Below are 144,179 nucleotides of genomic sequence, written 5' to 3'. Positions count from 1 at the left end.
TACATAAAAATGTTGGGATTGTGTTTTATTTTAAGCCTCTTACACTGATCATTTTATTTGCAGTGTAAGTATGTCCTACATTAGCTTCTGGATTTGGGTATTAGTGCAGTAAATGGGATCGGTTAAATAGCTAGCAGTGTATCCCTCCTGATTAATGTTATACCTCATATCTTTGGGTAATTGGTGATATATTCGGATATAATCAGGATGAAGTGTTACACTTTATATATGGCTTTGGATAAGTCATTTAAAATTGTTTAGATCCTTGTGTGTGTGTTTGTTTGTTTGTTTGTTTTTTTTCAACATGACAGTGACAGTACCAGGTACTGACTTGTCATTTAGAGTTGGAGATCATCATAATGTTTGGTACTAGGGGATTGATAAGCATCAACTATTAAAAAGTAGGCAGTGGAAAAATACTGGCTTTGGAATCTATCTGACCTGGATTCAAGTCTTGGCTTTTCCAGTTGCCATATGATATTGGAACACTGTCTCATACTCTAGATTGCTTAACTATAAAATAGCATAAAAACTTCACATCAAATTGCATAATGGATTAGAGATAATAAGAGCTATTATTACTTCCCTATCCTGTTTATTCAAGACACTATCTCCTTTATTACTGTTAATATATTTCTTGTTGTTAATATAAGTGAAAATACTGGTTTAGATAGTGGTTCTCAACCATGGGGGGATTTTTTTTTTTTCCTACACCATCCCCCCTTCAGAGACATTTGTCAGTATGTGGAGATGTTTTTCGTTGTGACAAGTTGGGTGAAGGTGCTATTGGAATTTACTATGTAGAGTCCAGAGATGCTGCTAATATCCTGCAATACACAGGACAGTCCCCCACAGCAAAGAAGTATTTGGCCCAAATTTTCAATAATGCTTAGGTTGAGAAACCCTGACTTAGATTATTATTTTCAAACGACTCTCTTGAAAAAATAAAAGTTGTCATTTAACTGCTTCATATTCCAAGAATTTAAGCTACAACGTATCTCTACCAAATGGCCTCAATAGCCTTTCCATTATATTTACCTTGGTCTTAGGCTAAAAGAAATGCCCTCCACCCTTAATATAACATAGTGGAAATATCTCAAAATTTCCAGTTTTTAAGGCATATAGTGTCTGGATGATAATTGCCTCCTGATCAAATCGGCCAAGTAGTTAAGAATTGAAGCTCCTATTGACCTGAATTAGTTATTCTGTGGTCTGTGTGTCACACCACCTTTTGACTTAGCTATTTTCAGGAAATGAGAGGGATTATGGAGAATCAATGCTGCAGTGGATGACTAAAAGCATAATTACTTTAGCTTAGCACAACTTTCTTTGCTAGCATTAGTTTTGAGTTTATTTTATTTTTTATGTAATCTCATATATTTTAGTCATATCAATTCAATTTGGAATGTAGTCAAGGGCATTATAAATGATTGATTTAGGTTGGGACACAGATGAGACAAGGACCTGATGCCATCTTAATTGACATTAGGGCTTTTTTTTTTTTCTTTTAAGGCAGATAAAAACTGTCTTCATGTTGTCACTGAATATCCACATACTTCGGCAATGCCCCAAAGATTACAGACTTTAAATACAAGAGGACAGAGATAATAGGCATGAAAATCAAAGAAAAACAGATGATTCTGTGAAAATCATTCATTTATTTACCTTTATTCAAAATTCAACACTTCCCAAGATATTCATATATTATAGCAACGTGACTTTTTATCCTCATAAAGAAAAAAATAACAATTTGCGTTTGAAATTTGTCTGCTGTGGGTGTGGGTGGGACATGTAGCAAATAAGGAGAGAGAAGGTCCTGTTTCCCTGCGAGCTTATGCTCTTTTATTCCCTTCATCCTTAAAATGGACCCAGACAGACATTTCTTGATTTGTGTGTTTTTTATTTTTTCCTAAGTAGGCATTAGTATACTTAGAAACAAAGAGTGGCGTGGCACAAACTTCCTTCAACCAGCATTCTCCATCCCCCTGAACTCTCAGTGCCTTTACTGTGTACAATCTCCCTTCTCTCACAATCTCATTTCATTATCTTTTGGATCCTTGAATGCTGTGGGTGGAGTAGAGATAATAAGCCCCAACAAAAGACACAGTAGTTGCATCAAATGGGTAAACTCTGAAGGAGGCATGAGGGATAAGCAATGTTATATTGACAAGCTGCACTAGAGGGCAAGAGAGAGAAGAATTCTAGCTTCAGCTACAGTTCTATAGCAAATACAGAAGGTAAGCTTGTACAATCCATTCACCCTTGGGAGGTTCATAAATGAAATTTGTTAAAAGTGTCTTTCACATATACAGCACTTACTTGGGAATAAAAATGACTCTGCAAAGTAGGTTAAAAAAATCTTTTCATATCTATCCCAGAAGAGAATTTATTGGTTTGTATGAAGAAAGCTTTAATCACACACACATACACAAATACACGCACACACGCACACAGGAGCACACAAAGACACACAGACACACACAAACTGGAAAATTAAAAAAAAAAAATCCTCTTTTTTGGAACACATGCACAAGGAAAATATTATAAAGCTTTAATAAGGAAAGGAATCTTGCAAAAATCTATAAGCTAGAAAATTCCTTAACCTTCTTCTTTCTGCAATCTGTTAGTCAGTTGGGTGTCTCTCCCTTTTCCTGATGAGATTTTGGGTTGGGAAATCAATGTGGTGACTGTGTCTTTGAACAAAGTACTGTCATGTGCTGGTAACCATATCTTTTATTATAACAAATATGAATTCAATTGGATAGCAAGGAGACATGCCAGTGGAAATGGTAACAGTTGGTTATTTATCTGTCATCAATCCACTGAACCAGCAAGGAGCAGGAGGTGAACCGTCACCTGCTAGATCCTTAATTCATCTACTTTTTTGAAACTGCATTCCTACCCCATGTGGCTAGAAATCGACAGGAAAACCTCTTCCTTAAAATGGCATGAACTAAAAGCCAGTTCCTGCTCCTCTCTGTGTTTCTTTTTAACAAGGACTGTCTGTAAAGTAGTCTTGTTTTTGTGACTGGATTTGGGAACTGAGTTTTGAACAGGCTCTAATGGGTTACCTAAATTGAAACGCATCGTAAATTCTAAAATCCAGGCATATTGGAGACCCTGAATTGACTTGTAGATGCGAAGCCTATTACAATTAAAAATGATTAATTTCAATATAAAATGTGTACAAATAAAGAATATTGAAATTTAGGAATTATTCCTTAGCAATATATATAATTACTATTCCTTAGGAATGTTCCAAAAGAAATAAACTTTTTTGGTAGCATGTAAAACCAGAAATAAATACAATAAGGGGGATTATTAAACATTTGGAAATTCTAGAATTTCCACTTCTGCAGTTGGAACTTTAGAGAAGACACATTAGCTTTCTAAAATATATTCTTAATGTTACATTTGTTTGTGGAGGAAAACTGATTTAGACAGCTATTTAATATTATTTTGATTTTCTAAGTGTTTTTTTCCTTCCACTTGGTATATATGGGTAAACTATCATCACTCCTCTTGCATAAAATAGGAAAAAAATAGCAAAAAGAATTTGAGACTTCAAATTACAGTATTTGAACCAACTGGACATGAAAAGAAGAGTGAAGCATATTGAACATTTTCCTAAACATTGCTAACCTAGGCCTGATGATTCTACAAAACAGAGCTGACTTCTTGAAATGTTGAATGAATAAAACTCCCCATAATAAGGGAGGGGATAGCAGTTGCCCAAGGAAGTGGAAAATCCAAGTTCTCTCTCTCTGTTTAAAAGGAGCCCCCTTTCTCTTCTGTAAATGTCACCCTGTAGTAATGAAAACTTGAGAAAATCCTGAGGGGGACCTGATGCTTTTAGTAAATGATGCAAGCCCCACTGACTTACAAAGAAAATTAGTTTGTGGGTCTATGTACTGCTCCCTTTGGCAGCTGAACTCCCTCTGTTCTTCAGAAGCAGCAAGAGAAAGGCTGAGAACACACAGCTTCATATGAGGGCCTTGGCAGAGGAAATGCAAAACGCTGGAATACCCAGCAGTTTTGTGCTTTCCTGAGAATGGGCTCAGCCAGTATGAGAAATGGCCCCCGATGCCTTTGAAGGCAGGGAGACAGATGATCAAACTCAATAAATATCAGATAAAATTGCTTTGGGAAGTTGGTTGGAAATATTTAGTAGACTAGGTATTTTGTATTAAATTGGGCAACTTAGCACTTTAAAATATTGTCAGTGTTGAGTGCTTCCAAACAATCAAAACTTACACATACTTTTTTTTTTTTTAACCTAAATTTTCCTTCTCGTTGTTTCAAACCAAACTCTGTTAACTCTTGATTACCTATTTCAGTCAAATATTTTCCACCTGGCGTTTGACAAAGATTAAAAACATAATTTTAAACACTTATTAATAACAGAGAATAGGAAGTTTTCAGCTGAAAAAAACACAACTGTATGTCTTAAGAGAAGTAATCGTCAACTGATCAAGGCACTGACTTTCCATAAAGAAATGTGGGAGTCATCTTCTTCTTCACCGGATGATGGGGTATTCAAATTTACTTCACTAACAGAAGATTTCTCCCAAATTCAAGTACCTAGAGCATGTAGGCACAGTTGAGTTTTCAGGAAGGAACCACTTCTGGTGTTTACAGTTCTTCAGATTTCTGAGATAAATGTTTGCCTATGTAAATTGGTTACCACCCATGCAATACAGATGCAACTTTCATACTAAAACACGTAGCATTTTTAAATGTTAAAAATTAAGGAATAAAGTTAAAAATTTTAAATTATTTATGTAAGGCAGCCACATTATTTACAATATTCAATAAACAAATATTAAAACAGAGTTAAGAGGTTGTTCCTTAACCTTGAAAGAGGAATACAGAAGAGGGAAAAGATGAAAGACAGAAAAAAAAATTTCACAAACTATATTTACAACACGAAAAGACTTTGCAGCGCTGTTGATTTAGTAGGGCCTCTGCCAGCTCTGCCTGTAGATGGCACTAACAGGTAACTGGTCTATTGGTCAGTAGGCTCACTAGGTACCCTCCTACTTTAATTCAGTCTGTAAAGTGATATAGTGCGCCTCCCTCAGGCCTGAAGACAGAGTTAGATTCCACACACACAAGGAATATCAAACCGGGAGTCAGTCGTATTTCTGGCCAAAAATGGTTAAGTACTGAACTTAACCAACTGGGTAAAAACAAACCTTTGTCAAGTCTGTCCGAGGGACAGAGGGTCAGATTCTTATTTTTGTATCTCCATGGCAGCAGTGTCTTGGATGTGGGATGCCTGCCGGAATAACAGAATTGAAATACTATAGTTCAAAACTAAGATTTTAAGTACTAAAATGGATTTGGGGAGTGTGTGAGGAATCAGTGAAGTATGAAGAGTATTATTTTCATGTTTTCCTTGAAATGTTGAGAGGTATAGTTCATATATATATATTTTTTGTATAGTAACTAGGTGACTCTCTTCTGCCAAGCATCTACCAAGCTTTCTACATCACCTCATTTAATTCTCACATACACACAAAACATGAAGTTAATTGATCATCTACAGTTTATAACTGAGAAAGCTGAAGCTCAAAAGGCTGATGAATTTGGTTCTGCTCTCATAGCTAGTATATGGTACAGTCAGAAATTAGACCAGTTCTCTCTGGAGTTAAAAAATCATGTTCTTTCCACCAAACCAATATGAACTTCATTGTTTTATGTTTTTAAAGCCAACTGTTCTCTGTTGTTTTGCCCTTAATTATTTAATACGTTTGAATGTTTGGTTTTTCACTAATGTTAATTGGTTAAATATTAATTATGTGAAACTAGACTTTTTTTTACTTTGATCAGAAAAAACAACAACAGACTTTAGTCCAATTGACACTCTGATACTGTTGGTTTTAAGAATGAAGAAAAAAATTTTTTCTCCTTTATAAAATCAGACAAATACAGTGTTTCCTTTGTAATCAACATTATGGCATAAATGTCATACTTTCAAAGATAAGTTCTTTTTCTTCAAGTTTAGACTTGTAGAATTAATGTTATACTCAAGACACAAATACGATCGCTGTCCTATAAAGAGACTAATAATTAAAGAGTGTGTTGGTTATTAGTTTCATGAAAAAATTGAGAATGGCTTTAAAAAATGTCCAGCACTAAGCAAGAGACTAACTTGATTGTGAGTGGTGTGAAATTAAGAAAGGCTTATGAGATATGTGTTGTCTGATTGTCTTATTCTATGCCCTCTGCTCTTTAATTAATTAAGCGGTCAGGTAGAAACATGAGAAGATTCAGAGAAGGAACATTTTGAGCCTCTGTTACGTGCCAGTGACTGTGCTGGGGTGTTTCTCATTCATTGCCTTGTTTAAGCTCAGGTAAAATTAGTATTACTTCTCCTTAGTACTAAGGAAAACTGAACTTAGAGGTCCACTGATTTGAGAAATGGCACAACAGGTATTTAAACCTACATCTCTGTGGCCATAGAGGCTTGGCATTTTCCCATTACTGCAGAGTCTTTGTGGAGTTGCTAATGGATCACAGACTTCATCGACTTTCCATTTTAGTGCTCACAAAATAGATGTTTCAATAACATGAGGGGGAAACTTAAGAAAAGCTGGGGAAATCTTTGTGATTTACATTTTAGACAGCCTCACTTAATACTTGAAATCAATTGCTAACATGCTATACATAGATCGCATACTTGTAAATTAAATTCTCTTTTTTACATTGACTGCCACTTTAGTATCAGTAGGGTGACATTTTTCATATTCATTTTTGTTGATCTTCAGTAGACAGTGGTTCTTAATCATTTAAGTTTTACATTTCCCATTTAGTTTTTCAAGTGAGATCTGTAAAAAAAATTTTTTTTTTCTTAAAAAATTTTTTTCCCTCATCTATTTCATTTATGCCCTCACCCTCCTCCCCTCTGACAACCACCTGCTTTTTCTCAGTATTTATGACTGTGTTTCTGTTTTATGTGTCTGGTTTATGTTTATGTGTTTTATATGTTTATATTTTTAAGTATACTTATATTTTAAGGGAATATTTCTATAAATTCTTTTTGGATACCAATATTCTTTATTTAAATCCTTCCCCCATGATTTAGGTGAGATTAAATTAAATTAAATTTTCCTTTTGCTTCTAAGGAAGGTAACTTTCTTAGAACTTCAGAAAGAGAAACCCTGTGCAAGCCTTATGAGGCTTACTCTCAGCCTAAGGATAGAAAAGCCAATTTAGGAATAACACGTTATGATGAAGAGATGAAGGCAAAAAATAAAAACTCCATGTCAGAGCCATCATGATATATAATTAGTATGGTCTAAGGCTATATTTTTCAAAAATTTCAGAAGTATGTTTCATTGAATATTAAGCTTGTGAATCTGCCATCCCCAAACTACACACACACACACACACACACACACACACACACAAAAACACACAAGCTATAGGCTTCCCTGATGGCGCAGTTGTTAAGAATCCGCCTGCCAATGGAGGGGACATGGGTTCGAGCCCTGGTCAGGAAAGATCCTATGTGCCGCGGGGCAATTAAGCCCATGTGCCACAACTACTGAGCCTGCGCTCTAGAGCTCGCAAGCCACAACTACTGAAGCCCACGTGCCCTGGAGCTTGTGCGCCGCAACTACTGAGCCCACGTGCCTAGAGCCCGTGCTCCGCAACAAGAGAAGCCACCGCAATGAGAAGCCCGCGCACCGCAACAAAGAGTAGCCCCTGCTCGCCGCAGCTAGAGGAAGCCCACGCGCAGCAATGAAGAGCCAACGCAGCCAAAAATAAATAAATCAAATAAATTAAAATAAAATAAAATAAAAATTACCTGAAAATTCACATCAGCCTGTTAAATGTCATGGCAAACCTAACAGTAGAGAAGCCCCTTTTTAAAATTTAAAAAAAAATTACTGAAGTATAGTTAATTTACAATGTTGTGTTAGCTTCAAGTGTACAGCAAAGTGATTCAGTTATATATATTTCAGATTCTTTTACATTATAGATTATTACAAGATATTGAATATAGGTCCCTGTGCTATACAGTAGGTCCTTGTTGTTTACCTGTTTTTTATATAGTAGTGTGTATATGTTAATCCCAAACTCCTAATTGATCTCCCCTCCTCGTCCTCCCATCCCCTTTGGTAACCATAAGTTTCTTTTCTACGTCTGAGCCTATTTCTGTTTTTTAAATAAGCTCATTTGTATCATTATTTTTAGATTCCATATATTAGTGATATCATATGATATTTGTCTTTCTCTGACTTCATTTAGTATGATAACCTCTGGGTCCATCCATGTTGCTGCAAATGGCATTATTTCCTTCTTTTTTTATGGCTGAGTAGCATTCCATTTTCTATATATACCACATCTTCTTTATCCATTCATCTGTCCATGGACATTTAGGTTGATTCCATGTCTTGGCTATTGTAAATAGTGCTGCTATGAACATTGGGGTGTAAGTATCTTTTCAAATTAGAGTTTTCTCCAGATATATGCCCAGGAGTGGGATTGCAGGATCATATGGTAACTCTAGTTTTTTTGAGGAACCTCCATACTGTTTTCCATAGTGGCTGCACCAATTTACATTCCCACCAACAGTGTAGGAGGGTTCCTTTTTCTCCACACCCTCTCCACCATTTTTAATTGTAGACTTTTTAATGATGGCCATTCTAACTGGTGTGAGGTGATACTTCATTGTAGATTTGAATTGCATTTCTTTAATAATTAGCAATATTGAGCATCTTTTCATGTGCTTGTTGGCTATCTTTGTGTCTTCTTTGGAGAAATGTCTATTTAGGTCTTCTGCCCATTTTTTTTATAGGATTGTTTGGTTTTTTTGATATTAAGCTGTATGAGCTATTTGTATATTTTGGAAAGGGTCTCTCTAAATTTATCTGGCCACTAAACTTGCCTTTCATGTGAGACTCATTAGTAACATCTAGAACTAGAACTCAAAATTCACATTGAGAAACACTGTTCTAAGTATGTATTCAAAGCCATAATAGAGAGATATTTACTGTACCCAATTTGAAACGATGATTGGAAGAAAGACAGATTAAATTAGAGGAACTTGAAATAATTTAGGTAAGAGATATTTAGGTCCTGCTCTAAGGCCAAAGAATGGGATAGATTCTGGGTATATTAATAGATACCCATGATAGGATATAGAAATGATATGATACAGTGACTATTAGATGAAGAGGAAAGAGTCACACATAGCAGGTCTGACTAGAGTGATTGGTTAAACAGTGGTATTATTACTTGACAAAGAAAAGTCAGAAAGAGGAATTGTTTGGGTAAATGCAAGGAGTTAACTTTTGGACATTTGGCTGGAAATACTTGGAATTCATCCTGGTTGATTTTTTCCATTGGAAGCTGGAAATAGGTTAGGAGCATACCAAAAAAAAAAAAGTCTCAGGAAAGATAAAGATGTTAGAGTCACCATGCTGTATGAAGCTTCTGGGAGATGGATGAGACTGTGAATGACTTCATCTTTAACTGGTAGGGATCCAATTACTTCATTAAATGCATTAAGTGAAGCAAGATGCTGAAAATGCAACTACATTTTGCCACCATAAATCCTGTTTTTGAAAAATATAGGAGATATAAATGAATAAAAAATAAAATTACCTACATATTAAATATTTTAGATATTACATGTGGTAAGGGATACATGATGCTGAAACTGCAGTTGTCTCACAGAGAACCAGGCAAAATGTAAGAAATTTAAGAATGTTAGTGTCTGAAGATGTTTAAACTTCTCTGTGGGCTCATGCCAACAACTACTGCATTAAACTTATAAATAAATACATTAATCAAGATAAGAGGTGTTGAATAATGATTCATCCAGAACTTAAATAATTCTGTGATCTATTTGAAGCAGACTGACATTATAGGAAATAGTAAATGTATTTCCTGTTAAGCATTGGCTTGGTTCATTTACAGTAATTCCCTGTTCCTGCTCAACTATTCACTAGTGTCTGAAACTTGTATATTTATATTCAATTCAATTATCAGTGATGCCCATGATAAATGGCATGATTGAGAAGAGTTTGGGTGCTTTCAGGTTAAGCGAACCTTGAGTTGCTATCACTTCCCGTTTCAAGAGGATAATAATAAGAGTAATGGCTATTGTATGCTAAGTGCTTACTTAGTGTTGTACTTTAGCAAGAGCTTTGCACATATTCTTCAAATCAACTTTGTAAGGTGAGTTTGATTATTGTCCTTTAAAAATCTAGAAACTGAAGCTCTAAGAGTTAATATTCAGTTACAAAATCAGTAAGAGGTAGAGCTCAATTTTGATTATTGGGTTGAATGATTCCACAATCTGTTTGCAGTCTTTCCATTGCCTGGTGCTTCCTATACATGGAAGGTTAAAAAAAAAAGAAGGGGTGGGCGGGAAGCAAAATGATCCATTTCCACATCAGTTAATTCTCTCCCTTAGAGTGACATTTATTTGCAAACCTTCATACTGTATTTCCTTAATTTTTAAATAGCAATTAAGGGAAACTAATACACAGGAGCAATGTTTTCAGTTTTTGAGCTTTGCTTTGTTCTCGAAAAACCAGTCAAGCAATGGTGAGCAATGATTTTAAATATTGTGGAAGGTAAGGAATGAATTGATTAAAAAATGTATACATGTGTAAGGAGTGCCAGATAATTGTCTCAATTTAGGAACTGATTTGATCTCTATAAAGAAACACTGGCATCGCCTTTTCCAGAAATATCCTATTAAAGCTTTTTTTTTTTTTAAAGAAGGAAAGTAGAGAATACATTTAATATTCCACAAAAACTGCTCTGCCTTGCCTTTTAGAAGTAGTCAGAGGAGGAAGATATCAGTCAGCAAACCATTTATTCAAAATCTATTAAACAAATTAACTCACCATTGATTAGTTTCTCAAATAGCGTGGTGAGTTGGTGGACTAAAGCGAGGATTCTGACGTCAGAGAAATGCAGAACTCTTCTTTGCCCAAGAAAGTTCTTGATTCTAGTTTGTTTAATTTACTGTATTCAATGAAATTCATTATGCCTTCCATATCAGTTACATATGGGATTAGATTTTTAAACTTTATATTTGAAATTATTGAATATTCTTTTAGAGCCCTAATATTAATAAAACTTTACCTCAAAATTTGCCATTGTAAATATCTTACAGCCACTAACATTGATCTCTTTTTATTCTTATACATGTTTAAAATGAATTCTCACAGATAAGTAAGGCATGTAGGTTTGAAAATAAATTTAGCCAAAAGAAAGAAGAAATGTGGAAATATTTGTATAGAATTGCCTTAACTGGTAACAACATGCATTAAGAAATGTGTTACATAAAAGCAACTTATCTCTAGGTGAAATATCTACAGACATGCTAAATGTTTTTTGAGAAGTTTTGACATTTTAAAATGAAAGCTATTTTAACAAAACCACATTCAAGAAAAATACAAACATTTTAAACGCCGCCTAATGTGGTAAATATATTTTCTGTTTCTCTTGCAGATAGGGATTTTGTCAAGTGACATTTTTGGTATATTATGAACAAATTAATACTGAGAATAATAATATGAATGAAATGTTTGCATGTTGGAAGTGGAGAAGAATGATGAAACAAATAACATGCAAATACATCCTTCGACAATATAAAACTGTCATCTATAATATATAATATTTTATCATATCAAATGTTTTTCCTTTCACTGTATTTGATCAAACCACAGAGATCACTACTTAAAATCTTTAAGGACAAATCTGAAATGCATGTATCTGTAGAGTGAATTGTTTTCAGGAATGTTCTACTGACCATGATTGCCTTTTAACTCAAAACTCATCTTAAAGGGAAATGGTAACAAAGCCTAGCACTTTTATAATGCTTTTTGCCTCTAAATAACTCACCTAATTAATTCAAATTAATCTTTAAAACACCCTTATGAGGTGGCAAATTGGCTAGAACTGTTCCCCCATACTGATATAATCATATACATGTATATTGAAAGCACAGTTGTATCTTATTTCTTAAATTTGTTTCTAGCTACCAATAATGTAAATTGCATCACATTCATTTGGTGAAAAAATGATGTTGTAAAATGAGAACAGGTTTGAAATCATATTTGTTGATACTTTAGGAGAAAATCAGACTTGGGCTTTCGTTTTCCCATTTGTGTATGGAAAATATATGAAACAGTAGAGTATGATGGGGAGCGTTCTGGCCCAGGACCTGAGGGACCCTAGATTATAGCCTTAGTTTTTTCATTAACTACTTGTCTGACCTTGAAACTTATTTTTCTCAGCTATAAGGTAGTGATAATGTTATGTGCCTGGCCTTTATCACAGGGGTGTTTGAGGGTTAAATGTGACAATATATGTGAAAATACTTTATTACTTTAAAGCATTTTTCAAATATCAATTAGATAACTTTATGAAATCAAAGATAACTAATATTATAAAAACATATTCCTACGACACAAATAGTTCAGTGGACTTGCTCTTTAATGAATTTATTTAACATTAAAAATGTATTTATTGAGTGTCTGTTACTACAGAGAGCACACATGGTTGACACATGATGAAGGACATGGAAAAAGGGGGCAGGGTACATATGGTGAATCTGCATAAGAAGTAGATATCAGTGATGAGCCCATTGGGCCTGGCGTATTCTACCATTAAATTTCTTAATTAGTACATTGACAGGAGGATGCCTGGGACTGGCAGCCCTTCTGAATGGATGATCTAATTTATGAACAGTGGAGAAATGTGTCTCATCTTCTTCCTCATGTTTAATTATAACATCTAAAAGGTTATCAAAACCAAGCATCGTGCTGACTGTAGTCATGCAGTGACCTGTGTGATAATCACTTCAGGACCTCTGTCCTCTGGCCTGAGCCTCATACCTCTTCATCTGCAATGCACAATCTGAGAAACATTGCCTTGGTCAAAAACCTTTTGTACTTTTCAGAGTGGAACAACTCCCAGTTTAGGCACTGTCATCCTCATTTATCTTTCTTGGTTTCTCCTCCTAATTTGTAGATTGCTCCTTCTGAGCCTCCTTTGCCTGGTTGCTTCGTATCTCCCAGACCTCTAAAATTGGGCCTTTTCTCTTTTCTTTTTGCATCAACTACTTAGGTCATCTCATTCATTTTCATGGCTATAATGCCATCAACTCTCAAATAAAATTGTCAGTTTCATATCTCTTGCCTACGCTTGTCCCCTGACCTCTAGAGTTGTATCTCCCATACCTACTCATCATCTCAGCTTGCATGTGACTGTATGTATCTCAAACGTAAGAAGTCCAAACCACATTCCTGACTCTCTCCTGGCTTGGATCCATTCCATCGTCATCTTTTTAGTCTGTAAGTGGCAACTCCACTCTTCCAATTATTGAAACAATAGCCTTAGAGTCACCCTTGATTTCTTTCAGTCTCTTGCACTCCACCTATCCTATTGGTTGTACCTTCAAAATATATCCACATTTCAACTTCTTCTGATTACATCCACCAGACATCCTGGCTCAGGCTATTGTCTCATCCTGTCCCAATAGTTCCTAATTGTTCTCCTTGCTTCCACCCTTGCTACCCTATAGTGTCTTCATAATCTATCATTTTTAATATATCATTGAATTGTGGCTCTCAAACTTCACTATGAATCAGAATCACCTGAAAGTCTTGTTAAACTATAGATTTAGAGACTCCACTTTTAGAGCTTGTGATTCAGTAAGTGGAGCCACAGAATCTGTACTTCTAACAAGTTCCTGGGTGATGTGTCTGCGGATGGTTTGGGGACCATCCCTTGAGAGCCTGTGATGTAGATCTTTGCTATGCAAGGTATGGTCTACTTACCAGCAATATCAATATGATTGGGGAGCCTGTCAGAAATGCAGAAGTTCAGGTTCCACTCAGACCCACTGAATCAGAATCAGAATCCTCATATTAACATGATACCAGGGTGGTTCTTCTATATATGATAGTCATAGAAACACTGATGAAGAGTATTCTTTTTACATTTCAAGTCACATATTATTCCTTTACTAAAAATGGATTTCTATCTCAATATGGATAAAACCCTACATCCTAACAAGGTTTAGAAAATTCTGCAGCATCTGACCTCCTGTTAAACCCTCTGACTCTCTCTAGTGCTGCACATCTGCTGTCATTGTTCTCCTGCTGCATTGGTCTCCTTACTCCTCCTCGAACCCCAGCTATGCTCTGACTCAGGACCTTGCCACTTGCTTTTCTCCCAGCCTGGAATGCTCTTTCCTCAGTAACCATGTGGCTTATTCCCTCACTTCCTTTGGCACCCTGCTCAAATGCCTCCGTATCAGTGAAGACCCTTTCACCAAATATCTGATAACAGTCCCCCTCCGTAACCTAACACTCCATTTACTTCTTAACCTGCTTCAGTTTTCTACATAGCACTTATCAAGATCTGATGTACTATATATTTATCTATTTACCAGTTAATTTTATTTCTAGAGCATAAGTTCTTTTGCTATAGGTATTTTGACCCTTGATCATTTTTGTATGTCCAATGCGTATAACAGTGCTAGGCACATTTTAAAAGGTGTAAAATTTGTTGAATGACTAAATAAGTTTTCAAAATCTTTTCCCAGGGCTGAATTTTGAGAGGGAAAATATGAGGGCGTGCTAGTACCAGGGTGCTGAGGAGAGAGGAAAAACAAGTAATAAAGTTTCGGTTTAAGATTTTACAAATAAGAAGAGGATGACTAGGAGAGAGACTTTTCCCCGTATTTTTTCTTAGGTTTCTATTAATGAGACGATTGATTTGTAATTTATGTATAGTTCTTAAATATAAGACGTATTTTCTCCAGTTTCATACTTCATTGTAGGATGATAGAACAAAATGATGGAAATTTACTAACACGTTCACTGTGTGCTTAAGTCAATTCACACCAGTGGGCCCAGCTGTGACTACTTTTGGCTAAAGAATTTTAAATTAATGGTGATAATGTACAGCAGTGTGTAATGTTGGGAGTAGGCCACCAGGGAGAAGATGCAGGGATAGGTGTTAGGGTTGTTTTTATTTAATGCCTTTGTTAATGATCTGGAAGGAAGAGTGAGAAGATCATTAATTAAATTCAGTGGTTTACTAAATTGGGAGGTGCCAGTGACACCAGGGAAGAGAAGAAAAAAAAATGCAGAAGGCCTTAGGGGAGTCAGACAGAATAGAGAGACATGAGTTGAGTTTCATCTGTAAGACAAGGAATTCAGATTTAAATAAGTGGGGTATATGTAAACGATTCTCTATGATGTGAATATTTCTTTGATGATGTTAGCATTGATAATGTTGTGGAGAATAATATCTTATGTCTGAATTCTGACTTCTTCATTGAGTGGCTCAACCACTGCCATGATGTGCAATAACCCATCACAGATATCCTATGTGTAGCAAAAGACAAAGCTTTTTCTTTTTTTTATTGGAGTAAAATTGCTTTACAATGTTATGTTAGTTTCTGCTGTACAGTGACGTGAATCAGCTCTATGTACACCTATATCCCCTCCCTCGTGGACCTCCCTCCCACCCCCACCCCCATCCCACCCATCTAGGTCATCACAGAGCACCGGGCTGTGCTCCCTGTGCTATACAGCAGGTTCCCACTAGCTATCTGTTTTACACATGGTAGTGTATTTATGTCAAACCTAATCTCCCAATTCATCCTACCCTCCCCTTCCCCCACTGTGTCTACTTGTCCGTTCTCTACGTCTGTGTCTCTATTCCTGCCCTACAAATAGGTTCATCTATACCATTTTTCTAGATTCCACGTATATGCGTTAGCATACGGTATTTGTTTTTCTCTTTCTGGCTTGCTTCACTCTGTATGACAGACTCTAGGTCCATCGACATCTCTACAAATGACCCAGTTTCGTTCCTGTCTTATATCTAAACTGTGATTAGATTTGTATTTAAATACGTGCAGGGATATTGCATAGGGGTGGCCCATATGAGGAAGCATGCAGTGTTCTGGGAAAAAATTCTTCCTAAGGGAAGGGACTGAGGGCAGTTTAGACAGTGGGTAAGAATTGGAGGGGGATGTGATTTCTGAGCTCAGGTCTTCATTCAGATTGTATTTTGGCCCAGTCTCCATGTACTCATTTCTGAATACCAGAGAGAAATCACAGTAAGGAGCCAGTAAAGCTATTAGGTCGAACTGTAATTGGACATAAATGGTCAGGAATTGCTAATTTCATTTATTTCAACTAATGAACTGTTTGGTATAAGAATCTTGAAGTCATAAGATACCAGCTATCCTGCTTTTTGGGGTGTGGGCACTTGTACTCACAAGAGACCCTGCTAGCTTCAGTGCAGACTGGTGTTCCTGAACACTAGTTCAGGAACCGCTGGTGGGCAGTGGATGCAACACTTACTTCTGCTGAGTGCTAGCAGTGGAAGTGGAGCTTCTAGTAAAAGTTAGCAGCTGCAGAAAGAGAGAAGGAAAATGAAGTTTAAGAAGTGCCCTGGAAGACTAATCCATAGGTGAGACTTAAGGTTTCTCTAAAATATTTGGGGGTTCCCACTTGGGGTCAGAAATACTATTTTGCAGTTCTTATTTTCATGTTTAGATTTTGCCTTAGACTGTTGTGACGCAGGGAATATAGTTATACCTGGTGCAGTAGGGACATAAGCAGGGTAAAATTAGGATCTGAAGGACTTCAGGAATTCTGTGTTTTGGTTCGAGACTGCAATTGCTCTTCTAATGGACTTACGGCAGCAGATTGTATTCTCAGACATTAAGAGCAGCCAGTTTGGAGAGTTCAGAATGAAGGTAGAACCATGGTGCCGTTGGTGTTGTTTACCATGGGTAAATGAGGGAACATTTAGGAAAACACATTGTTGGCGCTTCCTCAAACTAGAGTGCTCAGAAAACCAAGTATTCTCTCTCTGAAGAGCCAGTATAACTTTCAGACTCTAGCATTCTGCAGGCTTAGGTAGAATAAAGCAAAAGAGAAATGTATGCATACTTGCACATTAGCCTTCCATTTAGAGTGTCCTGTTTTGAACTGTTTTGATCTATGTGTGAAGGATGTTAGTCAACACACTAAATCACTCTGTTTCTTAGCTGCCTTAGGTATAAAATGACAGAATTGTACCAGATGCTCTTGAATGCTTTTTTCCTAATGTACATTGTATTACACTACTATATTGATGCTTTTAGTAGAATATTAGGTATTGTTTACATATTTTACTTCAGCAGGGAGTGATTTTGTAACTGAAATAATAAAAACATCAGCAAATACAAATTAACAATAGCAATAAGTAGCTACCATTTAATGATAATGTATGGTTATTGTGGACCAAACATTGTGCTAAGGGTTTTTCATGAATTATCTGATATAAATCTTAAATAAGGTTAAGAAGGTTCATTTAGTGCCCATAATAGAGCATACAATGACAGGGCCAGGAAGGCTAGAATTGGACACTTTTTAAGTTTTTATCATCACCACCACTACCATCGATTGCACCCAGTGGATTTTTCTGCTATAGAGAAATGTTTTCCTACCTTTATTTTTCAATTGATAAAAGATGCAATGAGTAAAATGGAAATAAAGAAGACACATATAAGTACAGTACACAAATACAGTGTGATTTTTTTTTTTTTTAGCAGAAGCATAATTTGGGCAATAAGGTAGGTGGGCTTTCTCATGCAACCAAGAAAGTACCATCACCATAATTCCTTTTAGATACAACCAAAAAAGGAATAGCGTGTAGATGAGATTTATCAAGATCCCTATTGCCACTCTGTCTAGAAACATTTCTCAAAAGGCCAGTTCCCTTGCTATCTCCCTGGCTTTGCATCATGTTTAAATTTATTGATGAACCCCTAAGAGAAGCATGCTAGATTAAAGCGTTTTTCCCAGTCTTCTAAAAAACCAAAACAGTATAGGGGCCACTGATTTTTATCCATGTGTCCTCTCTCTAGTATTTCAGAAACTTTATTCAAAGTAATTGGTAGTTCTAGGCTCCTTATTGTCACAGCTGCCAAGGTTCCCTAATCTGGAGTAGATAGTTAACCATCCTTAATAGATGATTTATAGCAGGGCAAAAAGAGCTCTTGGACACCTGCAGAGGGGCATAAATGTGCTGTATTGAGCAGCTGAGGACGTTTCTTGACAGATTTTGTTTTAGGTAAAAATGCAAGACATTTTCTTCTACAGATTTCTTAAAACATATATTGTAAGGGAAAGAAAATCCATATGGTATTGATTTATTTAAATGTTTTAAAAATTAGATATTGGAAAAGCCTCTTATATTTGTATTTTTCTTAGAGAACAATTTATTTCACCAAGAATCAAGAGAAGGGGAAAAAAAAGGCCTGAAAATTCATGTTTAGTTCCAAATTTAAAGTCAGATTTGACATGGTTTTTAAAACATGACCAAACAAAAATAAGTCTTTGGTTTCAAAGAATAAAGTAAGCTTTAGGGGGAGGCAGGCAAGCTGTTTCTCTGGAAGAGTCCTTATTCCCTTAGTCAAAACAGAGCAGCAAACAAATAAATAGAACCCTCAAGTAGTAGCACCAAATGGTAGCTTGGTACAGAATTTATAGCTTTAGCAAACAGGACTGGGTACCAATTCATGGTTTCTTTTTCTTTTATGCTACAAAACAAAAGGACTCTGTTAAAAGAGTAATGAATTGTGTGGGCTGTAATTGCTGTTCTGTCGGTAATTGTTACTGGCTTACGGTGCTTCAGAGCGAGCTGGAAGTAGGCTGTACTGTGTAGTCTGCTAATCCATACTTGTTAGTAAACATATGGGAAAAGGAGAAATCACTGTCTTCGAGAGTTGTTTTTAAACAGCACCTTTATTGCGAATACATGGACTAAAAGTTTACCTAGTTTTACCCAGTTTTAAGTAATTTTTACAATGACAGAATATACTTAAATTAAATCCCATGATGTGAGGTGAGGTATAGGGTGATGTTATGAGGAATAATACAGGGGAACTTTTTCTTCTTCTTTTTTTCCTCCCTCCCTTCCTCCATCTCCTATGTATCTCTGTATACATCTACTTAGTTAGATATGTTTTTATTTATTTTTTGTATTTATTTAGAGTTTGTTACATCCTAGTTAGATGTGGTCCTGAGAACACAGAAATGCTGATTTCTCTTCCTTGACCCTTTCCCTCAAAACTTCTTTCTACTCAAAACCTGATTGTTTTATTTCATGCTATACTATAAATACATATATATGTTTACAGATATAAAATTAGCTTGAACTAACATAGGTAAAAATATTGGTTGAGATGAATAGAATGACATCAATATAAGTCTGTTGGTAGACTAACAATAAATTATTTTTAATTAATGGTACCCACATTTATTATATGTTAAAAATAATACAGATCTTTATTAATTACTTTGAATAATTTTCTATTTTTTTCCAACTAATTGATTGAATAGAAATCACCCTCTTTTTTCATTTCCAGCATAAAATCTTTGAGAGTGGATCAGATGCCTATTATTAAAATACATACTCAAAGAGTCAAATACTGTGGAAAGAATATTAGGCATCTTTAGTATCTCAGCTAATAAATGTTGACTGATGAACAAGGCATAAAAAGAACACTCTTAGAAAGTATTTTATTTTTATAAATATTAATTTACATTCACTTCTTTTATATTTGTTTCTAAACATATGTATGTAGGTGTCAACAGTAGAGTTAAGGCAAGGAGTGAAAGTAGGGATATAATTAACATTTACTGATGAACTATGTGTGAAGGATGTCTGTGCTTTATATTCACTAATTTAATTTTCATGAAACATTAGGGATTAATATCCCCATGCTACATTTGAAGAAGACTTTTACAGATGAAGAACCTTACCCATTATTTAAAAAGGTTATTAAATTTTGAAAATGATCCTAGATCTATTTTGCTCCAAAAAGTCCTTTCCAATACTTTCTTAGCTAAAGAAGAAGAAAAAAAACAGGAAGCCAGAAAGTAGTGGATTATGTGTACACACACACACACACACACACACACACACATATATACTTTCTTTCAATGAATAACCTATACTCTTCAGGAGAAAGTATTGATATAATATAATTGCCCCTATGTGTCTGAGGACATACCCAAGTAAAATCTAGAAAAATATATATATATAACCTTATACAATGTGATCATCTTCTATCCGGTATCATGCCATGTATGTTCTTGAACAAATCCATCTATCAATTTCCTATTGAAATTTACTTATCTCTTAAAAAAATTCTTTAAGTGTTATAAAACTCTTATTTTCATATTCTAAATAACAAGCACATAAATTTTGTCTTTTAGTCTGGTGAACCCAAATATATTATGAAGAGCAAATATATGTATTCAAGTACATATACAGATATAATAAAGTGAATGGATATGTCATACAATTTTATTATTTGGCTTTAATTTTTGTCTCCCCTGGAACAGGTTTTAGAAGAGAGTGGGTATGGGCAAAAAACCAAAAAATTAATAACAGTTTGTAAAGCAAGTACAAAAAAGTAGTTTTAACTCACAAAAGTTTCAAATTCAAATTTAGCTCCAAAATTAATCTGAGATTCCTAGGCTAAAATATCAGTTCATGGCTAATTTTTAAGTTTGGATTATTTTCTTATTATTGAGTTTTGAAAAGTCTTTAGATATTCTAGATATAAGCCTTTTATTCATTTCATCAGATATATGATTTATAAATATTTTCACTCTGTGTCTTTTTATTCTTTCAGTAATGTCCTTGGAAGAGCAGAAATTACTAAATTTTCTGAGGTTTGGTATATAATTTTTTAAGGGAGCATGGTTGAGGAGTCGTGTTTAATAAATCTTTGACTAACTCAAGGTTACAAAGATTTTCTCCTATGTTTTCTTCTAGAATTTTTTAGAAATTTAGGATTCACATTTTGGACTGTGATCCACTTTGAGGTAGATTTTCTGTATTTTGTGAGTTATCTATCAAAGCAATTATTTTACAAGATAGATATCCAGTTGTTCCTGTGGCATTTGTTGGAGAAACATTTCAACCTTCGCACTTTACACTTTGGCAAAAAATCAATTGACCATTTGGATCTATTTCTAGACTCTTTTATGTTTCATTGATCTATTATTTGCCTGTCTTAATGCCAAGCACATTATTTGAACTTTGTAACTTTAAAATAAACCTTGAAATCAGTCAGTTTATGTCTTCTACCTTAGTTCTGTTTTCAAAGTTGTTTTGGCTGTTCTAGATCTTTTGCATTTCCATATAAATTTTATAATAAGCTCTCTAGTTTCTACAAAAAATCACTGGTGTTTGGTTGAGATTGTATTGAAGCTATAGATCAGTTTCAGGAGAATTGACGTCTATATACTCTAAGTCTTCCAATCTATAAATGCATGATATTACTACATTTATTTAGCTCTTTTAAAAAAATTTTCTAAGCATTATTTTGTAATTTTCAGGTCTGGCAGATTTATTCCTAAATATTTTATATTTGTATACTATTGTAAATTATATTTTAAAAAATATTAGTTTTAATTTTCATTACTAGCAACAAATATAATTGACTTTGTAACTGATTAATTCTAGTGGCTTTTTTGTAGATTCCATTGAATTTTCTGTATAGACAGTTATGCTGTCTGTGAATAAAGACAGTTTTAATTCTTCCTTTACTATTTGAATGCTTTTTATTTCTTTTTCTTGCCTTATTGTACTGACTAGGATGTTCAGTATGTTGTTGAGGGAGGGGAGAGGGACATCCTTGTTTTTGTTCCTGATCTTAAAGGGAAAGGAATTCAATTTTCTCCATTAATTACAGTGTTAGGTGTGTATTTTCATAGTGTCCTTTCTTTTCTACTCATTTCCTGATTTTTTTCGTCAGTAATGGATGTTGGATAATGTCACATTTTTTTTTCATTTATTGACACGATTATATGATTTTTCTTTTTTAGTTTGACATGATGAATTGCAACTTATGTATTGCTGGTTTCTGTTTGCTAAATTTTATTTAGAATATTTGCATCTTTGTTCATAGATATTGGTCAGTAATTTTCTTCACTGGTAATATCTTTGTTTGCTTTTGGTATCAGGGTAAGTTTTACCTCATAGAATGAGTTGGAAATTACTCCATTCTCTTCATTTTCCAGAAAGAGTTTGTATAGAATTGATGTTATTTTTTAAATGTTTGTTAAAATTTACTAGTGAAGCCACACAGACCTCAAATATTCTTTGTGAAATTTTTAAGTACAAAGTCAAAATTTTGAAATAGACTTGGGTTATTCAGTTAATCTATTTCTTCTTGAGTAAGCTTTGGTAATTTTAGTATTAAAATTTATTCGCTCATTTCATCTATGGTGTCAAAATTATTGGCATGAAGTTGTTTATAATATTCTCTTATTATCCTTTCAGTAACTATAGAATCTCCAGTGGTATCACCTCTTTCATTATAGGTGTTTGTAATTTATGTCTTTTTAATTTTCTGATCATTCTAGCTAGAGGTTTTTGATTTTTGATATGCTCACACAACTGGTTTTTGATTTAATATCTTTTCTTTGTTATTTTTCTCTTATCTATTTTATTAGTTTTGCATTCTGATCTTTATCATTTCTTTCTTATGGTTACTTTGGATTTAATTTGCTATTCTTTTTATAGTTTTTCCACATCTTCATAAACACTCATTGTTATCAACTATTACCATTTGTTATCATCTTTTTGACTATAGCAACCCTAGTGGGTGTGAAATGGTTGGTACCTCATGTGGTTTTGTTTTACATTTCAGTTATGGCAAAAGATACACTTTTATAGGGGTCTAATTCCTTCTCAGAATATCTGCAATCAGTGTGTCTATAAGCATTCAAACCCTTCAAATGGTAATAAATACATTATTCTTTCCTAACTGCCTCTGTTACTTCTAGGCATCCTAATAATAAAATTGCCATCAGTAATAGCCAGCAATTTTTAAGCACCTACTGGGGCCTAGGCTTTTTATATATCTTACTCAATTCTCACATAGTCCCATAGATGAAGGAAATTATGTTGTGAGCTTCATTCAATGCCATTTTTTTTCTAAATAATACTTGCCAATTGAAACACATGTCCTCTCCTGCTTAGAGATCAAATCTATCCCACTCCCTACTTTCATAATGACTGTGCTAAGAATATTTGTTACATTTTAAAGTATTGTTAAAGGAAACAAAGGAGAATATGAGACATAGACCTATGTGGCTGGAAAGCTTAAAATACTTAATATATGACCCTTTATGAAAAAAGTTTGCTGACCTCTGACTCATAACCAGCTGCTTTTGACCTGGTTCAAAACCAGCTTCACCTATTCTGGAATGTGGGTTTTACAACTGACAATAAAATTGTAGGCATATAAGGCCTCTGGTTTATCTGACCTAGTAAAAGAGAGCAGGGGAAACCACAGAAAACACACAAGCCTATGTTTTTTAAAAAGATAAATTGTGTTGGATATTTTGTGCTTAATATAAAACCTCTGACTTGATGTGGAAGATAGAAAGAAGGTTAGAATATGATTCCTTGAACATACATGAGGAAAGAGAAAACTAACTATAGTTGTACAAGACCTAAGTAGAATGTGTACCATAGGAAGTATTCTGGGGGTTGGTGCATTCCTTTACTCCTCCATGGTGCCTAAGGAGGCTTCATTACTGTAGATTGGATGGCACTCACCCAGAAGGATAAAGGAGAGTCACTAGATTGTACATGATATAGGAAGACAGACTGGCCTAGGGTAAGAATTTATATTAGAAAACAAAATCACCAATCTGGGAGAATGGATTATTTGAGTAGAAAATAGGAGAGTTTGATAAACTGTACAAAGGTTAACACCCGCACCAACATTGCAGACCAGGTGCCAACTCTCAATATTGACAGAGTACTTTTACATATCAAGCTACTCAATTAGCTTTTGCTTGACTCATTTTATGTGTCATCTATGCCACCCAAAGAACTGAGTTAATTATCATGGGGGTCTTGTTGTAACAGTAAACTTTCTCCTTTGTTCATCAGCATTGGACAGTGCTTTGTATTCCCCACCTTACCTACCCTTCCTGTCTGTCTCTTCTACCCTTTATTAAAGAATCAAGTAATGGTTCTACTATCAAACCCTCAATGATAAATAAGCACATAGGCTTGTACACATGGTTATCTCTTAATTTTTCTCCCCTGTTATTCAGTGCCAATTTTTTTCTACAAAATGTTTGCCAATTGGAACTGACATCAAAAAATAAAAATTCTGAATTCTCTGAGCAACATTATTTACTTTTTATTGTAAAACAGTCATTTTAAATAACTTACACACGAAACTGAAACCACCACCCATCTTTAAAGAAGGTTTTAGTTTGTTGTAAATTTGTCTGGAGGCTTGACATTTTATCGTTAGTAAATAGAATTTTTTTAATGTCTAAAAGAAATTAAATCAGTTTTTCCATCAGAATGAAATACCCCCAAATATAAAGTTAAAAAATTCAGGCTATCTTTGATCAGGTTGAAATATGAGTGCTTGCTTAAGAATCACAATCGTCTGTATTGCCTGTCATTTATGACTATGCTAACACAATTACAATATTTTATATTTCAGAATGGCAATGTAACAGGTCCCAAAGGACACATGAAATCTTTTTATCCACCTCCTTTTGTGCACTGCTTGGTCATATCAGTTCCTTTCTAGAATATCCTCTAATTTAATTTTCCTTTGAATAATTGTTTACTAGATCAAATCTTTTTTTCCCCCTAGAAATCCTTTGACCTTTACAGAGGACTGGAATTATAAATGAACATTATGCTAATGGAAATGATAAGATTTGTTCTAAGACTTTAGAAGTTTGTTTGAAGATAGTAGTGTGTTAGTAAATATTCAAAAGTTCTTTTCTTACACAGAAATATTTTTAGCCAAATGAATAATGTTCTGTAAGCATTATTTGTAAGATTTTTAAAAGTAAATTATTTTTGTAAACCCTCAATACAATTTCTTCTTTAATTTTTCTCCCTGGCTAGCAAATATATAACAACTTGTTTAATCTTTTTATTACCTTAGGCATTCACTATAATTCCTGGATTGAGATTTAGATAAAATAGTGTATAGTGAATAGTCAAACTTCTGTTATTTTTTTAAGTGAGGACAAATTGTATCAGGTATGATGAATAATTGAATCAGGAATGTTGTCACAATCATGGTTTAAATCACCCATTTCATCTTTGCATATTAAAATTATAAATACCCTTTGGTCATGTTGAAAATATAATAATACTAAAAAAAATTATGTTTGGCTATCCCATGCTTTCTCCATTCTTTGATATTCAAGGACTTTTATAATTTGTTGCTTCTTTACTTCTCCAGATTACCTTATATTTTTGCTTTATTTTATTAAAAATTTTTTTATTCCTTTATAAATGGTCTACATATCTTATCTGAAAATGCTTGCCATAATATACCACTTCCTAACTGATATTTATGAATTTATTTCTTTTATTAAAATGCCTTCCCAACTGTTCATTGATGAAAGTCTCATCATCTGCCTAAAGCTTATATTGTATGCCCTATGAAATCAACACAAATTTCCTGATGTATTTTTTTCCTAAACTATCCTGACACACATATTCTTAAAAATCATTCATGCTTTTACTATTATACACACTCTCATTGTATTGTACTTGTCTTGAGGTTCCAACTAGACTAAGAGACTTCAAGGGCAAGAAAAAGGATTTGTGTCTGTCTAAATGTCTATTACCTATCATAAAGTAGATGTGAATATATGTTACTGCCTTTTTAAATCAATCATTTACTTTTAGTTATAATTAATGTTTGTGTAAAGATTAAACCGTAGGCAGCTGAACATAGGATAAAACTGAAAACATCCCAAGAGAGAAAAGAAAGTAAACTGGTAGAAACAATGTGGGCACTAAAGTAAGATAGGTGCCTCACTTCACCTCTGCTTTGATTAAAATGATGTTTGTGCTACCCCACCTCATACAAGCACAAATGTTGTCAATAGTATCTCTTTTTATCTAGAGTGTCTACCCTTGCCCAAGTCTTGCAGCCTGTTCTCAATAAAGTAGATGAGAGTGATCTTGTCTAAAAAAAGTCAGATCATTTCACACCTGTCTTAAAAATTTCCACTAGTTTCCCATTTTACTCAGAGTGAAAGCGCAAGTCCTTAGTATGAGCTATGTATGAATCAGGATATTTTATAAGCAGTGACAGACAACTGAAAATCTTAATGATTTAAACAACCACAGTTCATTTCTGCCTTCTTCGGTGTTTTCATTGTGGAGGCGGTGAGTTCTGCCCTTCATGGGCATCCAGAGACAAACACTGATGGAGCAGGCACCTCAAGTATGCTTACCACCATGCTGAGCCAATTATATGCTCTTGTCTACAAGAATTGCACCTCACATTTTGATCACAACTCTTTGTCCAGAACTCTTTTAGTGGTTGCACTGAAACATGGAGAGCAGGAAATGGAAGTCTACCTGAAAGACTACTGGAAGGGGGGCAAAATCACAATCCATAACGCCTCATCCAGTCACCTCCCTCCCATATCCACATTACCTCTCTGATCTTATCTTCTATTACTTTCCCCCTGCTTGATTTTAATTCTGCCACAGTAGCCTCCTTGCTGCTACCCGAACACCCCAGGTACGTTCTTACTCCAACCCCATCCTAAAATGCCTTTCCCCTAGCTCTCTCCATGGTTAGCTTCCTCACCACTTTCTTCGTCTTTACTCAGATGTAATTGTCTCAGTGAGAACTACCCCTGATATCCTATGTAACATGAATGCTTCCCCAACACACCACTTGTTTTTTTTTCCTTGGTCCTTATCATTATATTACACAGTATGTTGTCAGTATCTCCCTGAAAACTAAATTTAATTAAAAATAGAGATTTTAGTTTATTTTTCTGTGTATCGGCATGCAAGACAGTGTCTAGCCATGGTAAGTGCTTAATAAGTATTTGTAGCATAAATTTTAAGTAAAAATTTATGAAAAACCTCTTATCGCAATTATGAATATAATGACATTCAGAATTACAATTTATAATCATCTATTGATAGCTACTATGTAATATCTATTTTATGCAAACAGTTTATTAGGTATTTTCTGATGTATTAACCCATTTTGTTTTGTGAAAACCTTGGAAAGTAGATTCAGTCATCCTCTTTTTACAAATGTATGAATAAGCAAGAAGAATTAGTGTGCTGAAGACCTAAATAGACATTTTTCCAAAGAAGACATACAGATTGCCAACAAACACATGAAAAGATGCTAAACATCACTAATCATTAGAGAAATGCAAATCAGAACCACAATGAGGTATCACCTCACACTGGTCAGAATGGTCATCATCAAAAAATCTGTAAACAATAAATGCTGGAGAGGGTGTGGAGAAAACTATGGAGAACAATATGGAGGTTACTTAAAAAACTAAAAACAGAACTACCATATGACCCAACAATCCCACTACTGGGCATATACCCTGAGAAAACCATAATTCAAAAAGGTACATGTACCACAATGTTCATTGGAGCACTATTTACACTAGCCAGGACATGGAAGCAACCTAAATGTCCATTGACAGATGAATGGATAAAGAAGATGTGGCACATATATACAATGGAATATTACTCAGCCATAAAAAGGAATGAAATTGAGTTATTTGTAGTAAGGTGGATGGACCTAGAGTCTGTCATACAGAGTGAAGTAAGTCAGAAAGAGAAAAACAAATATCGTATGCTAATGCACATATATGGAATCTAAAAGAACAGTACTGATGAACCTAGTGGCAGGACAGGAATAAAGACGCAGATGCAGAGAATGGACTGGAAGACACGGCGAGGGGGAAGGGTAAGCTGGGATGAAGTGAGAGAGTGGCATGGACACATATACACGACCAAATGTAAAATGGATGGCTAGTGGGAAGCAGCTGCATAGCACAGCGAGATCACCTTGATGCTTTGTGATGACCTAGAGGCGTGGGATAGGGAGGGTGGGAGGGAGGCTCAAGAGGGAGGGGATATGGAGATATATGTATACATATAACTGATTCACTTTGTTGTACAGCAGAAACTAACACAACGTTGTAAAGCAATTATACTCCAATGAAGATATTAAAAGAAAAAAAGTGTGCTTATGGTTACACAGGAATAGAAATTTGCTTTAAAATACCTAAAATTTTTGCTTGATGTTCATTTTAACTTAAGAATTCTCACTAAGTACCTATGATATAATTATAAGAAGGGCATGGTTTGTACTAGTGATAAAGTAGGGAAACTCAGTTAACATCAGTGATTTTCAAGTAATAAAAGTACTGCAAAGAAACTCACATTCACCTTGCAACATCTTTGCATAGGAGCAGTAGTCCTGAATCTTAACTGTACACTGAATCATGCAAGGACCTTTAAAACATGCTGATGGCGAGTTCCCATCCCCAGAAATTCTGATTCAAGCTCCCATAGGTGACTCTAATATGCAGCCAATGTTGAGAATCACTGAGTTAGAGGATTAACTTAATCACTGAGTTGTGGTGGTGGTGGTGAGGCAAGGATTTGTAAATAGTGTTTGTCAGAAATGAGGAGTGTTTACTGCTGGGTTCAGATTAGGTTAGATACAATTGCCCATTTGTTGCACTGACCAAAGAAGACAATGATGCTAGCAGTAACTTTATAAAAATATTGCACACACTTTCACACATACGTCTTTCTCATCAGTCTTCTTGGATGTTTATTTTCCTCCACATTTTCTGATTTTGGTAAAAATAAACTAAAAAAGTTGTTGGAGAACAGAGAAAAATTATGTCAACTGCTCTCCAATTTCCTTTTCGTGTTGTCAGATCATCATGGTTGGCAGAGCCCAAAAGTTTCAAAAAGTCATTGTTTTGTCTGGGATTTTTCACACCTCTCTTCACATATGCAGTTTTGGTCCTGTATACTAAAAAAGTCTAATTATATTCTGGGGAAATGTTCTAAACATATTTTCGTTATTGAATTGATGGAATTCTGGGTATATAGGTACAGATGTTTTTCTCCTGGTGGCGTCTCCACAAAGTTGAGTTGCTTTAACTTTATTCAGACATTAAAATACTCATGATCCTGGTGGTGAAGAATGGCCCATTTTTTCAGTCCAGCTCATGAATTAATTTGATAGCTAGGCTTAGTAACCTGGAAGGTGTTGGCTTCTATTTCAGATAAATTATTGTGAGGAAAGAATACAAAACATTTATTACAAGTCATATGAATGATACAGCACCTTTATGGCATGCAGCTTGTACAGTTAAAAAATAGCAGTTCTCTACCTCAGTTAATGCAATGTATATGCTGCTCAGTGTTTCTAAGGTGGCAAAATGCTTGCAGAACTGTCCCCAAAGAGATTTACTCTTAGGATTCAATTCTAGAATATATGGGGGGGGGGGGAGGGTAATTCTCATTTCCTATTATTTATGAACTGGCCTTGGCTTATCATTCAAGTTCTCAACTTTGCCTCAAACTCCTCACACGTTATGTCCCAAATGCACACCTCAAAACAGTATACATCACACACACCATGCTTTATCAAAACAAATCAGAACTTTTTTGAAGGGCTTGTTTTATTTGAACTCTATTATCTTTCTGGGATTACCATTTCTTTCTCCTAATGCTGTTTTAAAAACATGCAGCACAGCCTAATTTAACAGTGCCTACTATTTTGATTCCCATTGATCTGTTAATTTTGCTTTCTTTCTTTAGGCAGTGTAACTTCTTTTGAATCAAAGAGCTCTCTAAACCTTTTAAGAGATTGTACAAGAAGATAACTAGAATTCTCATTGTGTGTAGACAGAGGCCTTGTTTTCTGGTCCTGTAAATTTCTTCAATTACTTCTCATTAACACAGCAAAATGTGGATTTTAACATTCCACTGCAGCTCCTGTTATTTCTTTGTGGAAGGGCCTCATTAGATTTCTTGCTGTATTCTTTACTCTGTGCTCCAGCTTGGGCTTCACTAACGGGTCTCTTAAAAGATTGACACAGAACTCCCTGTGCATCTGTATGATTCTTCTTAGGCCCCTGAAAAAATGAGCATGACTAGTGAAGATTTATTAGAACTCCATATCTCCATTACATACTCCAGTTATACATTAACATTTTCAAGACCCAGCATGGAAGAAGAGACAGACTTACGAAGCATCTCTCTAAGCTCTTTAGATTCTCTTACATCGAGATTTCTCCAGGTACCCTGAAAAATACTGGGTATGAAATTAGAAGACAGTTTAATTACTGACTCTATTACCCATATAAATGGAGAGTGTTGAGAAACTCTGAAGATCTTCAATTTTTAAACTCTCTACTCATCTTTCAAAGTGGTTTGAGTTAAATGTGTTCGTGTGAATGGTTGTTGAAAATCTAGAAGCACTATAAATTTGTGCTGTGCATTCTGCTTTTGCCCCTCCAGATTCATAATCTGCTTTTCTCCACCCTGCTTTGTGCTTGAGGACCTGAGCCACATGCCCTGCTTCAACAACGCTCCGTCGCCCTGTGATTTCCAGCCGGCCGGTGGGAAGCACCAGTCAAAGGTAGGAGAGAGGGAGGATGGAGATGTCAGGGAGTCTTTACCCCTGGCTCCCTCTTTGCCAGTCTGCAGTTGGCCACTCACTCTGTTTTCTTCTCTTTCTCTACAAATATCTACAACTCCTTTGGATGTTCCTTTTCCTACAGACGTAGGTCCTAATGAGTCCTGGTCTCTGCTCCTCCCTGGCCCCTTCAGGCCCAGGAGTGGCGGTGGCTTCCTGCTGCTGTTAGCCCTGACAAAAAGATCTGTTTTTTTCTCCCCAGATCTTCGTAAATAGTCCCTTTAGCACATCGTCTATTTTGAGTGTGTCATATTTCTTGCTGGAACCTTAACTTAGACAAATAATTGCATTTATTATGGCTAAATTATTGAGCTACTCTATACCCCGATATAAATCCACATATAGAAATTTATATTTTCCTAAATTTTCTAAATAAATACATAGGCATGCATGCACACACTTTCCTAAGTCTATGGTTTTCCCCTTTTCCAGAGTGGATTTGAGGGCTAGATTAAGTTTCAAGGCCATTTTATGAATTTCTACTCAATTTTCCTTAAAATTGTGATCTTATTTCTGTTAGTTTTGATTTTTAAATTTTAACTACTGTTAGATTTACTTCAGTCTTATCAAATTTATACATACTTGTGTCAACAGTATTTTTGATCTACGGTTTTAATAATTAGTATATATATATTATATCATTTCAAATATAAATCACTTGTTAACCTAAAACAATGAAACAACTAGTTATTTTACCAGTAAAACAGGTGTATTTGGGGGCAGTGAAGATTTGCAATTCAGGATGTGTGACTGTGGTGAATGACATGGAAGTATGGGTAAAGCAAGGGAGAGAAAACTCTTTTATAGAGGAGGATGGGAAATTGGGAGAGGCTGTTGTGAACAAAAGGCCCATTGGAGGAAACTGGGAGTTTGAAGTATAGAGGTTTTTCATTGGCTGAGTTATGATGGTCTTTCATTGACTGAGCTGTTGCTGAGCAAGGAGAAAATCTTTCTTTCTCATGATGGTGGTAGTAACATAGTGTCACTTCCTGCCAGAGATGCCAAGTCCATCTCTTCCTCTTTGGATCTATATTGACCTCAAGTGTTATGTGCGTGAGACCTCCCCCTGCTGGCCTCCCGACTGTTTTAGTGAGGTTTTCCTTTATTAATTTTCACAAGCTAGAGCAGATATATTCATAATCCAAAAAGTTCCTTGCAGGAGAAACTTCATTGTTATGAAGAAATTCTTTTCCTACTACAATGTGAGAAACTGTGGGGTACTTTAGCTTCTGGGTTATTCTACCTAAGAAAGTATTAGCTATGAAAGTGTGAGGACATTTGTCCTTGAGGTTATGTGCATTACACTGTCTAATGGGTGCACCATGCCCATATACAACTCAGCGCACCAGTTGCAAATCTACTTTTGTCAGTCAAGAAAGATCTTTGTGGACTTGCATTATTCAAATAACTTGCGTCTAATCATTTTCTAATAATGAGATCATTTGCACACATCCTTGTTGGTAGCCATCATTGAAACAATGATGTCACCCAGCTGAATACTGCTTCTCTTAAATCTCAGCCCGTGGTCATTCAGGCATAGTGCAAGTGGGAGTCACTGTTTTACAGAAATTTGTCCGAGCATCAGAGCTATCCTGAGTTCCATTAGTAAGTTAATTCTTCACTTCATCAATCTCACGTCTATCTCCTTAGCTCCATTCTGAGGTGGGATAAAGACTGACTTCTCCATTGCAGTTTTACATTGATCCAAAGTTGTCCTGTTGTTCATTGTTCTCCCCTTGGTAAACATTAAAAAACAGCAGTCACTCCGGTCATTCTTCTCCCTGGCCAGTCTTTGACTCAGCTACACTGGGAACATGGTAATAAGATATGTATGTCTATATCCCTCTCTGATATTTTCTCCCCATTTTATTTCATTGCAAATGTTATCACAGTTGTCTCTGTCTTTCTTATCCATAATGTTACATGTACTTATCTTGAGATGAAACCAGTCTTCTCTGAGAAGACTCTTTACTTTTAAACCTATCATCTCAGGTATTGTCAGATACTAAAGTGAAGGTTTGAATCCGTGATGATCTATTTCCCGCTCTTGGTGTGGGATTGTATTTTTATTAGGATGAACTGAATTAAATTGCTAACCTGGAAAATAAAGGGAGGCTGCTTATATGTCTAAGCTCTTGATAGATTTTACCTTTATGATATTTATAATTAGTGTCAGTAAAATCAGTGCTATTTGATGTTCATTGAATTTTCAACTAGGTATTATGCATTATTTTCTTTTTGGGCACGCACTCAGTATAAGCCTTTGTTGGCCTGATAGAATTGCATTCGGTGTGATATTTCGAAAAGTAGTCTAGCATAAGAAAGAACGCGCTCCTCCCAGAACTGTGTTTATATATCAGTTCTAACACTTACTAGTTACATAGATTGGACAAGTGTTATTAACTTTAAATTTATATCTAAAAATGAGAGGCTAATAGTACTTACCATATTGAGTTGTGAATAGTCAACAAATGTTGATTTAATTTTCCATCTTCTATTCTCCTGTTTCACTTTGCCTTATTTGTTACTCTTCTTTTTTCTTTTTAAGGAAATCTTATTGGCAGGGCATTATTTTATTTTATTGTTTTACTTTTGGCTGTGTTGGGTCTTCGTTGCTGCACGCGGGCTTTCTCTAGTTGCGGTGAGCAGGGACTACTCTTCGTTGCAATGCGCGGGCTTCTCTCATTGCGGAGGCTTCTCTTGTTGCGAAGCATGGGCTCTAGGCGCGCAGGCTTCAGTAGTTGCGGCGCGCAGTCTTCAGTATTTGCAGCACGCAGGCTCAGTAGTTGCAGTGCACAGGCTCCAGGGCACGTGGGCTTCAGTAGTTGTGGCTCGCGAGCTCTAGAGCGCAGGCTCAGTAGTTGTGGCTCACGGGCTTAGTTGCTCCGTGGCATGTGGGATCTTCCTGGACTAGGGATCGAACCTGTGTTCCCTGCATTGGCAGGCGGCTTCTTAACCGCTGCGCCATCGGGGAAGTCCCTTATTTATTACTCTTGAAAGTTAGGAGAAGGTAGGTAAAAGGCAACTTTTTTCTTTCATATTTTTTTTTTAATTGTGGTAAAACACACATATAAAATTTACCATCTTAATTAATCTTAAGTGCACAGTTCAGTAGTGTTAAGTGATTCACACTGTTGTGCCACCAATGTCCAGAGCTCTTTTCATCTTGCAAAACTGAAATTCTGTACTCATTAAACAGCACCCACTCCACCCTCTCCCTCCAGATTTCCTTTTATGGTGTTACTTTTAATGATCACAGCAAATTTAGTAAGAACTGAAGGTTTATTCCAAATTATTGTTTCATTAACATGATTTATAATCACATTGACTATACAATCTGCTTTTTCTGAACTTTTTTGTTTTTACGAGGTTTTATTCTTTTAAGTACAGTTGATTCCTTAAGTGAATAATTTGATGATATTTACTATTATTCGTTAAATATAGAGAAGCTAACAAATCAGAAAAGGAAATTATTTGTCCTACCAGTTTCCTCAACCTTTGGTTTTAGAAAATGGGGTGAATATGTCTGTAAGTTGTAGTCACTAAGTAGGATCAGTGGGTTAGGGTCTTCGCTTCCAGATAAGGTCATATTTGATAACTGGTGACTAGGGGAGCACTGGATCTTTCACTTTTTACCAGCCAGCTCTGTCCTGACTCTAGTCTTAGATAAAAGCAATTTTACTTACATTTTAAGCTATATAAAAGTAGTTTAATATTAATTTCTAAAGTTTTAAATGTATACTAAGTTTATTTTCATATCTACTTTGAATTCCTAATTACTTTCTAGCTTTCAATATATATATGGGCTTTGGGCTGAGAAAGTAAGTAGATAATTTGACTCAGGAGTGTGGAAACAATTATTCTTAAATATTATTTATGTGCATTTTTAAACTCCTCAGAAATATTTCTAGATTATTTCGATAAGAAAGAATATGCTTTGCTATCGAATGGTCTGTAATTTAAAGTATTTTAAGCATGCTAATAAATGTAAAACACTTAAAACAGTGCTTGACACATAGAAAGTGGTCAAATTTTAGCCATTATTATTATTGCTGTTTTTATTATTATTGTTATTATTTGGGGAATTAAGCTGAATGGACAACAAATATATTAACCAAATTTATAGTATTGAGCTACTATAAATCTCAGAGGTACCCTTCACCCAGGGTACCTACTCTGTAAAATATTTGCCCCAACCCTATCTTACAGAGAGTAATTCTATGGATAATCTAGGTTCTTTAATTCTGTACATGCAAGGTACTTTCACATCTAAAACATTTTCTGTACCTAGTCCTGGATTTCTGGGACTTCTTTCAAAAAACAGCAACCAATCTGTAAGTTTTTCAGATTTGAAAGATCTTTTTTACTTTGTTATGCTTCCTAAAATAAATTATTATATATGCAGCTAAAAGAGTAAACCTCCACTTTGCTTTCTGGAGACTTATTGTCTATATTCATTACTCAAGTAGAAGTACTAGCTAATTTTTTTTTTTTTAGTAAAGAAAAGAAATGTTGTGTTCCTTATTACTGTAAAAGTGCATTTGAGTGTAAGAGGAAAGATGCAGAGTATATTTTAAAATTCTCCTACTCTGTTTGGTTTGCTATATCATAGACTGGGTGTCTTAAACAACACACATTTATTTGTCAAAGTTTTCTTGGCTGGGAATTTCAAGATCAACACTCTGGCAGATCCAGTGTCTGCTGGGGTCACCCTTACTGGTTTGCAGATGGCTTAAAAAAATTTAATGTAACAGGAAAGAAACTAAAATTTTAGAAGCTAATATTGGAGATTTATTCTTTTTATCTGATGGTATAAGTGCTTTTTAAAATTTTCTTTTAAAGCAAGAACACCAAATACAAACCATACAGGAAATATTTGATAAGTTTGATGACCTTAAAATTAAGGATGTCTCTGCATACAGGAAAATCAGAAAGAAAGAATAAAAAAGTAAGTTAGAATCTAAAAAAAGTATAGCAACTTATAGTTTTAGTATCCAGAATATATGAAGGACTTGTTCAAAACTGTAAGCAAAAGGGAAACTTCATACCAAAATAGCGGCAAAAGTCGGGAGAAGGAAGTTCAAAAAAGAGAGAATATAGATATTGTATAACCTTATGAGGAAGTGTCTAACCTTATTAATAATCAGGTAAATAGAAATAAAAACTGTATTGGAGAATACTTAATTGACAAAAATTAGAAGATAGAATGACACCAAGTTTGCCAAGGATGGAGAACGAAGGGAACTCTCATACAGTGCTAGGGCAGTGGGGTTCAAATGTGATAAAAATCTCTATTAAAAAACTTTTTTATGTCATGCATTTGAACATGTACATACTCTAGATCCCTGCATTAGAAGGCGTCCTTGTATGTAATAACAACATTGCAAACAACCCAATCACCTTTCAACAATCAGTTGAATAGATAAATTGTGGTATGTCATACAGTAGACTGTATACAATAAACATAAGTAGATCTCAAAACCATAAAGTTGACTGAAAATAGCAGGTTATGTATATATGTATATGGTTTGACTTCATTGAATAATATGTTGGTTATGTGTGTATTTACAGTTGATAGAAAGAAAATCAGGTACATGATTAAATCAGAAATGAGGAGAGTGGTTATTTTCTCTTGGTGGCATAAAGGAGAAACATTACCAGGAAGGGAAATCCAGGCAGCTTCTAAGACACAGATAAAGTTCTTTTAAGTTGTTTGGTAGGTATATACATGGTTTGTTTTTTTATTATTCCTTAAACTTCTGATAAACATTATTGTGTCTTTAATACTTTTGGAACATTTTATTTAAAGAGTATAAAAGAAAAACATAGAAAAGTTTTCAAAAATATATATGTGCCAATGAGCTTTACTGAACTAAAGAAATTAATTTTAAATTGAGTTTCCAACATCTAACTAATACTCTTTTGGGGGGCAACTGTAATAAGATAGTTAGACGATTACATCTAGGCTTTCTCCCTCACCTTCCAATATCCTGCTCATCCTGATGGATTGCCTGCTGCACCTCCCTTCTTGTGGAAACTGGAATAATCAGTTAATCTCCTTTGAATAGCAGTTCATCATTTTCATTGATTTTCTTTCTGCGGGTGAAATATTCTTTGATTTCTTATGTCACTTCACTTTTCTCTTCAAGCTATCCATTTCTTTTCAGGCCTTATAACCGCTGGGGGCTCACATTCTCCCTCTGCTTGTCTGACTAAGGGTAGATTTCCTTCTAAAACTTCTGAGGCTTTTTTTTTTTTTTATCACCCCAACTATATGTGTGTATTCTACACTGTCAGTATCTGCCATAATCTGATGTAGTTGAAACTCCCTTTCTTTCTTGTTCCCATCTGTCATAGCAAGCAACATATACAGAGGATATATGCAATAAGCAATTTTCTTGCTGGACTGCTGTGGGCAGCGACTAGGACTTTTATAGCATGCACTTACGCTGTTAGTGCCAGGAAGATTTAGGAGAGCATTATTCTGAGAACACCAAGCCCTGTATTGCACTTCTATTTCTGAGGGAATAATTGGACAGTAACATGGAAATGTTACTGGTGAAAAGACTACCCTATTTCCCACCAACCAGTTTAAACAATGCTAATGATGCTTATAATTAGTATGTATGACAACTTTCCTGTGTGCCAGTTACTGTGCTGTGCTAATTATCTCAGTTTATCAATGTAGAAGCTTTTATCTGATAATGATCGACAAAAGTCCAAATTCAAGTTGAAGAAAAAAAAAAAGATTAAAGGGAGAAAAAAGATGAGAACAAGAGAAAGATTATGAAAAGAGAGAAATGTACCCCTTTTGGTATTTATTGTGTTACCTGTGACTTATACAACTCAATTTGGAAATAAAATTAGGGATGAAGACAGTAGAAACAACATTTTAATTTGTTGTTCTCTCTAAGGATAATGCATTTATACATGCTTTGATTTTTTTCTTCTACTCCATCAAGGCTAGGAAATTATCTCACATAAAAAAATGTAGGGATAAACTTACAAATCGATCACTTAGATCAAGAGGTCTAGAACCAAATACTGACCCAAAATTTGTTATCATTTTTTTAAATAAAGTAACTTTATTCCTAATTTTCATTTAAAAAGTCAGGAAATGTATAAAATGTAAAGAAGAACACATAAACCTGAAATCATACTATAAATGATATTATAATATGTATAAAATATAATTGTTTTCTGTGTTACATTTGGGTTCATAATATAGCTGAATGTGTATCGCCAGTTACTTAAGATATTTATGATATTTAAATTAACATTTAACATTTAAATACACATACATCATATAACTGTGTAATTCTTGCTACATAATATAAACATATGGATATAACAAAACTTTAATTTTTTTCTATAGAATTCTAATCTATTGTTATTATGAACAATGCTGAGATGAAAAATTGCATATATAATATCTGTACCCTTACTCATAATTTTCTGTACATATTCCTAAAAGAAGAATTGCTAGGATCAATGTGTATATACTTGAAATGTATTTTTCTAAATGACCCCCTAGAAATTTAGTATCAATTTAAACTCTCCTTGGCAGTTTCTGAATGGCTGTTTTCACATCCTTTACAATACTAATTCATATTAATCTTTTAACCTTGCTAGTCTGATAAATACAAACAATAGTGCTTTTGTATTTTAGTGAATTCATTCAAATAATATCCAAGTTTAACATCTGTCTTAAGTGGGGTTCTTTGGGAAACAGACTCTGAGATGTAGACTTGCGCGTAGGAAGTTTATTGGGGAGTGCCTACAGAAGCAACTGTAAGACGGTGGGTAGATCTGGACAAAGGGAGTTGAATTTGAAGCAGTTGAAAGATGAGGTTATGAGATGATTCCCCAGGATTAGGAACTGGGATGGCCTTTCTGAGTTTTCTTGAATGAAAGTATGCACTCAGTCACTCCAAGCATCTGTGTATTCCCTTTTTGCCATAAAATGTAACTTGTATATTTAACCAAGTAAATGGTCTTAGGTCCTTTGGGAAAGAAATGGGGGAGTCCCTATCATGTACATCTGCTGAGGTTTTGCAGGGTTGTTCCTTCTGTGGACTGTCTTCTTCAGTCAGTAGTTTCTAGCTTAGGTCTAGAAACTGGTCAAGGACTGTGTTTGTATTGGGATTGCTACCTTACTTTCTTGACTGTCCTTGATTTCTTTTGATTTTGTAGAATGAGCAGTACCCTGTTGGCTGTCCATCTCTCTTGCCCTTAAGGATACTGAGTTCTTTTAATTATTTCCATAGGTAGGTCAGGATCCCATGGATATCATTCAAAACTTGCTGCTCCTTTATAATATCTGAGCCCACCTTGTTCTAAGAGCTCAGCAACACTGCCTGACCTATATTTTCTGGATTCTACCATCCCCATCTGTCAGTGAGCCAAAATTTCTACATTCAAGTTTATTTTACTCATTTAGGAATTTTGCTCAACCAAGTCCTTTAACCTCCCTTAAATGACAGATTTCTACTCGGTAAAATACAAATAAAATGAATTGCTCTCTTCCAACCTCATACTCTTGTTTCCAGGGTAAAATGAAAAAATTAAAATGTGTGAATATATTTTATAAAACTGTAGTTCTAAATAAATGTAATGTAGTGTTTTTATTTTCTCATTACAAAATCATGCAACCTTTATGTCATAGTGGTAGTATCTCAAAATATCCTGTCTTAATATGTTGGAAAATCATTACATCTTCTACCATAACTGAATTTTTACAAGAGTTAACTGTTATAATCTTACATCCATAAAAAACAAGATTTTCCTTTTAGCCACAGATAAAGAATATAATCCTAAAGACACTGTGGGTCAGGATACCTAACATGTGAGAAGGAATCAAGGAAAAAGATAGGACCCAAAATTTTGGATGGAAAAGACAGTTTGAAAGAGCATTTCTGGGACTTTAGGGATGGCTACTTTACTTACAGGACCATGTTGAGAGATGACCATACTCCATGTCTATGTCTAGGGTGGAGTGTACTTCTGTATTTTGTGACTCAGAGGTCTAATGGAAAAAACACTCCTCTCTTCCTTTGCCACAACTATTGCAGACCTTCTCCTGTAGAGTAGAACCTAATCTGGCAATTATGTTGCTGCTCTTGAACTTTTGATTATTTTTAATTGGTAGTTTAATTATCATAAGACCAGATGATTAATATTCCACATACCATAATATAAGAAGAGTTTTATTGAAGCAAAGTTAAATTTTCAAAAGCAACACCTTCAGTCTCATCATGATAAATCTTTAAAAAGGCAGAGAGCTTTATAATGAGAATACTTTTTTAGATTCCTGTTAATAATTTTCCTTTTCACAAAACAAGGTATTTCTGTTTTTATATTTTATATTATTAAATATTTCAAACTTTAAGCAAAATTTCAGAGAACTATATAATGGATATATAAATATACAAATATATACACATATCACTGAGATTTAATAGATGTAAAATTTTTGCCACACTTTCTGTAGTATTTTATTTGGGGTCTTGCTGTTATGTCTTTTTCTTTAATAAGTGTTATGTTAATTGATAATATGCAATTTATGTAGTTCAAAGTTTTAACACTTTCGAATAGAGGCTTGGCTTCTAACTATAGAGAATATTTTGACCATCTTAATTTATTGATATTTATGAATAAACCTTTATAGGAGGTTATAAACATTGTCTAGGAGGTATTTTCTTATGAAATCTGAAGCTTTTTTGATATCCTCAAAGCTACAACTGTAGCTTGAATTGAGATTTCACTTCTCTGGAGTTAAAATTCGTATTATATCGTAGCCTTTTAAGAAATGAAATGTATATCTGGAAAGCTGACAACAAATCTTCGTCACAGTTTTTTGAAAATAAGTGGTTTATCCCATATTATGTTCTTGATCCAGACGTGCTAATGATTTATTTCAGAGTTATTGAGAATCTGGCAGGAGACATCAAAATAAATGAATGGAAAAGCTGTATTAACCAACCCATTAAGACAATTAAAATGAGAGCATATGGATGAATTTTTCTCTTTTCAGTTTGCATACATATCAACTTTAGAAAAACTATGGATAAAATTGAATATTAAATCTGGAGATGTGAACCATCTGGCAATTTGAAAATAACAGCATAAAATTTGGGGTCAAGCTATTGAAACTTGGAAACAAATGGAAATATGAATTTTTATTAAAATAATAATATGCAAGAAATTATGATTTCAGGAAGCAAAAAATGAAGAGCTATATTTTAATAATTAGAAGTTATCTGAGTTTCTTTAATGTGTTTACTGCATGGTCAGTCAAACCTGCCATACCTATAGGTAGCTAGGTCTACTTTTCCCCCTGTTGTTTTATATTGAAAAGCCACAATAAAGCCAACTTTTTCCTATTTAAATGTCTTTTAAGAATAACTATTTAAACATAAAATAACAACAACATATTGTGGATTTATTATATGTACATGTTATGTAATGAATGACAATTAGAGCATAAAGGTTGGGGGAGGATCGAAGTATACTATTGTAAGTTCCACATACTATATGTGAAGTGGTATAATATTGCTTAAAGATAGTAATAAGTAAAAAATGTACCCCAACAACAACTAAAAACAAAACAAATAGAGCAAGCAGTAAAAAGCAAAGAGTTATAGCTAATTAGCTAACAAAGATAATACGGTAGAATCATAAAAATAATCAGAAAGAAGACAGAGGGAAAAGGGAACAAAAAGGGGACAAATATAAAACATGTAAGTAAGATAATAGAAATAAACCAAAATAGATCAATAGTCACACTAAATGTAAAAGCAAATTAAAGTGAAAGTCAGATTTTGTGAGAGTGGATAAAAAGTGAGACAACTATATGGTGCCTATAAGAAATACTCTTTAAATAAAGACTCAAATGGATTAAAAGTAAAGTGATGGAAAAGGATACACAAGACTAACAGCCATTTTTTGAAAAATGGAGCATGATACAAAGTACAGTTTGGAACAAAGAATATTACCAAGGATAAAGAAGGCTATTAAATAGTGATGACAAAGTTATTTCATCAGTTGGACATAATCATAAACATTTATGAACTAAATAACAGGGCTTCAAGCACATGAGTCAAAAACATAAAATTTCAAGGAGAAGTAGACAAATTCAGAATTTCAGTTGAAAATCTTAATGCTCTGTTCTCAGTATTTGAGAAAACAAATAGGAAGAAAATCAGTAATCATACAGAATATTTGAGGAACACTAGCAACTAACTTGACCTAATTTGACATCTATGGAACACTTCAGCCAAATACGACAGAATACACAGTCTTTTCAAGAGTACATGGAACATTTGCCAAGGCAGAATACATTCTGGGCTATAAAACAAGAATCACGGATTTCAAAAGGATTCAACTCATATGAAGTATGATCTTTGACCACAGTGGAATTAAAATAGAAGTCAGTAAGAGAAAGAACACAGGAAAATCTTCCAAATATTTGGGAACAGAATTCTAAATAATATATGGGTCAATGAAGGAAACACTAGGATGCCTTAGGTACTAGAAATAAAAAACAAATTTATTTAAGAACAACTGGGCACCTCCGTCACTGAAGATCCTGCACTTAGGATAACAAAACTCCACCCATAATCCTACATTTTCTACTATTGCAGGTAGCAGTATTCAGGTACCGATAGAAGGCTGCTCCACCTCATTTGTTCCATGACCTCAAAACAAAAGACAACTGAACTAGAATACCACATTAGGTTTGTAGTTTGCTATAGTTTATGTTGGAGAAGAATACTTCAAAGTGCACCTTCCTTAAGACTGCATTATGAAGTACCATTTTCTGGTATTGCTGTGTGTACATTTTCCTGCTTTCTGTATTTCGATTCATGGTTCTGGAGCTACATATGAATTAACACAATATTTGCAGTAGTTTATCTTGAGGGCTAAAGAACATTTTGCAATATTAAAAAGTCCATATTATTAAGTTGTATATTTTTAGGGATAGAGGTAATGTATAAAGTATAATACTAATTCTTTACTTGCACAGAAAAAAGGACTCATGCAATTAATTATAGGATCTGAAGAAAGACTGAATAAATATAAAAAAATAAACAATAAAATAAAGGCAAGTAAATAATGATAGAGGACTTTGGCATGACTTTCTTAAAGGAACAATATTGTCTGCTCAATATTTCACCAAACGTGTTTTTATATACATGGTATTAACAGCAAGGTGTTTCAAATTTAAAGATAAAGTAGACATCATTGAGTAATTTGACTTGTAAAGTAAATAGAAATAAGAAAATAATCACTATCAAAGGGGACAAATTCCAAATAAACATTAATTTGCTAGGTAATAAGGTGCGAAAAGAAATTATACATAAAATAAAAAGTAAGTAATTCTTGTTCAACTAGATTATATCAAAGATTCTTTTAACTATGGTGTGCTGGGGATAAAAATCATGTTGAAAAAAAATGTATTACCCTATACTTGAATAAACAGGAAACAAGGACATCAAAATTAACAAATATTTCATTGGTTTTGCACTTGTTTTTTAAAGTATAGGTTTAGACTAATGTGAACAGTGAAAATATTTTTCAGTTTTAAGCATTGATTTTAAACCATTATCAAGGACAAGTCTGTGAAAATGGAGGTAACAAGGCTGGTGAAGAAAAAATTGTATAAGACAGAATTTTGCCCAAAAGGTCATGAGTTTTATGTCTCATATGGAGCATTAATCGACTTTTTACTAAGAGACGTGATGGTTTCAATTATGGCTGTAGCAATTACATCCTTTGGACAAGTGAAAGATAATATTCAGTAATTCCTAGATCTTCCTGAAGATGAAATTTCTTGATGAAACTTATATCGAATTTGACCTTACAGCTACTCTTGGGTACTCTACAGGAATTCTAAATGAATACTGGCAAAGCAATTAGATTTATATTGGACTTTATGAAATAAAATAGAAGAATCGAGGAAAACAACAGCAAATTCTCAGAAAAAGAAGCAAATCATGTTCTTTGACAGAAAATCAAAATTTTTAAGTTGCACTATCCTACTTCTTTGGTATGAATTGTTACTTATAATTGATGCTGTTAGTAAAACCTTATAACAGTAAAAAATTGTTTTATTTTACTTTTTACAGGATTAAATGATTACACACATAAAAATTTTCAGATTTTGTTAAACCTAAACAAATTTTATATGAAATATAAAATGTGACATTTAATTTATATAAGAAAACCATAACAAGGAAACAAAACTGTATAATTAAGAAGGAGAACATTGAAGTAAAAATACTAAAATAATTCTATAATATAGTTCTGTTTTTGTTCATTATAGATTGCAGATATAGTTTAAATCGAAAGGACTTTTTAAATTGAGCAATATACTGCTATTTTTTAGTTTTCTTTTTTAAAAATAAATTTATTTATTTATTTTTGGCTGTGTTGGGTCTCCGTTGCTGCACGCGGGCTTTCTCTAGTTGCGGCGAGCAGGGGCTACTCTTCGTTGTGGTGCGCGGGCTTCTCATTGTGGTGGCTTCTCTTGTGGCAGAGCACAGGCTCTAGGCGTGTGGGTTTCAGTAGTTGTGGCATGTGGGCTCGGTAGTTGTGGCACGTGGGCTCAGTGGTTGTGGTGCATGGGCTTAGTCGCTCCATGGCATGTGGGACCTTCCCGGACCAGGGCTCGAACCCGTGTCCCCTAGATTGGCAGGCGGATTCTTAACCACTGAGCCACCAGGGAAATACCTAGTTTTCTTTATAATATTTCAGCATTGAAAAATGGGAGAGAAAATTAAAACTAAGAAATACTGTTTGCACATGGCAGAACTTTCTTCAAGGGTCAGTAAGCCATAATATAATAATTGATAGTGATTTTGTACTGATAACATTAACATATTTTATGGAAATGATAATTTATCATATGTGATTCTTCTATAATGCTTGAACATTATGTATAAAATTCTTGATTTATTCTGAAATTGCTTTATATCTTTTAATGTTTCAAGTTGCTTCTGACTCCACTGGGTAAATTTTCTTTAAACTGAAATTAAATAAGAAATAAATTAATACTGACAATTACTCATTTTATTTAATTAGGTAAAAATGTGTCAAATTATATGAAAAGCCTGATTATAATATCAGTATTAGTCATTTTGCTAAAATGTAAGCATTTTTAAGTAGTACATGTATGACTTTATTATATTTATATTTTATTGTATTATACAAACATCACAGGCCCATCAGCACGTCCCCCAGGGAAGCTTGATGGTAAATTTATTCTTAGGAATTTAGCCCAGCTTCATCAAAAAAACAAAAAACAAAAAATCCATACATTTACCCATACTTCTCAGTTTTCTTGTTATGAAGTTAACTTGTCAAAATAGGAGGAAAGCATAGTCAACTGTTTATTATCTTGATTTATGTAGTTGAATATTCACATATAACATATATGAGCCTTCATTTATACTCTTGCCCTGGGTTCTGCAAATGATAGGAACCGGCTGCTCTAGTGATGCATGTTGGACTTGCTCCATGCAGGAGAAAACAGTAACACAAGAAACTCAGCCTCTGAGATTTGGAGGCTGATTTTACTGTCCATTCTTATTAGAACAGGAACCAATAGTTAGCTGTTCTTTATTTTAATTAATTTCATGAATATCTTTACAAGGTGAGCATGACTGTGCCTACCAGGCACATAATGTCTACCTTCAGCACTTCCTGGAAGGGACTGATTCAAATTTAGGATTTTGGGACACCTTTAAATTCCAACTAGTACTGGGTAGCAACTACCCCTGGTCTGCAGCCCACCTTGCTTTTTTTTTTTTTTTTTGCTATGCCCTGGTTCTCTCACACGTCTAGGGGCACCTTGGACACCACTGGGACCTAGGATTGCCCACACCAACTGTGCAGTTCTCTCTAGAGAGAAGGACCAAGAGATGGGCTCACTTAGCCCTTGGACAGGGTTTCTGTGCCATTTTTGCATGGAATGTGGGGTTCAGGAAACCCTCAGCTACAGCTGGAAGATGTGGGCTCCTAGTCAGTAAGTGCTGTTGATCCTTCTTCCCATGGAGAAAAGGAAGTGCAGCTGGGGAGGTGAGGAAGATCAGAGTCAGTTCCTCTAAGCTGTAGGCTCAGGGTCAGGTCTCCCCTTGCCTGGATCCCAGGGTGGCTCCGGTGCCAGGCACTGTGTTGGAAAAGAGATGCAGAGCTAAAATACACATTTCCGGGTGTCAAGGGAACTGACATTTTAGTATGGTTACTATTTGGAATGTTCACATGATCCTTATGTAATCGTTTATGAACTAATAAATAACCATTAGAAATGAAATCATCAAAATGAAAACATTTTAGTAAAAAAGATGGTCATTATATAAGTGCAAATAATTCCTTTTTTGCTGTTCTTAGGCAATTGATTTGTGTCATTAACTTTTATCTCTGAAATTATTCCCTGAATGAAAATTTCAGAAAAAATGTGCTTAAAAGAATACCAGATATGGTATGCTTTAAGCTGCTTGATGGAACTTAGCGCGTAGAATTTCTTAGATCAAAGCAGATCTTAAATGAAGGTAGGTTTTGGAGTAGATAGAAGTTAGAAATTATCTATTCTTCCATTTAAAATATAAATTTAAGTGGAAAGAATCTGTTCCCTGTAGAACGAAAGACCTCAGCATTTTCCAGATAAACCCTGTACACAAGGAACACTGTCCTTTTCTGCTTTGTTAGTTATCTCTTCTCCATTCTTTTATACTTATCTTTCTACCACCTTGCACTCATCTCAGTTTGTTTTTCCATATCCAGCTAATTACTTAGTTTCATAATTCTGCTTATTTACATTAATATGTTCCTTTAGAGTTGTACATTTGCTTGAATATACATTTACTCTTGTATTTAAGACTTTGAGATAACAAGTTTTAGGGAAGCCCAACTGAGATATACAGCCCACTCTGTGTGGTATTTGCATTTTATTTTAGGCATATCTATAATAATCCCTTCAGAAAGTAGAATCTGTTCTCCCACATGAGCAGAGAGTACTCAATTTTTAATGACTTCCTTAGGGTTTTGCTTTTTACTGTGATGCTTTCAAAGATTACAGTATAATTTAGGAATGAGAAAATATTAGTGTTTTCACCAATAACTGTTAAACTATCATTACATTCCTTTGTCAGTCTTCCATATTTTGATATCCATATTTAAACACAGGTAAGCTTCTAAAACTACATGAAAGGCAAGATATCGAAACCTTGGTTTCCTCATTTCCATAATAAAGGGTAATGATAGTACTTACATTGCAGTTTTATGGTGAGGATTAAATGGAATTACAACTCTGGTCATGTAGTAGAGTTCCTGGCTCAGAGCAAATATTCAAAAGAATTCAATACATTTTAGTTATGATTATTAGACAGTGACTCTAAGCAGAGACAGTGATCTATATTGTCTGTTAGATTGACTATTTGGAGGTTGATCACCAATTAGTATGTCAGATCTGCTTCCAAATAAATAGGTCATTACAGCGAAGTATGCCACAAAAGCAGTTGGTTGAGACTGAAATTTAACAAATAGTACCATTGATAAATTGTTCAGAATTGGCTCTTCTTATGAATCAAAAATAGACTCTAGCCATTTTATTTTAGTTAATTTAGTCCCTACTACCCATGTGCAAAGCAATTTTTTAAAGTGAATAACATAGAAAAACAAAACATCTGACCTTAAAATATTACAACTCAAATATTGCTCATTGTTTACCAATTTTTTTGACTTACCATTTTAATACTTTTAAAAATTTTATACCAATCTTATTTTTACTTATTTTTCTGGTGGATGATTTTCTGTTTGTCTCATTCCTGAGCCAAATCTTTCAAGGCTGCATGTGTTTCAATCTTGGTTTCTATAAAGTCTTAATTATTTCTTGGGTAACATTTTATTATTTCACTTACACAAGCATATTAGAATTTCAAAAAAATCTACTTATATGGTACGTATGGAAAGGTTTTATGGGGATCTTGGGATTTCATGAAAATTATTTTTTATTTATTTCGAAAATTAACAAACATACACAAAAGTAAAGGGAATAAAATAATCAACTTTACCCAACACACAGCTATAACAATCAATTGCCATTTTGTTGTTTTTTTCAAGAAATACATTTTAAAAATTGTATATGTCATATAAATATAAATAAATATAAGTATGGCTCAGGAGAGATACTAAAAAAATTTCTCATTAATGTGTCATTCTCATTTCTGTTAAGAGTTCTGTAAAAATTAACTAGTGATGAGCTGACCATTGAAGGAAAATAACACAAACTAATAATTGTCCTATGAGTTTGTCCAGCTATGAATTATATAGTGATCTTCTTAAACTGTTGAGCATGTGGTTTGTAGGAGTCTTGAGTTAGAGTCTAATTTTCAGCCCACTTCCTTCCTTGAGCTTGTAAAGAAAAAAAAAAAAGTTTGTGTGCAATCAAATGAAAAGGAAAAATAAATTTCCCCATCTCTTTATTGAAGTTATACTTTTTTTCCCTTCTGAATATAAAGAGTCTTCAATGGGAAAAATACAATTTACTTCCACTAGATCATTAATGGTGTATACCCAATCTAAATACTCATACAAAATAACATAGTTCTCACTCTCTTTCAATTTCCATATCTGATCAGATATCAAAAGAAGTATCTCTCAGATGTGGCTATTCATATCCATTCCAGTGTGTAGTCTTATATCAATAGGTATGGGTCAACTTTGGCATAATTCTTCCTGGTGTCTTTCAATGGCTGTTTTGTTTCAATTACTGGAATCAAACAGTTAATGTTCATGTATGTTAATCAACTTAGAAAACTGACTCTGACCCTTGCTAATTTTGGCCTGCCATAGCAGTAAACAGCAGTACAATTTCCACAAGATACCATGTCTTTTCCCGTCTAGCATTTGCCAGGGACCAGAAGTTTTTAACTTGGGTCCAATCTCTGGGAGTAATCTTGCTGTCTAATGATAACAGACAGATAAATTCATTCAATTTTCTAAAGAAAGGGGATTCATGTGAAAAGTCAGAGCAATTATCACCCCATAAACAACTTCAAGGTAAATGGAACTACAGAAAACTGGGGGAAGTGAAACGGCTTAAAAGCATATATATGTGAAGTTTTCCCCATAAGATTGGAAATAAGGCAAGAATATCCATTCTCACCACTCCTTTACTGGACGCTTTAGCCAGTGCAATGAGGGAAGAAAAAATATATATATATTTTTGAAGGCATACATATTGCCTGTTCTCAGGTAACAAAATGTCTGTAGAAAATCCCAAGGAATCTAAAGGCAAAAACCCAAAACCCCCAAAACTCTAAGAACTAATAAAAATGAGTTTAGCAAAGTTATAGGATACAGGTCAGTATACAATCATATTTCTATAGTAGCAGTGAATAACTGAAAAATCAATTAAAAATACAATACCATTTCAATAACACCAACAAAAAAGAAATACTTAAATATAAAATTAATGAAATTTCAGAAAATCATTGCTGAAAACTACAGAATGCTGATAAAAGATATAAAAGAAGACCTCAAGAAATGGAAAGACATATTTTCCCAGATTGGAAGACTCAACATAAAAAAGACATTAATTCTCCCCCGATTGATCTATAGATTTAGTGCAATATCAATAAAAAACCCAACAGGTGTTTTTCAGATGTAGACAAACTGATTCTAAAAAGTATATCGAAGGGCAAAGGAATAAGTAAACCAATTTAAGAAAATAATAAAGTTGGGAGAATCACAGTACTCAATTTTAAGAATTACCATAAAGTGGTAATAATTAAGAGTGTGGTTTTGATAAAAGAATAGACACATATCAGAACCAAATAGAGAGTCTAGACATATACTCTCACATATATGGCCATTTGATCTTTGACAAAGTTGCATAAGCAATCCAGTGGAAGAAGGAGAGATGGTGTTGAAACAATTGGTCATCCATATGTAAAATAAAAATGAAAGGAAAAGGAAAAAGAACCGGAACCTAAACATCTCACCTTATATATAAACTTACTCAAAATGGATTACAGATATAAATGTAAAACATAAATCTATAAAAGATTTAGAAGGAAATATAGGGGGAAATCTGGTATTTTGCAGAACTTTTAGGCCTGACATCAAAAGCATAATCATAAAAGAAAAAATGATAATTATATATCATCAAAATTAAAAGCTTTTACTCTGTGAAAGACACTATTAAGAGAATGAAAAGACAAGCTACAGACTTGGAGGACATATTTACAGATCAAAAATTCAGCAAAGGACTAGAATTTCAGAATGTATAAACAACTCTCAAATCTGAACAATAAGAAAACACATAATTAAAAGTCTCCCAGACTTCAGACAATACTACAAAGCTATGGTAATTAAAACAGCATGGTATTGGCACAATCACAGACATATGGATCAATGGAACAGAATAGAGTACCCAGAAATAAACCCACACACCTATAGTCAGTCTTCGACAAAGGAGGCAAGCATAGACAGTGGAAAAAAGACAGTCTTTTCATCAAGTGGTGCTGGGAAAGCTAGACAGCCACATGTAAATCAATGAAGTTAGAACATTCCCTTACACCATACACAAAAATAAACCCAAAGTGGCTTAAAGACTTAAATATAAGACAGGCAACCATAAAACTCCTAGAGGAGAACATAGGCAAAACATTCTCTGACGTAAATAGTACCAGTGTTTTCTTAGTCTTGCAAGACAATAGAAATAAAAGCAAAAAATAAACAAATGGAACCTAATCAAGCTTATAAGCTTTTGCATAGTAAAGGAAACCATAAACAAAATGAAAAGACAACCTATGGACTGGGAGAAGATATTTGCAAGCAATGCGACTGATAAGGGCTTGATTTCCAAAATATACAAACAGCTCATATAACTCAATAACAAAAAAACAAACCCAGTCAAAAAATGAGCAGAAGACCTCAATAGACATTTCTCCAAAGAAGACATACAGATGGCCAATTAGCACGTGAAAAGATGCTCAACATCGCTAATTATCAGAGAAATGCAAATCAAAACTATTCAATATAATAAGGTACCACCTCAAACCAGTCAGAATGGCCATCATGAAAAGGTCTACAAATAACTAATGCTGGAGAGGGTGTGGAGAAAAGGGAACCCTCCTACACTGTTGGTGTGAATGTAAGTTGGTGCAGCCACTATGGAAAACAGTATGGAGGCTCCTTAATGAACTAAAAGTAGAGTTACTTTATGACCCAGCAATCCCACTTCTGGGCATATATCCAGAGAAAATTCTAATTTGAAAAGATACATGCACCCTAGTGTTCATAGCAGCACTATTTACAATAGCCAAGACATGGAAGCAACCTAAATGTCCATCAACAGATGAATGGATAAAGAAGATGTGTGTGTGTGTGTGTATATATATATGTGTGTGTGTATATATATCTGTGTATACATGCACAATGGAATACTACTCAGCCATAAAAAAGAGTTAAATAGTGCCACTTATAGCAACCTGGGTGGACCTGAATATTATCATACCAAGTCAGACAGAGAAAGACAAATATCATATGATACCACTTATATGTGGAATCTAAAAGATGATAGAAATGAACTTATTTATGAAACAAAAAGAGACTCACAGACATAGAAAACAAACTTATGGTTACCAAAGGGGAAAGTGGCAGGGGGGGAGGGATAAATTAGGAGTTTGGGGTTAGCAGATATAAACAACTATATATAAAATAGATAACAAGGTCCTACTGTGTAGCACAGGGAACTATATTCAATATCTTGTAATAACTTATAATGGAAAAGAATATGAAAAAGTATATATATACATATATATATATAACCAAATCACTTTGCTGTACACCAGAAACTAACACAACATTGTAAATCAACTATACTTAGATAAAAAAAATTTTTAAATGAATAAAACTTAAATATATACTTCACAAAAGAATATAAAAGGATGACAGATTCACACAAGACAAAGTATAACATCATTAGCCATCAGAAAATGAAAATTAAAACCACAGTGAGATACTACTACACACCTTATAGAATGGATAAAATAAAAATAGTGACAATACTAAGGGTTGATTAGAGTATGGAGTACATGTAACTCTTCGTGAGAAAGCAATATGCTTCAGCTACACAGTAGTTTCTCACAAATACCAAATGATCCAATAATCCTACTCCTGTGTGTTTATCCAAGAGAAATGAAAACTGATCACACTAAAACTTATACGTGGATGTTGGTAGCAGAATTGGCCAATAGGAACTTACTTCACCTTCAACAGGTGAATGGGTAAACTGTGGTACATCCATACAGTAAAAAGGAACAAACTATTGATAGACACATGACAATTTAGGTGGATCTCAAGATCTTTCTCCAGAGTGATAAATGCCAATCTCAAAAGTTTATGGACTTCATGGTTCCATTCTAGAAAATACAAAATTATAGCCAGGGAGAACAGATGAGCAGTGCCGGGAGTAGAGACTGGGGGAGGATGCGAGCATAAAAGAATAGCAGGAGGAAGTTTATTTTGGGTGATTGAACACTTTTGGATCTTGACTTCACTGGTAGCACCATGAATATCTCCATGTATTAGAATTAATGTAACTGTACAACAAAAAGAAAGGAGTCAATTTCATTGCATGATAATTTTAGAAAAATCACACAGACACGTACTCTGGCACACACACATAATTATTTTATGGTTTGCCTAAGATTTAAAAAGATGCTGAATCCAAATAAAGGAGACATAATGATCCCTGTAAAGTTTGCTTTCAGTTATAACACAGGATTGTTAAGTTTTTAAAAAGAAGTTGTTATGGTACCACAGAATACCAAATAATTGATGGAAAAGAAAAAAAATTGCTCTAGAAATTCTCTCAGAACTCAAAAGAGTTGATAAAGAGATGAGTGCAGTAAATAAAAAGATAAAAAGATGAAGATAGCTGTATGTAAACTGACAACAGAGCAGATGGAGGTGGTATAATAAATGAAAAATAAACTACAATTTCCTAAACTGAGAAAGACTTGTCAGATCAAAATGACAATAAAAAAATGATGAAAAGAGATGCATATCTAAACTTATACCTGTGACACTTTTGAATTTCAAGAATAATGAACAAATCTTACAGTTATTCAGTGTTAGAGGAGTGGGTCGCCAACCTATAAGAAAAAAATAAATCCATGTTATTATCATTTACTTGTGGTTTTATTATGTGGCAGTAAAATGTATCCCATTTTTTTGGCTGGTCCCAATGTCTAACTGTATTGTGTAGAAGCATAGCCCATCTTTTGTGTCCCTGTGATTTGTTCTGGAAGGAGGACCTAATGTAGCCCAAAGTCATTCAGAGAACAGTCCCTAGGAGCAGTGATAGATTCAGGCACGTTAGAATACTCAAAACAATATGAACTTGGGACTTCTGCTTTGAATGTGCTGAGTGCTGTGATGATATGAACCTCAAAATTTCTACTGCCATCTTGCCATCGTGGAGTTAATCAGCTGAGGCTGAAGGAGACACAGATTAAACAAAGTCATGAAATGGATACTACTGACAATATTAAACACAGAATTAAAGCACCTCTGAAGCAAGGCTGCTCTTTGACTCTTTGGTTCCATAAGCAAATAAATTTCTTCTTGTATTTAAGACAGTCCAGGCAAAATTTCCTCTTATGTGGAATAAAATGCATCTTGAAGGATAAAACATTTTAATTTTCATATTTTATTTGTATTTTCTTTATTCCTTACAATTAAAAAGAATCAATAACAAAGTAATTTTTACATTTTTTTCTTTAATCATTTTCAGTGCCCATGACTAGGATCATATTTGTTCACATAAACATGATTCTCTATACTGTAACTAAAATTCATATTATTTCTTTATCATCAGTATTAACATATCATAATCATTTCTACTTTTTTACTCTATGTAGCAAACATGCTCTAAACATTCATCAGACCATTTTTTATTCCTTTATGATATTTTGAAAATGAATTGAGGAACCTTTGCTGAGAATGTTTATGCAAATGTTGGTCTTACATATACATGGATTCAGTTTCCATATGATTTACTGACCATGTATGTATGTCATAAGAAAATGAACCACTAAATCTTTTGATATTCTTCCACCATACGGGAGGTCTAATGTGAATCCTTTAAAAGATTTATGTAATGTCTAAAAGTTTTCCTCATTTTAACTTTTTCCTTACTTTATGATCCCATAGATAAGAATCTATATGCATCTTATGAGAATGTGCAATAAACCATTCAGTAATTTAAAAATTATATATGAGAAGACAGTCTTGTATTACTTATAACCAAATAATTGCTTAAGATAAGTTCATTAATCTATTGCAAGTTAGATCACTATATTCATTAGTGAGCAGATTAAAAATATCAGTACTTTTAAAACATCAGTAGTAACTTTAGTTATATTTGTGTTTACAATAAATTAGGAGTAATACAATACAGAACAGACAGAAAATAGAAAACAAATGTAAATTATTAGATTGAATATCTTTACTTACTAAAGCATTCTGATCAGTGGTATAATCACCAACAAGGAGTCACTGTTCAGAAAAGTATCAGGATGCTAAAATCAAGATGAGGGACTTAAGTGTCTAGATTAAACTACATGATCTGATTATCTTGATATGTCTGAGATTGAATTCATGTATATAAACTTCTCCCAGTAGCTAAGTTTTAACAAGCCATCTGGGTCTGTTACTCAGTATCGTAAAATACATATCTACTTCAGTGTCTTCACTCAATAGACATGATCACTCAAAACTCAAATACCATGCAGTAAAAAAATAGTGGAGTCACCATAAATGAGTGATTGGTGTAATATTGCAAAAATCTTGATTGCTTGTAGGCAAATGATAAAATCATATATTCTAAAGTTAGAAAAAATATTTTAGTGTATATTTGGTTTGGTTTGATCCAGATGCCTCTTTTGGTTAAATAAAGATTTTCTCTCTCATCTGTAAATAAGTTACAAAATGAAATTTTAGGGTAAAAAATTTCATACTTGTAAAAATGACTAGAAGTGACTTCATTAATCTATTTAAAAAAAATTTTTTTAACATCTTTATTGGAGTATAATTGCTTTACAATGGTGTGTTAGCTTCTGCTTTATGACAAAGTGAAACAGTTATACATATGTCCCCATATCTCTTCCCTCTTGCATCTCCCTCCCTCCCACCCTCCCTATCCCACCCCTCTAGGTGGTCACAAAGCACTGACCTGATCTCCCTGTGCTATGCGGCTGCTTCCCACTAGCTATCTATTTTACATTTGGTAGTGTATATTTGTCCATGCCACTCTCTCACTTTGTCCCAGCTTACCCTTCCCCCTCCCCGTATCCTCAGGTCCATTCTCTAGTAGGTCTGCGTCTTTATTCCCGTCTTGCCCTTAGGTTCTTCATGACCAATTTTTTTTTTTTTTTTTTTAGATTCCATATATATGCTTTACCATATGGTATTTGTTTTTCTCTTTCTGACTTACTTCACTCTGTATGACAGACTCTAGGTCCATCCACCTCACTACAAATAACTCAATTTCGTTTCTTTCTATGGCTGAGTAATATTCCATTGTATATATGTGCCAAATATTCTTTATCCATTCATTTGTTGATGGACACTTAGGTTGCTTCCATGTCCTGGCTATTATAAATAGTGCTCCAGTGAACATTTTGGTACATGACTCTTTTTGAATTATGGTTTTCTCAGGGTATATGCCCAGTAGTGGGATTGCTGGGTCTTATGGTAGTTCTATTTTTAGTTTTTTAAGGAACCTCCATACTGTTCTCCATAGTGGCTGTATCAATTTACATTCCCACCAACAGTGCAAGAGGGTTCCCTTTTCTCCACACCCTCTCCAGCATTTATTGTTTGTAGATTTTTTGATCATGGCCATTCTGACCGGTGTGAGATGGTATCTCATTATAGTTTTGATTTGCATTTCTCTAATGATTAATGATGTTGAGCATTCTTTAATGTGTTTGTTGGCAATCTGTATATCTTCTTTGGAGAAATGTCTATTTAGGCCTTCTGCCCATTTTTGGATTGGGTTGTTTGTTTTCTTGATATTGAGCTGCATGAGCTGCTTGTAAATTTTGGAGATTAATCCTTTGTTAGTTGCTTCATTTGCAATTATTTTCTCCCATTCTGAGGGTTGTATTTTCATCTTGTTTATGGTTTCCTTTGCTGTGCAAAAGCTTTTAAGTTTCACTAGGTCCCATTTGTTTATTTTTGTTTTTATCTCCATTTCTCTAGGAGGTGTGTTGAAAAGGATCTTGCTGTGATTTATGTCATAGAGTGTTCTGCCTATGTTTTCCTCTAAGAGTTTGATAGTGTCTGGCCTTACAATTCGGTCTTTAATCCATTTTGAGTTTATTTTTGTGTATGGTGTTAAGGAGTGTTCTAATTTCATTCTTTTACATATAGCTGTCCAGTTTTCCCAGCACCACTTATTGAAGAAGCTGTCTTTTCTCCATTGTATATTCTTGCCTCGTTTACCAAAGTTAAGTTGACCATATGTGCATGGGTTTATCTCTGGGCTTTCTATCCTGTTCTATTGATCTATATTTCTGTTTTTGTGCCAGTACTATACTGTCTTGATTACTGTAGCTCTGTAGTATAGTCTGAAGTCCGGGAGCATGATTCCTCCAGCTCCATTTTTCTTTCTCAAGATTGCTTTGGCTATTCAGGGTCTTTTGTGTTTCCATACAAATAGTGAAATTTTTTGTTCTAGTTCTGTGAAAAATGCCAGTGGAGGTTTGATAGGGATTGCAATGAATCTGTAGATTGCTTTGGGTAGTAGAGTCATTTTCACAATGTTGATTCTTCCAGTCAAAGAACATGGTATATCTCTCCATCTATTTGTATCATCTTTAATTTCTTTCATCAGTGTCTTATAATTTTCTGCATACAAGTCTTTTGTCTCCTTAGGTAGGTTTATTCCTAAATATTTTATTCTTTTTGTTGCAATGGTAAACGGGAGTGTTTTCTTAATTTCACTTTCAGATTTTTCATCATTAGTGTTTAGGAATGCAAGAGATTTCTGTGCATTAATTTTGTATCCTGCTACTTTACCAAAATCATTGATTAGCTCTAGTAGTTTTCTGGGAGCATCTTTAGGATTCTCTATGTATAGTATCCTGTCATCTGCAAACAGTGACAGCTTTACTTCTTCTTTTCCGATTTGGATTCCTTTTATTTCTTTTTCTTCTCTGATTGCTGTGGCTAAAACTTCCCAAACTATGTTGAATAATAGTGGTGAGAGTGGGCAACCTTGTCTTGTTCCTGATCTTAGTGGAAATGGTTTCAGTTTTTCACCATTGAGGATGATGTTGGCTGTGGGTTTGTCATATACGGCCTTTATTATGTTGAGGAAAGTTCCCTCTATGCCTACTTTCTAGAGGGTTTTTATTATAAATGGGTGTTGAATTTTTTTGAAAGCTTTCTTTGCATCTATTGAGATGATCATATGGTTTTTCTCCTTCAATTTATTAATATGGTGTATCACATTGATTGATTTGCATATATTGAAGAACCCTTGCATTCCTGAGATAAACCGCACTTGATCATGGTGTATGATCCTTTTAATGTGCTGTTGGATTCTGTTTGCTAGTATTTTGTTGAGGATTTTTGCATCTATGTTCATCAGTGATATTGGCCTGTAGTTTTCTTTCTTTGTGATATCTTTGTCTGATTTTGGTATCAGGGTGATGGTGGCCTCATAGAATGAGTTTGGGAGTATTCCTCCCTCGGCTATATTTTGGAAGAGTTTGAGAAGGATAGGTGTTAGCTCTTCTCTAAATGTTTGATAGAATTTGCCTGTGAAGCCATCTGGTCCTGGGCATTTGTTTGTTGGAAGATTTTAAATCACAGTTTCAATTTCAGTGCTTGTGATTGGTCTGTTCATATTTTCTGTTTCTTCCTGGTTCAGTCTCTGAAGGTTGTGCATTTCTAAGAATTTGTCCATTTCTTCCAGGTTGTCCATTTTATTGGCATATAGTTGCTTGTAGTAATCTCTCATGATCCTTTGTATTTCTGCAGTGTCAGTTGTTACTTTTCCTTTTTCAGTTTTAGTTCTATCGATTTGAGTCTTCTCCCTTTTTTTCTTGATGAGTCTGGCTAATGGTTTATCAATTTTGTTTATCTTCTCAAAGAATCAGCTTTTAGTTTTATTGATCTTTGCTATCATTTCCTTCATTTCTTTTCCATTTATTTCTGCTCTGATCTTTATGATTTCTTTCCTTCTTCTAACTTTGGGGTTTTTTTGTTCTACTTTCTCTAATTGCTTTAGATGTAAGGTTAGGTTGTTTATTTGAGATGTTTCTTGTTTCTTAAGGTAGGATTGTATTGCTATAAACTTCCCTCTTACAACTGCTTTTGCTGCATCACATACGTTTTGGGTCGTCATGTTTTCATTGTCATTTGCTTCTAGGTATTTTTTGATTTCCTCTTTGATTTCTTCAGTGATCTCTTGGTTATTAGGTAGTGTATTGTTTAGCCTCCACGTGTTTGTATTTTTTACAGATTTTTTCCTGTAATTCATATCTAGTCTCATAGTGTTGTGGTCGGAGAAGATACTTGATACGATTTCAATTTTCTTAAAATTACCGAGGCTTGATTTGTGACCCAAGATACGATCTATCCTGGAGAATGTTCCATGGGCACTTGAGAAGAATGTGGATTCTGTCGTTTTTGGATGGAATGTCCTATAAATATCAGTTAAGTCCACCTTGTTTAATGTATCATTTAAAGCTTGTGTTTCCTTATTTATTTTCATTTTGGATGATCTGTCCATTGGTGAACGTGGGGTGTCATATTCCCCTATTATGATTGTGTTACTGTCGATTTCCCCTTTTATGAATGTTAGTATTTGCCTTATGTATTGAGGTGCTCCTATGTTGGGTGCATAAATACTTATAATTGTTATATCTTCTTCTTGGATTGATCCCTTGATCATTATGTAGTGTCTTTTGTCTCTTGTAATAGTCTTTATTTTAAAGTCTATTTTGACTGATAGGAGAATTGCTACTCCATCTTTCTTTTGATTTCCATTTGCATGGAATATCTTTTTCCATCCCCTCACTTTCAGTCTGTATGTGTCCCTAGGTCTGAAGTGGGTCTCTTGTAGACAGCATATATATGGGTCTTGTTTTTGTATCCATTCAGCCAGTCTGTGTCTTTTGGTGTGAGCATTTAATCCATTTACATTTAAGGTAATTATCGATATGTATGTTCCTATTACCATTTTCTTAATCGGTTTTGGTTTGTTATTTTAGGTCTTTTCCTTCTCTTGTGTTTCCTGCCTAGAGAAGTTCCTTTAGCATTTGTTGTAAAGCTGGTTTGGTGATACTGAATTCTCTTAGCTTTTGCTTGTCTGTCAAGGTTTTAATTTCTCCATCAAATCTGAATGAGATCCTTGCTGGGTAGAGTAATCTTGGTTGTAGGTTTTTGTCCTTCATCATTTCATATATGTCCTGCCACTCCCTTCTGGCTTGCAGAGTTTCTGCTGAAAGATCAGCTCTTAACCTTATGGGGATTCCCTTGTATGTTATTTGTTGTTTTCCCTTGCTGCTTTTAATATTTTTTCTTTATATTTAATTTTTGATACTCTGATTAATATGTGTCTTGGTGTGTTTCTCCTTGGATTTTTCCTGTATGGGACTCTCTGTGCTTCCTGGACTTGATTAACTATTTCTTTTCCCATGTTAGGGAAGTTTTCAACTATACTCTCTTCAAATATTTTCTCAGTTCCCTTTCTTTTTCTCTTCTTCTTCTGGGACCCCTATAATTCGAATGTTGGTGCGTTTAATGTTGTCCTAGAGGTCTCTGAGACTGTCCTCAATTCTTTTCATTCTTTTTTTCTTTATTCTGCTCTTCAGCAGTTATTTTCACTATTTTATCTTCCAGGTTCACTTATCCATTCTTCTGCCTCAGTTATTCTGCTATTGATCCCTTCTAGAGAATTTTTAATTTCATTTATTGTGTTGTTCATCACTGTTTGCTCTTTAGTTCTTCTAGGTCCTTGTTAAATGTTTGTTGTATTTTCTCCATTCTGTTTCCAAGATTTTGGATCATCTTTACTATCATTATTCTGAATTCTTTTTCAGGTAGACTGCCTATTTCCTCTTCATTTCTTAGATCTGGTGGGGTTTTGCCTTGCTCCTTCATCTGCTGTGTGTTTCTCTGTCTTCTCATTTTGCTTAACTTACTGTGTTTGGGGTCCCCGTTTTGCAGGCTGCAGGTTCATAGTTCCTGTTGTTTTTGGTGTCTGCCCCCAGTGGCTAAGGTTGTTTCAGTGTGGTGTGTAGGCTTCCTGGTGGAGGGGACTACTGCCTGTGTTCTGGTGGATGAGGCTGCATCTTGTCTTTCTGGTGGGCAGTTCCACGTCTGGTGGTGTGTTTTGGGTTGTCCGTGGCCTTATTATGATTTTAGGCAGCCTCTCTGCTAATGGATGGGGTTGTGTTCCTGTCTTGCTAGTTGTTTGGCATAGGGTGTACTGCACTGTAGCTTGCTGGTCGTTGAGTGGAGCTGGGTCTTGGCATTGAGACGGAGATCTCTGGGAGATTTTCGCCATTTGATATTACGTGGAGATGGGAGGTCTCTTGTGGACCAGTGTCCTGAACTTGGCTCTCCCACCTCAGAGGCACAGCCCTGACGCCTGGTTGGAGCACCAAGAGCCAGTATCCACACGGCTCAGAATAAAAAGGAGAAAAGAAAGAAAAAAAGAAAGAAGAAAATAAAATAAAATAAAGTAAAATAAAATAAAGTTATTAAAATAAAATATAATTATTAAAAAAATTTTTTTAAAGTAATAAAAGAAAATAAGAAGAGAGCAACCAAACCAAATAACAAATCCACCAATGATAACAAGTGCTAAAAACTATACTAAAACAAACAAACAAACCAAAAAATGGACAGAGAGAACCCTAGGACAAATGGTTAATGCAAAGCTCTACAGACAAAATCACACACAGAAGCATACACATACACACTCACAAAAAGAGAAAAAGGGAAAAATATATATATACCGTTGCTCCCAAATTCCACCTCTTCAATTTGGGATGATTCATTGTCTATTCAGGTATTCCACAGATGCAGGTACATCAACTTGACTGTGGGGATTTAATCCGCTGCTCCTGAGGCTGCTGGGAGAAATTTCCCTTTCTCTTCTTTGTTTGCACAGCTCCTGGGGTTCAGCTTTGGGTTTGGACCAGCCTCTGCGTGTAGGTCGCCTGAGGGCATCTGTTCTTCGCTCAGACAGGACGGCGTTAAAGGAGCAACTGATTCGGGGGCTCTGGTTCACTCAGGCAGGGGGGAGGGAGGGGTACGGATGCGGGATGAGCATGCGGCAGCAGAGGCCAGCATGACTTTGCACCAGCTTGAGGCATGCCGTGTGTTCTCCCGGGGAAGTTGTCCCTGGATCACGGAATTCTGGCAGTGGCGGGCTGCACAGGCTCCCAGGAGGGGAGGTGTGGAGAGTGACCTGTGCTTGCACACAGGGTTCTTGGTGGCGGCAGCAGCAGCCTTAGCGTCTCATGCCCGTCTCTGGGGTCCGCGCTGACAGCCGCCGCTCGCACCCATCTCTGGAGCTCCTTTAAGCGGCGCTGTTAATCCCCTCCTCACGCACCAGGAAACAAAAACGCAAGAAAAAGTCTCTTGTCTCTTCGGCAGCTCCAGACTTTTTCCCAGACTCCCTCCCGGCTAGCTGTGGTGCGCTAACCCCCTTCAGGCTGTGTTCACGCGGCCAACCCCAGTCCTCTCCCTGCGATCTGCCTGAAGCCCGAGCCTCAGCTCCCAGCCCCGCCCGTCCCGGCGGGTGAGCAGACAAGCCTCTCGGGCTGGTGAGTGCTGGTCGGCACTGATCCTCCATGTGGGAATCTCTCCGCTTTGCCCTCTGCACCCCTGTGGCTGTGCTCTCCTCCGTGGCTCCGAAGCTTCCCCCCTCCGCCACCCGCAGTCTCCACCCGCAAAGGGGCTTCCTAGTGTGTGGAAACCTTTCCTCCTTCACAGCTCCCTCCCACTGGTGCAGGTCCCATCCCTATTCTTTTGTCTCTGTTTTTTCTTTTTTCTTTTGCCCTACCCAGGTATGTGGGGAGTTCCTTGCCTTTTGGGAGGTCTGAGGTCTTCTGCCAGCGTTCAGTAGGTGTTCTTTAGGAGCTGTTCCACATGTAGATGTATTTCTGATGTATTTGTGGGGAGGAAGGTGATCTCCACGTCTTACTCTTCCGCCATCTTGAAGCTCCTCCGCTGATGTTTTTTCTAATCTATTCTTTGGATTCATCTTCATACCTTATTCTCATTATTTATTGTTGATTAAAATTGATATTTGAAATAAGTGAGAAGACTATGTAGCTATTAGTAAAATTTTACTTAGAATTAATTTAAATACATTATTTTTATAAATGTTCAGAACCTTAAATAAAAGGGCATGTTTATATTCCTAGAAAGATAATTCAAAAAATGAATTCCAAATGAAAATTTTATATAGGTAAAATATAAAGAAGATACTTTATTTGTGATAAGGTGTAAGATTTTTTTTTATTGCCAGTATTCCTACCAATTTAATTTATATTTTAGAGAGTAAAATTACCTTTTTTTTTTTTTTAAAGAATAACATTTATATTTTCCTGTTGAAAAGTAACACATAGTATTGTGGACAATTGGTGAAACAAAAAAAGCCATATTAAAGAAAAAAATTAAAAATTGTTCATTCAATTACAGAAAACATCAGTTCAAATTTTAGCTGATATTCTTATTAGAATTTTTTAGAAGCAAATTAATTTCTTAATTGGCAATATGCCTGCATGCACAAAAAACAATCACTAGCCAAAAGAATGGGTTCATCATTTATTTAGAAGCTCAATTCAAAACTATTTGATTTGGTTTAGTCAGAATGGTTGAAATGACATTAATGAAAGCTTAGAGAAAGCAGGAGCCATGTCTTTTAAAACTTGTTCATTAGTAGAATGATCATTCCTTTTAGGAGTACGTATTTTTTATGTCATGTGTGTTCGTATATGTATGCATAATTTACTTAGGGGATATGAGTTTCTATTAATTAATTGTTCAATGGTAATAATGACTAGATTCCATGAAAATGCACATGGCTGGACTGTTTCCTTTGTGATAGAACCTAAATGCTTTGTATCTTATTAGCTAGTTAGCTTTTGTGATTTGCCAGCAATCTTGGAAGTTAACAAGGTGGATCCAGAACAAACCATTTGGTTGACTAGTTATATTAATGAGAGAATGATAGCTCATTTTATGTAATTGTGTATATTTGCGAATGTAGAACTGTTAACTTCAAAGGGAGCTCAATTTGCTGGAAGGAAAGCTTTTGGAATAATGCAATTTGTTGTTGACTTTGTGCATGGTTGGGTATTCTTATTACAGTAGCTATTTTTCATATTGGCTTTACAAATCTATTCTCTTAGGAATTTCATTGGACTATTTGGAGTGAGAAATGAGGGTTATAACTTCTGAAGAGAAAGTGTATTTTGGAAAGTTATTTTTATTTTGTTTCATTTTCTTAAAGAGTATATAACCTAAAAAAATTTAGTTTACCACTTCCACCACAATAGGTTGTAAAAACTATACGAATAGGAAGATTTGCACAATGGAGGAAGTTCAGTGGAGTCTTTTGGAATTAAGCTTAATGAATATTAATGCCAAATAATGCATGTGGGACAGTAAGGGAAGCGATGGATACAACATTAGTCTATAGAAAATGAATAGTAGAGAGAAAATAGTAAATTGCAACATAAGAGACATGATTACAGGAAGGAAAGAAAATCAGATAACACTATTCAAAGCTGCTTTCCTTGGCAAGTTTCTTATTTAAAGGGTGAGAATTAGTTCTATTTTCCACAGTCCGTATCATAGTAAAAACGTGAGGACTGTTTAATTCTAGGTTCTACATACTGTTAAGTATTATTGAAAATCTGTTATATTAAGTTTTGAAGAAAAAATTAACAGACTCCAGGAACATCTTCTAAAAATCAGTGCGTCTCTACTTTACTTGCCCATTAGAATCACCTGGGGAAATTTTGAAACTCTAATGCCCAAGCCACACTCCAATCTTTTAAAATAAGAACCCCACATTTGGAGCCAGGCTTCACAAACAGCAAATTAGGGCACTAAAGCAGTATATATATACTTAGGCAAAGAAAATGATGATAAAGCGAACTGGATAAATTCAGTAAATTGAATCTTCTTCTTAAATAAGTTGACTTTTTTTTCCGGAAGAAAATATTACAAACTTTTCTTAGTACAATAAGAAATGTTCTGTTTAACTAGAACCATCTCTCCAAAATGTAACTAACATGTATTTACATTATTTTATTTTCACAAAACTTCTGTAAGATAGGCCCAAGCACCAATTAAGTTCAGAGAAATAACTATCATGTACAAAACTGCAGAGCTAGATTGTAGTAGTGGGACCAAGACCTGAATTTGTGTCTTTAAATCTGAATCCTGTGATTTATTCCATCAGGTGATTCTCCCAAGCTTCCCTTTCTGGTCACCATATCTTAGCATCTTCTCTTTTTCATCCCTACAATCTACTTTTACTGTTCTTAGTGCAAATCATTTGCCTTGTCAGCATCCCAGTGCCTTCCTTTCAGTCTTATAACTTACTATCTGTAATAATATTGTCATCCATTTTGTTATCTCTGGTAACCACCTGAATTCAGAGTAGGGGTTAAAGAGAAACAGAACTATGAAAGATCTCAAATATCCTGTTTTCCCAGCCACTGAATTTACAGAAATTTAATTTCAATGACTTTAATCATCATTTAACTTACAATCATGGTTAAAAGTTAGGCTTTATCATTATTGAAAATTCAGTGTTCATTGTCTTTCCCATCCTCACAGCACACAGTCTTTGAATGAAAAATGATAGTCAGTCTTTTATATTATTGTTTTATAATAGCTAGAATAATGCCTGTTTTGTAGGACATGAAAATAGCTATTGGGCGATGCCCAGATCTGTTTTTTGGGTTTTTTTTTTAACTTCCATCCCTAAAAGATTTCTTATTCCATTCCTTCTGATTTTAAGTAATTTTCTGTTGTGGTTTCTTGTTACTCTACAATCACATCCCATTCTCTTAGTTCATGATTCTGGTTCTGGCTTCAGTTGATTCCCTAATCTGCCTAGACTTCCTGGTTTCTTTATTCAACATTTTTCACCAGCACTACTTTATTTACTCCTTGATTTGCCATCATTCTTTCAGTAACAACTACTAGCATATGTAAACTCAACTGCCACATTTCCTCAGTTCTGGTCTAAAGCTCTCAGATATGGTCGGAGTCAGATAGCTTGACAAAATTTTTTCTCAGCTGGGATGCTCAAAAGCCTTTATTTTTTATTGACAATATAAAATTATTCTCCTTTGAAATCAGCCTTACTTTTTAATTACCATAGTATTTCAGTATCTTTTCAAATCCCCTCAATTCTTCCACGTTCTATGACGTTTTCTATAATGATTCCAACTAATCTTAAACTCTCCTTCTCCTTGTACACTTACTTTTTTGTTTATCTGGAGACACTTCCTCTTTTGTTTTCTTACCTCTTGTATTTGTGTAAGTTCTTGTGTAAGTTCTCCCAAAGTAATGATCATTTCTATTCCTCCTTAGTACTTCTAGCATGCAAATCCCATTGCTTTTTTCCACAGATGATAATTCAAAACAAATTGTTGAATGAATGGGTTAAAGCCAGAAGTTGAAAAGCTGAGAACTCTAAGTCTTTCACATGGACTCTGATTTCCCATATTCTTCCTTAATTGATCAATATTCAACTTGTTACAAGCCAATTAGGTCAAAACATTTGTATAGACACAAATTCTTGAATGCCAGCCTGAGGAGCTTTATGGACCCTCTCCCCAAAACAACCATACTAGTGAAAATTATTAAAACAACAACAATGTAAAGTCTCTAGAAATTGTCTGAAGCTCATACAGTAAATAAGAAACATTCATTTAAGAAAAAATTAATAAATATTGATAAGAATGCTCAGAAGTGCTTTTGAGCCAAGACCCACTCCCCTAGTCACCCCTGATTTCTCTCCTGCCCAACTCAGCATGAAAGTAGCTCATCCTGGGTGGATGCAGCCAAGAAAACAGTGCTCCCTCTCTTCCCAATTCCAAGTTGAGGGCTATGGTATCTCTCCATGAAAGGTAGATTTCTTATTTCTCCCAGTTCCATGTTGCAGAGGCTCTATTCCAGAGAGAAACTGGTGAGAAATCTGGGGCTCTCTTCCTTCACTCAGCTTCTGCCTGTGGGGTGAAAGTTCTACCTCAGGGGCCACGTTCCCAAAACACTAGAGCCCCAGTTATCCACTCCCAGGCTCATTTGTAGGGAGTAAGTTCCATGACTGGAGAGTCAAGCTGAGAGGACAAAGGCTACTGCTCCCATTCAGTGCCATGCTCATAAAACAGAGGTGTTGCTCCAAGAGAAGTGGACCGCTCTTCCTGCCCCTAGATCAGAAACAGTGGCAGAGCTTTTGCCAGAGGGGGAGAGACAGCCTTAAGAACAGAGATCTTTGAAGCTTTTCCTATTGGAGCTAAATTTATTTGGAACAGAGAGTGAGGAAATTCAAGTTTAAGAGTTTTCACGAAAAAAAATGGAGATTTTGGTGTTAAGCAAGGAAGCGGAAAGTGGTAAGCAATTAAGAGGAGAGTTTTTCCATGAGAGCAAAAAGTTAGTCATTAGTTGAGCTAGAAGTTTACCTGCGGGAGCCAGAGAGAGAAGAGTCCTCCTGGCATGAGTACAAACCTCTAAGACTGGTCTCAAACAAATTTAATAGGGATACAAATTTAATAGGATCAGATTGTAGAACAATTTGTGCCCCCCAAAATAGAGGGATCAGCCTGCACTTAGTGGAGGCTAAGAGCTCCCCGTGATAACAACAGAGGCAGATAGCTTAACAAAGAAATCAGGGAGAGAGGTAGTAAAAGAGACACTTACTAAAACCACTGTTATCAAGGTATTGGACATAATTCTAGAGTTCAAAAAAAATTGATTTTTATAATTTTTGCACTGCTTTTTTAGAAGGATAGAGTTTTGGAGCTTTCCACTCCACCATTTTTTTTTCTGTCAGAGCCTTTCAGTCAATTGATTTTTGACAAGGATATCAAAACATTTCAATGGAGCAAACAATAGTCTTTTCAAGAAATGATACTGAGACAACTGAATATCTACATGCCAAACAATGAAGTTGGATTCCTTCCTCACACCATACGAAAAGTAAATAAAAATGGGCCATAAACCTTAATGTAAACTATAAAATCATATAAAACTATATAAACTAAAGGTATAAAACTCTCAGAGGAAAATATAAAGTAAATTCTAGTGACCTTGGATTAGGCAAAGCCTTCTTAGGCTTAGAAAAAGATCAATAAATAGAATGTCATCAAATTTAAAACATTTATGCATCATAGTATACCATAAAGAAAGTGAAAAGACAACCCACAGAATAGGAGAAAATATTTGCAAGTCATATATCTGATAAAGGACCTGTATCCAGAATATATCAAGAACACTTCCAGTTCAATAACAAAAAGACAACTCGCCTATGTAATAGACAAATGTTCTGAATAGACTTTTCATATCTATAGAAGATATACAAATGTCCAATAAGCTCATGAAAAGAGGCTCAATGTCATTAACTATCAGGGAAATGCAAATCAAAACCACAGTGAGATATAACTTCACATGTTAAAGTAGCTATAATTGAAAAGATAAATAGTAACAAGTGTTGGCAAGAGTGTGATAATGTTGGAAGCCTCATACATTTCTGATTTCTGATGGGCATGCAAAATGATTCAGCCACTGGAAAAACAGTCCAGCTGTTCCTCAAAGAGTTAAACACTGAATTACTGTTAGACACAGAAATTCCATTCCTAGGTATATGCCCAGAAGAAATGAAACATGTATCCACACAAAAACTTGTACATGAATGTTCATTGCAGCATTACTGATGGTAGCCAAAACTTGCCTTCTCAGTGACTCTGTGCTATATTTTGGAGTTTGGAAAAAATATTAACACTGGTGCCTTGGCTCTTATAGGTGTAAAAAGAGCAAATGAGTTTTTGTTTTTTAATATCTTCTTTTCCTTTTCTCCTTCTCTTGCTCCCTCTTTTTCTCAGAATTCATTAAGAACGCCAAATATGTAGTTAATGAAGAATTATTGTAAATATTATTAAAGTGAAATGACTTAGGGATCAATTACAAGGCAACCTATAGACAAAGGCATGGTAGTAAATTCTTTTCCTTTACAGAGCAGTGCTGAGAAAGCAAAGTAGATCAGAGTGAGATGCAATTGGTCATTGCATGCTTCCTCTAAGATATATTAATCCATCTTTTTAAAAGCATAAAAGAAGTAATATAGGTTAATAGTGAGAGAATATAATAGTGTATAGGGTTAGAAACATGGGGCAAGTCATGATATGTAGAATTTTGCCAAGAATATTCTGGGGGAATCATAAAGAGAGTAGCATGATTAGAACTGAATTGCTGAATTGGGGATTACCTAATGACAAATTGGGAAGATTTTAAAAGACCATTTGAAGAGATTCTTTGAACATCTGATTTAAAAATATAAGGATTGATTTGATAGGCTTTGTACATGTATGTTTGGGAAATTGTTGCATATTCCTAGTAAAAGATAACATTGTGATTTTCACTTTATTGGGAATTTGTGAAAATCCTATCATGTTAAGAAGTCTGTATTTAGCAGCAATTTTACTCTGTGGGCAAACAGCCTATGTATGCTGGAGGGAGAATAAAGCAAGTGTCATACTAGCAAGTGTTTTAGCCAATATTAGTCTGCCTCAACATCTGGTGGATAATAAAAATGATCCTGGTTTACAGTTCTTTCCTATATTATGTTTTTCGAATTTAAGATGAGAGATTGATGTAGGGAGAGTGTATAATGCATATCCACTGGAAATTCAAATTATCTCTGTGAAAATAAAAGGATACAGGGAACATGAGTTGGCATTTAAAGCACTCAACAATCAACACATGCAGTTTTTCATGCACTATCAACATGATTAGACTTTGATTAGCAGTTTATCAGGTTTCCAGTTTCTGATTTCCTTCCACTACTACTTAGGAGGCTTAGTGATGCTGGGGTCTTGGCTAGTTTTAGATTCGGCAGTAACAACCACAAGCACTAATGGCCCTCAGGCAACAGCCTATGCAGCATTTACGGCCCAGCCTCACTGGCTTGCTCTGCACTTTTGTTCTCTCACTATAAATCCTCAGGCCCAGTCATTTCAACTGTATAGGCCAGAGAGAGCTTCTGAGAAGATGCATACAGCTCTTACATCCCTAGACACTACCAAACATTGGGAAAAATCAAAATTTGGCCCTAATCATAGAGACACTTGACTATGATCCATACCATTAAAAAAAATATTGGATTAGCCACTTCCTTGTGGGCCAGCATCTTCCATTTGTCCAGTTTTATACTCACATTTCTATTTAGAATGTTTGGAGGGAGAAAGATAACCACTTTTCTCTGGTTTCTGGGTATCAAAAGTGCTGGTTTTGCTGTTACTGTCTCTCATTCCTGGTACACTAATGTTACACATATTACTACTAACGTTATGCTAATGCTACCTGTTTGATGTAATAGTAATGAACCCTGTTTCGTTCCGCAGTGGTCACAAGATCACTAACTGTGCACCACCTCCTCCACAGGGGGCCACGGTTCTCTCTGCTCCCAAAGAAAAGGAAACTATTTCCTCCAGCGCTTTCTGCCATTCTAGACAATCTTACCTCTGATGACACACTTTTAATCCACTTTCTCATAAGCTTCCCAAATTATATTCTTTTCAGTGGTTTCTTTTTTGAGAAAATTGCTTCTGATTTTTCACAGCCTGAGATGTGGGGGAATTTGGTGGAAACTTGTCCTGTAACAGGGCTTATTCTTTGATAACCATCCCAGTCTCAATGTAAGATTACCCTGCTTTGGTTCTTCTTTACCTCAGAGGAGGTTTTCTGTTTTCTTGGTGGCACGTTTCCCTACAATTGACTAATCTTTTTGGAATAGTATTGTACTCACCAATTTAGATTAAGAGCATTATTCCCAGTTTGCAGGAAATGTAATACCTCTGCACTTCATTTCCTAAGGGCTCAAGGTGTCCAAATACAAAGAGGATTTCTTAGACTTTGTCCATTTGGCCTGCACTGTACTCCAACCACTGTCACTGTAGCAGTCACGTGGCATCAAAAAACAAAGCAGGCACACTCAAAACCACCATCTGTGCTTTTATTGTAGATCCTTATAGAAGATTTTTCCATATTTCTCAGGCAGTTATTTAAATCATGCCCTATTACTCTTTTAATTACAGAGAAAAAGGGAACAAAGTTGGAGACAGTAACCTAGAGACACATGCTGGTAACAAATAGGTGTATGATCTATGGAAGATAAAGCTCAAATACTTCTGAGTGAGAGAGAAATTTTGGTTCTGGTATAAAGTACAGTTTTTCTTATCTGAAAAATTTTAATGTTTCACTTAAATTCATGAGAAATAATACTTGAGGCTCTCAGGATAAATTGTGGAGGACTTGGAAACGGGCAAAGGAGACAACAGGACATTCTGATTCTTTGAATGACTTTCTATTGTCCAGTTCATTTTAAGCTATTTAGGAGTAGAGGGTAAGTTGTGGAAAACTGAAGGCAATGCAAATGATTCCTGACCATAGCAAGGAAAATGAATTTTGTCCAGTACAGAATATTAATCCCTGCAAGCCAAATTCTCATTTGAACCAGTGTTAATAGCCTGTTAGTTCTCTTATTAATTAATTCATTGAAGAAAATCTTTGACATGGTTCATTTTATATTTGTATGAGAGTCATGATTTTACTTTTTCAGAATCATAGATTGCTAGATCTATACATGAAGGTTGATTCTTATATGTTTTGGCCCTTTAGTCTGCTTTGAAACCACTGTACTTCATAAAAAAAGACTATGAATACTCACAGTGATGAACAACCATATGAAAACTAAAGAAAAAATCAATCACTGGAAAAATTAATTTAAAAGTGCAGATAGTTTGTTCTTGAAGCATTAAATGTTAACTCTTTATAAAACTTATAGACAGCACAGGTAGATGAGATGCACCTAAGGCTAAGGAGATTTTAAGTAGGTCTCCAAAACTGTCTACATTTTTCAAACCATTTTGCTAGTTATGGCACTCACAGTCTGCATAATTGATCACTTTTCAAAAAGGCCTTTGGAAACTTTAATAGATATTTGATTTAATGACATGTGATCAGTAAAGTGTTGTACACTCTAATCAACTCACATGATGTTTATTTTTGATATGTTTTTTTGATTACAAAGAAGCATATTTTCATTATGACATACAACATACTAAAATCTTTAAAGAAGAGAATAAAAGTTTCTCAACCAGATATAAACAAAGTAACTATTTTAGACATAGTGGTTTCCATACTGCTCCCATAAGATACATATATGTTTGTATCTGACTTTTTCATTTAAAATTTTAGTGTATATATTTCTTTATATGCAATTAAAACTTTGAAAACAATTTTTTTAAATAAACTTATTTATTTTATTTATTTATTTTTGGCTGCATTGGGTCTTCGTTGCTGCGCCCGAGCTTTCTCTAGTTGCAGCAAGTGGGGGACACTCTCTGTTGCGGTGCGCGGGCTTCTCATTGCGGTGGCTTCTCTTGTTGCGGACCACCAGCTCTAGGTGCACAGGCTTCAGTAGTTGTGGCTCGTGGGCTCTAGAGTGTAGGCTCAGTAGTTGTGGCGCACGGGCTTAGTTGCTCCGCAGCATGTGGGATCTACCCCGACCAGGGCTCGAACCCGTGTCCCCTGAATTGGCAGGTGGATTCTTAACCACTGCGCCACCAGGGAAGCCTGCAAATATAATTTTTAATGATAACATGATACTCTATTCTATGAACGTATCAAAATTTAATCATTCCTCCTTTGTTAAATATTTTGAATATTTCCATTATTATTCTAATTATAAATTAGTCTGTGATGAACATCTTACTCTAAAGATCGTTGAAGATTTTTTCAGGATATTTTCTTGGGTTTGGAGAATTGCCATTTCAAAGAATGTTTGCATCTTTAAGGCTCTTCATATGTACTTTCAAATTATTTTGAGAAAGAGTGTACCAATTTACAATCCTAGCAGAGACTGTCTGTCTCATAAGCATAAACCAGATTTTTAAGGATAATTAGTGTTTTCTGTATACACAGAAACCCACATGCATGCATACACATTAACAGTTACCTTGGTGATCAGGTTACTATTTGGAATAAAATTCTAATAAATATTCTTATATTGTGTTGATTTATGTGTGTTCCCTGACATTGTACTGTTTTTAAAAACCTTTAAGCACGGAAGAAATTGGCAAAGCTAGGCTAGTATAAAACAAAATTTGCAAAATGCACATAACTGACACTAACTTTAAATAATTCTTAGTTATTATCTTCTTAACTCATCTTAAGTAAACATTTCTAAGTTCTGGGTAAAGCCTTGTCTTTCCCGTAAATGTCACTTAATACATAAAAGGTTTTTGGTCTTGGCCAGATTTAAGGTGAAATATGCTACATATAATTCTTAAAGTGCTGGCTGTTTCATATCTACATGCCTAAATCATTTTATTATCCGCTTAATAGCAGAACAAATTAGTCATCCTCTCTGATCCTGGTGCACATTATGCCGAGACATGCCCACCCTAATATGCTTTCTGATAAAGTAAATGCTCACTCTGTCAGAGCACAAATCTTATTTGGGCACCAGCAAAGTCAAGGGAGAGAGAGCTGAGTCTGCAGTAGGATTGCTTATTCGAGGAGAACTGAGATTTATTAGCCGACTTCATTAAATATATGGAAGACCCCAGCACTCAAGGTTAGGAAATTAGAATGCAAACATGAAACCTCTGTGTGAAATGAAACAGGTAGCAAAAACAAGAAAGATAGATCTTTGCACTTTGCAAAGTGAGGGAGGTAGGCTTAAAGTAAACGTCTAGCTAGCTAAATGAAAAGGTATGCTTTTCAGTTACTTGCTTGGTTCAGTAATCTGTGACTATAAGATAAATAACACTAATTAAATATCAGAGAGATAAATGATTGATGATAAACATAAATGAAGTCTCAGCCCAAGTTGCATATTGCTTTATTTATAAATAAATGTAATTATTTAGAGGTTGTATTTTAAAGTAAAATTTAACATCCCTGATTTTTCTATGTAAAGCATTTATCTACCAATGCTAAATAAGTTTCAATTTGGAATAAAGTTACGCATGCTACATTTCAGTGTAATGTTAATGAAACAGACACTTACAGAAATTATGTTTTGATATTTTGGAAAGAGAGTTTCAGTCAAGAATTTAAATAGTAATGATGTAAGTAGGTAGCTAAAATGGTCTGTTTTATGTTTTGTTCTGTTTTTTGCTTGTTTCCCAAGTCTACTATCTTATAGCGTTTATAACCGTGAGTTAATTTTTCATAGTTTTGGAGAAAACAGACTGTATTCTGTCCTCTAAAAACATTACGATTTTCTGCCCCCTTCTCCATCTTTTAATACTGTAATTTGGGTATATAAGAATAATTGTGTTGGTAGCCTGTAGTATTCATTTGCTTTTGACTTGAAAAAATGACTGAAATGGAGTTAGTGAACAGGACAACTGGAATCAATAGAGAGAATATCAGCATTGTAGGTTTTAATAGATGGGGTTCCTGAAACTAAGGGAAGTAACGTGATGTTTCCAAAGGAAGTATGATATCACCAAATCCTTGAATTCTGAATCTATTTTCTTTCCATTATTGTTTGTTCCAAATCAAGAAAGCAGGTGGGGAAACAGGATTCATGTTAATGAAAATTTAGCAGAGATTAGAAGAGGTCAAAAACATGGGTCAAGTGATAAAGTCTGAAAATAAAAAAAAAAGTCCATTAGGAGTAAGCATTAAGATAAGCGTTTATAGACAGAGCTAAATCCATGAAATATAGCTAGTGATCATGATTGCACTCTTTACATCTTCCTTATTTATAGTTTGCTTCTTCTAAACCTCGTCCATGATGTACAAAATACACAGTCTCTGCCCTGTGGCAACCTAGCATTCATCTATTACACATAGGGATAACTGAAGGCCATATAAGAAGGAGGCTGAAGAAGCTAGTTGAGAAGAGTCTTCAGTCTTTTGTGCTATGTTTATTTTGTGTTCTTACAATGATTTGGGTAGAAGAGGTTGCTTCCACCTCCCTATTCTAATTACATTACTTTTTATGAAGCAGTAATGTGCATAACATATCTTTTGTCCATCCATAGCCATCTCATCTAACCCTTAGCTCAACTTTTATTCAATTATTAACTTTCTAGCATCCCTTAACATCCCAAATTCCTAATGTGTACACCGTCCCTCATCTCTTATCTATTTTGAACATTAGTAGGTAAGAAAACAAGTTGAAAGTTCAGTTTTTTTGACATATTAGCATATATGTGGTAACAAAATGGCTGAGCCAAAATGTTGGTCTTAAAATGTGGCATAAAGGCAGCCATGCCAAAATGCAACGTTCATCTTAACTACTTTGCGGTACCTGACTTTCCCTGATTGTTCTAGCCAGATGGCCTTAGTCAATTGCTTTGTGGACTGAGCCACCAAAATTTCCCTATTAAGGGAAATTTTTTTTACCAGTTTTTCTTACCACAGAGACTCAGTCTGTGGTCAAATGATTTGTTTGACTTTTGACTCCCTGCTCTAAGCTGTGTTTGTTCAGTCAAAAGTATCACAGAAGCTATCACAAACTTTATTCAGAATTTGTCTTCAAACCAGAGGAAAAAAAAAAATAGTAAATCTTGAGAAATATGTCAAGGGAAAAGAGTACTTCAAAGAAAAGTAATCCCTGATTAAGGAATCTGGCAAAAATAAAGGATATTCCTCAAACTCTCTGTAATGTGTGACATATCTTTTTCAGTTTTTTCTACTCAAGTAGAGGGCTACCAGTATACCAGCTTATGTGATCTTGATCACAATAGAGTGATCTTATAAAAACAGTTTTGTTTCCATCACATAAATATGTTTTACCTTCTTTTCAGAAAATCTGACAAATATTGTTCTAGTTAAAAAAAAAAAAAAAAAAGTTCCTTGAGCTTAAGCTTAGTTGAGGACTGGCTTAGTGTTCTCTTATCATTTGTTTTAGTGATAGTCTGAGCACCTGCACTAAACTAGCACCAGTGCATTCCTGTTCCCTCCTCTTTGAGATTCCCATCAGTTGCAGACTCCCACACATTCCTTTACTATAAATGGGCTTCATTCTAAAATAAAACTGCCCTTAGGAAGTACAAAGGATGGTACACTTTTGGATATATCAAAACATTTTGCTTTAGAAAACTAAAATACTTTCTTAAAATGATTGCTAGCTATTCAAGGTGAAATCTTATGGCTACTGTATTGATAGTAATGTTGAAACTCCCAAATTCCCTGATTCTACTCCCCTTCTTCTTCTTGCTGTTCCAACTGGGAAAAAAACATAGCATCATAAATACTAGATGCAGGGTCAATAACACAAAGGCAGAGCTCTAGTGGAAGATATGCAGACAGTAGCAGAGAAGCGGTTTGCTCACTGGAGGATTTTGTCTCTTGCTGGATTCTACTCTTCTGACTTCAGCTGGAGCCAAGTTAAGTTGAAGGAAATTCACACAGAAAAGACCTGGTTCATTAACCCTAGGTTCTGTGCTTTCTTTAGAAACTGTATTGTAGAGACACTAAAAGTCTCCAAATAGTTTCTAATACTGACCCTGTTACTTAGCAGTATTTATAAGTCCCTCTGGGACTTAGATTGTTCATCAGTAAAAATGGAGGTAGTAGTTCATGTTTCATAGGGTTGTTATATTACAAAGTGTCTGACACATAATCTTTGCTTCATAAATGCTAGCAATTATTATTGCCTTATTCTTGTTACCAACATGATAGCTCAAATATGTGTCCTTGAGTGACTACATGCTTGCTTACCAGTCATACTTAGAAAATGATGTAGGCTGGGTAAATAAATGAACTATAAATGGGCTTCATTCTAAAATAAACAAGTAAAGTATGTGAATAGTCAATACCCTCTTTACCTTTAACTTCATCAAATTTAAGGCATTCCTGAAGATGAGAGGCAAAGTCTGGGTGCACTAGAACAGGTTATGTTGTGTTACAGAGGCCTCTCCTTTCACCTGTGGGAGGATCAGAATCTACGGCACAAGCCAACGTTTTGCTCAGTTAAGAATGTCACAGTATCAGTTTTTAGGTGGGATTTAAAATTATAATGTCATGGAGTATTAGAACTGAAAAGGGCCTTGGTGATCACCTCACCAATGTCTGAATTTTATAGATGAAAGAACTGAGACCAGGGTCATAGTATGATTTGTTCAGGGTCAATCAACTGGTCAGTGGCAGAGATAAAAAAGAATTCTGGTAGTCTCATTGCCAGTGTAGATATGAAAGTTTTATATCTGCAGACCTTACAAACAGAGTTTCAATAAGCAGCTGGAGGCACGAGTGCATTTTATTATATTCTGAAAGAGAAGTAAATCCACAGATAGTTTTATTCCAAGAGAACAATATTCCACCCAAATTAGGTTCAAAAGCTGTCAACAATAAAATAATTCTATCAGCTATTTAAAGTACAATCATTACTGTGAAGTACTTGGTAGTCTAAGGATTTTTATATATCACACCAAAACATCTGGACACTTCAATCAACCGGACGTATTTACATTTTATAGACAAGAGCCCAAGTGATATAGCAAATATAGAAATTTTGTTTTTTTAACCACAAGATTAAGTGCCATAAATGTCTGAAAGCAGCCTAGTTTTAACATAGAGAGTACTCAGTTAATAATGGATTTGCTTATCACTATTCTGGTCTATTATATATTTGTTTTAAGTTTTAATTCCTAGAAGCCAAGCTTATTTCCCTCATCTGGAAGTTCTATACTGGGAGGGATAAGGAAGAATGGAATATATAGATGTAATCTTTATATTTTGTCAGTAAAAATAACTTACTTAAATTTGCCAGAGAAGCATAACTTGTTATTGTTCTACTAATATTGTGCTTGGTTTTAGGATGTATTTCTAGAGAAATAGCCCTCTTCTAAAGAAACAGTCATCTTGCAAGAAATGAAGCCAGAAATTCCTTCCTTTGTTTTCTCTTCCAGTTCAATTCTCACACATTCTTTAGCAGATAAAGGTGACCTCCTCTAATAGGCAACTTTTCTTAATTTCACCATTCAGTAACTTTAATTTATTCAGTAAATATTTATTATGCTTGAACTGTTTACCGGGCAGCGTGCTAGTTGTTGGGTATATAACAGTGCACAAGTTAGATGGTCCTTAGCTTCAGAGATCTTGGCAATTGACATGGGATACAGAGAGGTAATTACACCATATGTGATAAGTACCATGACAGAAGAGCATACAGGATGCTGAGGGACAAGAGAAGAGGCATCTCACACAGCTTTGGGTGTCTTGGATAAAGTCATGTCAAAAGAGAAGGAGGGGAAAGAAGAGAAGAAGGAAAGGAAGAGAGAGAGAGAGAGGGAAGGAGGAAAGATGGAAGCTGAAAAATCATTTTTGAAAGCCCAAAGGCAATGTTGAGGTGCCAAATGGAGTTGATAATATTAGGATTAAAATAGTAAGGCAATATACTGCAGAAATAAAAGTTGAAAAGTTAAGTATAGTAGGTGTGGCTGAAAAGTTGCACCTTTTTCCTAATGACACTGGAAAGGGGCTGCAAGGTTTTAGGCAGCAGAATGGCCATCTCATTTCACAATAGACTAGATATTCACACTAACTCACTTCCTCAGTGTCATATTCTTCCTTTCATTATTAATTGTTTTTTCAAATATATATCTCACTTACCCAAGAATAATTCAGGATACCATAGGCCAAGAACTATGCCTTATATTTCTTATTATTTAGATGTGGTATATAATACCTTTAAAATCATGATGGAATGTATTTTTATAATTTTCAGTATTTAAAATTCACCACACATTATATTCTTTACACATATTAAATAGATGATAAAGTTATAAAAATCACCTTTAAAATGTGTAAGGGGCCCATGGTTATTTGGAAAATTCTTTTATCATTTACCCAAGCAAAATGTTCAAAGACCACTATTTTGCCTGACGTTTGGTTTAGTTTTACTGGATATGTGAGAATCCAATTGTAATGCTGAAATAAGTAGAAAGATAAAAAGAAGTTCAAATAGAAACAGAAACTCAAGGAGGGATAAACAATGGGCAGAATGAGAGAGCTAAGTAAAAATTATTTTCAGAGCAGTGGGCATTGAGAGAGAGGCAAGATATGAATGGCTGGGAAGTTGGCAAGCTCTCATATGCAGATAATTCTAGACTGCATGGTCTCAGAATATAAAAATACCCCTTTGCTACTTAGAGTGTACACCGTGCTACAGCGTCCATGTATCCCTTTGAGGGTGGAGACATTCATTCCTTCACCTGGAGTTGTCCTGCTTGAAGTCATACCCTCCCTCTTCCCTGAGTTGACCTGCACCTGAGGACTGATGGATGCAATGATACAAATCATGGACTCCCCTTTTCTTAATTTAACCATGTCCAGGGGGGTCTTCCCAGCTTCAGAACTCCCACTGGGATCAGTTGAGGCCTCTGTTGCATCTACATGGCAAATTCTCTCTTTGCCCAATCCTGCTTGTTTAACTCTTTCACAGATGTTCTAATTAAGGGCCCTCCCTGATAAAATCTGTGCGTGCATATCTCAATTTCAGAGTCTGTTTCCTGGGAAACCCAGCCTAACATTTTGTTGGAAATTTGGTCACAGAGGCAACTACATCTAATTCTCATGATCCTAAATTAGTATTAAATACTAATTGATAAATAAGAATTTAAAATAAAATCCTGCATTTAAGCATGCTAATTGTGATTTCATTTTGACAGATAACATTACCATCTTCATGGGAACCGTTTGTCCAGTAAGTGTTACACTATGGAAAAAATTGATAAAAATAAAATTACTGCTAGCCTTAAAATGCTGGGACAATTTCAAATGTTTATTGGTAGTGTGACTTTGAAGACATTTTTTTATCTTAAAAAAAGGGATGCTTGTTGGAATGGGATATTCAAAACAAAAGTTTTCTCAAGAACCCCTTCTTCCTTGATATTCCTTAGAAAATTCCAGTCTACATGAATTTGCTTAGTATTTTACTGGAGACTAGAGACTTAAAAATTGGCATCAAGTACTTTAAAAATGCAATAGAAAAAGTAGAGTAAAATCAATAATAGTGTGAGGAATGACTTGAACAGCTTGTATTTTCTCAGTGGTCATCAAAAAGTAATTTTATATCCAATAATTTGTATTGATTGTTTGTGAAACTGTAATGCATTATGCCATAAGCCTGCTTGTGCAGTTATAAATATATGTATCATTTTGTTGGTCTTGGTTTTCTTTTTTTTTTTTTTTTTATTGAGTTTCATTTTCTCTAAAAAGTATCATATTTTGTAGTATTTATACGTGGAGGCAAGATTCAGCACCGTGACTGTTAATGCAAAATAGCTTCAGCCACACAATGGGCATTCTCCTCTTTGGGTAGTGAAAAACAAGGGCAAAATATGTGTAATATTATATTATTCAAGAGAAAGTACTTTTAAAATCGTCTACAGTGTAATCATCAGTTACTGTGACTTTTCCAGGGGCCCATGCGGAAAGATTTCATTAAAAGTCTGATTGTGCCATTTAAGCCAAAGAGATGCATACCCTAGGGCATATTCAATATAAAATCCCACAGTGTATCTAGAGTTTTTATCCTGGATAGAGAAGATATTACCTCACCAAACTTTGTATTGCCCTTGGCTTCTATATTATGGGCCACGGACTTGACCTGGGAGAAGTCCTAATTCTATGAGGGCTCTTTCCTGATTGCTACAGTGGATATTTGTGTTAATTTGGAGGGAGAAGTTGAAAAGGCCGGAATTACTGTGAAGAAGAAAAGAAGGAGAATAAGGGAGAGGGGAGGGCTGAGAGAAGAAGGAGTAGGGGAGGAGGGGGGAGAGGAGAGGGTAGAGAGAGGGAGGAGGAAAAAAGAAGGGGCAGAAGAGGAAGAAGGAGAAATTGCATCAAATGAAGAAGGGAGACAGTAGTCTATGATGATTTTCTTTTTATTGGAGTATAATTGCTTCACAGTGTTGGGTTAGTTTCTGCTGGACAACGAAGTGAATCAGCTTATATGGATACATATATCCCCTCCCTCTTGGACCTCCCTCCCACCCCACCCCCATCCCACTCTTTTAATTAGCTTGCTACAGGATGAGTGAGAGAAAGTCTCTCCTCTATTTATCCTTCAATTGAGTACATTCCTCAGTACTGATAAGAGACGAAAATAGATTCTTTCTGGAGAACAAGAAAAGAAGCTGAGTTCTGATTTACAGAAGGAGGGACAATTTTGAAATCATAGAAGTTAAGTCTACAACCTCTAGAGTTTAATCGGATGTGGCTTTTAATTACAGCTCTAGCATTTTCTGTTTATGGGGCCTTGAGCAACTTACTTAACATCTTTGAACCTAATTTTCCTCATCTAAAAATAAAGAATATTAATACCTGTTTGAAGGTTGTTGTTAGGATTTAATAAAAACGCTTATTCATTTATTCAACAAATATGTGTTAGGAATTGTCCTATGTCCCAGTTACATAGCAATGCACAAAACAGAAGTTCTCTGACCTTAAGAAGAAAGTTAATCAATAGGTCAACAAATACATAAATAAGATAATTACAGAATGAAATGATGAAGATATGATGAGTGATAGACCAAAGGTGATATGATAATTTTTCGTTGCTTTAGAGAATTGCTTGAGAAGATGGGTTCATCCTCAAATGAGCCTTTTCTGAGGAGATGACATTTCAGTTGAAAAGTGACTAGTGGGAACCAGCCACTGAACAGCCTGGAGAAAAGCATCTGAGGCAGAATGAATAGCAAATGCAAAGGCCCTAGAATGCAAATAAGCTGGATGAAGAGGAATAAAATGGCTAGAGCGTATTGAGAGAGGCCAAAAGTGGTCTGAGATGAAGCTTTTAGTCAGCACACGGTAACAGTAACTACTGAAATGTTGTACTACTCATTGAAGTTCTTAAGCTGTTTCTATTACAACTGTACTGGAGAATTGAACTAATGTTGGCAGGATATTATTGTATCTAGTAGTGCGTGGTTTAATGAATAAATTGCTAAACTAGCAGACAGTATATCCAGTTTTAAGTCACAGAATTACTACTGGCTTGGGCAACACAACCAATTTGTTGGGTGAACATTATTGATAAATTTAACTTCAGTCTCTTGGTCAAATAAGTACGTTGAGAGAGGACAGTAATTAAGAAATGGATCTTCTGACTAACAGGAGTTTACAACTTTGAAGATGGAGCCCTGGCATATATATATATATATATATATATATATATATATATATTCTATTAGATAAAGTTATTACTGATCAGTTTCAAGGATTTCAAGGAGTCAGTTGAAATTCATAAGACTTCTTTCCTTGTCCCGCCCCTCCAAGCATAGTTTTCCCAGAAATAGATTAAATATATTGATTCACTCCTTCTCCTGAGCATGTTCTATACTTATTTTATACACAAGGACTTTTTAAAATCAAATAATACACCTTCCCTTATATTTAATTTTGAAATGCTTCTGATCAAAAGTCAAATCTATTATATAAAATGATTTTTAAAAATCCTAAATAAATGGCAAAAGGCTTTAATATCACACTTTCTAGAGTTCTAAGATACTTCACCCTTAAATGCATTGTTACTCTGAGTCTCCCAGTGAGCTTTATCGTTGTGGTAATTCTGAGATCCTGCTTTCAGGAAAGGTCTGGGCCATAGTTTTAACTTTGGAAATAACATTTGTTCCCTTCAGAAGTCTGCAGCAGATTTGTGCTGTCTCACTGAAGAAGCATGGTAATCTCAGGACCATTCATGTCAACATTAAATAGGAGACAGAACTGGGCTATATCATTCAATATCCTCACACCACTATAAGGTTTATTTAAGCAACAAATCTATTAACAATCAAACTTCACATTTAAGTGTAAAGTACAAAATATTCCAGCAAGAACAGAGAAGAAAAGCCCCTTCTAAGTACGTTTTGGCACCTTGCTTCTAACTTAACTTTTATTTGTACTTAAAATCTCTCTCTTTTTTCCCCCTTACTTCCCCTTAGATTTAGCCACAAATCACTTTCAGCTCTCATGAAATTCATTATTTAGGCTAAGATAAAAATTTAACTTATGCTGTTATTGTCCACTAATTCTTTGACTGTTCTTAGTCTATCAGTGTAAAACATTTCTAAGTATCGTGAGGCCTCAGACTTCCCTGGGATTCTATTATTTTCTCTGAGAAAGATCTTAGGTATTATTTATTAAGCTCTTTTTAATACTACTTGTGCCTATTTCAATTAATCAGTCTAGTAATCAAATATTATCTTAAAACAGTGAGTATCATCTGAACAGGTTAAATATCAAACAGATAAAGGGCAACTTTAACCAAAGAGAAAAACTTCCTTTAGAGTCATTAATACTCTACAACTTCAGAAAGAACAGGTATTAAGGAAATCATCCTTAGTAATTAACATAACATGACAGTTATATTTAGAGCCAGCTACATGGCTGTGCAAGCTGTGTAATCACACAATGTCCTGCACTTAGAGGGGTCCCGTGGTTGGTTTAATATTTGGCTGTTGCCGTCTTGAAATTTGTAATTTTTGAATAGGAGGCTTCATGTTTTAATTTTGTACTGGACCTTTCAAATTATGCAGGCAGCCCTGGTTATATTTTATGATGTATTTATGATTTTGTTTTCATTTTAATTTGTCTTTCAAGTAGCTAGCATGTCCCAGATTACACAACTACAGGTGCAGGCATGTGAAGTTTTTTTGGTTTTGTTTTTTGTTTTTTTTAGTGTAGATGATAAGGGTATTCTTTCATATTCTCCATGTTTATATTCAAATATCTAGAGTGGGAACTGAATCGTTATTTGGATTAAAGGTCACAAATGAATTTTTTAAATTAATCATGGAAAAAATTATAAAATTCTGAACTGGATTGTTAAGATGTGTACAGCACCATTGTAAAGCAATTATACTCCAATAAAGATGTTAAAAAAAAAAAAGATGTGTACAGCAAAGATAGGATTTGTGTAATTCTTCTTATAAATAAGAATTGCAACATATAATAGAGAAAAAGCTAAGTAAAATGAATGTATATCCTAAAATGCCTAAAATGCATTGTCACAGTTTGATACAAACTCACATAAATCAGAAAAATCAATTAAAAGTAAATATCCAGGAAATGCAGATAAAGACTAGACAGGGAAATGACCTTAAAATGCCATATGAGATTTTGATTAGGCATGCAGCTGATGTCCGTACACTGATGGTATTTGAAAGAGGATATTGTATTTATTTCTCTTGTGCTCTCGCTCTCGCTCTGTTTTTTAAATGTGGAAACTAGAATACTCTTGTAGACAGTGGCTTTCCTAGTAGGCCTGCAGCACGCTGCTCTTCCCAAGGTGAAGGGTGGTTGCTGAACTGCCAAGCTCCTATCACAACATTTCACGTTTCTTTATACTGTCTGTACATCTCTAAATCAGCTCAACCCGTCGCTTTAGCATTCTGCCACACTCAGCATCCCCCAAAAAATCAAACTGAAAGGAACTAAAGTAAAGAGTTAGAGATGCTTGAAGTTTAACATCTACTGCTTAATTGTCATTAGTCCTGTCCTGAATTTATTAAGGCATCAGCACATGGGCCAGTACTTGTTTATGTAACGGTTAAGATATTCTCCTATTTGAAAATTCAAGAATAGATCAAGAAGAGCCCCCAAGGCTCCTTCGAGGCCTACTGTAGTATTTGCTATTGAATTCCTAAAACGGTCCCCTTCAAGGTAAAAATCACCTCCTAGCAGAGAGAGAAGACGAAACATTTTTTTAAGATGTGTAAGATGGCACAGTGTCAGGTAGCAGCATACATTAAAATATGTGGAATTTTTAGATGTGTCAGAAGGATACTCCCCTCTTCTTTAAGGGTAATAGTAGATTATAGGAAAGAAGATTGCAAAGATAAGAAAACTTTCAGACATTTAGGACTTTAATGAATAAAAATCTTCTTTTGCATTGGATAAAAATTAGACAGTATTAAAAGTATTTTTACCACTAGCTTGTATGCACACTTTAAGGCAGAATGTTGCTTACACGTCATTTTATTATCAACAATATAGACATTTGGGAGGTATGTTACTTGGAGCACTCCTTAAAAGTGAAGTCCTTTTGAATAATTGAGGGTATTATGCACATAGTGTTTACGACAAGAATTAATAAATCCTTTCATAGTAAAATCTTAAATTCTTAAATCACAAACTTGTATCAATGCATAGGACAATGTGCACAGAATCTTTGCCACTAGCCATTTGTATAAACTTTCTAGGCCTCAGTTTCCCAACATGCAAAATTATAGGTTGGCCAAGAGGTATCACTTTCACGTGAGCTGTTACGTTAATCTATCTCTATAAGATCTGTAGAAAGACTTAATTGTTCATTATCCATCTTTGAGGTTCACAGTTTCATTGCTTTACTTATTCATTCATTTGTTCATTTATCCAGCAAATTTTGCCTGACTGCTGTTAAGCACTGTCCTTATTTCTGGAGACTCAGTGACAAGGGAGGGTGAGGTAGGAGGAGGTGAGGGAGGTGTTTTCTGACTCTCATTCACCTCACTGTCTAGTGAGTGAGGCAAACAATAAAAAAAGAATGACAGAAGTAAACTTCACTTTGGAACTGTGGTGAATATCATCATGAAGGATTACGTGGATCTAGGAGTTGCATGCTATTTAGTCAAGAAGAGCAAGGGAAGCTCCACTGGAGCTTCTCAAGATTAGAGTTGAGATCTGAGATAAGAGACAGAGTTAATGACGTGAGGAGGTTAGAGTCAGGCCTGGAATAGGGAAGAGCAAAATCTTGAATTATAATAATATGACTTAATAAAAGGCAAAACTAGCTAATGTATTCTTTGAACAATGGAATTCTTGTCATCTTACTGGCTCAAACATAATTTATGGAATATTTCAATGTGCCTGTAAGTTAAAAAGTAGTTCTCACATTTGTTTCCTTTCATCTAATTATTATTTTTTAGCATTTTGAAGGGTTGATACTCACTGAAACACCACTTATTTTAGCACTAGACAAGGATGAACTAATGCTACTCTTTTAAATTGATGATCATGCCATAAATCATATAACATGTTTCACGGTGCTTGTGTTTCATGCAAAGGAAAAAGAAAAGAAGCTGATCCACTGATCTCCCTGTTTGTAGACATACTGACAGAACAGGCTTATACCTGATATGGTAGTCAATACTATGAATACGTAGTTGGAGGTACATTAATTGGAACTCTTCTTAAAGAATGAAATTTCTAAGTGATTGAAGGTATATGTGTATGTAGTGTTTATCATATGAATCAATGAATGCTTTCATAGTAAATGCTCACTTTCTAATAGCATCACAGAGAGAGAGAGCTTGTTATGAATTTGCCTATCCCATTTTCATTTGGAGACTGACCTAATGATTTAGAGTCACAGCTCTGTCCTTATAAAAGTTAACAGATTTTACATTGTATTCTTAAATAAGTTTTAGCAACAGCAGATTTCCAGTTTCAATATTTAAATTCAGAGTTGAATGGTAATCATAGTACTTAATAACTTCAGTGAAAAATAAATACCCAGGGAACTTTTCTTTATGAAAATTAAGACCACATATCAAGCTTTATGTATTTAAAAAAAAAAACACTTATAAAACAAACTCTGGGAGATTCTGATTGTGTGGGGAGATAATGACGGTGCAATAATGCATTTCCCAGAATGACAGCTAGTGATATCTGTAAATGGCCTTCGGTAGAAGAAAGAAAACACACGGCTCCAATCAATACACAGATAGTCTGTAATGTAAAGATTAGGATCAGAATATTTAAAAATTTAATACTTTGCCACTCCGTATACCACTTTGGAAGTCAATATCTTTGGAAACCTGGTCCATTTCCCTTCTTTGAAAGCATTATATATTTAACGTTTTTAAATTATTTATCTAGTCCATGTGATTAAAAATGAAAAAAGTTAGTCCATCCATTATCTTCTGCAGCTGCTGTCTGGATATTAATCCCCCCACCTCCTTTAAATCCTTGATTTTTTTTCCTCCTACCTTGTAAAGAAAACTCAGTAGATAGATTAAGAGAGCAAAATAAAACCTCAACCACTCACTAACATCAGAGCATGTTGCCGCTTGAACAGTGTGCAAAGGTGCCTGTGTATGAACAATATACTCAAATATTTTTACTGAGATGTATTACTTTCAGATGTGATAGTCAAAAATATGGTGAGTTAAATGGCAAGAAAGCATATTGTGTCTTCTGACCAATTATAGTTGGGGGCTTTATTTAAAAAAAATATTCTCAAAGTTACTTCCAAGTTTACTTTTGAGAATGAGAACATTTTAACTTAAATTATTTTAGTCTTTCCAAGAATTGCTGTCATAAAAGGGAAGGCTCATATTTAAATAAAGTGGGGAATTGTTTTAAAAATAGTCATCAAATTTAATGTAATTTCTTAACAGCTTAATTTTATGGTTATCAATTTTCTTTTGAAGGTTTTTATTTTCTTATGTATTTTCTTTAGATTTTACTGATACCAGAATTGTTGGTTTTCCAAATGTGCTATTTATTTTGGATTACAAAATAGATAACTTTTATTATTTCCTTTGACAGTTTCTACTACTAAGAGTGAAATAAGTGTTTTACTATTTTACCACATCTGTTTTTTCACTGTACCTCAATAAGGTGAAACTTATTTGGAATTAATTCTTTTTATTCCCATTTTAACATAGAAATATTTAAAACATCTGGGAAGAGAATACTGTAAAATATGATGTGTTTAAAATATCAGGGAAACCAAGCAATATTCAAAGATGAGAAAGAGAAAGGGGAACACTATGTATTTCTCTATTTAATACTAAAAGACTTCAGAAAGAAATACCTTAGATCATTCATAGAAATTCTTTCATTCTATGGAGATCCCATTATGCCACTTGTCTTTCAGGAACATTGATTATTATATATGCAATGCATTGGCCACAATGCATAGCTGTACTTCTTTCTTTAAGGCCCAAATGACATCAACATTAACATGTTTTGTTCTACTTTAGCTGAAGCAAAATAAGCAAGAGATTGGAAAGAGGATTCAAGCTAAGATTCTTGGTGTTTCCGTTGGTTATGAACACAGTATTGAAGAGTGACAGTGAGTTATGTTTTTTACTTCTTTGGATCATTGTGCTCAAATATGTATATTTTGTGGAGCTAAATTTTTGGCACAATGTAATGACAAAATCCTAATGATGTCAGTCCAATAGGAAGAATTTTCAGAAAATTTTACTATTTTATCCTAAATTTCATTGAGTTAGAAGTGAACAGTTGATCTCCTTCTGTTGTTCCTAAGATCAGATTTTGGCGAGATTAGAGGGATAAACAGGTGCTTCCAACATTGCTATTTTATGATTTATAAAAAGATGGAATATACGGTGAGAACAGAAATTTATATTCTGCAGTATTTACTACTTCTCACACCTTTCTGTAATGGGTTCTTTTCACTAGTCTGTCTACTGTGATAGCTGGTTATGTTCAGAGTGGTATTTTTTGAATATCAAGAATTAGAAATAAATGACTGAACTTATAGTGGCATGATAGGATGAAATATATTCTCTCTATATGGTGAACATAAGCACAGTTGTAGGCTAAAATTTTAAAATAATAATTAGAAGGATTTAGATATAGGCTTATAATTTATTAGGGGTAGAATAAATATCCTTAGTCAACCTGAATGCTTCACTTCTGGCCTTGTTCAGTTTTACTTCTTTTTTGCTTGGCTAGATTTTTCTCGATCTGTTCTAACATGTCCCATCCTATTCTTGTCTAATCTGGATTGCATTATAGTATTGCAATCTTGTATCTGGATCATAATTACTCTTTGCTACTTTGCCTCTTACTCAGGGCAGACTTAGCACCCAGCGTCTGTATCTGTCTTAGCTTCAGTGCAACCTAGTTATCCCCAGAATTCACCAGCCTCTGCAGACAATAAGATCACAATATTAATATTCTAAGTCTGATGGCTTCTTGTCTTCAGTGCACTGCAGATTCTGTATCACCTTTAAAAATCTTCCCAAGTCATTAAAAGTAATAAGGGCTAGCATTTATCAAGTTACTTTAGTATGTGTGTGACACTGTGCTAAGTGCTTTATGTACATTTTCAAATTTAATATTCATCTCAGGTAGTGTCATTATTCTCTGTTTGGAAATAAGAACGCACAGGCACAGAGCATTTAAGTAACTAGCCTAAATTTTGTTAAAAAAATCTGGTAAATGAGACAATAGGATTTGAACCCAATTCTCTATAATCTGGGAGCCTGTGCTCTTAAATTCTTAATATGCTATTTTCTGGAAAGGTTTCACATTTACTTACAAATAGTCCTTTCATGTTACTCTTCTGTGCTCTTTTTTATGTCTTTTTTTGAAGCATCACTTGAAGGTAGATAGTAAGCCACCTTGCTGCTGTTTATCAATGTCCTCCATGAGAAGCTTGCCTTGCTCACCTCTTTGGTGCCGTGGAATTCTGACTCTTGTATTGCCCTAAGACGCTGGATTTCCTTATTTCCTCTTTGTTTAATTCTGTAGCTTTTTTACTTGCTGTCTAATCTGAGTATTTTCTATTTGCCTGCCAGCTTATTCTGTGTTTCTGTGATCAGCCTTTTATTCCTACTGTCATCACTGGAGGGCTATTTTATTAGTTGAAGACTTTTGTTAGAGTGCTAAAGTATAATTTTCAGGAAGTTAAAAATATGACTCTCATAACAATATAAGATGAACATGTCAAAGTTTTTATTAACTCTAATGAAAGAACCAGTAAGATATTAAACCTGGTTGGAAGAATATGAGGAAGTGGGATTTTTCTAGTTTGTCAGTTAAAAAATGCAGAAATAAATTTGCTAACGGATACATGACTGGTTAACGGTTAATGCCTGCTAAACAAGGAAGTCATTTTTGGGTTACTTTTTTTCCTGACCAGAAATCATTTGAATTGCTGTTGTTGAAGAATCATTTGCAGCACTCTTAGACGAGGATTATTTGCAATGCTTTTAGACAAGAATTGTATGCATGGCTATCAGTTTTCTAAAAATTAATCTCTAATATTACAGAATTGTAAAATATCCCAATAAATAATACATTTGCCATCAAACCATGGTACACACTCTAGAAAACCAGATAATCCTCAAGAAGGATGGGCTACTCCCAACACTATATTGAAAATATCCTCAATAGTCTCTTTGCCTGTTTGCCAAAAAATGTTTTGGAGAAATTTTCATGGCAAATTTAATTGGCAGAGTGAAATGTGGCTGAAAATGGATCCTTTATTGTGTAGAAACACGGATGTCATATCAAATCCTTTGTAAATTTAAATCTAGTAAGTATTCTCCTGTCTAACACAGGTCAGGCTTTGTTTGTTTGTTTGTTTTGCCATTTCATGCTCACTGGTCTATAGTCTACAGTGGTGCTCTTGTATAAAATGTAAACAAAGTGTTAACTAAGATAAGAACATTTTTCCACCATTTGGGGTGGCAGGGGACCTTCCTTTGACCAAACTTCATAAGCAAATGACTAAGAGGGATAACACCTGGATTGAATTCTGAGTCCTTTATTTAAGAATTTTTTCTTTACATAAGCTCTCCAGAACTAAAAGGAGTCAACTTTGGGGAAAAATGAAGTCCAAATGACCCTCAACATCAAATCAATTGAAAAAATACATTCAGAATAAAGGATAACAAACTGAGATTCTTAAATTAAATGAACAAAGCTTTTGATTATAATGTATGTTGAACCAAAGAAGAGGTCATATTTTATTGAATGCCAATTTTCTAGCCAAGAATTACTCGCACATTTTCCTAAGTAGAAATATTTGACTAATTTTAATGCTAGTAAATGCCAAAAACTTATTAGGAGATACCATTCTTTATTTTCAATCAAAACTGTCTCAACTATATTTTTTTTTACAGAAGTTATATTTAAATGTTATGTCAAATGATTGTCTAGTATTATATTTGCTTTTGCTGTTTTTTCCCCTTCTTCCATTGAATGCTACCATATTGGAATATAATACCCTTAAGATCCTATTGAATTTGACCAAAAGTTCTGAGCTACAAGATAGGCAAATTTAACACTGAGAAAAGCAAAAAACAGTTAAATATTATGGACTTGATTAATAGATATTTATGTAGCCAAAGTATTTATCACATATAAGTTGTAAAAAATTAAAAGTTTTCCAACTTCTTTATTGGTGTGTGCTATCCAATACCAATGTTGGAAATAATAATCAAGATTTCTATCTTCATTGCTGTTAACAAATTTCTTCCAGGTACCACCTGGAGAAAATTCGCATATTTTGTTTTCTTCTACACATATAAACTATCATGGATTTTATTTGAGATGCCTATTTAGATGTTTTTTTCCTTCAGATCATCTTCTGGGGTGTGGAGGAAGAAACTGGAAAACTTGGACATTATCAACTTTAAGTGAGCCACATAATTTATTTTCTCTCTAGTGGCGTGCACACTATGGGGTCATTCTACTTGGCCAATGACACATACATTTTTTTTTCTCTCAAACCTCTTGAGGGACCCTGTTATCCTAACAGGGTCTGATGAATACTTTCATCAAAAAAGAAAAGGTGTGTATGACAGGATTTTAGTATTTTCAGCTGGCTGAGGAAAATAAGTAAGAAAGGAAAAGCTTTCCTTTTCCAATCAGTGGTTGAGAGGGTAACAGAAAGTGGCATGTGGAGAAATGTTGAAGAAATCAAAATGTAACCCAGCTCTAGACTAGAACTTGGGGGAACCAGCAAGATGGCAGAGTATGGGGAGGTGAGTTTTGCTATCAGATATTCTAATGTAAGTAATAAGCCCTAAATTTCTGTAAAACTACTGAGATTCCAAAGGAGGAATAGTCCCCATGATGAGAAGTGATATATTTGAGAGATATTCTATTTTTCCGTAATTTCTCATATTTCCTCATTTTTTACATGTGGAACACTGTGGTTTCTGTGGCTTGCATTCTAAGGTTAGTCAAATAGAGGGAACAGTGAAGAATTGAAAACAAATGTTTTAAATATTTTGATATCTTGAATATGGCTGTGATAGAAGTTTCTGAATAGAAGATATGATTTTCTCACAAATACACACACCTGGTGTCCCCCCCTTCCCTCTGCACATTTGGCATCTTCCTGATGACTTGACGATAGAAGCATTTTATGAAATATTTGATGTGAAAGATTTATTGTAAACTTTGGTAAATGACTATGAACAGAAATATGTATTAATAGTTAAAACTAATAAGGCAATATTAAGCTGAAAGTTTGACACACACCCAGTAGTTTCTCCTCCTACAGTTCAAATGTGAAGAGTAGAGCACACTGGAGGCAACTGCATTTTCAGAATGAAAGGAATTATAATTCTTGATCCTTGGGCTCGTTCACGTTAAGTCTTGCTCAATGCAAAATGTAACCAGAGATTTAATAAGTTAGTGTTACCCTGAGAGGATGCTTTAGGGATGAATTTAGATTAAAAAATATATATTCACATCCTCTGCATAACTGGCAGATTTCTCTTTCTGTCTCAGGAGAGGACTGACAACTTACTCACCTTTCTGTACTCCATGGGCACTTGCACATTTGCATCTTAGAACTTTCAGTCATGATCTAAAATAGCTCTTCTCCAGACCACCTTTTTTTTTTTACGAGCTATTACTGAGTTATCTTGGTGTCAGGGATTTGATAAATGCATGTGTAGAAAACTCAGAAATGGGTGTACAAGACACGGAGGACTCAGAATCTGATTTCAGAGGAGGGAAATTAAAAGTGATATTTAATTTGAAAATATATGGATGTTCCCAAAGTTAAGTACGAAGAGATGAGACAAAAGATATGTTTTGAATTTAGTGTGAACTTTATGAAGGCACTGTTTATCAATATATCAGTAAAATTATATAAATAGTATTTAATTTAGTTCTGATCCCCAAGTCATCACCATCGTCTTTTTCTTCTCCTCCTTCTCCTCTTCCTCCTCCTTCTTCTTGTTCTTTTTTTTTGTATAGATTAAATTTAACTCCTTTCCAGGCTTGGAAATGAGCTGAACCCACTCAGTGCAAGCAACCTGAAATCCTCCCTTCCCATCATACTCCTGAGAGACTGGTGACATGTTTTTGCCTAATGAACGTGAATCCATAGTTTAGCATTGGTACTACTACTTCTTCTCTGCCACTTTGTTCTTATACTGTAATTTGCTTTAAAACTCTTTTTCATTATTAGATATTATTTGCAATTATAAATGCAAAAAGAAACATTTCAAGTATTACCAATGAGACTAAATAGTTGATAACATTTTGCCATATTTGTTTTCAGATCTCTTTTTTGTTGCAGATGTAAAATATTACAGATTGACCTCTTTGAAATTACCACATCTTCTTCCTCAAAATTCTTTGGGATCCACAGCAACATTTCATATTGTTTCTACCCCATCCTGGTTGGCTGTTCCTTTTCAGTCTCACTTATGAAGTCCTCTGGCTCTGCTTCTGCTTTACTCATTTTAAAAATAAATATTTGTTTTTGGAATAGATAATATTTCCATATACTATAAAAAAAAAGGATCAAAAGAATAAATGGGTGAAATAAATCTCCATCCTTTGCCACTAGTAATCTAACTTTTTTTGCAATTCATTATAGAGAGCCTCTTTACATTGGAAAGAATTTGAATATCATTTTTTTCTACTAATAGCATATTCTATATATTATTCTGCTCCTTGATTTTTTTTATTTAAAATATATATTTTGGATATTATTGCCTACCAGTTCCATTAGAACTATCTCATCCTTTGTAGTGACTTCACAGCATACTTTATTTAATATATGTTCTATGGATTCATATTTAGTCTGTTTCCATTTTCTACAAAGTGCTGCATTAAATATCTTTCTGCAAACTTCATTATGTACTTGTGTAATTATGTTCACAGAATAAATTCTTAGAAGTAGAACTTCTGACCCAAAGAATATATACATTTTTAATTTCAATAGATAAAAACATTTCCAAATTGCCTCCCCAGAGGCTATAGTAACAGCAACTTCCACCAACAATAAATGAGTTTGCTGTATTAATCTATAGTTTTTGATAATATTGATTAACTTTTTCTATATCTACAACTTTCTCCTTCCCGTCACTTACTTCTACCACCATATTATATTTTATTATCTTTTCTACAGTCACATCTATATCTTCCAATATACTTATACTTCTATTACTCGATTAACTTTAAATTTTGTCTATCCCTTGTACTGAAAATACAGATAAATGTACACAAATAAACTATCTCTTCTCTTCTCCTTCTGACTTTGTTTATTCTATTATTGCCAGAATTCAAAATATTCACTTTCTGTTCAGTAGCCTAAACCTTAGCCAAGTTTTTGCTTATATCAGTTTCAATTAAACAACAAAAAAGAATTTATTGGCTAGTTGTAGCTTCAAGTCCAGGTGCTTCTAGATGCAGGCATTACTAGCAGGCACCAGCTTTCTCCTTCTATGGGCTTAACGTTCCTTTGTAGTGGCTTCATTTTCCGATTGCTTCTCTGCTTGTAGTGGCAGAATTTCCAGGCTTATGTTGTAGGAGTTTAGCGGTTCTATGGATTCATATTTGAATCTTGTGGGATCCATTGGATTAGGTCCCTATCCCTGAACCGAATATTGTATTGTGGGGAATGGAATGCCCTCGTTTGTCATGGCTGCGTCACATGTATTACCTTATGTGAGGGGAGAGAATCAGCCACACCAAAACCACGTGGACTAAGAGTAGGGGAGGAATGGTATTTTTAAAGCAAAATTAGAATTACTACCTGATAAAGGAGAGGATGGTTGGTACATACTCAGCAAATGTCTAGAACACTGCTTTTCTCAGACTTAAATTTTTTCTTTAGCTCCCTGTTGTCTGTTCATTTTGCTTCAAATCTGTATCCTGATACCTAAGTTCCTTTACTTGTTGACCATAATCAAGTCTAATCATGCATCTTCTCCTGATTCTCTTCTCTCTCTTTACACAGAACACTTGTGTTCCTGGCATACTAACTGTATAGTGTTTCCCAAACACATTGTTTCTTGCATTCATCTGTGTCTTATTTTTAATATAAAACACAATATTTTGAAACATTGAAAATATATAAAAAAAGACATAATACACACCTATATACCCACCAATGAGACTAAATAGTTGATAACATTTTGCCATATTTGTTTTCAGATCTTTTTTGTTGCAGATGTAAAATATTACAGATTGAGCTGAATGTTGTATATATCAATTCCATTCATGTGTCTTGGACTCTGTTTACATATTTAAATATTTGTGAACAATGCTATCTGTACTTTATGGAGAAGCCCAAATACCAATGTATATTTTAAGGGGGCTTCTCAGTTTTCCCAAAAAGGAATTGTGGTGGCTGCCAGAATTTACCACTCATATCTCCTGCCACAGAGAACATAATTGACTGATGGCCACAGCTGCTTCCCTCTGGATCCACCTCTGAGTTGAGGCCATTCTTTCCAAGACCGCCCCGGCCAGTAACTGACCACTGCAGTCCTCATTCATGTACTAATACAGCTGTTTCATGTACAATCTGGAATGTCTTTAATGGACCACTTTGGTTCAAGGACTCCCCACTGGCCTGGGCAAAACTTTCTTAGAACTACAGTGCGGTCTGAGACTTTTCCTCACCAATCCTGCTTTCCCCTTCTCCTTCATCTACATGCGGGCTGAAGGCTCCCCTGCTTACTCCTCCTTTCTCCCCTCTAGTCCGTATCATGCTTTCCCCGTTAAATCACCTGCACATCTAATCCTGTCTTGACCTTTACTTCTCTGAGGACCTGAACACAGCAATATTCCAATTACCCACCTGGATAGCATGAACCTGACAGCCTTACTCTAGGAAAGGTGCTGGCAGTTTCGTAGACGTTCATTTTATCCCCCTTCTCGTTTCTTCTCACATCTACCCTTACCATCACTCTCAGTACTGCCTTGTGTCTGTAAAGGTGGACTTCTTTGGTTCTACTGTTCAGAGAATAAAACCTCCAGTTTTCCACGGGAGTGGGGGAAGGACAGTGGCTTCCCTGTGTAAGTCAAGGAGGGGACCAGGAGCCTACGAGTGTCTAATTCGGAGATTCTACTGATTTCTCTACCCCACATACTGGCTTATGTATTGAGATTCAGCTTGGTTCTTATTACTCATCTCCATCCCCATTCTACCACATGTCCTTAACTCATAAACATACACGAACACTTATATGTATGTGTGCGTGCACCCCCCCCACACACACACATATTTACAGGGTCAGTTAGGTTTTAGCATGTTCATTCTACTAAATCTATTGCCACCAATCCACTCAGTCTCTCTATGAAAATTTTATTTATTTCATTTTCCTTTTAGTAATCTATACAATTTTCTATCCAACAAACATTTCCTGATCATCCACTGTGAACTAAGATTTGAGCTTAGTGCTGAGGATACATAAGCAAAGACAAAACCAATCTGTCTTCCCTGTGGAGTTTATAATCTAAATGGATAGACAGATGGTTATTGAGTAAATGTAAAATCACAATGGCTTATGTGTTTTACAAGTTGTGGATGCAGAGATCAATGGTGTTTTGAGACTATATAACATGAAATTTGACCTAGGAGGTCAGGCAAACAGTGAATGCTTTGTTATTTGAAGGAAGACTAGGAATTAAGAGTGTATTCCAATAGGAAAAGGTAGGTGCCAAAGTCCTTTAGCAGTGATCTGCTGATTGCGGCTCCAGGGAGGAGGTGAGAAGTAAGGAGGAGATGAGACGTGAGGAGGAGGGACAGGGTTGAACATGGGACACCTACCATAATATCAGAAAAGATGAAGCATTTACGTGATGACTGGTGTTGAAGGTATCCAGACCATCCTCATAGCCTTCTGTGTGGAAGGGTTTCAAAGGAAAGATTATTGGCACTTACAAGTGTCCCTTTCATTTCAGTGCTGTATGTCCTTAAACCATATCTGGAATTCCAGCTAATTTTGAATATGGACACTTTTTTGTAAAGTCAACTGAGTATGTTCTATCCGAAGTGTTTTGGAGTCGTTTAGCATTTATATGTAGGATGTTCGGTATAATAAAAGTTTTGGGACTTAAAGAAATGCTTGCCATTTTTAAATAATTGAAAGATTATATGTAGAGTAGTCTGTTGGCTACAAGGCTCAGAAGCAGAGTTTACTGAGTAGAAGCTTCATGGAGTATGGTTTAGTCATAATTAAAAACAACAACAACAATAGCAAAACAAATAAACAAAAACACCTTGCCATTAACTTTAAGACTCTTAAAATGGAATTGACTGACTCAGGATAAAGTTCCCATCAATGGAGGGAAATACCAGGGTAGACAGTCATTTCCTGGGATACATTTTATGTGTTTTTGTATGTGGTCATGAAGGGGGAAATATTCATACAACAGATGAAAGTTGAACCAGATAAACTTGAAGGATACCTGCTTTTTTGATTCTGTGAATCTAACTTCTTGTGCTGCCCTAGTACAGCTCTTGACCACTTAAACATCACCACTTTTCTTTGCTGGAAGCCTAGGCAATTCTTTTGCCTGAGGCTTGAGATCTGAATGAACTGGATGTTGTTCTTTTGCTTTTTTTTTTAATGTAAAATATGTTTTTGGTTTGTAAATGCACTCAGAGGCACAGCAATGGGCACTGAAATTATTATTTTTTAAGTGAAATAAAAATAGAGATGACAGCTAAAGAACTTTCACAGCAGTTATTATTATGTGTTATTATTAGCAGCAGCATGTGGTGACATTTTAAGCTCTAAATCCACAGAAATATATCCTAGATCATGGATATTCCAGATGCTAAGGGGAAGAAAACAGAAATGCTGCTGTCTGGCTTCACATGAGAGTATTTAAAAACAAAATGAAATAAGAAGTCTGATAATTTTGTACTAGATAGTAGAGACTGATTTATCTCTATCTCTAGGGATTGAAGGGTTAGTCCTGGGACTTTTCTATAGATGTAGATATCTGCCACCAAAAATACTGCTCAGAATATGCTGAGGAATATATTTAGCTCTTTAAGCTGTGTGAAATCTGTCATATTATTAGTGACTTAACAGCAGACTATGTCATATTTTATGGATTTAGTCAGCATGGGCTCTCTAAAACACAGCTGAGTAGAGTGAAAAATCTAATGTGACGTGGCCTCATCTCCAACCAGAAAAGGCTTCTATGCCTATAAACTTCTAGACTTTCTTGAAGAGGGTTTCTGCTTTTAGTACTCAAATTTCTCATAGCAGAAATTGGACATTGACATTCTGTATGTGGAATCAAGACAGCATAGTGTAGTCATCAGAAGTATGGATTTGGAATCAAACTGAGCTGCATAGGTGGCTCTGCTCCTCACTAGGTGTGTGCTCCTAGGAAGTTGATGCATCTCTTTAAGCCTTGATTTCCTCATAGCTAATATGTAATAATAGTAGTCCCTGCCTCTTGGGAATGTTGTAAGGATTTGATTATGTAATGTCAAATCAAGCCCTTCGATCTATGTCTGGCAATGTCACACAGCTGGCAAATCATGAAACCAAAACTCATACTATACTGGACCCTAAATCACGGGGAAGAGCTCATAGTCTTGGTCTGATGGTATACCTCCTGAATTTGAACTCTGGCTCCATCAGTAGCTAATTTTGTTCCTTAAGCATGTTCTTATTCTTAGTATAGTAGTTGACCCAGAACGCTTCACCATGTTGTTTATTTTTATTTTGGAAATGTTAATCTAGCAGTGCTATTCAGGATGGATTACGAAACCCTTTAAAGAAACTGAATAGAAGGAAATTAGTTCTATCAGATGGGAATTTTGTTTGGCTCTTACAGAAATTCTTCCAAACAGTGACTTAAACAATTGGGATCTTTACTTTTTGTCACAAAATGAAGATTTGAATATAGGGGGTTGAGGGGTAATGCAGTGGCTTCATGATGTAATTAGGAGCTTAAGATTTTTCTATCATGTCTGTTCAACCTGTAGTTGTGCCCTCTTGTGGTGACAAGTTGGCTGCTTCACCTTCCTTTAGGTACCAGGCAAGATGTGGAAAGGCAAAGGAAAAAAAGGCACATGCTGTTTCTGACATCCATTTAAATCCTGCAAAACAACTTGCTTTTACCTCTCATTCGTCAAAACAGTATCGATTATCCCCTATTTATCAGGAGTCTGGGAAACAGAGTTTTAGTGAATACGGTGTCACCACTATCAAATCAGATTTTTGTTGTTGATATGGGTAATATAGAAGAGACAAATGGACATTGGAAAGGTAACTAGTAATCTCAGACAAGGAACAGAAGAGTGGATTTGATGCTAAACTGCCTACTTGCACACACATTGTCATGTTTAATTCTTAAAACAAAACAACCCTTTAGTAGCCGTAAATAATAGCCCTGTTTTCAGATGTGGCCATGAAGTTTAGTATGTCCCAGGGCTGGGAATAGATAGAGTCTTTATTTGTCTGGCTCCGAGATTTATGATCTTTGCACTATACCACATTGTTTTCCTTGCAGTGCTATCTCTGATTTGGTAGCAGATCATTATATTACTGGGCTTAATCCTCATTGTTTTCTGTCTTAGAAATGGTAGATAAATGGTTAAATGTGGTTCTGCTGCTGAACTTAAATATAAGTACGTGTACATCATAAAAGTTGGTTATGTCATGGGGCAGGGTTATCCAGTGAACAGAGCAATTAACTCAGATGTAGGAAAGCTAGGGTCTTATACTTTGTTCCATCTCTGCCGACAATGCTAGTTAACTTTTCTGGTCCTGAACTATCCTCATTTGTGAAACGAAAAAGGTGATCTGACCCTCATATCTGACCCTGTTCTTATAAAGATAAAATTAGACAACAGATGGGAAAGGACTTTGTGGAAGTGGAAGTGCTTGCTACACAAATACAAGGAATTATTATTATCGATCCAGTAGCCCAAAGTGGCAATCTACTTGATACTCTCTCAGAGACTTAACTGAGCAGTTTCAGTGCAACCCTATAAGCTGACAACAGCTGAAGACTGATTCTCCTCTTTGACAAAGCCCAGCATCTAGACAGACGCATTCTCTCCTCTCTGGTGCATGCCTCTGAGGGTGGGTTTTCAGCATTCTCTAGAAAATAAATGTAAAAATCAGTCTTAAAAAGGAAATGAGATGTTAACTCTTCACAGACCTTACTCATTGAAGATTACTTGTGTGAAGAGTGTTTGGGGCATATTTCACCTAAATAAAATAAAGCATCATTTAATTTATTGTATCAACAACTATTTATTAAGTGGTTACTACATCTCAGACATTGTACTTGTGTCTGGGGACACAGCAGGAAACAAGAAAAATATGGTTCCTACAGTCATGGATTTTCTAATCTATCGTGGAAGAATAATATTAAACAGTTAATTAAACATGTCATATTTCATTAGGTAACTCAGTTTGTCACAAATCAGTGCAAAATGATGTAAGGAGGTAGAATAAAGAAACACAGAGGAAACTTTCTTTGTGGAATGAATACTTACAAACACATATGCACACATGACTTTTCACAATTGGAGGAATGTGCCCTAAGAATTCTTAAATTTATAAATCTATAAATTCAATTTTAACACATGTAATTTTACCCCAAATTCAGAAAAGTATGCATGAAAAATTTAACCGACCAATTCAGAACCTTACTGATTTTAGAAAAACAGTACTAAAAAAATTCATAAAACTGTTACAGTACAGTAAAATAACCTCTGTTATGTTCTATCATTATATTTTTACTTATTACCATTAATCAAACCTTCATGATATCTGAAGATCTAAAGGTATTACCCAAGTATGATACATGCTTAAGTATGTAGGCATGTATCACACTTAGGTAATATATGGAGAAAGGGAATGTAAAGTTAGCTCATCAGAGAGAAACAGGAACCTTCTGGCCTTCTTCTTGAGGTTGGCTCCCTTTGACTTGAACACTTACTTTGACTGGTTACTCTTTGCATCTACAGAATATTTCAGCTCTAAGGCGAAGCTTCTGAGCCAGTATCATCAAATGAAGCTGCCTCTCTTATTTGACAAAAATAATCACTAAAATTCTCAAATTAATATTTTAATACAGTTAATATTATTTTAGTAGCCATACATGATGTGTCTTGTAAAGATCAATCCATATATGTATTATGCATCTCTTTCTTTCTTAGCACAGACCTAATATAATCATGATACTTATTATTCTACTTTGATATTTTAAAATACAGAAGTTTTATTTCAAGATATCATACTATAGTATGTAAGAAAACATGGCTGTACTAATATAGAGAAGGCCTTATAATGATTCCCAGACTGCCCTCAGATATACTGAGGGTCGCTTATGTCCACTGACCCCATCCATGCCAAGAGTGTGGGTTTCTGACTTGTTTGAGGACTAATTCTACAAATGGCATTGAGGACTTCATGCTGACCCCTCATATTGGTCATGTTTATACGATTTTATGAATGAAACTCGTATGTGATTTATGTATGTGATGTTCTGGGTGAAAGCTTATATAATGTTCTGGATGAAAACTCTATTGTATGAAATAATTTTTGCTTGATTGTTTATCAAGCTGAACATTTCATGAAATGATATGAGAAAAGGTTCATAAAACTATATCCCATAGGCCAAATCTGGCTCATTGCTTATTTTTGTAAATAAAGTTTTATGGGAACACAGCCATGTTCATTTGTTTATGGCTGCTTTCATGCTGTAACAGCAGTTTTAATAGTTGTGACAGAGACCATCTGTACCACAAAGCTGAAGATATTTACCCTACATCCCTTTACAGAGAAGAGTTTGTTTACTCACAATGTAAGGCATATACCTTGGGCCCAGTAAAACAGGTGAGTTGCATTGTTGTCTTTGATCTCTAGTAGATATAGCATGGGACCTTGGAGTCATACAGTTCCATGTTTGGATTCAGGCCGTGCTGTTTACAATTTGTAGGATATTTATTAAGTTATTTAACATCTCTGAGCTTTTATTTCCTCCTGTGGTAAGTGAGCTAATGATACCTATCTCACAGGGATGTTGTGAGGATTATATAAAACCATGTCAGCACAGAGCTTGGCATACGCAAGAACATAATTTTTCACATTATTTTGCAGTGTAAAGGGAACAAATATCATCAGGGTATTGAGAACATGAGTATGAAAACAGAGCTTAAAACTGAGGTCAGAATTAGGTGAGTGTTTAGGTGGGTCACCAGAATTTAGGATGGGTGGAGAGAAAACAAAGCTGCTGGGCCACTGACATCATGGTTTAGTCTCACCATCTCTGAGAATGGCTCACCTTGCTTCAGATGAGAACTAGAGAAATTTATAATTAATAAATTTCTTGATAAAATAGAGGAATATGTATTCTTCTCTTTGAAAGACTGAATGATAAATGCTGTGTCCAGAGTAGTGGGGATATGAGGAGTCTTCCCTCTCTTGTTAGGGTGCATAATCCATCGGATTATGTTTGCTCTATTAACAACAAGTATAGAAACATTCAAAACTGATTAGGCTGTGGTCTCAGTATTGATTTAAAAACATGGATATAAGAGCAATAAAGCCCAGTTTACTGATACATAGATACTGCTTCTATCAGCTCTCCCATTTATATGTCCATATTCCATGGTGGATTTTGGTCACTTCTATATACAACAATTCCTGTTTTTCTCAAATAAAAGAAAACTTCAGGTTTCCCTGAAATCTTCCTTCATTTAAATAATCTTGGAGAAATTTCTTGATGATGTATCAGATCTTCTAGAATAAGCAATAATGGTACCAATTCTTTCTTCCTTTGCCAGTTATAGTATATGGAATTTATATCTACAGTCCTACCGTCTGAATCTAATGCCATGAAATGTGTTTCGATAATGATGAATTCCATGGCTTGCTCTTTAGACATCACTGTTTGACCTTGCAGTCAGTAACATAGCAATCCTTCTGAATCGTGTCAAGGTTTTGTTGGCTGATCCTATAAACAGGGGAACATTTGTTTCATAATAATATTGCCGAAATATGTTAACAGTCATCTGTTACCTCATGGTAAATGAATTAATTTATATCACCTCTGATAAATACGTATGAAAGGAGATTAAGATGAATACGGACGCTGGTATTAACATTCACTGAATTTTTTTGTTCACAAGGCATTTTATGTCTGTTTTCACCATCTCCTATTTTTCTAGACTCAAGGACACCTAGAACATTCTCATAACCTGACAATGATCCTTTGTAGCAGATGCCTAGTGCTAATAAACACGATCACTGTTGCCTTTGCCATTTATAAATGGGGAAGATGATGAATATGCAGGGCCATTTGCACTGAGCTTTGGATCTGCTTCAGTCTATCCATGATGCAAAGAAGCATCTGCTTCCCTTAGTCACCCAGATAAATTCCAAAAATGAAAGGTGAAAAATCCAAAAGCTGTTGGATTTTACTTTTCTAAAATTTTCTAGTGTCGCATGTCAAGGAGATTTAACAGCAATTGCTTGTGAGGGAAATGATAGAAGAAAACTGAAAACAATGGCCAAAAATTACTTACGTAGAGATCTGCTTATCTGAAAATAACTTGTTTTTCCTCTTCTTAAGAGAGGCAAACAATTTCTTGTACCTGGTTTCTGTGTAGCTATTTATTTAACTAATTTCTCAAGGAAAATTTCTGAATCCTTAATTTTATAGGCCATAATGTTTGTTAATTGTGGTGATTAAAACAAATAATACCCCAGACTGTTTTCTTCACACATAGGTATTTTAACCCTCTCATTCAAAAGGTATCTAACTCTCTTGTTTCAGCCCCCGCTGCCCTCACCTCTCCTCCTTCTTCTTTTTCCAGAGCAACTAGATTTTTTTATATGCAATATGAAGACACATATTTGAAAGAGTGAAAGCGATGGTGTTTTGGAAACCTCAGTATGTGTGTGTGTGTATGTATGTATACTGAATGAATGGACTATCATAAGAAGAATGAAACTTGGGCAATACAGCCTTTAATGAATAGAACTAATTTAAAGCCTTTAATGAATAGAACTAATTTAAAACTATTGTGAGAGAAATGTTGACTTGATATATAATTGATATTTCTATTTCAGAAATATCTAATATTGGAATGAATTGTCATAGTGAGGTATTGAACTTCCAGTGATTAGAGATACGAAAGCATAAATGCACAACCACTTAGAAGGCATCTTTTTGAGACTTAAGAATAAATCTGAGTGTCTTTTGAGATCCCTTTCAGCTTTGAAATTCTATGATATCTATAATATATATTCACAGCACACATGCACTTGTAAAGGGAGTGTACCTGTGCAGTAGGTGACTGTGGTTACTCATGATTTACCCAATTGTGTGAAATGTTCTAATGTTGTACTGTTTAGTGATTACCTTGTTAAAACCAAATGATAAGGCTTACTTAGCAGTAGTCTCCACTGAAAGAAATGATCATTACTGTTCTGAATTGTCTTGGAAAGAAGTTAATTCCAGGCAGGAAGAAACAGGGAGAAGTGACTATAAAAACAAATATCTCCATCCTTCTAATAAAGAAGGAGAATTGAGCCTACAATCTGAAGCATGAATAAACCTTGATTGGTTCTGGGTTTAGGGTTGAGCTGCCCCTGGAAGACTTATATAGAAATATAGTCTACTATAAATATATATAAAAGGGATATCTATATGAAGATGGAAAGATGGGTCAAAAAATCTTCCCAGAGGAAATGATATCTAAACTGGTATATAACTGTTTTAAAGCTGGTGTGTGTAAAGGAAATTCCAGGAAGAAGGATAATCATGCATAAGTGGAGAATAAAATATAGTCTTTTTTTTTTCCATGGAAAACAATGAGATATAAGACTAGAAAGATATACTGGAGTCAGATAGTAAGTGGTTAGAATATGTAAGTCATGTTAAAGAGTTTGGAGTTTATCTAAGAGAAATAGGAAGTCTTTTTAGGATTTCAGGCAGGGCAGTGAAATAATCACAGACATTTTAAAAGCTCCTTCAGGCTATGTTTTAGAGAATGGATTAGAACAGGGCAAAACTTGAAATAGACAATTTAGAAGGCTGTGTTAGTAATCTGTGCAGTCCATGTAAGACCTCCTTGTCACCAGTTTTTCAATCATGTTCATTCACAATTCCTGAGCATCCAGCCTAGCCTTAGCCACCAGCTATAAATCACTGCAGATCTGTGCCTTTTGTCGTCTTTGTTTTCAGGTTAAAAATGAACAACGGTGTACCCTGCTTAAAGTTCTGTCCTTTGGGAGCAGTTCCTTTTTCTGTTGTCCTCTTGGGTCACCCAAGACTGAGGCTGTTGTGCTGCAGTTGTGCAGAATTCCAGCATATCATGCAGTTTCATCTATATACCTGAGTCCCAGATGTTTCTCCCCTAAGTCAACTGGACATAAAAAAACTCCCCATGAGGCCATAGGTGGAAGTTGAGGGAGAAGAGGCAGTGCAGCAGGGACAGGTACTATGAAATCTGATTCATCGATTCCTGCAATTTGCTTGTGTCTTCAGGACTCGGTTGAGCCTGATCTCTTACATACCCTTCCCACTTGATGTTGGAGTGATCCTTTACTCACCTCAATTCATGGCTCAGGGTGGGGGGATGTTCAGAAGGCACTCTTTCAGCCTCTACCCATTACCCGTGCTAAAGCCACATCCACATTTTTAGGTATTGGATACAGCAGCGTCTCTACTTCTTGGTATCATTTGTTGTCTTGGTGATCTCAGGCTGCTATAACAATATACCATATCCTAGGTGGCTTAAACAACAGACATTTATTTCTAACAGCTTGGGAAACTAGGAAGTCCAATATCAAGGGCCAGCAGATTTGGTTACTGGTAAGAGCCCTCTTCCTGGCTGGAAGACGGCCACCTTCTCTCTGTGTCCCCACAAGGCAGAGAGAGGGGAAGCTTTGGTGTTTCTTCCTCTTCTTTTAAGGGCACTATCTTATCTTGGGGGCTCTTCCCTTGTGACTTCACCTAAACCTAATTACCTCCCAAAGGACCTACCTCTTAATTCTATCACATTGGGGGTTAGGACTTCAACATATGAATTTGAGGGAGACACAAACATCAAGTCCATAATAATGTTACTATTGAGGAGTTTGGATATTATCTGAGGGAAATGTGGACCTATTTTACCATTTCCAGCAGGCCAGTGATGTAGTCATATTTGTATTTTTAAAAACTCACAAAGGGTGTATTTTATAAAAAATAATTAAAATGGACAGAACTGGGGACAGGAAGACCTCTTAGTGGTTAAGATAATATTTTAACTAAGAAATGTAGTTGATGTAGACTAGGATAATGGCCATGAAGAGAAAAATTGTATCGGTTTTAGAGATACCAAGAGGTCAACCCAACAGCACTTTGTTATAGTTCCAGTTTGGAGAAGTTGAGAGCTATTAATATCTTTTATTGAAATTTGGATCACATGGATGGGAGCTGTATTGTCCCCCCACCTGCCCCCCGAAGTGAAATCTATATGTTCTTTTTGGTTCATATTGTGGTTGAAGTTCTTCAGGGTATCTGCATGGAGGTGCTGAGTATGTAGTTGGATATTTAGTTAGGAGAACCTAGAGAGAAACTAATTCATCACTCAATTTTCATAATGTCCGTGCTTGAAACACAGAAATAAACAATAGGGTTTTTAAATTTATAGGGTAGTCAGTTGCTTATTTAAGACAAATTACATTAAAATGACACAAAGGAATAGACTATTTAATATTTGTTAGCCTCACAGTTTTTCTTCATTTTTCATCATTTTTTAAGTGAAGGAAAACTGAAGCTAATAGATATAATATAGCCTACCAACATCTAACAGAATTTAGTGGAGACAGAACTTAAACTCACTTCTCAACATTGCGCTAACAGAGTCCTAGCAGAAGTACCTTGTGGTTTTAGGACCTCAGGTTTATCATATATCAAAGGAAGGTAGTCTCTCCCTTCTAATTCAAGAGTCTATAAATTGATGGCTAGATAACCACTGTTCCTGTACAGCCTAAACTTCATAAAACCATGGCAGCAATATGTATAGGCCATTTAGTTTCAACTCTAGGCCCAGCCTACAGGACAAATTTGAAATTGTTTTTATTTGTTTTACTTAGGAATGTTTGAAGGAGAGAGAGGACCGATATTTCTGCAGTCTCAGGACAATACCAGACTACTTGAGGGAAGTGAAGGCCACTACACAATTAGGATAAGATCCCCTCATTTTACTCTCCATAGTAAACAAAGAAATGTTTACACTTAAAAATGGAAGTCTGAACTTTTTAAAAGGATCATAGATTTTCCTTGAAAGGATGAACATTTATTTATACACATTATATTCAGCAATACAAATGACAAGTGCTTATTAAGGACTATTATTTGGTTCTCTAATGGTTGTCTCCTCCCTTAGGAAATCTAGGCTTACATAATGCAAGGAAGTAAATTGACCTGAAAATGAAGATTCTAAAAACAAAATAACCACCAACATATATGTTTTGGTCTTTGGTGTCTACCTCTCATTCCCAAAGGATGCTTTAGCAGTATCTAATATTCCTAAAATTTAATAATTTTATGCCCAGTTTAGGATGAATCTGCTTTTATGACCTTGTTTTGAATGGCTTGGTGATTTTGACTGGCCTGTACTTTGGCTCAGTAGTCAGTGGGGGTAGAATGTATATTTCACTCTATTAAATGAAGGAGCAAACTACCTCTCGCATCACAGCTTGATGTTTGCACTAATGAGTTCATCTGCCCAGTCAGATCAGTGGAAGTGATTTTATAAAATATTTATCTTTTGGAGACAGGACCTTAAGAAATTTATTGCCCCTTTGTGGAAGATATTTCCCCACCAGTCTAATAGAGGCAGTGTTAAACATAATGCTGGAAAGGGATCTGAATTTGCCCCACTCTTTTTGGAACAATACACAGATTATTTCATTTGTTTATTATTTCCATGTGACCTCAACTTGAAAACTTCAGCTGAATCTAAACTAGCATTAGATTATAGAATATCAGTGGATAGGTCCAGCAGTGTTCTGGACTGTTTGTGGTAGATGATATGTGGAGATGGGCAGAAGGACCTCTTCACAAATTGACCCGAGGTAATTCACTGAGAGGATCAGAACATTATGGAAAATGTATTGGAGAGCTGATGATTTTCAATAGCATGTAGGAATGGAATGAAATGAGCAAAAATCTTTGCTAGTGTTATCATGACTTTATCTCCATAGAGGTGAGGTTACCTAATGCACAAGACTCACAAACTACCAACTCAGTTTTTACATATTATACAAAGGCTGTTTAAAATAGTACTTTACTCTTAGAAATAAGTAAAAAATACAAAGTAATAATAAACACTAAAAATCTTCTACTGAAAAAAGGGATCATTTTAAGTTGCTGATCTAGTTCTAGTTCTGGGAATATATATCATTAAGATAAAACAACATATGAGTGAACAGCTAGAAGAATGAGATGAACTCCATGTGGAAGGAAATAAAAAACGTTTAATTGAATGTCTAACTCTTTTAAAAACATCCACAGAGGAATAAGCTGAAATAAAGCCAGAAATACCAGGAGAACAATAAGAGAATGCAAAACAACTAAACAGAGACTTGGCAGGATGGGAAACGAAGAAGAACTCATAACTACACACAGTGGACTTCATCATTCTCTGGACCTCAGATTGCTTTTGACACTCCTGTAGAATAGCAAATATAAAGCCAGGCAGATGGGGCACTTTCAGTGGATACTAATAGAAAAATCCTATAATGGGAAATTCTTCCAGGTGGCTAAAAGGAAATGGTACAATAATTTGATCAAATGAAGAAGCAGTACAGAAATATTTAGCAACAGATTTTATAATGGGAATGACTCCTAAACAAACACATGCCCATTGCTTTCACTGGTCCAAAATATTCTGGATAAGTTGGAAGAGTTTGCTAGTGGTCCTCATACTTTCTAAAAGTGTATACGATATTATGGGGAAAATGAAATATTATCTCAAAATCAGTAAATACCACTTTCTAACAAAAATACCCTGTGATAAACACTAAGATATAATTTAAATAGCCAAGTCTCAACATCATAGCTCTCTTTTTGAATGACGCTTTTGAACAAAATGCAGCTTTTTGCCTAAACTGTCTTATCAAATATTTGTTCAACGGAAATCTCCCATGTGAAAGACAAAATTTGGCTTGCAGTGTTTTATGCTTCATCTCACATGGATGATAAAGTAATTGGCTATAGTAGAAAACATAAAAAAGTGATGTAGTTCTTTTCTGATCTATATCTGTGTCTATTAAAATGCATCCATGTCCTCGACTTTCTCTATTAGCTCTGACACATTGTCCAGAAGTGAAGCTTTATGCTATTAAAATATTTACAACTATCCTTTTGTCTGAAGTCACCAAAAATATTTATGCTCATTGTTTTGACTGGGCATACATATAATTTTATACTGAAGAACTATCATAAGATTGATCACAGGGCTTCCCTGGTGGCGCAGTGGTTGAGAGTCTGCCTGCTAATGCAGGGGACACGGGTTCAAGCCCTGGTCCATGAAGATCCCACATGCCGCGGAGCAGCTAGGCCCGTGAGCCACAACTACTGAGCCTGCGCGTCTGGAGCCTGTGCTCCGCAACAAGAGAGGCCGTGACAGTGAGAGGCCCGCGCACCGCGATGAAGAGTGGCCCCCGCTTGCCGCAACTAGAAAAAGCCCTCGCACAGAAACGAAGACCCAACATAGTAATCAATCAATCAATCAATCTAAAAAAAAAAAAAAAAAAGTCAGCATTTGAACCTAGGTCTGAGTCCAAGCCTTTAAAAAAAAAAAAAAAAAATCAGTTTTAGGAAAAGTCAAGATTAATAAGTAAAATAAAAGAACTGTGAGTCCAATTATTAGTCCAGTGTCAGACCTGAATGGAGGTTAAGAAGACTAAACCCTCTTAGTTTGAGTCAGGAAGAGGGACATCTCATGTTCACATTTGAAGATCAACGACAAGTGTGATCAGAAAAAAGAGATACTGAGGTCAAATTCACTGTTCAGAAATTAGTCAGTTATTACCCTTAGAGGATAATTTCTGTGGAGGTTTAGTAATTATTTTTTTCTTCTACTGCTGCCTAACAAACTTGGCTAATACGTGGTTTAATCTCTTAATATTTATTTTAACTATTTAAACATGGTACTGTGAAAGTTTGGAGGAATGTTTAAGGTGGACCTTTGGATACATTCCCTGAAATGATTTGGAAGGAATCTTGGTATCATTCATCTGGATTAATGAGATAAATAACTTGGTTGGAAAGTTATGACTTTTTTTTTAACATCTTTATTGGAGTATAATTGCTTTACAATGTTGTGTTAGTTTCTGCTGTATAACAAAGTGAATCAGCTATACGTATACATATATCACCATATCTCCTCCCTCTTGCGCCTCCCTCCCACCCTCCCTATCCCACCCCTCTAGGTAGTCACACAACACCGAGCTGATCTCCCTGTGCTATGCATCTGCTTCCCACTAGCTATCTATTTTACATTTGGTAGTGCATATTAATGTCAGCACATTCTAAGTTTTGAATTTTTACTCATGCTTTACTACATATACAATAGAAACATTACAAGGTGGCATGTAAAGAGGAGAAATGATTGGAATCCAGCTTCTCACTTGTGGCTCTTCCCATCTCTTCTTTGAGTTTGATCTCAACTCTAGTATATCTTACTGGCTTCCCATTTCCTTTTTTTTCAAGTAATGCCTTCACTTTCCTGTTTCTCCATACTCTATAATCCAGTTCATCTTCAGCTTATTGATGTACTCTTATGTGTGTTCAGTTCTGTAACAACGAACTATTAATTAAAGCTTCTTATTTTACTCTCAAATTGCTTCTCATGAATTCTATTGGAGGTGGCCTGGTATTTCTGGAAACAAGGATTACCTCCCTGGCACCTGGGGAAGTCAGATGTTGATAAATTTCTAGAATTCTTCGGAGACGATTTCACTCTTGTGTCAGAGATGAATTTTCTATGCAATCCATTGAATGTATGATAGAGAAAACCTGATTATGGGTTGGAAAATGGTGGAAAGGGAGAAGCAAAAGATGACGGTGGATAGAGGAACTTGGTAGGTCACGGAGAACTTTCAAAATGAAATAAAAATGAAAGAGAGAGACATTTTGTGGGCAGGAAATTAGATTTCTACATATAGTTATCAAAACACCTTTGGTTCAGTGAGTAATAATTACAGCTAGTTGGCCTCTCTTAGATAATGTAACCATGCCAAAAAAGCAGTCTTGATAGCAAAGAGTCTTTAATAAAGGACCTCCAATCTCTTTCACTTGTAGGTAAAAGTTTTAATGATAAAAATGTTCAAAAGAAAAGTAATTCACATTTCTTTTTGGGAGAGTGTGACCATTATTGCCACATTCTTATCCCCAATTTGGTTTTTACAGTGAATTTCCACTGTGGATTCTGAAGACAAGATATTAAGATAAATGGCCTTCATAGGAGTTCATTTAGCTCTCTCTACTGTGGACCTAACATAAATGCTTTTAAATGACTCCGTGTGTGTGTGTGTTTGTGTGTGTAGCAAAAATGTTATGAAATGTTATGGATTCTAAGAGAGTTACCACCTGAAAACTGTAGTTGGGTATCTCTATGAATGTATTTTTAAATATTCAGCTATACCATGGCCTGGCATTCTTCAATAAATAAGTATGGGGAAAAAAATCTCTTCAAACAGCACCTCTCATAAGGGCTATGAAATACCTGACAAGACAACTGTTTGGACTTGCATGCTGTGTTCAGTCTATTCATTATTCTATAGTGCTTTCTGCTAATGACTTATTATTGTGCAAGGTGAGTACAGTTAACCTCTTTAAAGGACTCTGATCCAATATTGAATCACTTTCATAAAGATTCTTGGAGCACAGGATCAGTTTGGCTCAATCACACAAAACCCTGGTACAGTTATTGTCAAAATAGTCACTACTTTTAATCAGATAAATTGATTAGGACTCAGTTTAGGTATGTAAAAAGGCAGTTAGGATCTGGGAAATCTCTGCAGATGGGTTAGATTTTGCCTGAAAGGGGGCTTAGGGCTCAATTTCTTGGTGGAAAGGGCTTTGGGGAGCTTCAGTAATAGAAAGCCAAAGCTTGCAAACAGTTTATTAAGACTACACTCAAGCATAAGGGAACAAAGTAGAAATCCATTTACTGGAAATGAAGTGAAAAGGTAGAGCCTTAGTCACAGCATCGTGGCAGAAAATATTCTGCCTTCAGATCTGAAACACCTGTTTCCTGTGGTATTATCGGAAAATGATGTAGTTTCCAAATCTCCTGTGCATTGAATTGAGGGCCTTGGATTCCTCCTGACTAAAAACAAATGGGTTCCATGTTGTAGGGTAATGCTTAGTCCAAAGGTCAGAGTCTGGAATTCCAACTCAAGGAAAGGAAGGATTTGGGGAAAAGGTCCCTGGCAGATTTTGAGAACTTTGAGTGTTATCTGACCCGCTGGACATGATTTCTTAACTCAAAAAGTCAAGGTTGTATAATTTGTTTCCATTCTGTTTTGATGTCTATTAAATTCTATTAATGAATGCCAGAACTAAATAATTAATGACAGAAAATACTTTTTTTGACTATTTCTATTTTCTAATAGTTTTCTAGATAATTATCCTGTTTTTAAAAGGCTGGGCTAGATTTTGAAATATGAGCCACATTTAAAAATATGTAACAGGAGTGGAAATAGGTACACTAGAATTATTATACAACATGTTGAAAGTTAGGCCTCTTTATATGTAGTTTTCAGTAAAGATAAAAACCCTAATTAAACCAGTGTATGAATTGACTATTGATATTTCTTGAGGGACCAGAAATGGAAGACAACCATTGTATTAGAAATTATTTCAAATGCTTCCTGTCTGTGCAATCTGAAAGAAAAATACGTGAAGTAGATAAATCAAATTTACTTCAGATCTAGTCACACATTGTTTCAACTGTTTCAACATCCACTCCTTAAATTGGTAAGTTCATTTCTATGCTGAAAAATTTTTACTACAATTACATCCTGCTGGTGTGTTTCACAGGTCATTATTTTAACACTATAGAATACTTTTCAGATGTCCTTCTTAACAAAACCATGATTAAAACCCCCATGAATTAGTCATTTGTAGGCTCGTAACAAGTGGATTAATGTAAAGGCATCCTGCTTTGACTTACAACCTCTTCTCAGTACAGTGGTTATAACTGTTTAGCACAGTGAGACAGGACAAAGAGCAATTCTAATTGAGAGTAGGCAACAGGATACACATTTTTGTCTTTTTAAAAGTAGTGTCTATTTTTAATTATATCTAACTGCAACTGCCTCCTGTAATAGAGATGTTGGATAGCCAATTTGATATATACATTTAGAGTTCAGAGGAGAGGTTTGGGATACAAGTAAACATGTGCGGGTTACCAGAATTTAGACAACATTTAAAGACCTTGGGTTGGATGAACTCTCCTGTGGAGTTAAAGTAATGTAAACAGATGTTAGAGTATATCAGAAGACTAAACCCTGAGACTTTCAATTAACTCAGAATTCAGGATGGTGGGGAGTAACCACAAAATGAACCCAAGAAGGGGGAGCCAGGGAGGTAAGACAAGAACCAAGAGAACAGTTGTCCCAAAATCAAGAAAAAGGAAAGTTTAACAAGTATCACCGAAAGGTCAAATAAATGACTAAGAATTTACATTCTAAAGAGCAATTTTGGTTGGACTGGTAATAACAAATCCTGATTGGAGTGGGTTCAAGAGAGGATGGTCAAGAGGGGAGGAGACATGGAGTACAGACCACTCTATTTAAGGCTTTATCTGTAAAGAAGAGAGAGACGTGAGGTAGACCAGTGGGGTCAAGGGAAAGCTATATTTCTTACAGAAAAGATTGCTTGCAGTGTGTTTGTCATTCAAAGCCTTTTTTACGTGAGTTATATATTAAACTGAATTAGGACTAATAAAAGCCAGGAGTATTATATGTGCTCTTTCCTTTGAAGTAAAAAAGATGACCACTAGACCTCTCTCTAGGAAAGGAATGCACTGTATATGTTGTTAATTGTTAACGTTTTCAATAGAGTTTTTATTTTTTATTTTTATTTATTTAATTTTTTAAACATCTTTATTGGAGTATAATTGCTTTACAATGGTGTGTTAATTTCTGCTTTATAACAAAGTGAGTCAGCTATACATATACATATATCCCCATATCTCCTCCCTCTTGCGTCTCCCTCCCACCCTCCCTATCCCACCCCTCTAGGTGGTCACAAAGCACCCAGCTGATCTCCCTGTGCTATGCAGCTGCTTCCCACTAGCTATCTATTTTACATTTGGTAGTGTATATATGTCCGTGCCACTCTCTCACTTCGTCCCAGCTTCCCCTTTCCCCTCCCCGTGTCCTCAAGTCCATTCTCCATTCTCTATGTCTGCATCTTTATTCCTTTATTCCTGTCCTGCCCCTAGGTTCTTCAGAACCATTTCTTTTTTTTTTTTAGATTCCATATATATGTGTTAGCGTACGGTATTTGTTTTTCTCTTTCTGACTTACTTCACTCTGTACCACAGACTTTAGGTCCCTCTACCTTACTACAAATATTATTGCAGCAAAAGTAAGGATTTTGGAGTTAGGCAGACCCAAGCTCAAATCTATACACTGCTTTGGTGTGTGTTCAAGGTTTACACTTTTGAGTTGTTTCTATACAGTGCTGGTTACAAGTACAGACATGGAGTCGTCGCTTACAACCTGTGAGGTGGTAGTAATTGATGGGGTCTTTTTCCCTTCATTGTTTGATGTTTATTCTTAAGGAAATAACATTTTTGAAAGTTCTAAGCTTTAACAGTTCATTCAAAAGAGTTCTACGTGTCTGATAAGCACTCAGCAAATGTTAATTACCATCATGCTGAGAGCCACTTAACCACTTCCAACCAAACAAATGAACTCAGGCTAGCCACGATAGTTTCTCGGAAGCTGCTTACTCTCATAGAACCCAGTCTAAGGATATTCAAGAAATTCATTACAACAGGGAAACAGCCTTAAAGATCATTTTATATGAATATGTTAGTATTCAGTGTATGCAAGAAAGAACAATCCTCCTGTAGACATTATATTCTAGAGATGTAGTGAATATTAGTCTGTTTTTGGCCAACCAGCATGAACAGTTCCTGCTTATGTTTGAGGGATTTTTGGCAGTCTGAGTCTTGGTGAGAGGTGATTCTGCCTCTACCCATGAAAATTGTCAAAGACCAGATATTTGTTCTCTCAGATTCATAGAAGCTGGGGCACGTCACAGAAAAATTGCATCAGAGAAGTTCAACAGACCAGGAAGATTTTATTCAAGACTATAGAAATAGGGGAGAGAGATTAAACTCAAGTCCCCTGAAACAAAAGGTGGGGACATTTTTGAATGCTGGGGTGAGCTAGTGGAAACTTACTAGAGAATGTTATGGGGGAGTGGGCCAATTAGCAAACATAATTAGACCATTTGTGTTTGCTAATTGGCACTTATCAAAATTAGACTTCTACCTTTCCACAAAGACCAGGAGATAGGGGTGCTATCTTCTGTGATGATTATATTTCAAAGGGATGGCTCTCAAGTCCTTGAAAAAGACATTTCTGAGTTGTAAAACTGGCAGGAGGCTGAGAGAAGATTTACCTCTCAAAGAGGCAGAGAAAGAATTTGCAGTTGTAATTTTTATAGTAAATTCTTTAAGCAAAGGGATGTCAGGAAGAAACCAGTCGAAAGTTTAGTCAAGCTGAAGGAAATGTTAAGGCTATGTTTCTTGGTCTGAAGAAGGCAGGTAATAAATGCTTGGTCAATTGGCTGCTACTCTTGGGACCTTTAGAATTTATCCTGGTCTTAGCATCCAGAGTCTAGTGCCCACTGGGAAGCGTGGAGGGAGTGTTGGAGTTGAAGCTCCTGCAGACCCATTAGACAATGATGTCTGATGGTGGCAGCACCCATAACCTCTTTCCCATAACTAAACTCTCCCCATGACTATATTCATGGCTTCTTAGACTTAGTTCCCGTCTGAATTATGAGCCTGGTTTACCAGCATATTTTTGATTTACTGGACACTCCAATAGCTTGACAAAAATAGTCTTGTTGCTCAGTTAACCAGAATTTATTTTTTCTTTTGTTTTCAGTGAAGCACACTGATTGCTCTTTAATGTTTTTCTGGATACATTTTGCACATTTTTACACTGGATCATATTTCTTTTATGTCACTAGGAAGAGTTTTATTTACTCCTGTTTGGCACTCCACTGTCACCATCATCACCAGGCATTCATTCTTACATTGCCTGCAAAAGTAGCAACAGTTCCACATACCATAGCTTTCCTTCAAAAGAGTATCCTTTTCCAGAACAAAAGATGAAAACTAATTAAAACTCTAGTTGTTACTAAAACAACTGGGAGCACCGCATTCAGCATAACTAAGGATGTAGGCTCTCTGCCAAAAATGTGAATTCAATTTTTTTATTGACTCATGTATAGACGTAAAAATGTGAAGGGTACAAATGTACTTGTTCAGTACATTATCCTCTTATTTCTTTATGTGATTGTTTATTATGCATTATTATAATATTCTGCAGTATTCTATTTTTACTCTTTCCTTCCTCCTCCTGTCTTTCCTTTGAAACAAATATTTCTTCAACATCATTCAGGTTACCAGTATAGTGTGAGATACTCTGAGGAATATTTGAAATGTAGAAAAAGTTAGTTCCTAACTAGCCTATGGTGAGGAGTCCTTTGTGGTCATTACAGCAGTGAAAACTTACAGGAGCGTAGGGGATCTACTCCATGGTATAAACTAAGGAATGTCCTGAGTACAAGGAGATTCAACTGCCCGTATACATGGAGTATTATGGTAGAATGAAAATGGGCTAGTCTAGAAATTAGAGGATCTGTTATTTGTTATCTTCATGAAGTGAATCACTCTCCTTGAGTCTTGAGTCTCGTTGAGTCATTTGGAAAATAGGGATAATAATAATAAGTGGCTACTTTACAAATTGTGATGAAAGTCAAATAGTGTAATAATATATGTACAACCTATGAATCAATAATGAAGGCCTGTGTACATGTAGATCATTATTAATTTTAATTAATTGTGATATAATGTATATAAATAAGTTAGCATAGGAACTAACTCATTTTAAGTAGTCAACAAATATTATTTATATTACTATTATTATTATTACATATATTCTACCCTTCCTTGCTTCACGGCTTGATAACATTACCCAACAACATCACCTCTCTAAAGAGTTCTTTACTCTTGAGGCATATCAAAAGAGCAACATTGTTAGTTTGTGGTCTCCAAACTTTTCAATAGCTGCTCCTCTTCTCCAGTTGCTCCAATCAAAAACCTTGGCATTATCCTTCACTCCTCTTCCTCTCATACATCATATCCCATCCCTCAGCAAGTCCTATAGGTTATATCTTTAAAATGCATGATAAATTTGCACACTTCTCACACTATGACAGTTATCGTTTGTGGAGGATATCCAACCCCCATCATCTCTTTAACTGAACTACTGCAGTAGCTTTGCAGTGGCCTTCCTGCTTCCACACTTGGTGCTCAACACGGAAGATGTAGCGATTCTTTAACATGTAAAACTGATCATGTCATTCCTCTGCTTAAGATCTTTCCTTGGGTTTCTTTCATCACACAAGGCCCAACATGAATGTCTCTGCTATCTCTCTCCCTTCATCTCTTTTATTAGTCACCATTTTCAGTGGCCTGTTTCTTTAACTCTGGAAAGCCAGAACTATTCTTGCCTCGGTTACTTTGTAGTCGCCAATCCCTCTGCTTGCCACTTTCTTTCAAATACAGCTCTGTTCAAATACCCCTCTGTTCAGATACCACTCTTCACAGAATCCTTCACTGACCATCCTATCCAAATCACAATCTGTGTTCCTCTCTAGCACTTGTCCTGCTTATTTTTTCCTCATAGCACTTAAGCCTACTTTACATTATATACAGTGTTTTGTATTTGTTTATCACAAGCTCCATGAAAGCACAGATTTTGTCTCCACTGCTTTGTTGTCAGAGACTAGACCAGTGCATAACATATGGATGGAACTCAATACATTTTTGTGGAAAGAATGAATGAATTAGTTAAAAATGAGATATCTATTATTTCTCTAGAGATCAAATTTTCTGGATTTTTCTTCTGTAAGCTTGGTTATGGTGGAAGATAGATGTTTCACATCTAAAACAATGAAAAGATTAAGGCAAGATTGCTTCCAACTTTTATTAATCAAAGAAATATGAAAATAAAGACACAAGAAAGTCTTAGCAAGTCCCATTATTATTTTTGATCACCATGAGTGCAACAGTATTGTTATATGTGTTGATCAAACTGCCACTGAATATAAAATTTGGCATTTTTGTCTATGAAACTTTAATTTGGATAAAAGTGTACTTTGAGGCTTTGCAAAATATAGAGAATTTCTTCCAAAGCCCAGTGCACATTAGTGGACCTTTACAGGTGTGAATCCTTAGGTTGGACCTATGCTTTTTACGGGCCATGGTTATGGAGGTAGCACCTTGATAATTTGACCTGATGGAGGAATAGGTTATATATATATATATATATATATATATATATGTATGTATGTATATATATATATATATTTATATATTTATATATATTTATATATATTTATATATATATATTTATATATGTGTGTGTGTGTATGTGTATATATATGTGTGTGTGTGTGTGTGTGTGTGTATATGCCTGCAGATGTTTCTGGACCATACTTCTAAAAATGTCAAGTAAGTGAGGATAGTATAGCAAAGTTGAAGAACTGAGCTTTTGAATTCAGACTTAAATTCATCCTGGTTCTGCTATTTATTAGTTATATGAGCTATGACAAGTTATTGAACCTATTTCCTTAACTATCAAAAGAAGATAATAGTATATACTAATTGAATAATATCGTAAGTGAATAGTTGAAAGAATTGAAGAACTTAGCACAGTGTCCCTGGTATAAATTTATAAATGATGGTAGTGACAGTATGATGTTGATGATGTCACCAGGATTTCCACCTTCGCCTCTTATGTCTTTCTGTTACGCTGTAGCACTGGAATACCTCCCCATCACCAGCAAGTGCCATAAAAGACACAAAAACGTAAAGAGTTCTTTCCATAATTGACAAAAATGCATTCTCATATTTTTTTCACTATTGTGTTTTTAGTAGTGACATGCAACTTCCAGACCTGACTGGTCATCTAGATTCAGGGCTCTCCTTTCCACCTGAACACTATTTGCTCCATGAACCCTGACCCTTAATCTTCTTTTATATCTGTTGTGAAGTAATATCATTTGATTTGCTAGACTTTTCATTCTGGCCTATACTTCATTTTCCTTTCCCTGCTTCCATGTTGACTTGAAAAAAAATCAAGAAACAAGATTCTAATATTTTTGCTTACAGTGTTTCAAAGGATTTCTTTTGTCCATTTGTATTTTTACTCATTCCCTAATTTGTATGTGTTAAGGATGAAAGAAAAAAAGAAAAAAATTGGGAAGCAATGATATATAATCCCAGAGGTCATTTTTGAAAAATTAAATTGTCATTCGAATAACTACAGCTTTTTTCCACCTATTAGGGAAGGTTTTTCACTTTGTTATTTATTTTTTCTTGAAAAAAAACAAATTAAGTAATTTTCACAAAGAAACAAGAATATTAATATTTGGGTAGAATACTTGCAACCTGAATGACTTATTTCACAGCTCTGTGATGACTAGAACAAAATATAATTTTGGAACAGGGAAGATGCTGTATTTCTCTGCATGTTCCCCTAATTAATATGTCAGCTATAATGTTCAGTAATCATATGCTTGGGATATAATAAGTGCAGAAGATAAATTTGTTGACTGGAAGCTAAAGTAGTTAATTTCTAACTTTGGGCAACTAAATGACTGATGTTCAATTCTAAATAAATCAGAAGAAATGAATAAAGGTGCAATTACTTATTTTACCCATTGTTATTTGATTCTTAACTCTAAATGTACATATCTTTAAAAAGAGAAATGGGCCTTTAATTTGTCTTGGATTGAAATTTATAGGGTATTTTGGCAGATTTCTCAATTTAGTAGTAGCCATGACCGTCTCTGAACTTGTTCATTACACATGCACATACATACATTTATGTTCATATATATCTCTGCAAACAGTCATGTATATATGCTAAATGCATGAATAAAAATTTACGGTTGTGAATTTAAAATGTGAATTCATACCCGCACAAGCAAACAATCTTGTTATCCATTAGAGACGTTAATTTTGAGCCACCTAACACATGTGGCAGAATTTTTTTCAGCTGGTTTGATACCCTTCCACAAAAATTGTACTTGTGACTCACTGAACATTCTACCACACAGAAGAGGATCTGTTCTAGCACACAGAAGATACCCATTAAATAACTGCTGAATAGAGAAATTATTTCTTTCAGCAACTTTATATTTGGACAAATATTTTCATGTTGCAGTTTTTAAAAACCACTTTATTGAGGTATGATTGACGTACAAAAGGATGCACATATTTAATGTATACAACTTGATCAGTTTAAAGATAAGTAAATACTCGTGAAACCATCATCACAATCTGCTTTAAACTTTAAGTGTTCTATAGTCAATCTAATTATTGGCATAGACTTGAATGCGAGGCGTTGGTGGCACAATTAACATAAAATGGTATGATGTCTTCTCTAGGGAACATTTTGGAAGTAGATATATTTATTTATTAGACTCTTCTATAAATCTATGGACTTAAATTTGGTATTTACTAATAATGTGGAATAAACCTGGGAAAAATTCTCACTTACGTCTGTGCTTTGGAGTCAGTTTTATAGACTATTTCTGTTAGCATATTTATACTTGTCATCTTTCTTAAAATCATACGGAAGGTATCATTTCCCTTGTTTTAACCAGGCCCTAGCTTCACTCAGAGATTTTTTACATACGTACATTATTTATATATCAAGGTCAAAGAGCAAAGAGAATAAGATGAATTGACTTGATTTCAGTATTCGTCTGCTTCTTATTGTTTGAGAAGTTCTTTAAAGTTTTCCCTCTCTTCCCATACCTGCAGATTTTGGTTATCTTAAATCCAGCTCTAACTCTAAAATGTCAAAAGAAATGTGAGTCTCATATTTCTAATGTTAAATTTGATGAGTATGGTCAGGTAGCCAAATAAATTAATAGATAAATAACACTTTACTGAGGTTATAGTTATTCTATATATATGAAATTTGAAAGTAGTTTCTCAAATCAAAAAAAAATACAAAGGTAATTATAACTTTTCTTGCCTTGAAAAAGACTTGGCTAAAATAAGAGTTTTTTGGGAAAACTACTGCTGATCATTAATTATAACAATGAGGAGAGATTCCAGGAGTCACTGAAGGGATGACTAAGCAAGGTTGTGCAGACTTGAATCCTAGTTGACCTTTATCAGTTTTTTTTTTTCTGTCTCTATCAAAATATATTGACTTCGGGGGCTTCCCTGGTGGCGCAGTGGTTGGGAATCTGCCTGCCAATGCAGGGGACACGGGTTCGAGCCCTGGTCTGGGAGGATCCCACATGCCGCGGAGCAACTGGGCCCGTGAGCCACAACTACTGAGCCTGCGCGTCTGGAGCCTGTGCTCCGCGACAAGAGAGGCCGTGACAGTGAGAGGCCCGCGCACCGCGATGAAGAGTGGTCCCCGCTTGCCACAACTAGAGAAAGCCCTAGCGCGGAAACGAAGACCCAACATAGCAATCAATCAATCAATCAATCAATCAATAAATAAATCTTAAAAAAAAAAAAAAAATATATTGACTTCATTAATTTTTCTAGTCCATTTCTACACTGGGATCCTAGATCTCCAGAGTTACTTTGGAAACATGTGGGTAGAGATTGAATTAAATGTATTAAATTCAGAAAACATACTTTTGTTTTATGTTACAAAACATGTTTTGTGTGTTTGTTAGGAAGTTGGTACTTAGGATAGAAACTCTTTTGGTGCCAGAAGACTTGCCTGTGTTTCTTGGATTTTGTATCTATGCAACTGATTCTGTGATATTTTTATAAATCCTAGTGACCACTGGAAAGTTAGAAGGAAGAATGAGGAACCGATGAAAGGACTTAATAATCACCAGGTAGAGGATCCAGCTTTCAGTGTTGAACCTGCAATAGCACATCTAGTGGAGATGACTCAGGCTATACCTGCTCTCAAGGGGATCCAAACTCAAAGTAGGCTCTTGATTGAGTCTATGAAAGACAAAATGCCCCCAATAATTAAGAAGATGCTTTTATTCAGGCTATTGCCATAAGATTGTGTTCATTCATGACGAATGTGTCAAAGAAGAGAGAGAAAACCTGAGGTTTTATAGAGGCAGGTAAATGAGAGAATCATTAGGAAAGGTGGACAGAGGACCTCCATTAGAAGGGTGGGGGGTTTATTTGGGGATATACAAGGGCAGAGTGGTCTATTATAGTTAGCTATTTCTTGGAACACAGAAACGCATGCGGAGGTAGAGGTAACCTTTGCTACTTTCTGGGAACTCAGGGCTTAGATAAAGTTCAGCATTGTCAGTTGCTTTCAAAATTACACCAGAAAAGAAGGGATTCAGTTTTAGAGAGGGGAATATTTGGTTTTTAATTGCTCATTTTGAGAAGATTTTTATTGGCTTTATGTTTTCCCGGTATCTTGGGAGGAAGTGCTACCCAAAAACTGGGTTTGCCTCTTGGTGGATGTCGAGCCAAAAGACATAAGCAAGCCAAAGTTTGGAAGAGGGAAGGATTTATTACTTGCTGCAAGTATGGAAGACACCAGGGATCTCTTCCAAAGCAGTGTCTCCCCAAGAGCAAAACTGGGGAAGTTTGAAGCTAAGGGTATGTGCATATTCATGAAGGGGTTGGGCAGAGTCTAAGCTTTAATTGATTGAAGTCACAAGGGTCGGAAAAGGTCAACATCATCATCTCTTAAGTTCCAGTTGATCTCGTGGCTGAGTGCCCAGGGTGGAGGGTGGGGGGGGTTTAAATTCTGCACAACAGCTCAAGAAAGTGTTTCAGGCTAGTCCTTACCATTGAAACAGAACTAGGAGTTCTTACAACTGATTTGTTATCTTTGCTATTGTTACTTCTCTTGCTTGATAACAGTTTGTTCTTTTGTTTCCTTAAGATTATTACTGAGACCTGTTTTATGGCAAGCATTGTGGCCAGGCTTAGATCTCAAAATGGCTTAGGCCAAAAAATGGCTTCTCTTCTGTCGAGAAAGCCATGCCTGGTTCTCTTTCTTTGGGGACCCCCAACTCTATCTGCTTACAAAATGTGAAAGGAAATTGTATCTGAGGACTTCGTATTTCTGTTTTGGGTTAAGAGGTGAATTTGATAATAACAGAATATCATAGTTATTATTTTTTTAGTTTGGAGATTTGGATATGGGTGGTTTTGTTCTCTGGGCTGTGTTTTTACTTGAGACTAACTGTCCTCCTTTCTTCATGACTCCTTTGTTTACTTGCCTCTATAAAATCCCAGCTTTTCTCCCAGTTTTTCATACATTCCTCCTTAATAAGCATTCTTCCTATTTCAGGAGCCTGAATAAAATTGTTTCCTAAATTGTCTGTGACATTTTGCCTTTCACAAAATCAATTAAAAGTCTATGATGAGTTTGGATCACATTAACAGCAGTTGGGCATAATTTGTTATGGGAGCTAAATAGGGGTGATTTTTTGACAATGCGTTTTAAAATTCAGTTAAATAATGCATTGTCATAACCAAGTTTTAAAGAATTTAGGAACAACATTATAGATGTTCTCCTCAAAAGGCTATCATTTGGGGAAAGGTAGGCACTATGGAAAATAGTGAACACGGTCAAATGAAAGCAAGGTTGGGATGGTCCTAATATTCCTAGTTTCTCCTCTTGGGGTATTCAATCTGGTTATGTTACCAGGCCCTTTCTAGACTCTTGGGCAACAATATCATAGAAATGAATATCGCTTCCATAAGACTCTTAGGCAATCAAAACTTTTTATTAAGAGAGATAGCTTGTGTACAAGGTGATGCAGAAATTTGGCCTCTGTGCACTGGTACTGAATTGAATTTCAGAGACAGAGTTTTGGGTGAAGTAGAAAAGAATAGCTTTATAGCTTCGCCAGGCAAAGGGGGCCACAGCGGCCTAATGCCCTCAAAACTGTATGTCCTGACCTGGAGGGGATAGTGAGGAGTTTTATCGTAACAGTTCAAAGAGGAGGGCGTGATCAGCTTGTGGACATTCTTCTGATAGGTTGGTGGTGAGGTAATTGGGAATCAGCACCATCAACCTTTGGATCCACCCAGTCTGGGGTCTACGTGCTTGTGGGCAGCATACTGTTAACTTCTTTCACCTGGTGGTGGTTTCAGTATCTGCAAAACAGCTCAAAGATATTGTCATGTGCATCCCTTGAGGAGGAACCAGGACTCTGCCCCAAGGCTGCACTATTGTTTCTTGACTGCTTTTCCCTTGTCTCTGCATCCCCTCCCTTCCCTGATTAGCAACTGTTTGAACCTGCCCTTTGGAACTCAGGGAAGGTCATGGAGGCTGAATGAAGCCTATTTCCTACAAACAAGAAACGGGGAACACAGAGAGGCTTTTGTGTCCAGGAGCCCCCCAGGGTCCTGCTCGATTTCAGAGGGAGAAGGTGGAAAAAAAGTGCCAGCTTCTTGTGTGGAAGGGGCAAGTTGTTTTTGTAACAAAAGGGAGGGTGTGTCTCATGATCACTGATAATTTCCAGAAATAGTCTTTGATCAGCAGCAGGCGGCTCCATAGGGGCTCTCAGGAATAGGAAACGCTTCTGTGAGGCGAAAGGAGTGTGTGAGAATTTTCTGCAAGAAAGCACTTGTTTTCTCCAGATACATGCCCAGGAGTGGGATTGCTGGATCATATTGCGGCTCTATTTTCAGTTTTTTAAGGAACCTTCGTACTGTGGCTGTACCAATATACATGCACCCCAGTGTTCATTGCAGCACTATGTACAATATCCAGGACATGGAAGCAACCTAACTGTCCACCAACAGAGGAATGGATAAAGAAGATGTGGTACATATATACAATGGAATATTACTCAGCCATAAGAAAGAACAAAATAATGCCATTTGCAGCAACATGGATGGACCTAGAGATTGTCATACTGAGTGAAGCAAGTCAGAGAAAGACAAATATCATATGATATTGCTTATATGTGCAATCTATAAAAAGGGTACAAATTAACTTATCTATAAAACAGAAATAGAGTTACAGATGTAGAAAATAAACTTATGGTTACCAGGGGATAAGGGGCGGGGGAGGGATAAATTGGAAGATTGGGATTGACACCTACACACTACTGTATATAAAATAGATAACTAATAAGGACCTACTGTATGGTACAGTATTACTCAGAACTCCGTAATGGCCTATATGGGAAAAGATATATGTATATGTATAACAGATTCACTTTGCTGTACACCTGAAACCAACACAACATTGTAAATCAAGTATACTCCAATAAAAATTGAAAGGAAAAAAAAAAAAGAAAGCACTGGAACAGAGGAACGGATAAGGCTAAAATTTATAGTTGAGCTTCTTGTCCTGTGGCAACTAGGTACACTTGTTAGTATAACAGGGTAAAGTTAATTTTTTTATTCCTGTGAGCCTGGTTTTTATCCTTGGGACTCAGGTCCCCAGGGCCTTTGTTCTTTAGCTTTCAAGGCCTGCTTTGCCCAAGGCCGTTCCCTGGGCCTTTTCCAAAATGGCTCTAATCTTGTCTTCTGGTCTCAGTTATGGTCTGGTGAACCAAAGGTTTGAATAGTAAGCTCAAGGTCTCCATCAAAGAAAACAAAATGGGGAACAATCATCTTTTGATGGAAAGGAACTGTCCAAGGAAATATTTGTCCTTTCTTTCTTCCCCGTCTCTTTGGAGAAATTAATAATTAAACCAGTTAAATTTCAAAACTCTGGTTGGTATAATTTACTTGTAAATAGTTTCGATGTGCATTTGAAGTCTGAAAGTGGATGTGGCTTTTCTTCTCTTTTCTTATACTCAAATAAACAGACCCAGAATCTGCTTCTTAGGCCAGTCCAGGCCACTTTTTTCCTAGACGCTGCTTTTTTTCTTTAGCTCTTCCTTCCAGGTAGATTTCTGGGCTGTGGAAGGTATTAAGATTCAGATTCGGGCAGGGAAGGGAATGTGGGTAGGTGTGTTCATGAGGGTGACAAAACGAGAAGGCTCTTTAGATTACAATCTGAGGCTGCAGCCTTCATTCATACTTCTCTGGGTTTACCTGGTATTTTTGTATCCTAGGGCTGCCATAAAGAAAAGTATCACAAACTGAGTGGCTTAAAAGAAAAGAAACTTATTTTCTCAGTTCTGGAGGCTACAAGTCCAAAATCAAGGTATTGGCAGGCTCATGTTCCCTTTAAAGGCTGTAAGCAAGAATGCTACCTTGCCTCTTTCTAACTTCCTCACTTCCGGTGGCTCCTTGGAATTCTTGGTGTTCCTTGGCTGTAGCTTCATTACCCCAATCTTTGCCTCCCTTGTTTCACGGCTTTTTTTCCTGCGTGTCTTCAGGTGTGTGTCTTTTTACAAAGCCACCAGTCATTGGATTTAGGGCTCACCCTAATCCAGCATGACCTCATCTTAACTAATTACATCTGCAAAGAAACTTCTTCCCAAAGGTCATATTCTGAGGTTCCAGGTAGACATGGATTTGGAGGGAACACTATTCAATACAGTACACTGGCTAATAACTAATTGCTACTTTGCTTTTTTCTTCACTTTCTCCTGTGCATATATCTTGTTCAAGAATATCATTATCAAGGAATACTTCCAGATACATTGTTTTCCTGGCATTTCTGGCTTGCCTCGCTATTAGGCCTCCTATGAGCTGGTGGCAAAAAGTCTTCAAGCAGAGAGTTTTAGACATTCACAGTAAGTGGCCTTTGTAGGGTAGAGGTGAATGCAGAAGAAATGTGGGTAGGTCATGGGTAATGACTGCTGCAGGAATCTTCTTTTAAATCTGTTTTTCTGAATGACATGATACTACATTTTAAAAAGAAGATGTGTTCCTTCTTCCCTTTTAGTTTGGAAAACATATTATTTATATGCATATTACGTATTTTTATAATCTGAATAGTCAACAGATTATACAAAGTAATTAAAGCCTCAAAGAAGAACTAAAGCTAAACCAGTCCAAAGTTGGTGTTGTGATTTTTGGTAGACTTACCACCTCCCTCTGTTATTGAATGATATTTAAAGTAATGAGTTTTTAAAAACATGATACCTCACCTAATAACATGGTTTTTCTCTTAATAAATAATATATATCTTACAGTACAGCTGGAAGTAACATACCTCAGAGCTGTGCAATGCTATGAGTACTTTATTAAAATTTTAATCTAGTCAAAGTATGTGTATAATTATATTTGCCTCATTTTTTTTCCCCAAACTTTAACTCGGTCAGCCATTCTATATAGCACAGAATTTTAGTGTGTTGATTATGCATTTATCTGTGCTTGAAGCAGATCCAAAACAATCATCAGAAGAGAATCCTGTTCCCTCCAGGCACAACTCAGGGAGAGGTGGAATGGCATTGTAACTGGTTAAAACTCTTCATTAGGCTCTTCTGCTTTCAAAAAAAGATACCAACTTTACCTACAGTGCATTTGCTTATTAGGATGTATGGCTTTTTTAGGGTAAGCTGGGACGAAGTGAGAGAGTAGCATTGACATATATATACTACCAAATGTAAAATAGATAGCTAGTGGGAAGCAGCCGCATAGCACAGCGAGATTAGCTCTGTGCCTTGTGTCCACCTAGAGGAGTGGGATAGGGAAGGTGGGAGGGAGACGCAAGAAGGAGGGGATATTGGGATATATGTATATGTATAGCTGATTCATTTTGTTATACAGCAGAAACTAACACAACAATGTAAAGCAATTATACTCCAATAAAGATGTTAAAAAAATAAAATAAAATAAAAATAAAAATTTAAAAAAGCAGAATATAGTCATAATTCAGAGACAAAAATCTTGAATGCACGGTTACTCAATATTTATTGAAAGCTTAGTTGAGATAGTATCAATCAAGGAAGTCTGCTTAAAGGATGTGGAGTCTATCCCTCTTTTTCCTGATATTCAAAACTAATTCTCTGTATTAATTCAGATCACTAAAGAACTGGATTCTTAGACTACCTTGTATTTCTCTGACACACCTCTTCAAACAATTGTCTTTACCGTGGTTTCCTTTTTTATGATTTTATTAAAGAAAATTATGAAACTTATCAATGCATCCACTGTAGCAATAGGGAAAATTGTACAGTCCCTTTTATCATATACTATTGTCTTAATGTATACCCACCTGAAAAATTCCTCTCTGAAAATCATCATTTATACGTGCTAATCTCAGCAACAAATATAGTTTTCTATTTGAATTGTCAGTGGAACAAGAGTATACCCAGTGTAGAATTGATCGGTGTGATTTTGATGAAAATAAGAGTTTACATTGCTGTTATCAAAATAGGGTTATTATCAAAGGGATTTTGTTATGAATGCATTTTTATTTATTCAAAGGCTGTTGTTAAACCAAGTTCTGTTTTTTTCTTCTGAAAACACTGTAATTCATTTTATACCTTCTTGAATTAAAGCATACCTTCCCTAATGCCCAAAAGTGGCATTGCATTGGGTGAATTTCCCTCTGAGAAGTCCATAGTCTGTGAAAGTCAGATATGAATTGAATTATCTGCCCTAAACAGAATTACACAATACATTTCTGCCTCCACTGCAGAAAGGTTCTTATTCAAATTAGATAGGGTTCCTTTTTTTTTTTTTTACCCTGGGATATCTACTGCATTCACGTGCATTAAAAACATCAAGAACATGTTCATAAACATTACATTCCCACTTGCAAAATGTATTTCTTTTTCAACTTGTAGATTGGGACATATGCACTATCTAAGGAGACGTCTTTTTCAAAAATTTTGATTAAAAATCATGATATATTATAATGACAAATTCTTTTTAGGTCATTCAAAATGACATATATATGAGAGTATCAGAAATGGTAGCTGCTTTTGTCCAGTCTCCATTTCTTACAAACTCTATTTATGTTTAATTAGATTCTGATTAAAGTAATGAATATACACGAAGGTAACTCAGGAAAGGGTAATTTATTATAATATAGATATGTCTTAATATGTCTTTGCCTTTTAATTTCTTTATTAATTTTTAAAAAACATTTTCTTCTCAGATCTGGGGGTGGTGTACACAAAGCCTACTGAGCCATTGTGAACTCAATATCAGTCTTTCAAGGGCCAATCATTTGCTAATAGTTTTTTGTACAGTTATTCATTAGAATAAAACTTTGCAAATTCACAGCAAATAATAATCACTTGTAAACTTAAATAAAGATGTCTGCCTTATTGATAAACTCAATTTATGAAAATATTGCCTGCTTTGGATCCTTTCTTCATAAAATGTAACATTAGCTAATATCTGACATTTCATATTTTAGAAATATAAGCATAAGACTTCTTGCTGAGAGGAATAATAACTGACTATAATAACTAAGAAGAACTTATTTAAAATAAATGATTGTATTTGACAATAAAACAGGGGTCATAATTACTATTTAATAGCTATTTCCCAGTTGTAGATATAAGTTCACGTCTGTTTTTTCCTCAGGGACAAATACATTAGTTAAGTAAGTCTTGGCTTGTAAGTGTGAAAAAAAAAAAACATATAGAGAAAATAACTATCACTAGTCTTCAGTTTTCTGTAGTGGGAACTCTTCTTTTGAAAGAACTTCACATTGCTGACTTTGATTTTAATGGTTTGCTCTACTCAAATATATATTTCAGATAAAGTGAACTTAGTGAGAATACACACCCATAATATCTGTAGTCTACTTAAAAGAGGCAGAAGGGCACTTTCTCTGACATAGTTACATTTTTTTAATTCACCAAATTCCTATTTTATTGAAATCTCTCTGATCATAGAATATGTAGTTTTAATAAGCTTTGTTTTTTTTTTTTAAATAATAGGCTATGATTATAATATGAAACTCTATGACTTTAGAAACTCAAGTCAAATATTTTTAGAAGAGTTGTTGTATTATGCGGTAAAAGTTGGCATTTGACTTTCCATGATTTTCATGTTAGATGGTCTAATACCATTTGGAACCTATTTCTTTTTCCACCCCCCTCTCCTTGCTATAACTACATTTTTGCCCAAATGATCCTTCAATGATTGTGTCCAAAATGTATTGTCCAGGAAACTATGATAAGTCTAGGTGTTCTTATGAAATAAATATTGCATGGTCCAATGCAAAAAGAAGTCACAGAAAACCTGAGTTCACATTCAGATCCATCATTTACTAATTATACAATCCTGGGCAAGAATTTTAACCTTTTTGGATCTGCTGTCTTATCTTTAAAATAGAAAAATAATACTTAACTCATTATTAAATAAATACTACTTAACTTTAAGTATTATTATTTAATACTTAAATAATACTTAACTCATTCATCTTTTGCTGAACATTAACTAAGACAGTGTAAGCAAAGGTCTAGATATACTACCTTGTCCAACCCAATCATTCTGTAAAGTTCGGTGTATTGGTCAGGGTTCTCCAGAGAAACAGCACAAATAGGAGATATATAGATATATTATAGATATAGTTAAATAGATCTCCATATATATATATATATATATATATAATTTATTTATTTATTTATTTATTTATTTTAATTAATTAATTTATTTTTGGCTGTGTTGGGTCTTCGTTTCTGTGCGAGGGCTTTCTCTAGTTGCGGCGAGTGGGGGCCACTCTTCATCGCGGTGCGCGGGCCTCTCACTATCGCGGCCTCTCTTGTTGCGGAGCACAGGCTTCAGACGTGCAGGCTCAGTAGTTGTGGCTCACAGGCCCAGTTGCTCTGCGGCATGTGGGATCTTCCCAGACCAGGGCTCGAACCCATGTCCCCTGCATTGGCAGGTGGATTCTCAACCACTGCACCACCAGGGAAGCCCTATATTATTTATTTATTATAAGAATTGGTTAATGCCACTATGGAATCTGTGAAGTCCTATGACCTGTTATCTGTGAGCTGGAAAATCAGGAAGGCCCGTGGTGTGATTCAGTCCTAAGGCCTGGGAACCAGGGGAACTGATTGTATCTGAGTTCTAGTCCAAAGACCTAGAAATCAGGGCCAGAAAGGGTGATGGTGTAGGTTCAGGTCTGAATCCAAAGGCTTAAGAACCAAGAACACTAATGTACAAAGGAAGGAGAATATGGAAGTCCCGGGTCAAGAAAAGAGTAAATTCTCCCTTCCTCTACCTTTTTGTTTTATCCAGGCCCTTAAGGGATTGGATGAAGACCACTCTTGTTCGTGAGGGAGATCTTTTTTACTCAGTCTACCATTCAAACGCTAATCTCTTCCAGAAACATCATCACAGACACTCAGAAATCATGTTTCATCAGCTATCTGGGCATCGTTTAGCCCAGTCAAGTTGACTGACACATAAAAGTAACCATATGAACCATCACATTTGGTTTCTTCTCTTCTTCCACGTTTACCTTGTGTCACAGCACAGGTGTTTTTTGTTTGTTTTGTTTTATGTTTTGTTTTTGTTTTATATGGGGTTTTTTGTTTGTTTTGTTTCTGTTTTAGGTTCTTCATAGCTTGTAATAAAACCCTTAGATTATTTCCCAAAGATATGTTTATTCAGGGTCAAATATGTTTGAAACTGTTCAACAGTATTTCAAGGACAGATGAAAATCTTAGTTGGACATAAAGAAGAGTGACTAAAGAAAAGTTAGTGAGCAGGAAGAAAAGAATAATATGTAGACCAGGTGTTGTAAACTAAAAATAAAACTAGGCTGGACTCTGGTAGCTGAGGTGACAACCATTAAACTTGAAAAGCAGTCTGCAATTTAAGAGGGAGTGAAGTCAGAATCCAATGTGACGTTTTAGGATATAGTTTACAGAAGAAATCAAGCAAAGAATATAGGAGAGTTAGATCTGTAAATGAAGCCAGGAGAGACGTTAGTAGCAAGGTGATGGAAAATGATGGAAGTGGGTACATTCTGATGCAAGTTTGATAACAAGCCTCATTGCCTTCAGGACTCTTTTTTAAAAGATAAAGTGAATGTCCTTTCTTTTATTATGAGCTCATCTGTCCTCTACAAGAAGAAGACTCTGAAAGAGAAGACCGTGATTGAAAGGGACCTCTCCTTGTGCCCCGGACGAGAGCAAGATAACCCAGCATTTTTACCGTCTGTATCATGCACTACTTAGTTCAGGCTTTGGTAGCCCCATCAGTGTCTTGAGATTAGGTTCGGAGGGCAAGCTGCAGTTTCACTCATGCCTGACATTGATGGCATAGGTTATGGTTCCTTGCTGGATTCAATTCTATCTACCCTATTGAAAACATTATCCAGTGATGTCTGGGTAATACCTCTTTTTTTCTCATCATAGTTGACACGGTAGCACTGGATTTCATTCTCAACAGTTGCTACAACCTTCATGTACCGTTCTACGTTTGGGTCTGGTGCCTCAAAAACTAACAGTGCCTCCTTAAATAAAGAAAATCCCCTTGCCATTTCCTGCGTCATGAATCTCTTCGGTTCTTCAGTTACTTCTTCTTCCTCTTCTCTTTCATCCTTTCTCTGGGCCTTCAGTTCCATCAGGTTTTCATTAGTAAGCTACAAAAAGTAAGTACACAAAAGCATAACCACTTGTAGAGGGTGCACACACGTGACAGTGTACACCAGACACATGAACTAACTTACGTGACTGGACATGCGAATGCACGTTCACATCTTTGAAAGTTCACAACTTGAAGGTTCGTATGTAGGGGACTTACTGTATATATGACAATTAAATGAGAAGTTCCAACATAGGTTGAACAGAATTTTCACTAGAGAATATTTAGATTTGAGGAGAAGCAATATTTGAAGAGTTTGTGGTTAATAATATATCATAATAAAAGAAATGCATGTACATTCACATTGAAGAAGCAAAATGAGATGTGTGTTAGATGTATAACAATAGATACACATCTAGACACTAGTAGTGCAACTGAACAGAGAAGGTCTAGGGAAAATAGAAAAATAAAATGAAATGAGTTATGACCCACGAAGGTAAATGACTTTTCAGTGGCAACAATGGAGGCTGGAAGAATTCAGAATAAAAGCTGCAAAGTGATGATGGAAAATAATTGTCAACTTAGATATCTACATTCAACAAAATTACCTTTCACAGACTCACATTTAAAGGAAGAAGAAAAACCTAGAGGAAAATAGAGGAATGCATGAAGCAATTGGTAGACACGTGGCTAATCCAAAGAAGACTTGATTATATTAAGTAATAAATGTAACAAAGACTAATTTGAGGATTGTAACAATTGACTAGAACAAAAATATGGGTTGACAATTATATTTTAGATGAAGGTGTCATTGAAATTCAAATTCTAATGATCTTGTATGATAAGGATAGGGAAAGAGAGTAGCATAGTGAAAGAAAAAGATTTGGTGTCAGAAACATACACATTATTACCCCTGATCTGTCACAAATTAACTTACCTCATCTCTGTTTTAATGCCTTCTGTAGATTCTAAAACTGGTAAGGAGTCAATAGGTTTTAATAAGTGTGGACTTCAATTTACTTAACATTTGCATTTCAATAACATTTCAATCTGTTAAAGGAGGAAAACAACCAAAAGAAAGAAACAGCAAGGACAACAACGAAGAAACATAACTATGGCCTTCATTACCAGGGTCCCTCAGTTTCCAGGAGAATTCCTCTGCGTTCTATTGTTTAGGCAGTAGAGTAGACTGGAAAATCCAAACTGTGATCAAGAAAGGTTATAACTGGAATGGCAGGACTAAGCATCAAGGCTTTGGCAACATTGATAAGAACAACATTAGTAATGAGATAAAATACTTAGAGGATTGGAGCTCATCAGCATGAGGACCATAATAAGGATAAGGACAAACAATCCAAGAGAGTATGTTGGGATCCCATTTTAGATAGTGCTGGCTGTATATTGGAGGGGCTAAGCATAGAGTCTGAGGAACACTTAGACACCCTGATCTCAGTACCTCTGAAGTGTCGAGATATGCCTCATCGTCTGCTTCCAATCACCCTTTCCAAGTACCTGGGCCTAATTACTGCCCAAACATAAATGAATTCTTTCCCTATCCTTCCTCCATTAACTTCTGGAATGTCTCACCTTAACCCAAACAAGGTTTCCAATCATAACTTTTTCTCAAGTTTAGAAGTGAGTAAAAGATTCTTTTAACATGCCTCTCATAGCCCATTGTTCATCGTTGAAAGGTTTTCATCTGGTGAGGTTCTGCTGGTCTAAATTATACTCACCTCCTACTCAGAATTTGTTGATTTTTAGGGACTTATATCTGATCTTTTGTTTAAAAATGCCAATCCTCAGAACGCACAGTCTCTAGCCCCTTAGTTAGTGATTTTGGGGACACCATCTCCAAGGGGACAATGTACTTCTCCAGGAACCTTTCCTGAAATTCTTGCTAAATTTCTGGGTGTTTAATTCTTCAGACTAGGGAGGGAAGTTTGAGGAATGAAGAGAGCTGAGTATGAATGAGTGGAGTCAACACAAACTGGCTGTATAAAACAGCACACAAGAGGCAGAGGAAAGTTTTCTTTTTTTTTTTTTTTTTGGTGCAGATATTATATCTCTCACTTAAAGAGCAGACAATTGCTGAAGGATATAAAGACTTTTAATCTGATAGCCAGACTGCTAAGACTTCATTAAGAGTGGGCTTTTTAAACATACTTTCCTTGCAAGTTCCATTAATTTCTCAAGAGGTTCGGAGTCCAGTTAGGAAAATAATGAGCAGTTATACTATTCCAGCTTAGCAAGAGACGTTTTCTCAAATGGTATTTAAGAATATTATCGGAAGCTAGAAGCCAGTGTGAGGTCAAGAGAGGGCTTCACGGAGGAGGTGACAGCCAAGATGAGAAAGCATGCTGAGAATTGATTGCAATTGTCCAGGATAAGCAAGATAATAAGGAAATCCAGGCAAGTCTGTAAGTAAACACACAAGAGAAAGACATGCATAAAAGTAAAGGGACAAGATAAATGAGATAGTATTGAAAGCAATTAAAAAGGCAGGTAGGTAGGGTAAGAGATTTTATTAAAAATATAAACCACAGAGAGGTAAAGAGAAAAGAAGACGAAAGATTTAATGGTTGTTTTTTTTGTTTGTTTTGGGACTTTTTTTTTTTGCAAAGTTACTTGAACTGCTGGCTTTAAAATTAGGATCTAACCAATTGCTTTATTAAATTGACAGAAGTGGCTGTTTGGTATCTGTATTAGCACAATCCAAATCTTTTGGACAGTTATGATTCTGCTGCAGTTGAACGTGGGCTAATTAAAACCAATAGCTGCCAGCAAATTTGTTAATCCTGATCCTGTTTGTAGATCTGTTGTGAGGAATGATCATTTATTATCTTAAGACCCTGTGCCTTCTTGATAACTATTATTATGTAAAAATATGGACAGAGCATGCCCATTGGCAAGAACTGTTAATCTTACCTGTTCACACTTAGAGTACTTGTAAAACCCAGACACATTATCCCTCATTGAGAGGCAGTAGTGACAAGTTGGTTTAAACCAAGGAGACCTCTGTATAAATTAACAGATGTTTTAGTTGAAAATAGAAGTGTCAACATGACCTTAATTAATGAATTTACTAATACTTGTTCCCAGAATGAGAGAATATGCCAAGTTTTAACCTAGGTATAGTGGAATAAATAGAGGCTTTAAAATTAGACTATGAATGTAATCTTAGCTTGGACCTTATCTACATCTCATTTTCATCTCATCTTCAGCTTGGATGAAGATGTTCTTCATCATCTTGAGTAATTATCAGGTTAATCAAAAGTGAGAATCATACCCCATATAAAGTGCAGTTAACTAGTATTTGGTTATCTAGCAGGTGCTCGAGGAAAATATGCCTTTATGCTCTTCCGTGGAAGGTAAATCTGGAATATTGAGATTATTCTCTGAAATCTCTATTTTTGATCAAGCTGTCATTCTACTTACAAATGTTAAATCTGTTTTAACCAACATCTTCGTGTGTGTCAAGTGCATTCTCTTGAATTAAGGGTGGTGTCTGTGTGTGTGTGTCTGTGTGTGTGTGTGTTTAATGCTTGTGTGTACATACATGCTTGGATTTGTGAAAAGAGTGCCAGATGTGTTATTTATTGACTTATTAGGTGAATCTCATTTGTGTTGATTATTGAGGTGTTTCTGTTCATGCTCTCTAACTATTGCCAGAAAGACAGATTTTAAATCTATTCTCAAATTAAAATCAATCACTTGGGGTATACATCCCACAACTTTTAAATGAACTACATCTAATAAACCCATCCAATGAGGTCCTCATTTAGTTATCTTGGCACAGATTTTGTAACTAGTTTATTTTCACAACCATTCCAGGAATTCCATCGCTATGCTTTATTGAGACTTCTCTATTCAACACTTTTTATAGATAAGGTGGACTTTTATTATCACCTATGTAAAAAACAAAACAAAACAAAACAGGCTAAAAGTATTGCAGCCATACAATTTGGCTTAGAACTTTGAGGCCTTTATTATTCTATTATTGTTATCCTCAAGTTTATGAAGAAAATATCAGACCTCATGGACACTTTTTCGTCTCCCGTGACTTCGTTTCTCCTTAAGATTTTACAGGAAGATTTTAGTCCTAGTCCCTAGTTGTTTACAAGTCTTCTTGGGAAATAGAATCTCACTCACAGCTGTTCTCAACATCTTCTAGACCTTGTAGACATCACTTATGGGGTATGGTCATCATTAGTATTGTTTGCCAACATTTTTGGTTTTCTTCTTCAGGGTAGGACTGATTTTGTCCATTCCCTTGAAGTTAGTTATAGTCACGTTACTTGCTTTGGTCAGAGAATTGTATGACATGCATTCTCTCAAGACAGCAGCATTTAAGAGCCAATATATGAATTGCTGTGTTCCCTTCTTTCTGCCGTGGTAATCATCCAGGTGGTAGAGTATATCACACTGAGCATGCCTGATACGTAGTGTGGGTAAATGAATCATTATTGTTCTAAGCTATTAAATTGTGGCGACTATGTGTTACTACATCGTAACCTGGCCTATCCTGACTAAAACATAGATGATTGGCTGAAGGTTATGCCAACCATCAATTTCATGATTGACATGCATTGGTTAAAATAGAGCATTAGAAAAGTATGCACAGACACCACATTCTTTTTGTGCCAGGAAAGACTTGCTTCTATTGAAATGTGTTCTGGTATGATGCCTTTGACCTAAACCAGGTACATTTATACCTTTATAAGCAAAAGACTCTGAAATTCATCAGACTAACGGTGTGCTCCAGTAGTAAACAGGTGCTTCCCCAACATAGTACTTTTCTAAACTGAGCTGAAATTTGTTTTATGACATTCCTAGTTGGAATAAAAATCTAGTGAGTGAAGAATTTTTTGTTTGGCTCACTTTTTAAAATACCTACCACCCTGTAGGTTGCCTAGCACAGAATAATTAATAAATATTTAATTAATTCAAGTGTGTCATATTCACTGCAGGTATTGTTCATTGTTTGACAGTGCCCTGTGATAACCCATAGGAGGAACTTTTCTGTACTAAGTATCATATATATTATTACTTCTTCTAAATATCTGATATAATTTTTGGCACATTTTTGAATCACGTGATGTGATTTTCCTTTTCTTATTGGCTAAGAAATTAAATCCATTTTGATGTCCTCTTCTAACAACTGATGTACATATTATGTGGTTTAATCATAGGTCAAATTTATGTTCCTTTATTGTGAACATTTTCCCTTTGCCTAATTTTTATTACCTATTTTAATTGTATTTTATTCTGCTTTATTGTATTATATTTATAGATTTTAAATGTACACCACATATATATCTTCATTTATATACACAGAACCATATTTTGGTATTTTTCTTTATAGATATATGTCTTTTTATAATGACTGGTTATATCACTGTACTTTAAAGCTTTATTCAGATACTTTAAAATATACAAAAACCTGCGTAGTTCAATTGTAAAAGTGTTAGGGTTGTTAGACCATATCATCTGGCTGTAAGGCTTTAAGTAGCAAGGACAATTTAGTCTTAGTGAAATCGCTCACTGCTTCAAGGCACCTAATTAGAAATTAAAATACCTAGGTGTTTTTTTTTTTTTAATTTCTCTCCAGCTCCATTTCAACATATTTTAATCTGAACTGTATTTCTCTGTTAAATATGATTACTGAGCAATGACAGAACTCATGGTCATTCATTACCAGTTTTCATTTATAGTTGAAATGAATATTTTCTTCAATTATATTTTTTAATCATTCCCAATCATCCTTTCTCTTTTATATAAGAGATATTAAGCCTTGAGAAAATTTCTGCAGAGTAATAAAATCTGTTAGATTAGATTAATATACATGGGCTGCTCAACTGTTATTAATTTAGACAGACTTTCATTTTTCCTTTTTTGATTACACAGGACATTGATTTATGGTACATGAAATAACCAAATTGCACTTTTGAAATTTAAAATTCTGGAGTCCTTCTGACATTATTGGCCTTGAACTCAGCTATTTTGTCCTTTAAATTATAAAATATATGCCCTTTTTAATTGAAGGGTATATATTGCATAGTGTAGCAAGTATATTAGCTAAATATCTGAGATTAATGGATCATTTTTTATGTCATTACTCTGCTATTGAGTCACCACAGAACACAGCAAGTCATAACAACTTTTATAATTTCTTTATTAGCTTCATTGTAGTATGCTTACGATGCCTAGAATACCATTTTCTTAATTAGTTTTGTTGTTTATGTCTTTTTAATTTGAGTGAGAAAAAAGTTTTTGTTCCAAGACTAAAAAGAAAAGATATTGGTAAGGCCACTACTCCCTCCCACTCTGATAGATGCCAAGAATATTAGTAGAAATAGTTGGTTATATATCTTTAGGAACCTAAGCTCAGAGCTATTCATCAGTGTCCATTTGTATGAATGACCCTGGGCCCCACAGTGAACATGAAAGGAAGAATTTTGGCAAGTCTTCTGTATGCCTAAATGTGAGTACTGCTAGAAAGTGTATAGGCTTGCAGTTTACATTGCCTTGGTGGAGCGTGAACCCTCAGCTTATTCAAGAAGGAGAGATTATTAGGAAGAACCCGTTCCGTAAAAGTGCCTGAATGGAGATAACACATGGGGAAATGGCAGGACAACACCAGGCAGACTGATATTCATTCACCTTTTCTCCCAGGTAGATGAGGACAACCTGAAGTCTGAAGATAGAAATCTTCTGGGCTTACTCAATCAGGAGAACATTTCTCTTTCCTTCCTCAGGCAAAAAAAGACAAAATAAAAGAGAGATGGTAGTCTCTCCAGAAATATGATGTGGGACTGATAGTCCATCAGAGGTCACATATATTGGCTTCTATAACCCTGTCAGATTAATGCACAAATTCCTTAGTTGGCATATGCAAAGGACTTGGCAGTGGCATCCCCAAATTTATCAACCAATGTATACTGAGTGCCTTTGTGGAGCTATTGTCTAGTCACTGGCAAAAGTGTAAAGAACTGTAGAGGCATATAGCCTCTAATTTCATGAAACCTGCATGTCAGTGGGTTGGGACAGAGATCAATGGTATTAAGCATTAATCGGATAATTAAATAAATATAACTGTGAAAAGTGCTACAAAGGAAAAGTACAAGATGCTATAATAACTAGTAAATGAGGAATGGAGGGTAGCAGAGACTTCCTTGTATCAGAATGTAAATCACAGATAAGATGAAGAAGAAAGATCCTAAGTCAGAAGAAAAGTCTGACGAGTTTGAAGAACTGTGGTGGAGCTCCTGTGGGCATGTTTCCATTAAAAGGGAAGAGGGCGAAAAGCATAAAAAGTTGCTCTTGAACTAGGCAGAGCCCAGATCCTACAAGATTTTAGAGGTTATGTTATAGATGTTGATTTTATCTTAGTTTTGATGAAACCCAGCATCTGTAGATTGCTTAGGTCCCACTCAACATGATGAATGGCAGGTAAGGCATAAAGGGATACTGGTTCTTACCTATTAGGCTTTGTTGTGAAGGTTATAAGTACTCTGAGACTTCTTTATGAATAGTAGATTATTTGAGTCCAGATCACCCAAGGTCAAACTCAAAGTACAAACAAGTCTCTTTAAGAGACTCTTTAATCCACCATTATAGTCGACCCTTATCACCATAAACATTAGTCTGAATTCATTGTATAAAAATCCAATTTTGGAGCAATGTACAAACTAGGGAAAAGTGCTTTGGAAATATCAGCATGCAGTGTCCTGGGTTGCAAGTTTCTCTATTTCTTTGTAGCATCAATAAAGCAGTCTGGCTTGTAAAGCTTCCTTTGGCTTTTCGCTGTCTTGCTATTGCTCTAATGTGGAAGGGCATAATGGTCACAAGTATAAAAGCCTCTTTTACATTAAATTACACAGAATAAATTTCCCTGCTCAGAAGATGATAGCAGCTGATTTCTTCAATTTAGAAGCAGAAGATTCTAACATTAAATCTGAAGCTACCACAGAGTGACCCAACCTTGAAGATTACAGTGATGATAATGGGGCTTCTAGTGAACTGAATTAATGTTTATGGCTTTTTCTTTCCTGCTTTCATTGTTGTTGACGCTGCTACTCCTGCTGATGCTTGGTTTTGGTGTGTGTGGTTTTCTCAGCAGAGTTGGCTCTTGAGATTGACTTAAAAACAGAAATAGAATAATGTATGTGCCAATGAAAAAATTCCACGAAGCCTTATTATTCAATAGGACTGACAATGATGTTAAATAGACTTACTTTTACATTTGTACTTTTTCCACCTAAGTTTTAGTTTTTCTACCATGCATAAACTGCAATTCAGAATTCCTTGAATTTGAGATACTAGTCATAGGTACTTAGATTCTCTTTAAAAAGACTCTGTATCTCCTTAATTGGTACGCATATTTTGTATAATATTAATTTTTATTATTATCACTGTTTTTTTTCTGTCGAGTTTAATTCTATATTTTTAATGTTTTGTTCCTTCTTTAGAAGCAAATTCATTATGATTTCTGCAAAATTTAAATGTATACCATATTCCCATATCTATCATATTTTATAAGCTATTTTAAAAGATACAATTCTGAATTATTTTCCTTGTCAAAATTTAAATACTCAGTAAGAAACATTTTGAATGGTTTTATAGTTTTCCACCAAATGGATATAACTTAACTTATTTAAACTATTACCCAATGGGAGATTGATTCTGATTTTACCCTTGTTAAACAGTATTCACCAAATATCCTCTTGCAGAGCAATAAGAAGTATTGTAGGATGACTGGCCCCAGAATATCAAGTTGCCTTGAGGCAAGAGAGGGCTCCCTCTTCCTGAATGAACTTAATTTCCTAGAGGACCAAATTGTGCCTTCTTCTCAGAAGCTTGAATCTGAATTTAATAAAGATCTGGAATGCTAACTTGAGAATTCAAGAAAATTCCCCTTGAACTGTGTGACATTATGGGATTTGCCTTCATTCACCTCACTACAATCCTGGTACATAAATTTTTGCAAGCATGTCTGATTGCTTCTTTAAACAAATAAAATAAATAACAAAATATTCACCGCATTTTAGAATACTTGAAATGCTGGGAAATTTGCTAAGCATTCATGTGTATTATTTAATTTGATGGAGGTTTAATAACCCCATTTTACAAATGAGAAGACTGAAAATTTAAGAACCTAAATATCTTGCCTGGGGTCACATAAAGTAATTAAGATAGAGCTGATATCCGGGTCCAGATCTGAGAAGGATAAAAACACATTTATTTCTTTTCTGAAACTGGGGGAAAGGGGGTGATAAAGATCACATTGAAGGGGTAGGAAGCGTGTGTGCTAGGATTAAGGAAGTAAGGCAGAGGGAAGAATGAGAAGCTCTGCATAAAGATTAGAGCTTTAAGATTTTGTACTTGAAAAGTCCATTTTGTCGATTTCAGGTCCACTTCAAGTCCATTTTGGACTTGAAAGCTGATAGCTGAGGAAGAGAGGAGGTGAAGCTTATTTTCATACAATAGGAGGGGAAGCTTTCTAACTAGGGCATTGTTTGAGTTGTTCAGAAACATGTCTTAATTTCAGAATGAAGGCTAAAAGTGGAAAGTGTAACTATTCCTATTAGGTAGGTAGTCAGACACTAGCAGCAAGGAGGTGACAATGGCGAAAAAGACAAGAGGGGAATAATCAAGTCACACCCCAACCATCTGGGGGACCCCTCCCCTGACCCCACCCAGGACGGGTGAAACTATAGTCGTGTGGTGGGCAATTTATCCTGATAAGGAGGGAACACAGTAACACGAGGGAACGTCCCCGGGACTGCGCATGCCCAGACCAGACGGGTGTATAACCTATAGTAAACCCGAACTCATTATAACATTATTATTATAAAATCTACATGTGGTTTGCCCCCCACCCACCCCGAGTGGGCCCTTCTTAGCGAAGGGTAAGGGCCCTTCTTAGCGAAGGGTAAGGGCATGCTCAGTAATGAACTTGTTACATAGCTCAAAACTGTCAATCAAATAATGATCCCCTGTCCCTCACCCATGATTGCACCACGTCTCCTCACAGAACACTCCTTATAAACACCCTTAAGACTGTGTAGGAGGGCTGGTTTTATTTCGCAGAAGCAACTCGCTCTCCCTCTGAGAGTGTAACTATGCTTTAAATAAACTTTGCTTTGCACTTAAGCCCAAAGTGGTAGTCAGCACTTGTTTGCTTGCTATCACAAGGACCGAGATAGGTCCGGGTCTTCCGTTGACCTCTTCGGTTGAAGTCATTTGAGACAATGCACACCAACCTGGTAATGTTCCCACTTACCAATATACTCCGTGAATTGAGAAACTTGACTAAGGTATCGATATAAGAAGTTACGAACAGAAATACAAGTTAAGGTGGTTGCTATGAAATTTAAAATGAGGCATAAGGGCACATTGGTGCCAAAATAATGACCTGAAGTTGGCAATGAGGAGACAAGTGAATATTCACAGGACATCTGGGCCCTGAGATAAAGGGAGGATGGAAGAATTTAAAGATTGCCTAAAAGATAGAAACTGTGAATGAGAGCCAGGACTCAGTTATGCCACGAGCTAAGAAAAACTTTCTGTGAAAAGATGGAGGAAGTACATGTTCTTAACAGTATGATGGAAAGAGTATTCCGATTAGAAGTAAGAGAGAGACTCGGGGAAGAAAAGCCAAGTCCCAGGGAGGATATTGAGAGGACAGAAAATATCTTGATGCTAAATCTAAAGAGGACAGTTATGAGTGAAATTGTCACTGGCAAAACAGCGATTTCCTCAGTCCTCGTGCCCCAAAGGAAAGAATTCAAATGAGAAACACAGAGCAGTTTTAAGTAGCAAGAGTTTTATTAAGCAAAGCAAAAGGGTGTGTGGGCTTGGGTGGGGGGAAGGGGAGCGGGCGGTCTGGAAACCAGAAGCAGCCCTGCAATGAAGGTAGAGTTGGTTTTTCCAAGTGGTTGACAGTCCCTCCCTGTGTCCTGCGTCATTTGACTGATAAGCTGAATGACCGCTTTAGGTTGTATAACTTTTCTCCTTGTGTGCAGGCGCTTAAGCACAAGCACCCAAGCGAAACCCATGGCGGGGAGGGGGGCAAAAGCCGTAATGGTAATTTATTACAAACACGGCATAATAAACCCCAGGTTACTTTGAGTCACGTTGTAGGTCTTGGTGTGCCTGCACCAAACTGTGCTGGCGGGTTTTATCTTGTTTGGTTGCGATAGGACTGGAAACTTAGTGGTCCTTGACCACCAAAAGGGAGCGTCTCTGGGTGTGTTCTGATTACCAGGGTCCAGGTTGGGGAGGAGACAGCATGAGGAACACCACCCCACCCCACCCCTGTCTAGGATGGGGCGGGACCCACTCTTGTCTGACTAGCTACCGAACAAAATTCATAGGTTCTGTATAGCTGAGAGTCCCTGCCTAACTTTCTAATATTTCCTTAGAACAGATTTCTAAAGTCACTATCAAACTCAGTTCTACGGTAAATAAATATTAAAAACCATCACAAGTAATTTTTTTGATCCTGAATCAAAATATAATCTTCTTGGCTATGATACATCAAAAAAGTACCAGATTATAATCAACCAAATCAGTGTTAACCACAATGGACTAATCTTTTGTTTTCATTCAGAATTCTATTACTTATTGAAAGAATTTCCATGCTATGTTACCTATATTTTAGGTCATGTAGTTTTCATGCCTAGGAAGGTATTTTTTTGAATTCAACTACGTCTCAAAAAGTCACAGTAGGAATTGTGACTAGCTGTATATTGAGTGCACTAATTTTGCTTGCTTTTGTTGTGATATCTGAATTGACTGTAAAACATAAAGAATTAATGCGGCTGGGCAACAGAAGCTCTCTGGAATGATGGTGTTGGAGGACCACATGTATCTTACGTGCATGGGTTTATTGCAGTCTATGATAGCATTCTTTTTTGAGGTTCATTTTAACCAAAAGGGGGGACCTATAGTAACATCCGATAAAACAAACAAACAAAAAGCAATATTGTTAAAAAAAAAAAAAAAGCCAGTTCAAAAGGTAGCAGTGATTGTACCCAGACCATTAACAGACTAATACAAAGAGTGATGACCTTGTGGAGTTTGTTGGTGATGAGGTCATAAAATGTGACAAAAAGAGATTGCAGTTTTTATTGTTCCATTGATTTCACCTTTTCCCTTTTCAGTATGAAGTTGGCTAAAAGACTTTATTTTGTTACTCACTGAGTCTAGGGAGTGTGCAGAGAATGATGTTACCTTCTATTAGGTGCTAACTATGTTTAAAGGTGGTCAAGCAAGTTTATGTCAAGTGAGAACTACGCTGGAACTTGCATTTTGCAATAAATCCAGAGTGTGTGATGAAAATTACAATGGTCAGTTCATTAGAGGATATATAAACATCAAGAGCAGATGGGCTTTCAGAAATCAAAGATCCTATTTTCAGGAAATTATCTTGACTATATAAACAAAGAAGAAAGCAAATACAGAACATTATTAGTGTCATAGAAGTGATATTGTTTTGTGATTTTTTTCTTTTACTTATTTCCATTTTGTTACATCTGCTCAGGTTTTCTGATCTTAATCTGTGCTCGACTCATGACATGGACTTGGTATAATAAACACTAAGATAAAAAGGTAACTAGAGATCATTTTAGGCTTAATTTTTTACTTTTACCAACTTTCTACCAAATGATGAATATTTTGTATGATACAGTATGACCT

Source organism: Balaenoptera ricei, chromosome 6 (assembly GCF_028023285.1).
Source record: "Balaenoptera ricei isolate mBalRic1 chromosome 6, mBalRic1.hap2, whole genome shotgun sequence".
Taxonomy (NCBI): domain Eukaryota; kingdom Metazoa; phylum Chordata; class Mammalia; order Artiodactyla; family Balaenopteridae; genus Balaenoptera; species Balaenoptera ricei.
The sequence above is the reverse complement of the archived record's forward strand: the minus strand, read 5'-3'. Positions refer to the sequence as shown.